Source organism: Anopheles merus, chromosome 2R (genome assembly GCF_017562075.2).
Source record: "Anopheles merus strain MAF chromosome 2R, AmerM5.1, whole genome shotgun sequence".
Taxonomy (NCBI): Eukaryota; Metazoa; Arthropoda; class Insecta; order Diptera; family Culicidae; genus Anopheles; species Anopheles merus.
This window is the reverse complement of record NC_054082.1, coordinates 53,689,938-53,807,041: the sequence shown is the minus strand read 5'-3', so window position 1 is coordinate 53,807,041 and position 117,104 is coordinate 53,689,938. Positions and strand designations below refer to the sequence as shown.

General features: G+C 44.8%; 6 protein-coding genes across 14 annotated transcripts; 1 reads left to right on the top strand and 5 right to left on the bottom strand.

The window, feature by feature from the left end:
• The first annotated feature begins 3,826 nt into the window (after positions 1-3,826).
• Positions 3,827-10,739, top strand: LOC121603759 (polypeptide N-acetylgalactosaminyltransferase 16-like). Its single transcript, XM_041932963.1, is given in 5 exon segments — positions 3,827-5,615; positions 9,073-9,365; positions 9,454-9,819; positions 9,822-9,984; positions 10,049-10,739. Coding segments are annotated over 5 exon segments (1,788 nt in total). The 5' UTR covers positions 3,827-5,289; the 3' UTR covers positions 10,689-10,739.
• Positions 10,740-11,397: 658 nt separating this feature from the next.
• Positions 11,398-14,598, bottom strand: LOC121603760 (WD repeat-containing protein 37-like). The gene is made up of 3 exons (XM_041932964.1): positions 13,625-14,598; positions 12,678-13,539; positions 11,398-12,595 (listed from the first exon to the last, which is right to left on the bottom strand). Exons 1-3 carry the CDS (start codon positions 14,013-14,015, stop codon positions 12,220-12,222), a joined length of 1,629 nt encoding a protein of 542 aa, XP_041788898.1. The 5' UTR covers positions 14,016-14,598; the 3' UTR covers positions 11,398-12,219.
• Positions 14,599-17,674: 3,076 nt separating this feature from the next.
• LOC121590633 (elongation of very long chain fatty acids protein AAEL008004) lies at positions 17,675-60,451 on the bottom strand. 6 transcript variants are annotated; one of them, XM_041910465.1, is made up of 11 exons: positions 59,867-60,451; positions 47,318-47,390; positions 30,826-30,988; positions 28,495-28,577; positions 25,878-25,985; positions 23,836-23,919; positions 22,866-22,922; positions 20,476-20,581; positions 20,257-20,393; positions 20,010-20,162; positions 17,675-19,482 (listed from the first exon to the last, which is right to left on the bottom strand). In XM_041910465.1, exons 3-11 carry the CDS (start codon positions 30,881-30,883, stop codon positions 19,255-19,257), a joined length of 1,014 nt encoding a protein of 337 aa, XP_041766399.1. In that variant the 5' UTR covers positions 30,884-30,988; positions 47,318-47,390; positions 59,867-60,451; the 3' UTR covers positions 17,675-19,254. The 6 variants fall into 6 exon arrangements, with proteins under 6 accessions (XP_041766399.1, XP_041766402.1, XP_041766403.1 ...); XM_041910468.1 differs by lacking the exons at positions 23,836-23,919; positions 59,867-60,451 and adding exons at positions 24,879-24,959; positions 54,957-55,560; XM_041910469.1 differs by lacking the exon at positions 59,867-60,451 and adding an exon at positions 54,957-55,558 and having other exon boundaries at positions 17,675-19,479.
• A 15,452-nt stretch (positions 60,452-75,903) lies between these two features.
• On the bottom strand, positions 75,904-97,404 carry LOC121590632 (elongation of very long chain fatty acids protein). 4 transcript variants are annotated; one of them, XM_041910463.1, is made up of 8 exons: positions 97,292-97,404; positions 84,391-84,462; positions 83,291-83,481; positions 82,963-83,043; positions 82,665-82,827; positions 80,415-80,551; positions 79,769-80,023; positions 75,904-77,798 (listed from the first exon to the last, which is right to left on the bottom strand). In XM_041910463.1, exons 2-8 carry the CDS (start codon positions 84,449-84,451, stop codon positions 77,610-77,612), a joined length of 1,077 nt encoding a protein of 358 aa, XP_041766397.1. In that variant the 5' UTR covers positions 84,452-84,462; positions 97,292-97,404; the 3' UTR covers positions 75,904-77,609. The 4 variants fall into 4 exon arrangements, with proteins under 4 accessions (XP_041766397.1, XP_041766394.1, XP_041766396.1 ...); XM_041910460.1 differs by having other exon boundaries at positions 82,665-83,043; XM_041910462.1 differs by lacking the exon at positions 97,292-97,404 and adding an exon at positions 94,977-95,335 and having other exon boundaries at positions 82,665-83,043.
• Positions 97,405-100,318: 2,914 nt separating this feature from the next.
• Positions 100,319-103,546, bottom strand: LOC121589731 (carbohydrate sulfotransferase 11-like). Its single transcript, XM_041908839.1, has 4 exons — positions 103,145-103,546; positions 102,499-103,021; positions 102,174-102,431; positions 100,319-102,105 (listed from the first exon to the last, which is right to left on the bottom strand). The coding sequence occupies exons 2-4, from the start codon at positions 102,793-102,795 to the stop codon at positions 101,668-101,670; spliced, it is 993 nt and encodes a 330-aa protein (XP_041764773.1). The 5' UTR covers positions 102,796-103,021; positions 103,145-103,546; the 3' UTR covers positions 100,319-101,667.
• A 104-nt stretch (positions 103,547-103,650) lies between these two features.
• LOC121589732 (transcription initiation factor IIA subunit 2) lies at positions 103,651-104,470 on the bottom strand. Its single transcript, XM_041908840.1, has 3 exons — positions 104,270-104,470; positions 103,942-104,176; positions 103,651-103,872 (listed from the first exon to the last, which is right to left on the bottom strand). Exons 1-3 carry the CDS (start codon positions 104,339-104,341, stop codon positions 103,841-103,843), a joined length of 339 nt encoding a protein of 112 aa, XP_041764774.1. The 5' UTR covers positions 104,342-104,470; the 3' UTR covers positions 103,651-103,840.
• Between the last annotated feature and the right edge of the window lie 12,634 nt (positions 104,471-117,104).

Genomic DNA, 117,104 nt, shown 5'->3' with positions numbered 1-117,104 from the left:
TGTAGTAAGTTCGTAATCTAAACTCATCAAATCACGACGATCACTGAACTTCTTCACCAACACTTCTTTGATTGCTGACCAATCAAATCCTACATTACTGGCATGTAAAGCGTCCGATGCCGCACCAATTATTTTTCTACGCACTGTACGTTCTATTATTCCAAATTGCGTCGGGCAATTTGCAAATGCGGAATAGTAGTTGTATATTCCGTCGACATCCTCAACCCAGGTGTTGAGATGTTTCGGGTTACCGTCAAATTCCGGCAACATTTTAAGGATGTCAGGGACCTGTCCCATTTGTATGAAGAATTTCATTTCTTCTTGGCGTTGTTCCATTTTTTTTTCTAACTAGATTCTAACTAGGTAGACGTAGATTACAAAAAAAATGATCGAACGGTCTTTCACGATGAATAAATTAGTGCACCTATTCGCGCTACAACACCGCAAATCACCAGTTGGAAGGCAATAGCTCTAAGGCTGGGTGTCGTATTCTCTGGTTGAACAAAGACAGCTATAGGTAGCTTCACTCCAGTACTAGGAGCTTATACGTTTACTAATTTTTTTCTTTTAATTCGGGCGCCAGTTATCGAGTCGAGTCGCTTCTCTTCGGAGGTTGCTTACAGACTGAGTTTATTCTACCAAAAATATCCATTACATATGTGTTTCACGCATACTTCTAATTAGATCTAACACTATCAACGCAATACTACTTAACGCTATATCTAATAACCTATACAAATACTAATAAGATATTTACAACGTGGTAACTTGTATGTGAAAAATAAAGCATGAAGCAATCTAAAAATTCGTGATAAAAAGTGACGGTTATTTATACCCAATGTTCCATTTCCAGTTGAGAAACCGTTTCGAGAAAGTTTTCGATGAGCCGTTTCGATTGTCCTGAAATATAAAAAAAAAGTTGCACTGCTAGTCAAAGACGCCTTAATAAAATGATCGTCATTAATTCAAGCCCCGTATAGTCTGAGCTCTTTACAACGCAGAACCGACTATCCCGCCTTAGGTAAACCAATTATTATTAGGTCAAATTAAGCTCAAACAAGCAGACCACAAACTATTTATCATAAAACTCTCATTCTTTTAAATCAATCACAGATATTCAAGCAGTGTTAAAATACTCGACTCCTAAAGCATGTATTAAATACAATCTGAGTCTTCCTATACAGGAGAGGATAGATTGCAGTGTACTTGTCATCGAGTGACATCGTTTACATTCCTTGCATCAACGATTCAACGATTCATTGTAGAAGATATCAATATAACGTTTGTTGTATTGATTGATTGTATACATGACAGAAACACGAATACTGATGATTTTCACTGCAGCATTAAGCTACTTTGCCAACGTAAACACGCCTTCCCATGACGGCATAAACATGTATGTGCTAAAACGGAAGCAAATAGCGGGGAGCCCTTAGAGTAAACATGCCGACCGAGCATGCTGGCCTGCGCGCCACCGATCACGTGACCGAGTGCATAAACATTCGGCGAACCGCGCAGGAAGAATGCAGCACATATTTTGCACCCCTACGAAGCGATCGACGCATCGTCATTAAGTATTTACCACAAATCAGCCAACATCGTTTGCCGGTAGAATTGTGTATTAGTTTTTTTCTAGGTTGCTTCATTAGCTGGTACGCGGCCTGGGCGGTCGGCGGTTAAGCTAAGAGGCATTTTTCCGTTCCTTCCGTTCCTTCTACCTACTAGCTAGCGTAAAGACTCGCGCGTCACAGCAAAATCTGCACCCGGAAGCAATTTTTGAGCAATTACCAAGCTTCGCATAAATGGCATTCAGCAAAAAAAAAGACACACACACACAAACACACAGAAAACCTTCACTTGTTGGCAGTCGGGGAAGCTTTCGCAAATCTCCAAAAAAATCTACACGCATGATTCTGACTGATCAAAAAACGATATTCAATAGCGTGCAGCAACAAAAATAAAAAAAAAAATAAAAAAAACATACCGCCAACGGTTAAGGTTGTGAACCTTTTCCCAACCCGAGATTTGGTCATTTTTTTGTTTGAGACTACACAAACTGCCTATTTGCTTGAGTCAATCAAACGCCGATAAACGACAAATAAGCGCACTAATGCAGCGAACAGGAAATTGTCAAGCGTTGTCAACGGTATGCAAATTCATTTTTGCACCTTGCTGGAATATCAAACGAACAACTTTTCGACAGCAGCACTTCGGCACACATGACCGTGATCTATTGCGATCGACAGTCGACAGGTTAAAATGTTGTTTTTGTGGTTGTTGCTTGGATTTGTGTTTTAACAACAAACTACACAGACAGTACACACGCATGCAGGTCCGCTCTGAACGGTGTTCCTTCAAATGTTTAAACTGGATAAACATGATGGTCGATCCGGATCGCAGGAGTTACGAGCGTGTTAGGTTTGAATTTGTTTGCGCTTTCCAATTACACTCTCGCTTTCGTGGGGGTGCGGGAGCTTAACATATAATTGGGGATGATCGGGGCGATCGTGATTGCGGTCATCGCATGGAGTTCCGAGTGAGCCAAGTTGCATAAGAAGATGCTCACTTATCAACACAGCTGAGCGCATGAGGTAATTGACGGAAGCTGTGTAAAGTTTGCGCATGATCGCTACGCAAGGAAGAGATCACGTGTGCTTTCGGAAATATGGAATGAAGTCTGTTCAATGGGCTTATTCATTCCATTAACGAAGCTAAAATGTGGAGAATGTTGTATTAGAGATCAAACTGTGAGTGATGGTATGGGATTAGGGATGAGAATACTCACTCTTTAAAATGATTTGAATTAGTATAGAAGAATGACTATTTAAAGATTAATTTAAAAATATACTAGAAAAGCCTGTTACTACTACTATTCGATTGAAGTCACTCACTCTTTTCACTGACTATGGACCTTAGGGATTCTACTCCCAAAATTCAGGGTGTATAAATGCTTAAAAGATTGAGTCACACAAATAGGACGAAATTGTGAAGATACTCTCATATAAACACTTTGTGCTAAGATGAATCCATACATTTAGTATCATGATTTAATTCACTCACTCACTCAAACTTAATGTGTACATCTCTATTATGGAGGCAACCATCTTGATACATTATAGTTGGTACAATTCGTCTATTGTTGTTATTGAAGGAATAATTCATCTTTGCATGTATGTAAACTGCTGACAATGGATTCGTCTATTTACTAGAAGTCCATAACAATATGCACGATTGGAAATATACACACATTTATTTTTACTTATATGAGCAATTTTAAATAGCATGAAGCATTGAGCAAGATCACCGAATATGCAGCAGAACGCTCGTTGCTTCAATACGAGATTTGAACTCAGGATAGTCATATTGTTATGCTAGAAAAACAGTATTCTTATTTTAAAATGCATGTTAATGTATGCCTTTGACATTCCACAACCAGAAAACGAAAACAATTATCAAACTTTTTTAGACAACAAACTCTTCTACTAATCGGTATAACGTCTACGCCCGCATAGTCGTGTAAAACGTGCCGCTCCATTAGCATGCAAGCAAATCGAACCTTCCGATAGTGGCGACGGCAGCGGCGGCGACGCCATCCCATCATTTCGGAGGCACGATCGATGGGCGACGAGAGCGAAGAAAATGCGGCGATCGGCAGCGCATTGGTTCGCGAACTCCGCGCAGTCCCGGCAGATGCTCGCGATGGGCTGGAGTGAGAAAGCGAACTTAGCTAATTCATGTGAGAGAGCGAGAGCGAGCGATGGAGAGAGAGAGTGAGCGAATAGTGAGCATGAGTGGACGGCTGGACACGGCCGATGATGGTTACTAGATTTTCGAACGCGCGCACCCTGCGGGGGACACGCAATCGGAAAACAGTTACGATCTAGCAGCCGGCCTGAACACCGGAGCATAAAAGGGAAACGGCCCCACAGTTGCGGAAAACGGGCACAAAGCGTGTACCCGAGAGAACAGGCGGGACCCGCCCAATCCGTTACCGGCGAGAGCCCGCTTCGTTCGAACGTCTGGGGACCGCACGCAATCGATTCCTGGCGCCGCCGTTGACGCCGCGGCGACAAAGGTCGGCTGATACGCGTGTTCGCGACAAGCTGCAACACACTTGGAAGAACGACGATAGGGGAGCAGGGTGCGTGGTAGGGCTCTCTTACGCAGCCGGCAAAGACGACGACGACGACGCGCGAAACTGATTTCGGTGTGTTGGCCTTGGCGCATCGATTGATTACACGGGCGGGCACAGGTGCTGCTAAGTGCGGGGTACGGGGGATTAGCGGTGCGTGTTACGTGATTAGATTTGTTAGTGGTCCTGTGGAAAAGAGCAGGAAGGAAGCAGGAAGTACGCGTGTGTGTGTGTGTGTGAGTGTGTTTCACAGGGTGCATCCGGCTGCACACATTGTCCAGCACAATTTGGTAGTGACTCAGTTCTCATCAGGCGCTTCCCGTGAACGGATCGATAGTGTGTGCGGTCGATGGGTACGCAGGGAGGTGTCGATTATGCAGTCAGCCTAATTGTAAACAGAGAGAGTCCCGTGTGACGAGTGCGTTTTCTTATCGCGCGCGCCCGCTGGCAAACGTCGCGCTCGAACGTGCGGTCAATGTGGGTTGATGAGTTCGCGTTTGCGATTGTGATAAACGTACAACGGAGGTTACAACAAAATAGCGGTGCAAGTGTTCCATTAGCAATTAGCCTGTTCCGAAGCAACGAGCGATAGGGTGGAAGAATTCAAATCAAACATTCGAGATTCATCGCCAGGGCTTGCTTACAGACATACCGCTCGGCGCTTTGCGGGAATCCCAACGTGTTGGGACAGAGGGTCATCTGTACATGTTGGCCCGTACATGCTGTATGTTCAGTGCGAATGAATTATGCAGACGATTGATGAGCCGACTGCCCGACAAGGCGTGCGATTCTCTGTGGTAGCGGCGATTCACAGCGAAGCCAAGTAGAGCATACGCATCGATCGGTCCTTTAAGATAGATCACCGAGGTCGAAAGGCTTGCTCATGGTGCAAATTAGTCTAAATTGAAGTGCCTACAACACCACCAGTGTGACTGTGTTTGCCGGGCTATGCAACGTGGCTACGATTGAGCTCTACTGCAAGATCTCCACTTTGTATAACGTTTCCAGTGGCGCAACGAGACGAAACACGCACACACCAACGGATCAAAGTGCTAATTCGTCTTCCATTATTTCCCCCGTGCACAACCGATTGGCCCACCCCCCTTCATCGCTTCGACCCGAGAACCAAACAGCGAGATGCGAACAAGACCGGCGCGATGAAAATCCAGCGCAAAAAACCGATCGCCTTTCTGCTGATCGTTGCGTTCGGCGTCCTGTTCTTCTGCAGCGACAACCTGTATCTGTTTCACATGGCGAAGGTGCGCCGCAAGGTGGAACAGGAGCAGAATCTCACCGTCGGGCTGGAGGTGGTGCAAAGGCTCTGGCAGGCCTGGGCCGTGCCGGAACCGTCGCCTCTGCAGTCTGGGGGCGGTGGTCCAGTTTTCGCGACCACGGCGGCACCGTTCGAGCAGCATCACTTCAACCGCACGGTTAGCGACCGGCTCGGCATCAGCCGACCCATTCCAGATACGCGCCATCCCAAGTAAGTAGCTGGAGAGTTGTTATGCGGGATCTTACTGGTGGTGTTTGCCGGGATGCTTCAGTTTGTCGATCGTACTCTGGTGTGGGTTTGGAAATACACACTGTACGGTGTGTGTCTTATCTTTTGCGCAAGCAAATTCGTTATTGTAAACTCATGAAATAGGACTGAAGCTTGGTTAAAGGGAAATTTAATTGTAATGGCGGTAAATGCAAAACAATTTTTATTGAGATTAGTTACAATTGTACCCACTTTAAGCTTTGCCTTTTTGACCTTCTTAGCTTAGCTTTAAGTAGTTCTTATCAATGAACCATGCTCAATGTGTTACGCAAACATTCAACATTTCTCAAATGCGGATCGCGGAGTGGCTGACTTTGTAGCAAACGATTCGATTGGATTACGTTTGTAAACAATCTTTACCCACTCACATTGGCTCCCTCTTCCGTTCTTCCGTCTGTTCACGTAAAAACTGATTCACCCCGCACGTGGTAATCTCTGGGTGAACCGTCAAGACGTTACCGTGGCGCTAGGGGCACTAAGACATTCCGCTAATCAGCAGGAACGAATCACTCTGTAGACTCTGTGTGGATATCTCCTCACCACTTCGAGTTATTGACCTCGAAGCAAAGCAACAGCAGTGGCAGGTTCTGTAAGATAGTTGGCCAATATTTTCGCATTACAACTACAACAACACACAACATAGAAAAACGGTCAAGTGTGTTCCGCAACTCATCGAAATTGATTGACGATGGCGTCTAAGGCGCATAATATAGGACTTTGATCACGCACGATCGGGGCAAAACGTTCCAATATTCGGCTTTGGTCGTATTTTCAAGTATAAAGACAATATATAAAAAAGAAAATTAGCAAAACGATTCACGGAATAAATATTATCACGCAATAACCACAGCTACATGCGGATGTTTTTTGTGAAGAAAAGTATGAGTAGTTATTATATTTAGAGTGTGTGTTGTTTATCAGAACGTATGACCCAAAACCAGTTACAGTTCATGCTACGCATGAGTTCAGGCTTTATTGCTAGTTCTATTAGCAAAATCATTCTGCTTCCAAAACTTCCCCCAAAAATAAAGTGAATGAAGCAAGGAAAGAAACAGATCTTGGCGACGATTAGAATTCTTGAACTCAAGTACGGAGTTCTATAAGCTGGTTAGATGCGTGGTCATGATACTTTTTTCCTATAAAAAAGACTGTTAAAGAGCTTCCCAAATAGAACTGATTTATGAGGCATTTTATGTACAGACATAATTGTCGTCAATCATTATGCAGCACCTTACCTACAATCAAATAAAAAACTGACGGGCTTTACTGTCTAAGGGAAATTAGGGCAACATGGGCATGGTAAGGGATCTGTTGGAACTCGAAACGTAATGAAGGGAACACGATACTTGTTACGTGTGTTAGTTTTGCGCCTTTTGTATCGTTCAAGAAGAATCATTCGCATCTATCTGCAATGCTAATAGTTTCGAATCTCTAACCAAATCTCCAAAGATTCGTAAGATTGATGAATCTGAATAATTCTTAAATTCTTCAAAGTACAGGTAGTCCCTGAGATATAACGATTCGGAGATATGCCTTTTTTCAAAATTTGAGGGTTATTTGAACAAATTGTACTGATTCGACTCATCAATTCAAATCCCCCAAATACAAATACAAAATAAATTCCCTTTTGGTGGATTTTTTTTAAGTCTTTCGAAAAGATATACAATTGTAATCGAATGTCAGAATTATATGTGATAAGTAACTAAAACCTATTAACTCGAGCAAAATCGGTCGAGCTCGAGACATTCTGTATCTTCATAATGTTGATAAAGCAGGTTATTTTTCATTAATATGCCCATTTGACCCCGTGTTCCCACAGCTTAATGAAAATGCATCTCACACTCTGCACGTAGCTGGCTGGGCATTAATTACTTGTCCTTTTTCGATTAGGCGGATAAGATAATTGAAATTCTTGGCTGTTTACAATTTCGACCGCTGAAATAGTGTTTTGTTTTAAAGGAAAATATTTCATTTCCGTGACGGGTGTTACATTTAAATAAACCCCTTTTTGCACCGTTTGTTGATTACAGGGCTTCCGAATCAGTGAATCAAGAGTTATACGGTAAATTCGCTATTTTCTGTACAACGTATGAGTTGGTTATATGGCAAAAAAGTTGGTTATATGGCTTACAAACAACACAATTTCAATCGTTGTTATACCGTTGTTATACGAAAATTTAAATTAAAAAAAATAATTTTTGGAGCATTTAAGTTTTGCGCAAATCTCGTTATACGAGAGTCCTTATAATGGCCACATGAATAACACCATGCAAATGGTCTACAAAAACAATCCTGCAATCACTTCTATGTTGCATTAATAAGAACAAATCAGAATTTGAATGTTTCATAAGCTAAAATAAACCAAAAATGCAATATGTGCTGTAGAGATAATGCATACCTTCAACTATTTTTTATTTATTTTGTATACATAGAAACCATATAGCGTATACGGAAACGCAGAAAAAAAAATTATATTCAACAAAAAAGTATAATAATAAAAATAGGATAGCAATATCATGTTTCATCATCAATATCATCAACAATATAAATCATGTTTATCCATTACTGAATCAAATTACCTGCAGTTTGATGCATGAATCTTATTATTTCAGCTTTTTTATGCGGAATGTAGCTAAAAATGTTCAATTTCACGTTGGTCTAATCATCACCTAAGTAAGCTCGGAATAAACCTATAAGTTTGGAACATGAAATGTTCAATGTTGTTGTTCTTGATGGAGTGATTTCAAATAAGCTCGGCCTTCAAATCGTAGCCAATATCGTATTTGTAGTCCATTTGCGTTCCTTCAGTGCCACCATTTATGGGCGTACAATGTGTCATAAAAGCATTCGATGAATAATAGAGTAAGTTATCACAATTTGACCACAGCATGTATAACTCAATCTAATTAATGTACGCAATCTGTTCAGAAAATTTACGAAAAAGAAAACGTACCAGCACACATACACGTATCACTCTACATCCCGTCCTGAGGTTCAATGTAATCCGCTAAGGTGATGAATGCATGATTAAGTTTTTTCGGTCGCGACTTTGGTCATTCACAGTCCCAGGGATGAAGTGATCGTGGTAAAATTTAAATAAGCATTCCAAATATTTTGATCCATCAAGCTTCTTCAACAGCGAGCCGACAGATATTAGCGTTTGTTATCAGCTGGCGTAATGGCTTGCGGAGGAAGCTCACGTGTTGAATAAACTAATTTACATTTTCTTCATCGTTCGCATATTTCCTGCTAGTAGAGCATCAATGCCTTTTCGAGGCTGGTGTACCTATTCGTTTGGCTTTCCATAAATTTCATCGGAATCGAAAAAATATATTGCGTTGATACTATGACATGCAGGGTTAATGGAGTGTGTTTAATAATGTTACCTTGTTCTCTTCAGTTGTTTACAGCGCACCTACCTCGCGACGCCAGGGCGTACCACATCTGTGATAATAACGTTCCATAACGAGGCGATCTCAACGCTTCTGCGAACGATTGGCAGCATTCTGCAGCGCACTCCGCTGGATATGTTGCACGAAATTATTCTAATCGATGACTGCAGCACTAACCACGAAGACGACGCCCGGCAGCATCCTGCAAAAGACAGTCGACGAGAACAACGTACGCTGCGATATTATGAATTACTTGCGCAAATTCCACTCGTCCGTTATTACCGGAACACAGTCCGACAAGGTAAAACACGGCACGTGCATGCAACACTCACCAACAAACTGAGCGATGCTAAAGCGAATTCCCTTTCTTCTTCCCCACCAACCACCAGGATTGATACGTTCCAGAAACATTGGAGCAACATATGCAAGTGGAAGTTTCGTGCTCTTCCTGGACAGTCACTGTGAGGTGAATCGGGGATGGCTGGAACCGCTGCACGATCGGTTAGCGATCGACCCGACGGCAATCCTTAGTCCGGTGATAGACATCATCGATCCGCACACATTCGAGTATCGGGCCAACAGTGCCCGGTTGCGGGGCGGCTTTGACTGGAGCCTTCACTTTCGCTGGTTACCGATCGCGGAGGAGGAATTTGAGCATCGCCGCCATGATGAGTCGCTACCCTTCTACAGTCCTGCCATCTCCGGTGGGATATTCATCGTGGCGAAAAGTCTGTTCCAGCAGTTGGGTGGATTCGACCCGGGATGGACATTTGGGGTGGCGAATCGCTCGAGATGTCCCTGAAGGCGTGGATGTGCGGGGCGCACGTGGAGGTAGTACCGTGTTCACGCATCGGGCATGTGTTCCGCCGAAAGCATCCGTTCAGTTTTCAGCCAGACGGTAGCCATTTGACGTACCTACGGTAAGAGAGTAGATACATAATCTTGCTTGACGATTGTTTAACGATTCGCTTGTTACCGGTTTAGCAACACGAAGCGTGTGGCCCTTGTCTGGATGGATGAATTTAAGAACTTTTTCTACGAAACTCGCCCGGAAGCGGTAGCGGTCGATGCTGGATCGATCAACGAACAGCAGGAGCTGCGCCGTTCACTAAACTGTCGCAAATTCAGCTGGTATTTGCAGAACGTTTTTCTCGATTTGCGCCTACCGAACGAGAACAACGTTGCGTTCGGCCAACTGCGCCACGGTGAACGCTGTCTCGCCCTAAAACCAAAGAGAAGCCTAGTCCCAGCCAGAACGCGTAAGCGCGTAGCCGAGAATGATGTCACGCTGCTGGAGTGTGTATCGCGCGAACCGGACGGCAATGAAGGCCATTGGGCGCTGCATAAAACCACCGGTCAATTGAGCACGGAACGGACGATTTGTCTCACTGTGCGCAATGGATTTGTACTGACTGAACGATGTCGCCAGAAAAGCACCGTTGCTCCAGCGGGCGAGAATAGTGGTGGACAGCGATGGCAGCGAAAGGGTGGGACGCTTATACACGAGGCTAGCGGCATGTGTTTGGAAAGTCTCGTAAGGGAAGATGTGGGTGCATCGGAGTGCCGTCGTGGTGCGCCATCGCAGCTGTGGAGTTTCTCCGTGGAAGTGCAGCAGCTCATGTAGATGTGGTTTGGGGCGTGAGCCGAAAATATACAACGCGTTACTTAAAATTGACTACGGCGGTACCTTTCTGCTTGAACGAAACTATTTAAGCTCGAAAGAATGTTTCTTTCCTTTTCTTTATATAATACAGCACAACTGGATGGATTTTCGTTAATTGATAGTGTTTCCTTTCTGTAGGTGATGGTGTGTGTATGCTTTATCGGTTGACATCACAAGGTTACATTTGAATTGAGTACCACCAGTGCATTCTTACATACATTTGGTATTGAGTGTGCATTTTGCATTACCTCCCTCAAATGCTTCAGCAAATGCTGCGTGTTTAATATCTTCCATCTTTATGCTATTTATCAACCGTTCATCAACGCGCGAAATACGTTAGCGATGAAAATAAAGAACTCCATAGTAGTAGGATCCATCATTGGCAATATCTTACTGTGATGTGTTTGTTCGCTGTTGCATTGTTTGCAATACTTTCGTCTTCGTTTCTTGTCTAACATTCCCTAGGGTAGTGCGCAATCCTTACCTAACAGAGTTTTAACCCAATGTACCCGTACCCTAGACTCCCAGAACTCGTATCAGACCCATACACCTAACACATAAACCAATGCCAATACAAATATAGTTCGGATGTAAGGTTAACCCTCTCCTCTGCCTTCTGATAAAGTATGTTATGCGGACTGCAATTACAGATTTTGAATTGTTTTTCTTGTTAGTTTAGTTTTCTATTGGTGGTTATAGTGCCAGTATAATTTATAATGAAGGCAATTATGTATGTTCGTCACTCATTTCAAGGTTGTAACTGTTTTCAAGCATTCATGTATTTCTATTTGAAATGCTTCAAGTGTGCACGTACCTGCGTAATTTTCAAGTACACCCAAGTACCTGAACTTCGTGAGATTCTTCTCGCCTGGACAACTGAAACACAAAAACACTGTCCATACAAGACGAAGTAATTTTGAGTGATCGACAATGCAGGTAAATTTCAACATAAAAAGCCATTTCCTTCACTATAGTTCTTGGTTGAACCATTTTGTCCAACTGGTCGATAAAGTACATAACATATGTAGCGCTTGGTAAATAGACAAAAGTTCATCAATAGTGAAAGCTCATTGTTTCCATCTATACCAGACAAGACTTTTAAACTGATCAACACAGAGCCGCCAATCCGAAACCAGCAAATTGATCGTGGAGGATCGATGAGCCAAAAAGAGGACGAGTAATGAATCCCTAGTGAGTATGGAAAATAGGGGTTAGATTCCAATGCGAAAATTCCTTTGTTCCTTCGCAGCATCATTACGCCGCTTATTGTGTGTATCGTATTGTGTTATGACTAAGTAGTTGGTGGCTATGCTTTGCGCAAACGAATCAAAAACAACGATTATCAATTGAACTAAAACAATGTTACAAACGAATCAACTAAAAAACCTTGTACTCCTCGCTCTATACATATATCGTTACCTTTCTTTGTCACACTCCAGCGCATCCCCAAAATATCTGCTCCCTCTTTGCCTGCACATTAACATTAAATTACTCAATTATCTTTGGGTGGCAAGCATACGCCCCAGCCCAACACTCGACGATCGAAGCCGCTCGAAAAGAGATTGCAGTTCGAGCTGATATCCTCCGTCCAGGCGACGGCCGATACCATGCGGCGATGACCCTGGCGGCTTGTTCGGGGTAACCGGGCAATACGTTGTCCGTTCAGATCGAACAATCGAATATGGCGATTATCGTGCGGGATGGCAATCACGCCGCTGGCCGACACCGCCAACCGATTGACGGCCGAGTCCGTCCGGATGGTCGTTAGTGCGGAACGCATGTTGCGCAGCTCCCATACCTTCACTGAGCGATCGTCCGATCCGGAGACAACTTTATCATCTCGCGTAAATACTGTCGAGGTTACGTTCCTGTAAATGGTTGGTAAGAAATTAGTTTGGGTTTTTTGTTTTGAGCCGATCCAACATTCCATTGCCTATAGTGTGTGCTTACTCGGTGTGTCCTTGAAAAACTGAAACCGCCGGAATGGGGTCACGGAAATCCCACAATCGGAAGGTGGAATCGCGCGAAGCTGTCACAACTAGCCGCTGACTCGGGTGTGCCGATGCGTGGGTCAGCTCGTGATCATGTCCACACAGTGGATGTAGCGGCTCCCGTGTCTCCACGTCCCACAGAATCGCTGTCCGATCCCAGCTGGCCGTTATGACTTGATCTCCACCGGGTAGCCAATCAGCCGCCACTACCACCGCCGTGTGTCCACCTGGTCCGGAAAACTCACACAGCGGTGTTCGCAGCACGTCAATCCGTTCCTTCTCTTCGTACGGTCCTTCCTCTTCCTCTTCCAGTTCCTCCTCGGAGGAATGTCCTTTCCTGGCTGGCACTTCCCAGTTCACGGCGGCTTGCCATATCTGGGCGGTTGCGTCGCCACTGCCAGTCAGGACAATGTCACGCGTCGGATGGAACTTGATCGAGTTGACCGATCCACTGTGGCCTTGATATTGCAGCAGACAACGCCCGGTATCGATGCCCCAAATGCACGCACTGTGATCGGCCGAAGCTGTACCAATGATGGGCTGCCCAGCTTTCGTGCTGACCTGCCAAACGCCGTCCTTGTGGCCACAAAATTCACGCACGAGCGAGCTGACGACAGACTGTGCCTTGAAGCTGGACACGATACGGCTCGTCTGTGCGCGAAGCTTGTGTCCGGCCTTCACCTTGCTGCCGGCACTGCCCAGCTTCGATTTGAAGCTCTTGTTAACCGAACCATCCACCTCGAACGCGTCCTGCAGTGGAAGCCTTTCACCGACGGTAGAGTCACGCGGTGTACCTGCGACAGCTTCCAACTTTTCACGCACTATAGATCAAAAGAAAAGAATGAACATAGTAGTTGACACGTTTCGTGGGGCGAACCGATTACACGGCTTAGGCAGCGTACTTACAGCTCATATTTTCGGCATGCAGTAATTCGAATTCTTTTTCGATCTGCGAAAACAAATGATGCAGTCTGGCACGGAACGGTTCGTCTCCACCGCCCAATGACGTAGGCATTATGTCCTCGGCCAAACTGCCCAGCTTGAGCGAACGTTTTGCGGTCAGCTGTTTGCCCATGACCGTCGCCCCGCCGCTTCCACCTGTGGCCGCACCAGACATTCCCTGTCCGGTGGAACCACCTCCTACACCACTAACCCCAGCGCTACCCGCTGGACCACTGGCTCCAGTGGCATTAGCCCCGGTCGAACCTCCACTAACTGAGGAGGAAGCAACCGCCGGTTGCTTCGACGAGGAACCATCTAAGGGCATTTTCTGACGACCAAGCAAATCTAAAGCCATCGATTTTATCGAATCCGCTACCGTGAGCTGGTGCCTTAATCCGTATCCGTGCGCCACCACCACCAGCGTTGCGCTCCGGGAGCGCTTGCGATGTCGTGTGCGGTGTTGTCGTTGTCGTCGTCGTTATGCAAGGTGTGCAAATGCGTCGTCGATTGCCTCCTCCTCCTTTCTCGAAATGCCACTGCCCCTGTGTACCAACAGCGTTGCTGTTATGGCTGGCTTCAAGGCAATTGCGCTTGGCAAAATACACCCACTTCAGCCCACTTTTCTTGCTCAGCTCGCACAAACTCACTGAAGGTCAGTATTTCCACATCAATTTCCACCCGTACACACAGGAAGCCAGCAGACGAAATCTCGCCTAAAATATCATTTTATCAGCGGTAAGGTGAAATTGGAACTGCATGAAACGATTCCAAATGGATGCAGTTCGCGTTTTTCTTCGTACGATGCACACGCTAAGCAGGCAAGGAGGAAATTATCCGATAAAACACACCGAAGCAGGGACTAGAAGGTAATCTTTCTCGCGCTAGTTGTCGAATTTGTTTTGAGCCCTACTTTTCATCGAACAAACTAGAGGTGAGGTAAGCTGTCAAACAGGGCAGAGGTGTCGAACACACAGCCCAAGATTAACGAAAATATAATGTATAATGCACGTTCTTTTGTAAATATGATCTGTAAATGAGATTCGCTAAACAGCTCACGTTGAAGTTTAGGTGATATTTTCAGTAAATGTTAACAGTAAACAGCATTCAAGAGCTAAAAAAAACATTCGAATTATGGTCTCTTAAATTATTTTGAATGGTGTTTGACAGTACCGTGTGTTGTGACGTTTGAAAGCTATATGACAGTTGCTTCTCAAGCAGCAGCTTGCAGGTGTGTGTTTGTTCGTGTTTGTTGATCTTTTTCAAATCATTCGGGCGGACCAGTGACGTCATCGATTGAAGAATCTACACGATGTAACGGAAGCTTCTTCAAACCGCGGTGCCCTGTTTGCCGTTTACAATATTCAAGCATACTTCTTTTTGTTGGCATCCTGATTACCAATTGCAGCTTTACAGTATAATTCACTATTGTTGTTTTTTCTTTGCGACCCATTTGGGCTAGAACTCTATCCATGTGCGGTGTGTAAATAATCTTTGCTTTTTCTTTATTTTTCTATATTAAATCCCCTTCAGATTTCCATGTAGACGCCATGACGATCTCCTTATAGTTAGATGTTTATCGATAGTTTCGGCGACAGCATGTCTGGGACCAATCACCGTCGTAACGGGGTCTTGGGTCCTCTTCCGTGGTAAACATGTAATGATACATTTCATTTTTTGTAGCATACCATTTATTTGCTTTAGCTTACTGTATTAATTTGTACGGCTTTTTGGGTGCACTATAGTCATGACGTAATTGATGGCACTATCTTCATCACGTCGGAAGCGTTGATGCGTTTTCCGTACTGGTTCGTTGCCCAACGTCCTGGCACGTACACTAGCTTTCATTTGCAGGAAATCTTCCTGCAGTTCTCTCATAAGGCATTCGAATCGGTTGATGCGGGTTAGGTAAGCATCGAGAACATCCTGATCGTGTTCGGGAGTTGATGTTCTCGTGCTCTTGCTTTCCTTCAGCTTGTTGTAATCTTCTAGCAGTTGATCGTACTTCTGGCGACTTACGAACTCACGATGATGATCGTCTTCTAGATTGGTTTTTGGAGCCATTTCTATCGCTTCCATTTTGTGTAAGTGATACAGGACCAATAAACGAGCCCTTCTGGTTGGCGAACACTTTACGAATGAGCTAATCTATCGCGACGACAAGCAATAGCACAAGCTGAACGGCAGCCAGTCCTGCCAGTTAGTCGGTTACCATCCGCCCAAAAAGTTTATCAGCGAACGATTACGGACATAACAATGAACAGAAAGTGTTGATGCGACGCCAGATAAACGGAACTCAAATTGTTGCCATGTTTTCTACATCATAATATACGCAAGACACTGGTACGTAAAGCGTAAACAAACCATATGGAGTTTGTTATTTTTACCAAAATAGTGCAACATGTTCCGTTTTGGGGGATAACCAGTTCACGGTGGTTACTTTATAACCGTCCAAACTAAAAAGATAGTGGAGCCGTGTTCGTTCCGTAACGTGTCTGATAGCTGGCGTTGTTTTTAGACGTTGCTTTTGAAAGGCGCTTTAGATAGGAGATTCGCGAAAAACAAACGTCGACAGTAATTATCAGCTTCACCATATGAAGATTATTAATTATCTAAGCGTTTAGCAGTTGAAACACAACAACGATGCCTATGTAGTATGTTAAAAACAGCTCTTTCTCTTATTAAATTTAACTATTTAATTTTACAATTTAAAAACAGGTTACATAATGCTTTACAGTTTAGATGTTTATTTCTTTTGCCATGAATAGCAGCTGCTTTAGCAATTCTTTAGTAGACCATTCGAAACATGTTTTAACTGGAACCGGCATCGATTCACCATATAGGTACAGACTTTTGCTTGCCAGACCAACAACAAATCAACAGTAGAGTTTAAACTCAACCATTACAGCTATGTAACAAACCCAACGATTTACTGATGAATAAGATCTTCAAGATTACGCTATGTTAGCTCCTGTTTTCGGTTAAGCAATGAAGAAGAGTACTATGATAATATTTATGCCTAAACACCGAAGCATGGTAAATATCTACAGAGCTCTTTTACAGCTGGTTTTGCACCACCCTTTACGCCTATCTATGGTAATGGTTTCTAATAATTTCTGCCCGCAGAAAACACATCTATTAAAGTTCTCGTTAATCAACTATCGTTACATCAGAGACAGAGACGTGTGCGTGTGCGAGTATGGCGGGAAGTAGTAATTATGATCCATTTTCGATGTTTACGCTCTAAACAATTGTAGCTGTAATTCTGTTTGTGATTGCATTAACTTGAATTCTCTTTGACACGTTACATCCTATAAACATCGCGTCTAATTGCTAACACGTTACAAAAATCCTTGTATAGTATCATTCTTCATTTCTCTAGTGTTCTGATTTTTTGCTTTTTATATTCCGTTGGGATTGTTCGCGGTGCGATATTGTGAAGGAGGGTTTCTTGTTTGTTTTTTTGTGACTTTGTACATAAGATTTGCCGTTTTTAGCAATGCACCAACAGCATGTTGGTGCTAGCCTGCCAGCGAATGCTTTCGCCATTTAGACGAAATCTACATAACGAACATCGACCAGGTAGTGTAGCACATTAGAGTATCTGCAGTAATGTCAACAATATATGAGAAGTTTTGTGATCGGTGATACAAGAAAGGCTACACAACAATAGGATTTCGATCCCATTTACTTGTTTATATACAAAATAAGGTCTTCGGATAAAGAGGAGAATCCTTCTTCGGTGGATTTGTCAGCTAGTCGTTCATTATCTTTTCAGCACTTAGAAACACTTGCTTTGCGTTTAAGTTGATCTACTCCAAGGCAATAGACACCTAGATTCTAATTAAAAAAAGGCTATTGCCATGTTGAGAAACACTTCAATCTTGCTTTAAAATGTCCTGCCCTCTGTCTAACGTTTCTTCTGGTATCAGGAATATTAGTTTTGCTGCATCTTTCTTTCGATCATACGTATTCACACACATGAACTTGTACCTTAGAAAGCGTACATTTTAATGCTACATTTTAAATCTTCTGTATTTTATTGCCGAAAGTGTCCTTCAAAATAAAAAAAATCCTTAGTCTTAGAGCGAAAAAAGTAGATTGGTATTTCACTTATATGTAAATATAGGACACCACACATCACGACAGGTATACGGCAATTGCACCGGTAGGACTGGTGGAACCTTGACTGGTGATCGACGGGAAGCTCAGATGGGTGAGTTTGGGAGAGTTTTGGAATTGAAAGGTTGGACAGGAAGGATGGAGGGATGGATGGAAGGGGGAGCAGGTGTCATGAAAGCGCCAAAAGACTTGTGTTGATACACGGAAAAATGGTTACTAAAACCCTCGCGGGTGGATGCACCTCAGCCGATCGCTGTCGGCTTTGCGTTCTCACTTATGCTCTGCTTCTATTTCCTGCTCACTAGACCGAGCGCACAGCATACGTGTTTGGGGTGCGCTATGTGCACGGTCGACGCAACAAGCAAAGTGGGACGACGACGACGCGTATCCGTAGATCGTCAAGCCACACCATCCATAACTGCTGGATTGTGACATCGCATTGTACAACACGTGTGTCGTTACTGCAAAACACGCTTACCATACACACATCAAGCATACACACATACACTCCCCGACGCATACATACAGACATCTTGTTTTGCTTAAATTTTTTCCTATGAACTATATCCTTGATTTTATTCGACCGTTGTTACGTTCCCATTCTCTTACTAGCCCTTAAAAACGAACGCTATGCCTTGGCGCTTGCCACATTCAGTTCAGCTAGCTGGTTTGCGCGTGTGCTGGCTAGCTTGATTTCTTCCTGATTGTTGCACCATCATTGCACCTACGGCTGTTACTTTTTCGTCGCTGCATTCTGTACACAAAACCTTTCAGCTTAGTTTCTGTCTAACTTTGTATCTTTCTTCTTCTTCTTCTTCTTCTTCAAAATAAATCATCACTATTTAAACACCATTGTAATTTTCTTAGCAACTTAAAAAAGACAAGAAAGGGAATAAAGCTGCCCGGTCCTCTTAATCTCCCACTATATATGCCCAAAGACATACACGACCAGTTCGTTCGCATGAAATCGTAAATAGACCAGAAGCCATAACATTCATGCCCGTATCTATTCCTTGCCCTTTAGCAGCCTTCCTAGCGGTTGAATGTTCTTAGTAGGTTTGTCTCTTTGCGACGTGTGTGCTTGTTCCAATATGTTTGTTTGTTTGTTTCAGCTCCAGGGAGGTAGTAGTATTACGGAAAGGCATAAAACCAGAAATTTAATTTAAAAGATGCATATAGCAACACCATCTGATGCGGTGAGGTCGTGCAATAGCTTACGAAACTGAAGGCGAACAACGAAAGTAGTAGAACGAGTAACATCCGCAGCGGTGCGGGATTTCGGTTTGGTTTGGAATACGCGATTAATCGGTGGCATCTACGATACCCTCCCGTTTGCACACACGTGCTAACACACACACACACACACACACATACAAACACACACGGTATAGGGGGGATGGGGGTTCCGGGGACAATTTTACAATAAATTAATAATTAATTACAAGAACCGAATCCGGCCTGCCATATTCCCGCTATTATTGGGCTGCCGTGTGCGTGTTCGCCGGCCGTTGTGTCAGTTCCATCTCGGCGGGAAGGTCGCCACGGACGTAGTAGTCGGCCGCCTTGTTGCCGGTGCCATTGCTGAGCGTACCGTTGGCGCTACCGTTGGCAACGTGGCCATTCTGCTGTTGCTGCTGCTGTTGTTGTAGCAGAAGCAGTTCAGCTTCTCGCTTCTTGGCGGCAGCGGCCGCGACCCTCTTCTGCTGTGAGTGGGAGAAAAGGAAAAAAAAAACAGTTAGAACCAGGGCGGCAAACAGAGTGGGAAAATGAGCTTTCTCAGTGATCGTACTGATGATATCGAGACCGAAAGTATATGAGAAATAAGTTGAACGGATAGCGATTTTAGCCACGAAAATAAATCACACCGCGATCGCACTTCGACAGGCGAATGGATGTCTAAGCGTGTGTATAAAGATAGGTTCAAAAGGAAACGAACGAAAAAAGAACAGGTTTTCCAATCGGATGATCTGGGTTGTTTGTCAGAGAAGTGCGAAATGCAAAGACGTTCCGAAACAAGTAAATCTGTCATTCGGGCTTGGTTGGATGGTTGTGTTGCTCCCCAACTTATTGACACCTTTTCTTCCGTAGAAGACGGCTTTCATTCATCGGAAAGGACCGATGTAAGAGCATTCAAAAGGTCGTTTAATTAATAAAGGCAAGCTTTGGGATGGGATACCAATAAATACGAGCATTTTGGGGCGTTCACTTGGACTCCATAGTCTGTACATACCTTTTGAACTTTGTATGTGTTCTGGTAGAACTCGTTGAACAGGAAGAAGAACATCACAGCGTGCATTCCGATCCACCAGACGAAAGCTTTCGGGTAGTTGCAGTCGATGAACAGCAGTTGGAAAGCGTGTACCATAATCAGGACGAATTGAACCTACAACCGTGGAGGAAGATACATTAGCATTAGAGAGTTCCGCTACTACTGGGCAATGTGTGTGTAGCGCCCTTCGCTTTGTGTGTCCACTCACCATCTGAAGGGCGGTTAGATATTTCTTCCACCACAGGTATTTCTGGAATTGCGGTCCGAGGGCAGTAAACAGATAGTACGTATACATTACTATGTGTACGAACGTGTTCAACAGGCCGAAGAATGTGCTGTGACCGCCTGAAGAGAGAGAAAGAAACCAAGACGATTCCTTGGCGTTAGTAAATGAAGCTATTCGCGTTCGTCATTCTGGTGCGCTTACCTGGAGTGAACTTAACACCGAACCACACCGACATTGGCATACATCCGTGGTGAATGACGTGCAGTGTAGACACTTGACTACTCTTTTTGCGCATCACAAAGAAGAACTGTCCAAAATGGAAGGAAAAATATAAGTGATATTAGGCATCAGTTCATATGGCGAGGGCTAACGCACTCGATGGCACTCGTACGTTCGGTTCTCATTGCTCATTCGACTCATTCTTGACAGGTTGGGCGCACGGTTGGGAAGGCCTTTGTAGAACGCACTACTGACCACGTTCTCGATACGAGGCATCCCAAGGCAGTCCAGTTGCGTTCACGAACATGCCATGCGCATTCACGGACACGTTTTTCTAGGGTGCACACCAAGCAGCAAGTTACCATCATGACCCGATCAGCGCGGTTACTACTTATATGCGCGGCGATCGACTTGTCGTAAGTAATACCAGCTGGGTATCGCGCAACCATATAAGTACCTTTGTTTGGTGTGACGACGGTTGGACAAACTAGATCATCGACATAAATTAGAGCCTCCTGTGAGATTGGGGATAACTGTGAACATACAAATACAACTATGGGTTAAACCCAATAGCACACATGTATATTTGCGTATACCAAATGTGTCCAACAGTCGCAACTTTCATTTGCGGCGATATCGTCACACCAGAGCCCGAAGATGAGCTCAAACGTCGGCTGACGGGAGTATGCGCCTTTTCAAAAAAAAAAAACGCTGCATAAATTGCGCATGGAAAATCCTACCAATCAGGTGAAGCAAAAACCGGAATTGGATTCGATTTACTGGACAAATCTCGACCAGCCAAACAGCACCACAAGCGCATAACGGGGAGGAGGGGCGACCGGTAACCGATAGGGTCGAAGTCAAGCGCAGATAAAAACAGTATTGACGCAAAAAGCAACCCCGGCAAGCAATAATAAAAACAACAACAAAACAAAGCTAACGGGAGAGAGAGCAGGCTTTTCACGCAAATGAGGCACATGGGGATAAGTGTGCTGCTACACGAGCGTGTGTGAGTGCGTGTGGAGGAACTCGCTGTTCTGCTTTCTAAGGATTGTTCCAGAAGCTGTCCAGAGTCCACGGCAAAGTCACACAGATCGTTTAGCATCAGGTCCGAATGATCCACACGCTAATGTGAATGCGAATTTAAAGCTTCTCCACATACTCCGTACATCGCCGGAGAAGTGGAGGGATCGTCATGTGAAACCGTGCTGAGAGAGGAGGTTCAATGATCTTCAGTTTTCTGGCGGTCAGCTTCTTCAGCAGTGGATAGTACTTGACATTCAACTCTCCCTTCCGCAGGAGTGTACGTTGCGAAGTCAAATCTTAAATAACGTAAGCAAACACTTCCAACAAGCGGACGAAACAAAACAAATAAAACCATTTTGGGTAGTGCTTTTCTGCACACCCCGGAAGCTGACGGGACTGAGAATTTATTTAGCACACTATGGAGGCAGCTAACCGCGAAGAAGTTGACAAGATGGTACTAACAGCACCACCTCCTCTTACCGAAAGAGGTATCTTTAAATCTTCTCACGATGATGATTCAAAATTGCGAATATTTGTTTTGTATGTCAATATTGACGAGTTATCGTTGTGAGGTGCTTATCATCTTTCTTCCACAATCTTCTGCTAGTGATAAACTGTAACTACACAGGAAAAATATCCCACTACTTGATACAACAACGCTACACACAACGCTGTGACACAAGACAAGCCTCCAAGTTTATGTGCGTTCGTTTGTGGGCACCTGACCCGAGCTGTCTTGAGCAGTAGAATAATACAAGCAATGCAGCAAATGGGTACACGAAGGGGACCACCTCTTGGAATTCTGTTTGCCAAACGTGTGTCCAGCAGCCGCGCGGGCTAAACAAACGGGAGGCTCATCATCTCGCGGATGTTGACTAGAATTACGCAGCTAATTCGCGAGAAGCGCTACACGCACAGCAGGAAACGATCTTCGATTGACGTAAATATTGACTCGAGTAGCTCAATCGCCCTTCAATCAGCAGCCCCTCGCGCTCCGTGTGTTCGGTTGGCAGCTTCTTCTGTACGTGTATACCTTTTCCTGCCACCTGTTGCAGCCTGAAGGAAATGACCGGAGAGTGTCTTCCGTCATCGGATTTAACCGAGCGCTCTAAGGATGACCGTGACGAATATGTTCAAGGGCGTGTTGAAATACACTTTAATTATGTTTCTCTTTAACCCAGCCACATTCATTTACCATTTACCTTAATGACTGTGAATGGTGATCATCGGACATTGTACAATGAGTTTGCACGCGAGTTTTGAGCATTGAGCGGAGAACGAAAACTAACGAGATCGAGCAATTCATTTGGTTTGTGTTCTACGATAGAATCAAATGTTAAACTTACCGTGTCAAAGAACTCGGTGAATTTGGAGAAGTAGTACCACCAGCAGGCATGCACCATCTAGAGATTAGGCCAGCAAGAGAGGAAGGCAGTGACGGAAGAGAGATAAATAAACTGTGTTATTAAAACCGATTCTGACACGTTTGAAAAGATGACATCGATTCAACGAAAGGAGCCAGGGTGCGCGAGATGCTTTAGTGGGAAGACTTTAGGGGAGAGCATGAGCAAAGGATGAGCGACGAGAGAGAGAGAGAGAGGGAGAGAGAGAGAGAGAGAGAGAAAGAGTGAGAGACGCGAGCATACATAAACACGATAAGAGGGAGTAATTTGCATTCGCCAACATGATGAAGTGGGTGAAAATCAATGATTGCGGGCAATCAGGGGGTGGGGTAAGATAGAATGGGGATTGGCCTCAAACCAAATGAAAGACGGCTTGACGGCGATGAAACATAGCACAAATAAAACCAGATGGTTGTATGGAGGAGCATGCAGAAGGGACAAAGATCTACGAATGTATGATGAAGGTTTACACAATTAGAACACTCGCTGCTTTCACATACAGAAGAATAAGTTGAATGAGATGATGAAACTAAAAACAAAACATAAACTTCCTTTCATGATTAATCGATATAGCTGAAGCCGAAATTAGTTCAATAGTAAATGCGTTTAAATAGTTGCTAGGGTTATTTTATGCAAGCGCAAACATGATTAGTTTAGTGAAAGTAACACATATTGTTATAATAATGAAACCATAAAACAGGATATGAATAGAAGAAGCAGTGCAGAAGAAGCATAAGATCAAATAGGTGCTGAAGGTTAGTTTGATGTGTTCAATAAAAGCATTAAAAGTAGTGTGGATTAGCGATAGTGAGGGGATAAGCAGTGATGCTGATGATGCGCCCGGAAAGCAACCCTGGCACTTTCCGTACGACGTTCAGTGCGTGTGCCGAGTCTTGCCTCGAACGAAACCTACCCGCAGCGTTTTGGGGTGGTTACTATAGTCGACTGGCTGGCATCGGAAGTTATAATGTCCCGTTAGCCAACCCGATACACCAATCTGTAAAAAGTGGCAAAAGGAGGTCCAGAGTGGTTAGTACGGTGCCGAATCCAAGTGTTGCATTTTGTACTGCTTTGGTAGGTGAGTTTTTTTGGTTTTTGTCTGAAGCATAGTCATTGTTCTGGTTTAGTGTTGTGCTTGCCTTCCTGGGAGTGTAATTGTGGTGTGTGTCTTGGGTAGTTTAGGTTTGTGTACTTGATCTGCGTCGAGTAAGTTTGGCTGCCTCTTGTGTGAGGTTTTTGATCAGCAAGTTCGTCACTAATCGTTGACAACGGTAAAAAACATCACCGGCTGCACGGTGCACATTAAGAAACTTAAGTAGCTGTAATGTATAATTTGAAAGCTCAAACAACATACTGCCGTAACAACTTTCGCCCTCTGACACTCAAACCTCCCCAAACATACAAACCTAGTCTAAGTTTAGTGGCTTAACGCGACTGATCACTGGTCTTTTGCAGCTTTCAGGGAGCCTCCTACTGCAGTAATATATAAATAAGGTATACACACACACACGCACACACAAACACACATATATCAATACACTAAGTGAGCCTAGGTCATGGGCTAGGATTCTTTGGTGCATTCCAGTGCGATGGTCAGGTGATACGTGCATACTCGACTACGTGTTGTAGTTGTAGTGTGACAACAACGGGAAGATGATGTTTGGCAGCTCTCTGTCTTGACAAGGTTGTACTGTACCAAACATACATGGGGTCCGCTCTGGTCATAGCGTCGAGCGGATAGGGTAGCAGGTTTACCCACCACACGAAGGTTTTCGTGCAGTGGTTGTGCGCCGAGTCCGAATATCCCTTTCACCACACCATACACGATTGACGACCTTGAAGCGATGTTCTTTTTCTTGCAACGACCGACGAGGGAACGCGAGGGAGGAATGGACTCGGATCGGAAGAGCGTTTGCTGGGGATACACGAACGCTGCGGAGTACTGGCAACACTTACTCTCATCGCGCGTCCTGTAGTACCGTGATCCACAGGCTGGCAACGGAAGCTGTACTCGCCCCACCAGCCGCCCATCAAACACTACACACATACGAACCCGGAAGGTGAATTCGGCCAGCACAACACAACAGCAGGTAGGGAGAAGCGGGACGGAAACCGTTCGTTAAAAAGAAAGAAAAACAACAATCAAGGTTTAAAGCGTTTTCAGAAAAGGAAGGAGGTTCGTCCTATGGTTCCTTTCTCTTCGCGAGCTTGGGAGAGGGATCAGTTCGGTGAGTTCGTAACCTCTCTGTTTGCTGGGCAAGGTCGAACTGGAGCCGTACCCTGCCGTACGTCCAAAAGTGCACTACGCTAGTGAAAGGAAGTTATCCCGTAGTGCTCTAGTGAGGATTTTAATTTTATACTCCGGAGTTCATCGCCCCGCTGTCCTTACGGAACGAGTCACTTAAGTGCAGTGTAATCCTTACGAGGACGGAACCTTTTGTCTGTCTGTACAATTAAAATTTAACTGCACGATCAACAAACGAAGGGCATTGACACGAGTAAAGGTGCTTCTAGCAAATGTCTGTACATATTATTGGGCAGGTTGTCATTTCCTATTTCCGTTCATTGCCATATGCAGAAGATATCCGTGCAGACAGACCATCGGATAAGGAAAACGGTACAGAAACACAAGTAGAATCATGCAATATTCTAAATTCTAACAAACAAACACACACAAACAATTCTAAACATTCAGTCAAACTTTTGCATGAAACTGTGGTGTTTTGTGCAAAAGAAAAAAATTGGTTTCAGGCGTCTGTTAGAGTGCGTAACATAGTGTTGTCATGTCGTGTACGAATAGTTCCCGTGTTAATGATGGTCACATTAACACGGTTTGGTCGGTTGGTTTTGGTCGTTTGGAATGCTTCATATAAGATAAAAAACAGAGCTAAATTAATCATTTTCAGTTGCAGTAGTTCTAGATCGTTGTAGCTGAGCGGTCTGGTGACAATGTACCTCATAGAATAACCAGGCACTGAACACGACTTGAACGAAGTTGTACACTATGAGGGTGTTTTTGAGCTGGAAGGGTTTGCGGTTTTCCATTAGCCTTGGGCCCAGAACCTGTGGAAGAAAGAGTACAAAAGCAGACCATTAATTATTGCGATCAAGAGTGAATAGACCGAGGATCGGTGTTTCCGTGTTTCGTGCCAAACCGGCGTGTGAAGAGCAGGAAACGTGCATGTCGTGCTCTATCGATCTACCGTGCACAAAAAACGCTCCATAAAGCTTCCTAAGTAGCAAACCGACTCGACTCTGTCCAATTTTCTATTCAGAACGATTTTATAGATAAAGCTGTCCTGCTTCGCAACGATCGTCGTACCCAAAGGCGCAACGAACGAACGAATATAGAGTGACGACAAAATTGCACTTGACGTCGACGGCGCTCAGTCGAGGTTGGCCCGGTTTTGTGGCGATTAAATAGCAATTAACCTGCGCTGCTACCGTTATGATCGTGTGTACTGAAACGCATTCAAATAGCGACGACGGGGCGACACCCTTTCGTACGTGGTTCGTGGAAGGTTTACCACCCAATTGCAAAGCGCCCTCTGTCCCAAAGCAGTTCGGCATTCCGGAACGTTGGCAGGCTTTAATAACCGTTGCCACCGTTCCCCTGCGCGCGCTGCTTGGTCCGGTTCGGTCCACAATCCGGTCCGGTTAAGGTCAGGACTGTTAGATAAGCTAACCTTAACCGAATTTTTCCATTTCGACATGCTTTCACGATCGAACGCGCGCGCTGGAGACGGGCTATGCTGCTGGCGGTAGAGCATGTTGTTAGCGTGCCGCGACCGTTTCACTTTTAAATTCATAACATCACCCCACCGCGACAGTTAGCGTCCCCGCCGTCCCTGGACCGCGTCTTTGCAGCACCGGGGCCAGCCAGCGGCGGCTTTTAAAATTATACTTACACTTACTTTGACGCTGTTTCTTTTTTGTCTCTTTCTGAATCCATGTTTCATACCGGCCAATGGTCTTGCGAGTTTATTGAAGGTTATCCCACCCCCAATTTTCGCAAGCCCAATCTTTGATGCCAATGATGATGGAATTGGAAATTTGCTTCCATTTTTTGGGGGCACCACCATTGATCAATTGCGACATAGCAAGCAAAAAAAAACACATGGATGATCGGAGGGAGCAGTGGGAAGCCAAATTAAACACTAAGGCGCAAAGTGAAATTCCAAAAATTGACCACCTGTAACGCACGGTTATTCGCGCTGTGTTATGCAACGTGCGTGCCCGTTCGGAGAGGAAGGAACGCTCCTGACACGGTGCGGCCATGGACATCTTCGTTCAGGAGGAGCAGCACCGTACGCACTTGTGGTTGCGTTGTTCACCCGTTGGGGGTTTGACAACGAGAGAAAAAAACAGGGAGCGTTTGAAGGGTGAAGAGGTAGGGGGTTGACCGAGTGTGTCGTAGTACGCACATTATGACCATCGTGATCGTTGCGCGATCGACCCTCTATAAAGGTGAGAAAGAGGGGCGGCTCGGTAAAGGTTGACTCGATAGTTTCGACAACAAGCTAATGTACCAGCCCACCACCAGGGACAGGTGGGCTAGGAGGTAGCAGGTTGGATGCACCGCTGGCAACCGCGAACTCATCGCTGTCGGGTCGCTTGTTTGCGCATTGCTTCACCGACGGCCACCATCGCTGGCGATCGCATCGAATTCAATATCGACCAGGCGAGGTGAAGAAATTTGGCAGGAAGGCGCAGGTGATGGTGGCGTAGTGCTCGGGCGGTTGAGGGTGCCGTTGTCTACAAATCTATCGAATCCGCTTTCGACACCCGCACACACATTGAACCAACCAGGTTCATCAGGCTAGTGTGAGATGAATGAACCTGTTCCGTACTACCGGAGAAGATGCTGCGGAGCGTCCCACAAAGTTGCGCGTGAGGAAATAGGTACGGGTTGAGAAACTGCCCACCGCCAGCGAGAAACGGTTTGACACCGTGTAGCTTCAGTGCAGCTACGTCCGACAACTCCAAATGGTGCACGAAACAAAAATGTGACCACTCTTAATGGACGCATGATTTAGAAATCAAACAAAATCAAAAGTCGATTCCACAGAAACCTGTTTTAGTGCCGAGAATCGACGATCATTCATTCCGCACCAATAACGGGCTTTTTTCTAACCTTTTTAATATTTTTTATTTTAATGGACACTACTCGGATCTTGATTACCTTGAAAACATTTGGTCGATAAACAAGGGAAACATGAATCCATCAGAAAACAATAAATTAAACGACAGCACGAACGAATTTCTCTTTCATCTCGTGTCAACTAGGCATCGTAAAATTGAACACATGCTGAACTATGTTCAGGTCATCTAAAATCAAAGCTTCACAGCAAAAACTCTCACAATTTATGTGGAGCAAAATTTGAATTTAAAAAAAACCATCTTGGCACTACTGTAGACTTACACGGCGGGAGAAATCGGTATTTTATGCATATCCTGACAGTAGCATACCGCAAAACAGGTTTCTTCTGTTAAGAGTGACGTTTCGAACCGGGCCGGAACTGGCACCGCGTAAAGCGTAAAACAGACGTAACGGACTGCACACAATACTTACTTTAACTAAGTACACATATCCTAAACATAGTGCTAGGGTAGGGAGCGGCGACGACATCAGTGGCCATTCTTTCGTCCGGGGATCTGGAAAGAGCATAGTCAAGGTACATTTTTAGTTTTACATTGTTAACAGGTTTTTTTTTTAAATTAGTACCTAATCTAGTAACAAGCCCTCCCTACTCTGTTATGCTTAGGCTATGGTTGCCTTCGATGGCCACCAGTAATGGACCTATTTTCGTCCCTAATGAGCAGTTCGTCTTACGGTTAAGCACTCGTGGGAAAATCGACCTAATGGCTCACCTCTTCCGCTTGTAGACTAAAAACTATCGATATCGGAGCGGCCATAACGATGCATTACGATCACTTTACGGGTCAGGAGGATAGTGAGAAAATGAGGTGCTAATCGGAAGTACAAACAAAGCGTCATCGATAACACAGGCCAGAGGGGGTTGTATCATCATCAACTTTGATCGGAGTGTGCGTGCATGCGTGCGTGTTTGCGTGGTGCTGATTGGATGATACGAGCGGGTGGTTACTTGTTTGTTTCATCATTATCCGATGTAGACACACCATCAGCAGCGATTACTGTGGTGGGAGTGAATGCGGGATTCATCGTATCGTATCATTACCAATGCTAAATGGTCTTTGCACATTAAATCAAAACTTTGAATGATGTATGACACATACGGATAAACGGTACTAAAAAAACTGCTTGTAATTTCAAACTAATTAAAAGCAAACTAGAATAAGGCTCAACTCAACTAGAGCTAACTCCAGTGTCCGCCATAATCACACAAGCTTTCTAGCAAATAACAATGCCGATCTGGTGTTATTGTTGTTAATATCTCCATTAGCGTGATATAATGGGAGATGAAGCATCGGGGCAACATCTCACACTAGTCATGAGACGAATATGAAAAAGTTCCATTGGTTAATAAATTCCATCGCCATCCGTGCGTCAATGACATTGCGCGATCGCAAACTCTAGCCGCATCGTCACTCGTCGCAGCAGTAGCAGTCACAGGTGCACCAGTTATAGCGAATGCATCTTTGCATCGTTCTACCCGTTCTGTGGCTAATTAATGCATCCAACGGTAGCAGGCGAAGGTTGTCAGGTACTTTTCCATGCCCTGTCATCAACTGATGCAATCGTAGTCCGTTGTAGAGAAAAAATGGAAGACGAATGGAAAGGTAACAGAGCAGTGGCTTTGAATTAGCCATGCATGTACTACTTGAAAGCCTACACAACAGCACGTACTTTACACGAGTGCGGAAAAAAACAACTGTCTAATTTCAACTGAACGGTTGTTATTCACTGCGCAGCATTTAGCCATGTAAACAGGAAATGGACAGGAACGCAAACCTAATTCTAGCCAGCAACCATGCGTCTCCATTAACAGTCACCGAGCGCGCTCTCCGCTACAAGGAAGTGCCGTGCACTTGGCGTACAGTGATACTTTCCATCATGGTTGAGTTTTACTCGTCCAGGGCACGATCGTTGCACTTTTCGAGGTAGACGATCGGGACTTGTGGGTCGATGTCCTTCTCTCCTCCTAAATTACGTGAACTGCATCCCTTGTCGCAAGTTACACATGCATTGTGGTTGCTGAAAAACAGGTGAACGCACTCCTCGCATCGGTGCTGCGTTGTGGGTCGTGACCTGGCGCGCCGCTCGAGTCACCGTTATGGAAATCAATACCGCCCAACGTCAATAACAACAACAGTCGGTAGCACTAGGCCCCGGGAGCCGTACAGACAGCAACCACCGTTAACCGGAAACCGCAACACTACATCCCCGCTACACCCAACAAACTAAACTCAATCGCAAAGCAATTCGATTTGAGCGATCTTTCGGACCTCGGCCACCGGGCGACCTGGTTGCACATCGGGGGAATTTTATACTGCACGCAACGCCAGCCAACGACTCACAATGTCTGTGTGTGCACTGCCTTATGCATATTTAACGAGGAGGAAGAGCTGGATAGAAGAGTTTACGACACTGTAGTCAATGCGAATTAAATTACTTTTTGATTATTCTAATGCACCTGACGCGCATGTGTGTTGTGGTGGCAAAGGGTAGTGGTGATCCGATCGCTTTTAGCCCGATCGCAACAAAACAATTACCACAACCTCCGTCTGCGACTTCTTGAGTGAGCTATGCATTTTGGGGCCTGTGCATTGGACTCATTACAACGGAGTGCGTGAATTGTTACCAAGCTACTAGTTTTCATCTTATTTAGTACATATAACGCAACCTGGAGCAGAAAATTACGCTCCAGCAAAAATGTTTTTGCCTGATGGATGTGGATGAGCGTTTTTCTAGCTAACTTACCTCCGTATTTGTCCATGTAGTGATGCATACTGTCAATGTATTTCATAATTAAGGCCATTTCTGTGAGTATGTGCGGGTTTGTGACGGCCGGCAAAAACGAACAGCGATGGCGCGGAACTGGAACGGATATTTCAGGCGCTAGATGACACCACTACTGATGATGCTGAAACGATATCACGAAACAGAAAAAAGGAGGGAAGGATTAATTAAAAATGTGATAATTTGATTACCGACGGTAGCGCACACGGCCCCAGTGAAAAGAAGCTCGACAAAGCACGGCAAGACCCGATCTCGGTTTGAGCGAAGGTGAGTGTGTGCACATAGAGTACAATTTTCTGCTTTGCCGCACGAGCGAACCCAGAGAGGGTGGTGGGCGTGATGGCCAGCAGACAGCAACACCCGTCGTCACCCAATATCCACGCTCATCGATTATTAATCGAAAGTCATTTCCTCGTACAAGGAGTGAGCTATTGATGCTCACGTTAGAATGCCACGCTTCCCGCGTTCGGTTGACGCAAACCAGCGAAAGGGAACAACACTCACTGATGGGGCAGGAGGGGCACGGTAGCGTCCGCCCCTTCTGTCCAGCAAAGGGTGACCTACATTCGTTACGTTTGCATTGTGTGTGTGTGTTTTCTGGCGGCGGAAGTTAGCAGGATCAGCTTGATGATAGCGTTTGCCGCCGAGAAGGGGGCGGTGTCAAAGGAATCGATGGCTGTGGCAGCTTCGCGTCGCAGTATACCAACACGAAGGGAACAAAACAAAGACCTCACTCTCCACATCCCTCAATTCCTCCCTTCTCCATTGCGGCGGGCAAAGTTCTTGGGCAAGAAAGTTATGGTTTTGGGTGGAAAATTATCTGATACATTCGCTAGTTTTTGTACGCAATGGAACCAGGAAACGAACACCGCTTCATACCGCTGAAACGCTTTACCGCCAGCGCTTGGCAATGGTATGGTGGGCAAACAAATGTTTGGCTTAACATGTGGTTGCTTTTTGTCGGCCATGTACACACGATACTACATGCAGTTATCAATTAGGGGACGTTCTGTTGTTTCTTTTTTTTTTGTTTCCCATCGTTTGGTTGGCCTTCGCGCGGAAAGGGATTGCATGAGACAAGCGTGTTTGGTGCAGCTACACAACTACGAGAAGCTTAGCGAGGCGCCAATAAGTCCACCAATGCTTACATCGACCACGCTCCTCCCTCGACAGGGTGGTTCATATTTCAAACGTCACACACACATACACACCAGGACAGGAAACGAGAACAAGTAATTCACCAACAAGTTGTAATACCAACAACAGCCCGGCCCAAGTTGTGCCTTCTGGCCAACCCCGCACGAACACTTTCCTGGCTGGCGTGATAATAAACGAAACCCTACACACCCATCCCTCCCGCGCTCCCCCTCTGCCGTCTGATGGGACATAGGTGGTCATTGCGAGGTATCGTCGTCGTGATTTTTGTTCTCTTGCATAACCACGGTCGGAAGCGAAACATTGCCACATCACGTGGCGAAGGAAAGTCGCATCAAACACAACAGGACGGCGTGTCGCGGCTGTCGGCGGAAACAGCTGAGTGCATCGCAGTGTGTTTGTATGTGTGTATGTATGACATCATGCTGCGCTTGCACGTGCGACGATGCAAACAGAGCAACAAACAGAGTAAGGCACCACCACCCACGCCAAGTGCCCCAAACACGAAAAAACACGCACACACACACGTTCGAGGTGCTGTGTACATTTAATCTCACGTGCTCATGTGACACAGCATGTCAGTGCACCCGCATCGATCGCTTGCTTCGATCATGAGAGCCTTTAGAAAGGGTGGGAGGTGCGTAGCATAATGCAAGGTTGAACCGGAGGGAGCTATCGGGCGCCATGGGGTTACAGCACACAGGGTGAGTGCAGCAATACAGAATGACACGGACGCACAGAATGACACACGGTAGTGAATCTATATTTGTAGCGAAAACGTGCTTTTCTGGCTTTATTTTTAGAACTACTTGGGGCGGCAAAAGGACAACGACGAAAAAAAGGTGCGTGCGTGCGTCATTGCTTCGGGTGAGAAGAGAGCGAAACGAGCTCGAAACAGTCGTCGTCTCTCCCAACACGCGTTTTTTTGGTGACGTTTACCGTTTATGATGACGTTCCCCTAATAAAACACACACACACACACACATAACACACGAGTGTTCATATCTTTGGATCTGTGCTGTATGGAAATGAACTATGATGTGTTGAGTGTTAAACAACTAAGCACGAATAGAAGACACTCCCGGGCGGCATTATCGACGCGCTCCACTTGCATCGTTCTGGCCACCTGAGCTGCGTGCGTTGCGGGTTACATAACTCTACACAGCGGCAGAACCGGTACATTAAAATGCCGGACTTCTAAGCGTATTAGATACGGTCGATCAAGCCCGCGATCCGAACTGGTCACGATCACTGATTGGGGGGGTAGGTAAAGGGGGTAGTTTTAGCTCATCATCCCCATCCGTCGCAGTTTAGATAACAATTAACTCATCACTCACAAGAGCATTGGCGTAAGTAATTAATGCCCTCCGTTTGATGTCATAACTGAAGATGCACCGGGCTTGACTGTAGGTGTAACCGTTCCACAGCATGTTTGGAGAGGGGTCGTGCCACGTTCCGGTTTGACCGTGTGCATTGACACAGTTGGGGACTTATTATTGTTGATACGATTGTTGACTTCTCCTTCATCCATCTGTCGTACTGTTACGTATTTGATTCACTCCATCAACCCGTCAAGTTAAACTACACACGTTTCAAGAGTGCTTTGGAGTATCTTAGGCCAACTTCATTACACAAGTTGCAACAGTGTAGAACTCTTATCACACTCTTAAAACGTGCGGAGCTTAATACCTTCTTTTTATTACTTGGCTGTCATGTTGGGTGTTGTTACCGAGAACATCCCCTCGTCGTATCATTTTTTGGTGGAAACGGGGGATTAACGCTCTTGGGCTGCTCCCATTTTTTTCGCCGGAAAGTCGACCATGTGGGCAGCGTACCCATGCACTGTATTAAGCTTTCATCAAACACTCTCTACAAGTGTGCGTGTGTGTGAGTGCGTTTGTAGGAGCGCTTGCTAAGCCCTTTATCAAAAAACAAGCCAGAAAATTGGGCTCTTGAGAGGGTGTGAACAAAAAAAAAAGGTACGCGTCAGCTGCAACATCCATCATGCGGCGCGTTTTCGGTTTTGTGGAGCAAGAGTAGGAGCTCTACTAACATCATGCGACTACTAGCCGCGAACGCTAACCATCGGAACGGGCAGAAACGACGAACCGCACTGGCCGTGGTGGTGTTGGTGTGGTGTCGCACCGTTTTGACGGTGGGGGAAATGGTGAAAAAAAGTTCCAATCCGCTCTGCTGCTCCTCTGCTCGCCGGTGTATTACGCGCGCTACTAGCGTAATCGCGACAAAAGTCGAACAGATGAGTCACGGTCGGTCCATCGCTGCACTTGTTACGGTAATAACAGCGTCTCCTTCTTATCGGCGATGATGTCTAACCTCTCCCGAGCCCCTTCTAACCCCCGTATCGACCGATCATGCCGGGGGTTGGCCCACATTTCCGTCACTTCGACGAATATGTCATCGTGCGATGACTGGATGAGGGAGCGTCCCAAAAACAGATAACAATTTCCACAACTCCCAAACTGGTCGGTTGCCGCCCCGTTTTCCGCAAATTTTTAACCAAAAGTCCTTGATTCGTTCTCCCCTCCCCATATATCGTTATCGCGGGTTTCGACTGATATCACACCACATCCTCCTTTGCTATTGCGATAAAAAGGTAAAATCAAGCAAAGCACGATGATCCGTTAAATCTGCCGCACCGAGAGGCTTATGCGAGGGACGACCAAATCTGCGCCTCCAGTCGGGGAGGAGGATCGTTGCTGTAGCCGAGCAAGATTACACCGGGGTTCGTAGTTCACGTGGCTTTCAAGCCAAACACACACACACACGCACACAAACACGCACTCGCTTCTAACGGCGTCTGCTTCTTTTCTCTCCGTAGCCGTTTTGTCACTTTGGTGCGATACTGGCGCGATGCTAAGCCGTGATTTTGAGTTCGATTCGCGTTGCATAACAGTCTGTGGAGTTTTGTCATACACCGAAATTCACGTAAGGCCCAGGACCAGCAGCCTTGGTTTTCGGTTGGTGACACAACACGCACCGGAGTGCTGGCACAGAGTCCGGCATGAAGACGAGGAAGAGAACCTGTTCCAAGGGGGCTGGTCGGCTGCTCTTTGCGGAATAATGACAGTAGGCGGACAAACCCAAACGAACAAACCAACAATATCGCATCGATTCACTACTGTGCGCTCTGCAGCATTAAATCATGGTTCCTGTGGCATTGGTCATCCCATTGAGCCCCCTGTAGGGGGGAGGAGGGGCACCCCATATTGAAGACGACACACAGACGTTGACAGGGTTCATTGGCATCTTTCCGTGTGAACTACAAAACTGGGCCCTTTAGCAAAGTTTCTCAATGCCGCTTCACGCTTCACTTTCAGCGTCGAGTAATCAGCTGAATGAGGTATTTTTGACTGCACCCACCACACAACAAACCAAGCACACAGCCACCACACATAAGCGCACACGGACACACCATACCACGCACTCGAGGGCGGGTGTGGAGTTTGGGGGTCTAACATTTTGCCAAAAATGCATTTTTTCATTTGCAATATGATCGCAATATAAACACATATATACACACACATTGGGCGCACACAACACACTCTTGGACAGTTTTTGCTGAATTTCGGAAATTTCTGCACTGCTTAACAAACGTTCCAGTAATTCCAAGGTTTTTCCTTTTTAGGAACAGTTGCGCCACAACAACCAGAGTCCCAATTTGCACGGGCTTTTCCAAACAAAACAAAACTTAAAAGAAACGCACCTACCTAATGCACCCAACAACGGGAATGAAACCTTCACCAGGGCGGCAGGCTGGGGCGCAACCTTTCTCGGTGGCCGCGAAAAATGGTTTCCACTGCAAACGAACAAAATCAAGGCCCACTGGCGCGTCAGCTGATTCTTCCCGTACCTGTGCCGCCAATCGTTGTGTGAAACTGGATATTAGCAACTAACTGGCAAGGCTCACTCTAACGGTGGTGCAACGGTGGTGGATGCAGAACCCTCCACGCATAGCACGGATACACACACACACGCACGGTTGGCTATCGAAACACGCACGCAGTAGCAGCGAACTCGAGCGCGCGCGACCGTACTCGATGACAATCAGTCGTTTTCTAAACGTTATTTTCAGTTTCCCCACGATGGGAACCAGCACGCGATTAGCCGCGGAACCATGGACACAGAGAGTGACACACAGCGACACACCGGCGCAGGAGAAGGGGACAATCCCTTCCACGCTGACGCTGCCCCCACCACACCCCACGAGCCGGCAGCCGCCGCGGTCGTGCAACCGAAGTTCGCAAACAAACGCGAGGGCCCGTCGTTCGTGTGTGTGTGTGTGTGTGTGTGTGTGTGTGTGGTGTGTGTGTGTGTGTGTGTGTGTGTGTGTGTGTGTGTGTGTGTGTGTGTGTGTGTGTGTGTGTGTGTGTGTGTGTGTCTATATTTCGGGTAACCGGGTTATACGTTGTACGATGGCCAGTCGGTCAGGAGATGGGTCGATGGAGATTCGATGCAGAGTTATGTGCGTTACGCGGCGCACACTTCGAACATCGAAAGGTAACACAAAAAAGTTTGGTGCGTTGGAGGAGACCAGTTGACTGGTTCTCTGTTTTTCTTCTTTTCGGCCTACTCTATCTCTTTAATCAAACCCCCCCTCCCCCCCTCTCCCTCGAAGCGATGCAACACTATTGAACTTCGGGCCAAAGTTGCTCCCTACGGCTACGCGAACCGTCTACAACCGTACTCGGTCCACTCGCTGATGATTATGATGGAGTTCGCCCTGTTCTTGGCGTGTGTAGGTGTGGGGACGGCATAAGATCAACTTTCCATTTCGAGATCAGGTTTGAGCAGGGGAAGGGAAAGAATTAATCGAGTGCAACGATGCAAATATCCCCGACAAGTGCAGTTTTTCTTTATTTTAGGATCATTCAGCAACAGAACTAGCGCAGCACGTTTAAAGAGCACCGTTTTTGTAAAGGAGTTGAGCGATGATCTTTTGTAACTTATAAAATTATTTATTTTGAAAGACATTTGTCCAGCTTTGTAGCCCATTCGATCTTCATGGACCACGCGACAACGATCTTCATGCATTCCTGCAACTGTTGCCAACAGTACCACACTCGTAGTAAATGGGTCGTTAAATGTTAGATCTATTGATTGACTACTAGCTTTTGTTGCTGTTTTTTTTAGTTTTATGCCATGTGTTGTGCATCACGCTCTCCTCCAGCTTTGTTTTATTTTCGTGGATTGAGCAAACCACAGCCGTGGGGGACGAGCGATGCCGACTCGCGCGTGCATACCTTGATCAATCGAAGACTTTAAAAAAACACACACACACATACCAACTTTTGATTATATTGGCTTTACCTTAACACTATCTCTCCATCCGCCTGTACCAACTCCAGCTTCTGCCTCATTCCGACGCAGCCGGCGGAGTCGATCAAATACGGAGCCGAAAACAGCGAAACCCATCGAACCGACGTCCCCAAATTACCCCCCGGCCCAAGGGAGGGGGGAGAGGCCCTGCCGCGGATGAATGGGTGGGCACAACGCGGAGCAGCAGCCTTCTACCCCCAAAAAACCACTTCGAAATGCGTTAAAACTTTACTTGAATAATAAAATAAATGGCCATTACATAAGAAAACGTACGAAAGCGCGCTCGGCCCGCGCGCTGCTCTTGGCAAGGTCAGTCGCGCCAGAGAGGCAAGGCGCACAAAACTATGCTCCTGTGCAATCGTCGTCGCTCACTCGGTCCGTCAGTGATTAATACCACGGACGCGAGATCGCGCGCACACACACACGTCGGAGAGGGGGGGGGGGATCGCTGGGTTTCCTTTGTTTCGTTGACATACAAGCATATAAACACACACATACACATATACCTCAGCGCAAGCAGGTGGTTAGTAGTTAGTAACATGCGAATCATATCAATCAACTTCACCTACCCAATCCTGCTGCCCCCCGCCACCCACAAGCAGCTTCATTCAAATGTGAAGCAATAGCGACCAAATAGTCACAATCTCTAGGCAGACTTGTGCATTGAGGAGGGGGAGTGGAGGGTCATTTTCCGTGCAATTTTGGGTTTATTTCACTCGCGAACAACCTTGTTGAATTTTCAAAATGCGTCCCTTCCTCCCCACCACTTTAAGAATTGCTTCTCCGTTGCCTCACAGCTTGTACACAATTGCTGGCTACAGGCTGCTGCTTAACGGATCGTGGTGTGCGTGGATGATTACAACTTCAATCTATCGTACTGAAAGTGTGATAACCGGTGGTCTCGCAACGACAGCTTCCAGGACCGAACGAAAAAATACAGGTCCGGCTAGTCGTGTTCGGTCCCAAAGGAGCAGGGAGGAGAGGAGCGTGTGTGTCAAAAGATTGTGGAATTTTTGGGGCCACCTCACACCCAGTTGTTTCCCTGTTTCTATACCAAGCAGTTCTCCCCGCGCACCCCGATTACATATGATCCTTCTTTTCGACCACGCGCGGATCACTTATTGAATTTGTGTTTTTCTTGTTGCTGTGCCAGTCTATGCCCTCGTCTTTCTTCTTGGTCCCTTCCTCCCCTACCCCCAGAGAGCCAAGACAAACCCCAAAACTCGAACATACTAAACACTACCATAATTTGTTATGTAGTCTCGGCCCCGAGTGTGTTGCTTCGCGCGATCGCGATCTTCGATCGTCTGTTTGGAGCTGTGGCGCGCGTAACCCTTACTACACCTTGCTCCTTGGCAGCATCACACATAGACACACACACACACACACACACATACGCACGGTTTCAAATCTTTTACCCCCCAGGCAAACACGGGAGACACGGCCGACTCTGACTGAGAGAGAAGCAGATGGGTGGTAAGCGCAACAACGCAGCCAAAGGCGACCAAAAACCACCTTTACCAAAAAAAAAAAAAAAAACTGAAAAAGAAAACGAAATACCACCTCCAAACGCTTGACGGGTGCGAAGAAAAAGGGAAAAGCGAAGTAGGCTTACTTTTACTTTCATTAACGCGGTTAGTAGGTCTCTCGGCATCTCCGGTAACAACCATTTCGGTTTCGACGCATCGTCGCCGTTGCCACAGTGTGCTCGATTCCGGGCGGTCTGTTGTGTCTGTTAAATGACTTCATTTTTTTACCCTTATGTTCATCACATGCATAAGCGAGAGCTAGCAGCACTCATCTCTATGCGCTTATGATGTGAACCGTGTGCGTGTTGCAGTGCTAAGGGGCCAGATGCAGACGTCGGGTTAGCTCACACGACTTTGAGATACTACCGCATGGACGAGGACTTGACGGCGCTAATTGTCTTGATTTGGAAACGACCAAAAGGAAGTTTAGAACAAGGTACCAAAGGTAGTACATTGGCTGAAGCATATTATTCCTTTCATTTGCACCATTTCGGTGCTGCGCGCATCGCATCGTTCGTATTTGCGTATTCCCCCAAAACATGTGATTCCAATGCTACAACTATAAATAGTCGTCACACTAACACATGGCCGATAACCTTATGCGTGTAAAATGGCCAAATTTATCCTCCGTTAGTTATGCAGCACGATTATTCAAAAAGCGAACCTTCGCATACATTTCCCTCCCCTCTCCTCTGCTGGTGCACCCGCATTAGGAATGTAGGAAACCCACCCCAAATGCTGCAATGACCAATCGATACCCTGACCCAATACACGCGTCCGTCTGCGTCACGCACCCTGATCCCACACCCGCACCGTAAGTCACCTCAGTTCGTTTCCATTTCGGCGCACCATAACCCAAACCCAAAAGAAGGTGACAAAGTCGCGTGCTGCTGGAGGCTTTCCTTTTCACTCCCAAACGTACCATGGCTGCCGCCAACAAGCCAACCACCTACCTGACAAACCGGGTGTATTATGAGCGGACACAAACACAACGCCACAACACATGCGAAGTACGCAACACACCCACGACATTTCCATAAACGCTTCTTCAACTGTTTGATATGCGTTACGGTGGACACCCCAGCGAGTCACCCGTACTGGGGGTTGCGCGTACTGCCACCGCTAAGCAGCGCACGAGCGTCGGAACGGTGGTGAGAAACTCCGCGGAGTCAGTCGGAGAGATAAAGCACCGCACCGCATCCCGTGTATCAAACATTCACCTTGCACTCACTGCTGGGTATGTGTGGATATACAATTGGTATGCATCCTGTGTACGGGCAGGCATTCCAGTCGACTCGTCACATCATCTATTGGGTGAATTTTCAAGCATACCTCCCTTCAATCGATCTCCGCCCGACTGAGGATAAACAGTTAGCATTCGGTACAGAAGTTCCGATGCTTGTCTTGTTGTCCAGGTTTCCCCATTTTGGAATGCCCGTCGGTACGTTATTTCCGTTGTTTGTTTTATGCTCACTCGCACAACAAGTGTGTGTGTGTGTTTTTGTTAAATCATATACTACTAACGAGGACTTATTTATTGTACGAGGGATCATTTCATTCTAAAAAGCAAAGAACTCTCAAACAAATTGAGTTTTTTAATGCATATCCAGCCAAGCGTTTGAAATTTAGGAGTAAATTGCAGTTGTTGTAGCACTGGTAGAGTAAGATATAAGATATATATATATAAGATAAGATATATTTATATATTTATATAAAATATAAATATATATATATATTTATATATATATATATTTATATATATTTATATATATAGATATATATATATCTATATATAATATATATATATATATATATATATATAGATATATATATTTTATATATAGATATATATATATATTTATATATATATATATTATCTAAGATAAGAGATATATTTTATAACTTCGTAACATTATTTAAGAAGCAAACAAAAAGTGGCTGCAGAACATGGCAACGCTGATGGGCGATCCCAGGTTGGACTTTGCTCGTATGATCAAGCTTACGGACCGCCGAATGTTCTCAACTTTTTGGATTGTTTATATCATTGTAAAGCTACCCACACCCTGGTGAAGAGAAATGGAAATTATAGCCGCCTAAGAATGTCATCGAACCTTCCAGTCAATCTAATGCACAGCAGTGCGAAACGTCCTGGGGGCGTGTGCGAAAAATTTACATCAAAACTAGTTTTCCTAAAGTCATACGCCACCAAAGAACGCACCTGCCCCTGCCAATAGCTGAGGGAACCGACCACAGTGTTATTGCGCGCGATCTCTTTCTTACCCTTTCACACACATCTTCCATCATCAATTCTTAATCATTCAGAAGATCGAGAAGGATCTACAAACAAACTGCGCCAGCCGGCAAGCAAGCCAGCAAGCCATCGAAGCGTTCCAACTATCGACTCATAACACAGTCATCATTTCCTGCAGCAGAGCGCGTCGCGTTTTCTGCCAGTTTCTCGGATTTCTGGTTGCGCGCCTTTCTACTTCTCCTCCTGCTCCCGTCCGTTTCCACCCATTCGGCATGTTTACATTTCCATCAAGGTTATTAGGCACACAGACCCACAAAGTTGCTGGCAGCACACGGGCTGCTGCGAATTTCGCCTCGTTCCTTTCAATTCGCAGGACGGACCCCGTGTGAGGTTACCAGTATAACCTATGGCACTACTACTCTGGAAACGTGATTCAAAGTTAGGCCGCATATCGACATCATCTGTTAGGTGTCCGAAATCGTAGCAGTAGCACAGCGCCGCCAACACCGACTGGTAACCTCAAACTGGTGTAGCTCAATGAGTGAAGGTCAGATGGAAGTTGCGAAAACTCACAAACAACCATCAAGAATATTAATATTCATATAGCTGATGGATGTTTTTTGGAGCACAGACAATCACTCGTCAATCAAGACCGGAAGCAGCGTCTAGTGTTCATGAAGCGTAAGGTGGATCATTTGCTTTATGATCGATTATCCGATCAGTTCCGAAGAACAATGCCGGATTTTCCATACATGTACACCGTGACGGTGACCCGTGTTGGGAAACTGCTAGAGAGGTGCCTAGTCTGCTGTATCATTGCATTTTGAAACTCGGAAACAGCCAAGGATGAACGATGTAATGCGATTAGTGTCGATCGTGCCCGGCTGAGGAAGGAAGTGCTAAAGGACATTTGTAAAATAAATGCAACTTTCGAGTACATTTATCAGTAGTGGGAAATGTTGTACCGTTTAATCAAAGACAATGCCACGTTGTGTTGCCTGTAAGTCCTATGCACATTTATAAACAGATGAATTGTAATAATGTATATGTCTGATGACCTTTTCGGAGGGAAAACCCCTACTTGGAATGCAAGTAATATCCTGTGCAGTTAAACTTACAGAATGGTTTCGGCGTATACTAGCAGAGTGTTGCGACGTATCGCCTTGGCGTAGGATGCATGGTAGTGCCCATGAGGACGCAAAAGCGAGTGCTCCCAGAGAATTGATCCCGCGCAATCAACTTTCACTTCTTCGTGGCGGAATTCAACCATTCCCCCACCCGCCATACGAAGATTTCATCCATCTCGACGACGATTACCGAGTCCCCAGCCTGGAACACGCCTGGACATGGAGCAGCCATTGGAGGACACTCGCGTGTACTATCACTTTGCACCGTTTGTTCGAGTAGTTCTCTCTGTTCACATGCACCGAGGGGAAAGGGGAACTGTACCGAAACCACGGCAGCTGATCCAATGGATAGGAAGAGGGGGCACCACAACACAGTCTCTTTTACGGTACCAGCCGGGCCCGACCATGCGCACGCCGCCGTCTCCTCGCACCGTCTGTGGTCTTCTTTTCCCAATTTCGTGCGCTGGCCTTGAGCGCAGTGTCGAACCGTTCGGGTAGCCAGAGCCAGGGGTGCGCGGAAGGTTGGTGCTGAGTTTTCACCACCGAAGTAACCGGGGACAAAGCGTTACATACATCCCCACAAGGTGACCACGACCAGAAAGACCCTCATTGCCACATCGAACCGCGAGGGATTGTGTTGTGAAAAATTGCCTCCATGACTGTTGGGGTTGGTTGGCGGTGACGGCTCCGCGTGCCGGCTTGCTTCCCGGTGGAAAGGGCTTGTGCCAAATTTTCCCATGGTATAGTCAACGAGAGGATGGCGACAATTTGTAAGCTGTAAACGCCATAAACTCTTGCCGGGCGCAACACCATTTCCTATCGGTTTGTGGAAGAAGAAACCCCAATTTACGATCTTCAGCCGTAGAGCCGTACACAGTATCGGAAGACCACCCGGTTCACCATCCGGGAAGTGTAACGAAAGTTGAGACCCTCCGCGAAAGGGACGTCGTCGAACGCAATCGACAACAATAAAAGTAATCAGCGCTGTAAACGCCATGTGTAGCGGAGAAGCTGGCTTTCAACGAAGCTGGCTTTCAATTTTTACACAATCCAAACGCTCTCTTGCCCAATGCTTAAAGTGGCCCCAGAAACACACACACACACACTGCATCAAACATTTACCGGCAATGTGTAGCACGATCTGTCGATCTTTTTTAGATGATGTGTGTATATATGCTTCCACCTGGTTTTAAGATCTAATGAAACGAAACACGAAACACGAAAGGCTTACGAAATGGCTACTTTTTCCGTTCGCTTCGAGTCATTTTGACGGCAGGTCTACACACCAATCGATCTCGGGCCGCGTCTACCCCCCGCCCAGGGGAGTGTTGGCACAATGTCCTCACCCGATCAATATCGGTACTTTGCATGCCAAGCATGTCTAGCGCGCAACAGACAGGCTTCAACAACTGCATTGCACTGTGGTTCACCGAATCGGACCACCGATGGCATGCGAACGATGCATTAGAAAATGATGCACGCGAAGAAGATTCTTTCCAAGCGGCTCCCCAGACACACTGTGTGGGTTTGTTTGTTTGTGTGTTTTTTTTGCGTCGTTTGTGTTCGATTGGATGTTTTTTAGTGGGTCGGAGGGCAATTTGCAACGGCTTCGTGACAGTGAAAAGTGATGCACGCAAGCCAAACAAACAAATCACTTTCCCGCTTTCTAGCAGCCGGAGTGGTGCGAGATCATTTCCTCAAGCTACTTCCGCTTGATCGTTTCTTCAATAGCCGTAGCTGTGGTGTGCAAGAATAGGCAATAGACAATTGTGTGTCAATCAATGCACTCTATCTGCATGTTCACTTTCAACAGCAGCAAAGCGTCGAAAGTTGAAGTGACAGTTGAAGTTCTTGTCAAATGTGCAACAAAGCGCTCGTTACGGGTTAGAGCATTTGCAACAAACATTCTATCCCTTCGACTGTTCCTCGTTGGCGGTGAACGTAAATCATTGCCGCTTTTCCACCTTCTTAGCGAGAGCGGCTTTTTTTATGGTCGCCTTGCATCGGAGATGTTGCTGGCAATGGGAACTAATAAGAATAATGATAGCCATTTACGCCTGTCGATCACCTCCCCCGCCCGGTGGTTTCTTGGTAGTGATGGTGGGTGCAGGCGTGTAGGACGCCGCTGTTTGTTGCAGCAACCCTAGGCGGGGCGCACGAACGCGATCGTTTTGGTGTGATTAGCGACCCTGGTTAACGATCGCGAAAAGCGGGCGGTGGCAACGGAATGTTGGCGGAATGAGGCTTAGATCATAATATTTTCTCCCCTTCATTAGTAGTGCGGGGTGACGGTATGATTCTAGGTGAATTCCACGCTAGTAATATGGTGCAGAATCTACGACGCGAGGCGGCGGCGCGATTACTCGCGTTAGGTAACAGCCCACGATTATGCAACCTGGATAGGAGCCGCTTGAACCCACAATAAAAACCCCATTATTACTCGATACTACACACTTGCTTGACAAGATATTATCAATCGTTGTGTGCTGAGAGCAATGTAATGTTGAGAACATAAGCAACAATGGGACGATCTACAAGTGCCACTCAACACAGAGGGAGATACATCTGGAAACCCTGATTGAGCGATGTATTCGGAAACAACTGTGCCTGCATTAAGCCGATCACAAAAGAACATGAGAACCTAACTTATAATGCGAATGATATCATGCATCTTCACCATACGCCGCTGAACGGGTGTGTTGATTGGCAAAAATCCAATGAATCAGAACTAATGTGTTGTTCTCTCGACTCATCGTTTTGCTGCGGGATAAGGTCCCGAAAGCATATCCCATCCACCTAACGCCGGAACTGACGGCAAACTGTCTAATGTCAACAAAACGGACTTGGCACCGCGTGTGTCGAATAAAAAAACACGTGAAAACTATCCACCCCCTTCGGATCACAATACGACAATGATGTCAATGATGACGGCGAAATTACCCTCAACTGGTGTGAGTTGAGAATTTCGTTGGACGTTGTTGTGTGTTGGCGTGCTAATTGTGTTAGCACCGTCCTCCAGTCCAAAGGTACATGCGCCTAGTGTTTGCCGAACTCATCCGCTGTTCGACTTAAGTGGACGTTTGTTGAGAGTTAGTTGAAAGGTACATCTACCGCACTTTTCACAACAATGTATAAAAGGTTGGTTGGATGGTGTCAGTGTCGGTAACAATAATTAAAGGTTCTTGGACCCGCAATTGGGGACCACAATTTTGGTTGAGTAGATTTGGCAGCAAATAGGAAAATTGCTGGCTCAAACCGGGTTTTACACCGTGACGATCCAACAGCATACATAATGCATCATACAATTGCAGTCTTGTCGAAACATGTCCAATTGTGTACCGCAAACACACACACACACACACACACACATCCAGTTTGAGAACGTTTTCCTTCCATGCGGGCTTTCGAGCAGTTTGGAGAGGGACACACACGCTGCCAAATTAGAAAATGCAAACCTCCTGAGTGAGTCGATCGGCTGGTCTGTGCCGTTGATTTTCCTGTTGCCGACTCGTCGGTAGCGCGTGAGGAATGGTGTTGACGTCGACGACGAGTTGACACACACGGCGACAAATGCGACACACACAGCAGAGCACCACCGACTGGCCGAGCGCAATCGGCGAACCAATTTGAAACGAGAATGTTCTCCAACCGTCATTCAACATAAAATTGCAATAAATAACAGGTTCTTTCATAACTCGCACCACATGCCTTACCGCCGCAGTGCGTGCGCAGTGCGGCCGAACATCACTGGGTCTACCCTCCGCTATTTCACATCCTCCCCTTAGCCCCCTCTTGTGCTAATCATGCATCTTGCCTTTTCACAGCCGCCACTAATAGAATCCTTTCGAGACCTCGCCTCGCTGGAGGCTTTTCCTTGACCGTCAATCAAACCATTAGGTTCGGTGATAATTGCACCGCAAAGTCGCCGTGATACGTTCTCGATATGCGCGCGCTGATACATCGCCGGCGGTAAAGGTGGCTTAGGAAAAGACTAGAACAGGCGAATGAACTTTTCGCGACTGTCCCCGAAGAACGTTGCACTCGCGCAGGACCTGATTTCAGTTCACGGTGATAGGATTTTTTTTGAGTTGGACTAGCAGCCAACGGATTAGTGAGATTGACATTTCTGTCCTCAGAATCTCAATTCTACAGCAGCAATATGCAGCACTTTAGGCTATATAACACACCAGCAAGTAGTACCGTTGGCCAACCCAAATAATACCAGTTGACCTAGCGAAAACTGCATCTCCATAGCAAACCAGTCTACTTCTAGCACAAGTCTACCTCTGTGACATCGAAGACATCTCGTTCCTGTGGGGAAACGTATCGTCTTCCAATCAGTGTCACCATCCGACTATGTGATGAACGCTGCTGAGATGTCTCGAACCAAAACAGACCTCAACGTCGTAATCGGGAAGCTAACCTTCGATTTTTTCTCCGCAGAGATTTCTCTTCTCCGTATACCTGCTAATTAGTTCGAGTGGAGAAATAAATAACCTTTCAGAAGCAACTAACCACCTCCACTACCACCATCATCACAACACGTTGTTGTGTTACAACTCCAAGGAAGTCGTACACTGTTCTTGATATACACACACTAGCTTCCTCCTGCCCACCTTGACCTTGTTTTGGTGGTGTATGAGCACCACCTCGACACTAGTGCACGCTAGTTCGTAGTTTTGTGGAGCATATTGTTCTTATTTCTTCTGTTGCATCCTGTACCTATGCTATTTTTGCAGGCCAAACACTCCGCGGCCAAAAGTCCGCAAGGCACGGCGGAGGTTCCCACACCTCTTGTTCCAAAATATCACCATAGGCCGCCGGTTAGCCGAGTGTACCGAGTGGGTTCTACACGTACCGGACCCAACCGGATAATATATATATATATATATATATTTAGCACCTGTGTGCTCGTTTCATGCGCTGGCCTATGATGAGGATACTATTTTTAATTGAACATCGCCCAAATTCGGTGCCAGTGCTTGTACGACGACGTCTACGGTCGAAGAGTGAACGAAAAGAAAATGGGCGTTGTATGTATCGCGGGGACTTACCTTTATTCGCGTGAAGGGATGGCGATGTACGGTTACGAACCACGGGATTGGAAGTTTTCGTTGAGGATGATATCTACGAGGGAAAGAAGAAGAAAAAACCGAACCGGTTAAACATCCGAAGAATGGCATTGAGCATTTGTTACAGTGTCCAGAAGATGAAAACTCAACAAACACTGGGGATTTTGAGGCTAGCTTTAATATGGATGTTATTCGAAAGCGTATGCTTTTGTCTTACGGCCGCTTCACGCCCTAGTGACTTTTTGTTTGAATTCCGCTTCACTACTAAACTGATGCTGAAGGCGTTTTAATTCACTGGATGCCCTTCCGCCCAGTCCTTCAGGAAATGTAAAGCTCAGCGTGTGTCTTATGACATAATTTGACACATTCCAAAGCCATTCTATCACGTGCATTTCTCACGCATGACGCATTAATTCACTCTCCACTATTTTGTTTGACCCTGAGATCGAGTTTCTCGAGTCTTTCATGGTTCCCAAAATCTGTGACCCTCACACCGTAGCGCCCGCCCTAACGCGCGCATATGCCAGGATGAACACTCATGGCCAAAACAAAAGGAAGCAATATTATGATGCAACGGATGGTCAGGGTTCGTCCAACAACAAATGAAAAGCCCTCGTTCCTCCGTTAGCTGGAAACATCAAACTGCTGACATTCACCAACTCGAACCGAGTTGGCCGCGTTCTTTGCTCCTTACCTCTACTACCTTCTCCGTGCTCTACGTCGCTATTGCCACACCCGTTCGTACCCGCCACCCTGTTCCGCCCTCGCTGTGAATCGTCGGTCGCTTGTCGGCCAAAATGCTGTATACTGCGTAGTGTGTCTTGCGTTTAACCTCAAAAGAATGAAGCACACCAGCAAAAACATCAACAAGCGCTGCACGGCACCGAAATGATGCACCTCGGGGCACGTCCTGGGCCCGCGATACACAGAGAGGCAGAGAGCGAGAGAGAGAGGGCTGTGTGCACTCAAAACCTGACCAACGCAAATGTCTCGCCTTCGGTCCAACAGGCACAGCGCGCCCTGCCCGAAGAAGCGCTCGGGGGACGATGGCATAATAATAATCAAATAACACACCGGCCAGCCGACCGGCGGCCACCTAACGTCTCCCTAACGACGCAGGTACCGAAGGATGACAACAGCTTGTCGCACACTCTCACACACACATACCTATGGCGCAGACTAACCTTCACCTGAATCGAAAGTGAAACCCCCCGCGATTGAGCTATGCTGGGGAGGAACCGGTCAACGGACGTTTAGCTGTCGCCGTAGATGCTTGGTTGCTTGGTTGGTTGGTTGGTTTGCGCTGAGTTGGTTGCTTTTGGGGTCGAACGCCAAGCGACAGCCAACTGTTAAACGACAACTGTTTGGCTTGCGCCGAGCTGCGATCGAGATTTCGAGTCAATTTTGTGAGCGGCGCATTCTCAAAGAAAATCCGGTCGAACGGGCTTACATGTATCATACCGGAGGGCGGCAGGGTAGGCGTCGAACTGCTAGTGCCACAGTCGAGGATGGCTTTGATCTATCAGCGTTGGTTCCGATTTCGCTTTTTGTAGTTGATTGAACAAAAACGACAAGAGACGGTCTGGTCGGTAGATGTATACTCATACATATCAGTGCATAGTTAAAAAAAACTAGTAGGAGCTTTGTCTGAACTCTGTGAAAAATACTTGTTGTGTGCGGTGAATGAAATGTACTTAACACTATGGCGTCGCACAGTGGCTTTCGCATAATGCTTTCACACCGCCGTAACAACCGTATACAAGGGCGTGTGTTGCATTACCATTCCGGCCAGCATCGTAAATGTGCTTCCTTCGCCGGCAGGCATTCGTCCAGGCAAACAAATAACTGTGTCAAGATTAGAAAGAGGACAGTCACCTCCCCACCCGATTCACACGATCATTGACAGCTGAACAAATCGACATATGAACGGGCTGGACTGGAGGAGACCAGCTGGTAGGTGAATAGTTTCATTCATTCCGCCACATAGAGAGCATATCACTCCACACGGTGATCCAACCGAGCAGATAGCAGCATGGTTGATGACATTGTGCAGAGGCCAGCCATTTTTTAAATCGAACTTTACTCTCTAAATGACTCAAACGCAACTTATTACAAAGGCTCGGCGCGTTAAATGAACAAGAGCGCGCAAAGCATCGTTAGAATTTGTCGAGCGCTTTAATAATTATGGTCACGCGGTTTTGTCATTTACCTTCCCTACCTTCGCGCCATATACGCACACCCGATGAATAGCAATGACACACACACACACACACACACACGAACTTCAATTGCTGACTTCAGAATCGGGAAGAAGTCACACGAGCAAAGACGAATCACCTCTATTCAAGCCAGCATTGACATCCGGTTTCGTCGCTTGCTGGTGAGAATGCGACAAGCGTGATCACTTTCAGGCCCCGGTCTGCCCGTGCACGGTGGTCATGTGCTGCCCCTACTGATAGTGTGGTACGGGGTGGGTTGACTATGCTCATATATAAGAAACCCCATTTGCCGTAGTTCCTCGCTCTTTGCAAACGGTATGGTTGCCCGCTTGGCCACGGTTGCCAAATGGCTTCATTTGCTCCCCCGTACGGTAGCAATTTGATTGTTTTTCACTAGCCGGCACTGTGGCACGATCGCAGAGGAATGGACATGTTTCGTAAATTCCATTTTTGTTCCACTGTGTGTATGTATACGACTGTTAGTGGTTTCCGTTCAAAAGCAGCCGAAACCGAAACCAAACCACACGTCAGCAGCTAGAAGCTCGGCAGAATGGTGATTACAACTGCGATTGCATTAGAATGCATCTCCGCGCTGTGCCTGTCTGTCATCCGATCATTACTGGTAGCATATGTTTGCATTGGTAATGGCTGCACAGATCATTAGGAGGGAGCAAAAAGGGAACCATTAAGAAGGTAACCGAACGAGACGACGGCCGCGCTCTATTGCCCCTTCCTCTTTCCGCTAGCGCCGACGAGTTGTGGGTGCTCATTATGCTAAAAGCTCATGTGAACGGCCTGTAATTATCGGTGGCATAATTGGACATTTAACAACTGCATCATTGCAGTTCGCCATTCGCCGTTCAGCTGCGCGTCTGTGCGATTGTGATTGTCGTTCTCAGCCTTCTGGTAGGTGTTTTGTATTCACTTTTGGGTTAATTTTTGCATTTCCCGAGTAGGTGATAAGTTTCTAAGCACATACGCGCTGCGATTGCTGTTATTCGTCAATTTTTGGAACCACGACAATATATGCAAGATGTTATCCGTTCTTCCCACATTCCCTGGCTAGTCACCCATCGTGAATAGAGAAATTATCTCAGCATCTCATCAAAACCACCAACGAGCGGCTATGCGGAACACATCTCAACATGTTTTAACATAACACGTTTTATGACTTCATTCGCATTCAACAGCCTCCTCCACTGGTATAGAAATCGCAAGCTTGTTTCCCGGTATCATTGACCGCGAAGATAAATTATTTTACACGTCATATGAGCGCAGTGCATCGACATTTGTTCCTAAAAAACGGATTTTTCTCTATACTAAAAACGCTCATCTATAAGTTTTCACCTCCGCCCTCTTTTGAACCTGAAATGATAAAACTCCGCTATGCCACACAAAGTTGACAAAACAACTTAATTGGAAGTCCGTCCAATGTTGCTAACAATAATTTGATGAAATGTTTCTTCACGCCGAACCAATCAACAAACACACACACACGCACAGAGTGCATATATTGCTGTGAAACCGTGATACCAAACTCCTCTGAAGATCATATAATAATGCAGCCAGCGCTGCTAAAACGAGCGCTTTTCATCGGATCTGGTTGAATGTAGGTTGAATGATTAACGCTCATAAACGATTTTTACCACGCACACTGTTGCGGTTTGGTTTTTGGAGCTAGATAACACACCCGTCGACTACGAGATCGCGTAACGATACACCTAGGCCAACACAAAAAAGGCCCAATCCCATGTGCAACCGGCCATCTAATGTAGATGGTTGATCATAAACTATGAGGGAGCTCTATCGCTCTTCCCGCACTGTCCGGTTGTGCGTGGACATGTTTCGGGTTTTTATAGGCTTTTCTTCTCAGTTGTGATACAAGAAATTATCACACATGATTCCAGCAAACGAGAGCAACATGCGCAAGCCAGAGAAAGACGGAGAGCAATCGACTTATTTTGGCTGAGTCTAATATACTGTAACTGTAAATTAGAGAATTGCATAATTACACGGCCATCAGCGGGTCTTTTTTCAGCAAACTAGCACAATTCACCTTCTCTAGCTTTGTTGAAGGATTGCACTCAACAATGAGTTTCCCGCGTAAAGCGAAATTTAAGCTTCAAGCAATATTTTTTCGATTTAATTTTGTCCAGCACAGCATATATTCCTAGCCATTCGTGCACTAGAAATGGAGAACGAGGATGCCCGCCGATGCCGTGTGCACTTATGTCCGTGACACACGCTGTTGGTTGTCAACTCGGATGCGAGTGTTTGTGTGTGCGTATGTGATCGATGTTGAGTCTTTCAGCTGTTACTGGCATAAATCATACGGTTTGTGCATTTGGATGGAAAACATGCCATGAGACAAGTATCCACCCCCAAAAATCGTTCCGGTCCGATAGGGGTTTCGCTTTTACAACTATTTCTTATCTTTTTCTTTCGGTGGCATATTTGAACATTTTAGAGATGTAAAGATATTACTAGGAAACGTCAGCTTAACGTAATGTTTGCCATTCGAAACATTTCCTTCAACCCCACGAAGGTTGTCGATGCTTACGAACCATCTGATTAGTTTATGATTGATAACGAAACGTTGTCTCTTTTCATGCGCGTTAGATGCCGTTTTGTGTTACATGAGACATTATTTGTTGAAGGCACATTTGTTAAGGCATTCGCATTAAGAAACTGGACGCAATTATCAACACTGCTAGGCAAATATAGCCAATGCTCAAGGAAAAAGTACAAAAAATCATCACGTGTTAGCATTGAACATATGTTGCCGGCACGCCGGGCCCAAATCCGAATATGTACGATTGACGATGACTAACCACCCCCTTTACAACTCCCATATTACAATCCGAGCTGTGTGTGTGTGTGCGTGTGTTGGTACATCAAAATCGTCGGAAGTAAACAATGCAGAGATAAACGGTACCGAAAGTGCCATGCTAGAGAGCATTAATCATCAGGCACTAAAAGGGCTTTGAGGAATTGGCGAATTTATTTATTGCTTGTTCGCCTAGCGACGAATCGGGGGCTCGACTATCGGGTTAACCCCCAGATGTGACGGTGGTGTTGGTGGTGATTGGCTTGCGTGTTGAGTGACCACAACAACACAACACTACCGCCGGTCGGAACGCGCGACTGTGCTTCCGCAAACATACCTTTGCTGCAGGACGCCTTTGCTGGATGGAAAGAACTGGAAGCTCTTGGCGGTTACATGAACTTGGAAGTTTCGCGATCAAACACGTCTATTACCCCACATACAAACACACACACACATACACACACATACCGAAAGGAACAGGTGAAACGGTGGCCCGTGCACGTCGACCCAGACGCGTCAACCCCCCATTAGAATGCATACCATTGGGCCGCGAAGTGCACCGTGACGGGGCAGATATTGAGATGGATGGATGGAAAAACCGGTAGACCGACCGGGCGTGTGTGCACCGGCCGCATTACACCTAGAGTGTGCTGCTGCAACCGGTTGCAACACATGCTATTTGCAGTCTCGGGGTGTCTCTCCGTCGATTGCAGAGGAAGGAGCATGCTGAGTATGTGTTTGTACGCGGCAAATCTTGTTGCTCCATTTAGATGTGCATCGGGAGTCCATCTACGGCAATGAGGGAAACTACTGATCATAACAGCAACCGGTACCAGGTGAAGGAAAATGAATGAAAATAACTAAAATTCCATGGCTTTGCGCACAACAAAAAAAATTTATCCGGGAATCAGCGCCCATCATACACCAAAAAGCGTCTTCATTTCTCATTTTTTGTCGTTAATCGTTCCGTTGAGAATATAAATAAACATTATTGGCATTACATAACCGGAACAGACTTCTTGGCAAAGAAAAGCGATGGAGACATGCGTTCGCTTTATCCTTCTCTAATGCAAACAACTGGTCTTTTTTATCCTTATAGCAAGTGATAAAAATTAATAAATAAAGCAAAACCTTAGATATCACACACATCAAACCAGAATGTGCCGCGGGTCGTTCTACGCTGAGACAGGGAAAATGCGACACACACACGCGCGCGTTAAAAAGTGTGGCGGCAGATATTTTGTGATGTGGTGAGATGAGCGGCTGATAAAGAGAAACCGAGACGAACACAAACACTCTCACATGGGCACAACCAACACACTGTGCAAACCCTCTGCCGCACAGAACGATTGCCGTCGCTGTTTGTGGCCACCCTCCTCGCCAGTATCGTCCTGGGGGAGGAGACCTTTCTCCCGGTCACCCGCCACCCCCGGCAGCTCGATGCAAAAACTGTGTCACGCGCGCGCGAGATGGAACCGCTGCCACGGCTGTTTCCGTGAGAGGAGAATCGGCCGATCTGGCGCACACGAAAAGAGTGCTTATGTAATCCATGTGATTGTTCTGTTGGCGTTCGAGGGGAAGGGCATACACGCAGGTACACACAAACTTCTATGCCGGACCACTGTGCCGGACAAACTGCCCGAGAACGGGAAAGCACGGCTATTTCGGTGTGTGTATTAACCGATTTGTAATCCATTTTGGTGGCGAGACTGTGCGAAAAATGCATTAGAACTCATTCACTTTCACTGCGGCAGTCACCCACCTCCACCGTGTACGAAATTCTTTCCACGAACCAACCCGCCTGCGTTGCACCGCCCAATGCCCCTTTCCCCTAAGGGGTGTTGATTATTTTCGCCGCCTCGTTCAAGGTTCATTCCCGTTTCTTTCTCACGTGGTGTGCCGCCTCAATTGGCGGCTTGGCATTCTCCGCCGCCACTGCCTTCCTGCTGTAACGCAAGTAAGAACCCGCTTCTGCCCTTTCTTTTCCGTCGTGCAGGCCCTGCTACTGGTGGTCTGCTTTACTATTCATATTCTCATTTACGCTTAATTAACTTCCCAGCCTACTAGGAGACATGAGCTAACGTGTGCGTGCGTGCGTGCGTGTGTGTGTGTGTGTGTGTGTATGCGTTGTATGCCTCTCGCTCTATTGCCTCTGTGTACGCTTTCGCTCTAGCAGCTTGTGTGTAGGGGATTGTGCTGCACGCGATCTGCGTAAAGTAACGTCAATTCTTCTTATCAGAAAATGCCCAATGACAGAACCGCGCACCCTTGCACACACATACACACACACGCCGTGCCACCCGCACCTCGTACACACATGCCGTTTGTGGTTACATTTCCCGCGCACACACATTTTCCCGTTCCCGTTGATGGTGTGTGGTGAAAAATGTGTGGTGATAACAGGCACTCCCCTCGCACTAGTAAAGGAATAGCGGTAATTATGGGGGAAGGGGGGAAGAAATCGAGTGCACTTTCGTCGTTCACGACATTTCCGTTCCTCTCTAGCCGAGCCCTTCCCTCCTTAGCTGGCCCCACCCATCACACGCACACATCACACTGTTAAAGCTGCACTTACTTGTTGCAATGCTGCAGGGACGGCAATTCCGATGGAGAACAGTTTTTTCTTCTTCTACAACTGCACTTTGCTCTCCGCAACTGGCCGGGAAGAGCAAGGTGAACCGGGAGGTGGATTGTCTTTGCCAAAAATGAGCAACAAGCAGCAGCACTGGGACACACAAATACACCAAACGAGGAAAAAAATATAAAAAAAAAAACGGTACACACAAGTACGGTCACAAGAGCACACTCGCGCGCGCGTTAGAATTGTTTCTTTGGCTATAGCCTCTCTCCCAAAACGTTGTTAAATTCTTCTTGGCGACAAGAATTGCACTTGGGGATGTTGGCCGATTGCACTTAGAGGGCGACCGCTCTAGCACTTGGTGGTGCTAGCGAACAGACGGAACACACGGGCTGAGATGAAGCACCGACCACACTACGGCAGCAGCAGGAACGTGAATGTGTACAGCTCGCGATCTAGATGGGTTTCCTACGCATCCAATGTGATTGTAAGCAACTGACGCTTCCGCTGGATTTTGACGTTGGTTTTAGCGAGTTCTCCCACCACTGAACCGGGGGCGGCCGTTTATATCAGCACGGTTTGGCTCCCGGTGGAGCGCGTGCGGACCAAGCAAGCACTACACACACACAGACACATACAAGTGCGCGCGCGTGCAAGTTGTCTCTCCTCTCGCGCGTAGCTGTACCATAGGAGAGAAGGATACACACGCACAGCAGAAAAACCACGTGCCAGGTGAGCGGGAACCTGTTTGGTGCAGGGTTAGTGATGCTAAAACCCAATATTAGTAGTATACGTTGCTTCATGCAGTTAACAATTTCATTAAAAAAAACTAAAATATTGTTCATGAACAAGTGAAGACAGACATACATTTCCTTTAACATCTACATCGTTGAATTTTTATGTCAAATTAAATAAATTTAAAATTTTATGTAAATTTTTTTTCTCTTTGTATGTACGTATAATTTTCGCAAACGAAGCGTAAATATTCATTATCAAATTTTACAAAAAGTTCTCATTTTCAAAATAGCATAGAGCATTTTTTATAAATGTAATCTGTAAGCTAGCATTCGTTATATTTTGGTTCAAAACTACTCAAATACTTTAATAACTAATTTCGTGTTATAAAAAAAACAACTACAATATAACTAAAATTAAATAAATCGTAAAATCACACCAAACATTAACACGGCATAAATTTCCAGGAACGATAAAACCAACCCACCATCCCTGTACATATTCTTGGAGCGGATAAAGAGAACAGAAGTTTTTCTCACAAAACGATATATCGCTCCCACCCTTTCGCTGCTCGCGCTCTCGCTCTCACTCTCTCTCGCTCTCATGCTCTCACTTTCTTTCATGCGAACACACACGCGCGCATTCAGCCGGCATCTTACGCACACATCTGTTGTCCGTTTTGGCAACAATTTCTACATTCCCATTTCCAGCTCATAATGGGATGCGAAAATGCAAGACACACTGTTGATTCTTTTCCAAGGCAGTTCATTGAAGACTCACACAAACCCACTTTCTACCTCGTTCAGTGAGAAGAATGCAGCGAACGAGTGGATGTGGTTTTATATGTCATATAGAAAAAATGCTGTTTTTTTCTGAGCTAATGCGTATCTTTGCTCAAGCTACAACATGTAGCTATAACATTGTTGAATTAACTATTTTGTTATAAAATATACCGCTTTTAAAGTTAAAAATGCAGCAAAGAACGGCTCGATCTCGTTTACACTTTTCAACCCCCAACTCTAGACGCTGCACCGTTTCGCATGTGCAACGAAAGCTCAATATCGTTCTTGGGCATGGCCGTGCACACATACTTGCACAAAAGAACGGACCGTACAGCCGTGCTACAGTCACACGGTCGTGTAAGGTCATTCCGTCAGGATAATTGTTATATTGCAGGAAGCAGTTAACCGATCGGGTACGTCGAATGACCGTTGTCTGTGTGTACTAAGAAGGACGCACTAGGTTAGTTAGTCGTTTAAGTACACAATGCTCAACTGCTAGCTCAAACTGCTGTTTCATGGTAGATCAACTAGTGTTTTTACAGTTTTTACCTGTTGAATGGTTGCTTATTGCACATGTTTGTTAAAGCTCGTACATAAAAAATACAAATAATCCTTAGTATCCAGTCCAGAAGGTCACCTTATGCCAAATACACGGTTATTCTGTAACCGAATTACTGCCATAGACAGGGAAGCTGACAAGACAAACAACTAAGAATCGATTTAAACGAAAACAAAAGTACCAATCAAAACAAAAACAAATCCGTCGCCCTAATGAATCATCCGGCGTGGTCCGAAACTGCGTAGGACCGATTCAAAAAACCGGTATCACTGGGCAAAGATTAATCGTACGCAGCATGTCAACAAAGCATTATTATTAAAATCCAGACCGGTACGCGCTAATCATAAAACGCACGGTGTGTAGATGGCTTCCGTTTCAAATAACCGTTTCGAGCTGCAACCTTCACGCGGTACCGGAACAACGGACAACTAATTTACTAGCACGGAATGGTGGATCAAGGCGGTAAGGCGTGAAGAAGAAAAAACGCTCACCATTCATGGCTCTCCGGCGTTGCCTCGGTGGGTGGACATAAACCCTTGGACTACTGTCTACGAAAGAAGCTTTTTTACCCATCAACCCTCCCAGCCTACAAACAAGTGACCGGCAGCCATGAGCATATAGTTTTATGAACTCTAAAACATGCCTTTGACTTCTCCGTACCCTGGTGGTCGTGGTATGATCTGGTGAAGATTAGCCGTGGCACAAGTACCGGATACCCGAGCATCTGTTTTTGTTTTTTTGTCCCTGTAAATGTTTGTTCATTTGGATTTATTCGCCTGTTTCTCATAATGTTTGTTGAACGTGACGGTAAGCAGGTTTAGGACACCGTTTAACGTGTTTATTACGGAGGCTTTGTTTTATACTCAAGGTAATAAAGGGTAAACAATCAGTGTAAAAGCCAAACGAATTGAAAACAAAACAAAAATAGACAGATCTAAAACATGATGATCTGGGTCGCATTAGTTCCAAAAAACATGAATGCTAATAATTCACTTAAAAACTGCTTTCGACAGAAGTTCTGTAGCTTTAAACTCTGTATGTGCTAGATCAACACTACTAGATCAAGCAGAGATCAACACTTCATAAATGTGTATCATTGCCAAGATTAGAACGAACTGCCACGTGAATTAGCTCTAACATTCCGATCTATTTCAATGGAATTTTTCACAACTTTTCCTATGCTAGTAAAGATACACATTCCCTACAAATGTGCCTTAAACGATAGCGAGCTCGTGTATCGATTAAAAATACAATATATCTACCCGCTTACCGGCTTACGCCAGCATTACCTATCATTTACGCAAGTAGCGTGAATTGGGCTTTTCTCTTGACGCACTTGCTGGACACAATAATTGTTGATCTTTACTTTTTCTCGCGCTTACTGCTGTAAACGCTCGATGACATTCGCATATTTGCAATCACAACACACGCTTTTTGCTCACTGCTCGGGTTGTAATTGCACTACTCGAACATCTGACGTCAGGGAAGGTTAGGTCTGAGGTAGTATCGTTGTCAAATACCGCCGTTCGCTTTGTACATTTACATCCTGCAAACAGGTACTTCTACAATGTAAGTACAGCATCACCATCACCATCAGCTGGAGATCAGGTGGCAGTACAGGAACTATATGAAAACAACCTGCTCTCACTCTCTCCGGATTGCGTCAAAATTTCCGAAGTTTCTGGATGTACACTCCAATCTTCTTTCTTCAAAAGACACATAAGCGAGGTCTGCTAACAGTGAAACTTCCCCAGAGGATCATACTTTGGACTTCGGATCCTCTCTGGATGGAGTTCTGCTTTTAGTGCTTTCTGGTTGTAGCAGAAAACATGGCTACTGCCGTCGCAAAAGCTCCACAAAAGCAAACACACGCACCAATTTGCAAGCAAACAGAACGCAACCTCATCACCCCATCTTGGAGAAAACGATCAAACCGAACAATCTTCTCCACTTTGATGATCTGCTTGCTTTTCGGTCTTCCAAGATACACTCGCGATATTTACATGCCGGGTAGGACCGAGGAGCCGCATGGGACGGACGTACGTAATTTTTTTGACTTCAGCAAAAACAGTTCGCCAACAAAGCGACAAAACCCTTTACACATTGGGATTTGCCAATCGCTTCCGCCGTCTGGGTAGAGAGTTGGCTTGACTTTTTACGTGATTCTACGATCAACACAACTTTTTACTGACGCTGGCTGCTGGTAATGGAGTGCTGGCACCTTGGTAGCCACGCTCTCTTACAGTGTCATCGTAGAGGGGAGATATAATTGAATTTACGTACCAAACAACCTGCGGCAAACAAATCGGTTAGCTTTTTTGCTGTTGCCCCCAAACCATCCTCTTCGACAGCTTCCTCGACAAGGGTTGAATAAAACGGGCAAACAAAAATCGAAGATCGATGGACCGGAGCGAACAAGACACGAAAAAAAGTCATTATTTGAGGTTTTATTGAGGTAGTCGCCGTCCCCGTCCACAAGAAGACTTCACTCGAGTACTCGAACGGAACTCGGGAAAAAAGATCGGCAAATTCGTCAGTAGATGTGGTACGTAATAAAAAATGGGAATCGTTCTTTTTTTCGAAACCTTCCAGAACGTTTAACGAGAGTGTCTGATATTGACGCTGGTGACTTTGCGGTTATTGTCGATGTGTAGCGAAAGAAAAAAGGGCGATGAATAGATCTCAGCACAAGCAGGCCGGGATAATGAGAAGGAAACTCTTGAGAAAACAGGTTCCTTTTTTACGGTGTTTGATGCGCAATAGTTCTTCAATCATTCCAGCAATATCTGCGTGCTAACTCTACACAACAATTGAACATTAATTGCACTTACCCTATCGCTCGGTAGAAGGGACGTCAAAATAGTCCGGGTGATGGCAACGATTCGGGGAGATCCGTAGCTCAAAGTCCATCCAGTCAAGAAGTATCTTCCGGCGAGCCGTTGGACGATGTGTTCGATCGCATCGAATCGTTCGTTGTTGATGACGTCAAACGCGTCGTGATCCTCGGACACTGGCCGCCTCTACCAAACACACAGCTCTCGTGCCGTTGCGGAAGGTGCTCAAAATAGCCACTTGTGGTTACTTCTGTTCTGATGCTCCACAATAACAAAAAAAGACATGGTAAATAATACGGTAGGTATACGTCCAGAACTACGCTGCTTCAGCTTGCGTCACATGCGGGGCGAACCTAATCGAGCACGGTTAATCGTGTCTGAAGAAAATTGCCACACAAACACGTTCTAGAGGTGGGTATTTCCCAAGCACTATCTTCCAGCCTGTGAAGCGTTATTCTGTACAATAATCGGCAATCGGAGGAAAAACACCGTTGCAGTTCCGGGTTTGACACGGCACAATCACATAGAATCCATTAAGCAGACACGAAGGAAGACACAAAGGAAAAACAAAACCTACTGGGTATGTCCCCAATGCAAGCGGCTACTTTGTAGTGGTGCTATGCCAAACCAAACGAGGCTTCCTTCATGGCATACTTGTTGCCGAATTTCAAAATTGTGTCATTTCTGGCTAGTTGCACATTTACGTTGCTAAAATAAAACACGAAAGCAATAGATAAAGGAAGAGAAAGTTTGAACTAGCGATAGAGCAAAAATTAGAAATTACAAATAGCGCTAATTAGCACCACTTTTAATGCGTTCCAATTGTTAAAAGGAAATTGCAAAACTATATGCTATCTGTCCGTATGTCTGTCTGTCTGTCAAAACGTCTACTAGCCTTCACCAACGAGCCATGTTTGATAAGAAGGCATCTTATGATACGAAACGCTGCAATAAATTGTTGCACAAAAAAGTATGAAGGTTGTACAAATAATACAATTCGACAATTATCTTATAACCTTTCCTCAAAGTTTTTCTTAAATCTTAAATGTTTCATAAATTATGAGATAGCACTACCGTAGGTGTGAAATTTCGTCAATAATGTCATTAAAGATCGATTAATGATTACGATCCCCTCAAGTTACGACAATTCGCAGAGACGATGATTTTGATTTTGACAGTGAAAAGTTGTCAGTGAAAAGAAATTGATGTATTTTTTTTTAATTTCTGTGCTGATAACCGTTACACATACATTTACAAAGATTCCACAACTACTTGATCTTTAACATCTATATCGTGTAACCGACTTTTGGTGTAAAATTAATACATTACCAAACATTGTTTCCAATAAAAATCCCGATATCATAGATTTCGACTCTTCAACTTCTGTTATAAACTCAACATTGACAGATATTCGACATACAACTTTTTCAACTAACGCCTTGCTTTGGGAAATTTTTTCGGTCCCAAATATAGTCGTATCTAGGGGGAAACCTGTATTTATTTTACTATCCAACTGAAAACCGGCTTCCCACTTCAACAAGGGCTCATATATTTAAAGGGCATAATTCAAACGAACGTCCAAGGTTTTAGAAGATTTTTAGAAGTCAAATTTAGCGCGCGGAGGTTATCCGAATCGAACGCGATAACCGTACTGGCCACGCGTTAATTTAGAAAAAAATCCCTTAAATCGTTCATAGTCGTGGCCGTGTACGCCATGCTAAATGAAGATTTATGCAAATCATTACACACATGGTGAATAATTCTCACAGGTTTTGTGAGGCGATGGTGCAGGATAGGGTGTGAGTAGGTTGTCGGGTGAAACTATCAAAATATGTTATAAATGTCTGATTGATAATAGGCTCACTGTGTGCAATCCTATTTCTTGTAAACTAAGCTTCAGCATTGGTATTGATGGTCTGTGTTTGAAAAAAAAAAAAAATGGACGCATACATTAACCTTACATCCTTAGCATTGAAATGTTGACATGGATTTGTTAAAACAGACGGTGGGTAGCACTCGTTAGGCCATTTCCCCCCAAACCATTACCGTGTAACCGTCATAACATTCCCGGTGTCTGCTTTTAGGGATTCAGTCGTTGAAAAAACGCCGTGAGATAGCTAAATGCCTTTTTATATCAGGACTACTTAACCACCACATTGATGCTCCTACTCTATTAGCTACGATAGAATTTAACGCGCCATCTAGGAATCTACGTACACGTCAATTCATATCCGTCCCTCGTTATAGAACTCGTTTTGGCCAGTCTGATCCTATGTCAGCTATGTGTCGAACTTTCATAAATAACTTTGATTTATTTGATTTCAACATGCCACAGAATGTTTTTAGAGATAGACTCAGGACACAACTTACGTAATAATTTTATTTTCAAAATACATTTTCTATTCTTGTCCACCTGTTCTCCCCGATCGATTTATGTACCTTACATAGTCTATAAGCAATAATTTAAGTACATTCATGTAGGATCTTCAAGATCCCGATGGATTAATCAATAAACATATAAACATATAAACAAACAACATGACCATCAGCTGAGCATTTTCACAAAGTATTGTTTGCGGATTGTGGCACGTGTTTAGTATGCACTTAAGCTAACCTCAAGTGCACCGAATCTCAGCTGTTCGGAACTGGGTCCGAGAGAGTCGGAACGGGACTATCGACCTGTACCATCGTGCTGTCTCTGTAGCCTTGTCCTCATCAGTAGCCACACACATCATCATCATCATCATCATCATCTTCCAAGCGGCGACTGCCCACTTCTGCGTGCGTGATGCGGCAGATACTGTAACCGGCAATTATCCGAGCAAAGTGCGCAATCGAGGACACCTTTAAATTGACCCAACGGAATGACCTTGACGGGATACGTACCACACTATCGGCCGGGTAACGCTGGACACACGCAGGAAGTAACAGACCGCAGTGGAAGTGTTTGAAAGATCGCAGCGAATAATTAGATGGCGTAACCTTTAGCGGTGCGGTGTAAGAGGCTAACCCGAGCAGAAAGGCGACCAAAACAGCGGTCACAAAAACACTGGCAAACACGAGAAGTGGACCTTCGTTTCGGACACTTCCGGCATTTTCGGGGCGCATCGATTCTCTGATGCGTTCTCATTTAATGTGCGGTGCGTGACGAAGTGTGGCGCGCAGACTTTGGTCTGCCGGCTGCCGCAGGAAGTGGATGGCACAATTGAGCAACTGCAAGTCGCTTCATAAATGATAATCAAAAGCATACAATACCCAGACTGATTTCGGCTGGCAGAGGTAAGTGTTGCTGTGAGCATTGTAAGTGTCATTGAAGAAAGACGCGAAGGTTTGTTGATCGTGAGGATCAGGGTTTTGTTAGAAAAAGGCTTAAAGCTGTTAATGGTATGAAGGTCGTATGGTCAGGAAAGGAATGTAATTATATTTATTTTTTGTAAATAAATCTTAAATAGGATAAATTACTCATTTATAACCATTTCGATAACTATTTCATATTTGTACTGGCTTAAAATTGACAGACACAATTTTTAAAATAATTTTCAAAACATCATTTCCACCTAAAACTGGTCCATCACGGGGGGTATACGGGGAAAGAAATACGAACGGCTAATCACGTTCTGCGACGCGTGTTGATCAAACGCATTTTCCTAATCGTCAACCCCAATCGGACGACTCCGAGCACAGCGAATGAAGTTTAGATGCACGACGGTCGAAAGCTCTTCGAGAAGGTTAAATAAATAAAGCATTCGGCCCCCAACAAAATCAAACTTGCAATCGAACGAGTCCGATTTCGAGCCACCGAATGTGGATCAAGGGTGATGAGCAAGCCGGCCAAAAACGATGCCAACCATCATCAGTACGCGTAAGTCCATCCATCAGCTGGAAGGAAATCGGCACAGTAAGAAGCAAAACCAAAACAAATAATGGAGAAGGAAACATATTAAACGAAGTGAAAGAGAGAGAGAGAAACACAGACACATACACACACATACATCGGATACAAAGTTGTCCAATCGTGTGCACTGCTTTACATAATCGAAGCCATGCACACATCGCACGTGAAAATCACGCACGCACGAACGATCGCAACTCGCCAGCGCCAACGTAAAGAAAAAAGAATAAAAGAAAAACATTATGAGTTAATGCCCACACGATCAAGCGAACGTGAGAGGGTCGATCTTTCGATCATCAACCAAAATTTAAAAGAAAGAAAAAAGTGGAATAACGACGCCAAAAGCTTTACACTACGTAACGTCTTATTTTGGTTTTTGTCTTGTTAAAACATTCATTCAACTAATGAAAATCCGAAATAGCATTTCACAACAACAACCACAACAAAAATCCACAATGTAGTAAGAGACAGGTTAGCAAGGTAGAAGCGAACGGATCCGCTATTGCCGGTTTTCCTTCGTGAAAATCGAACGATTATGTGCCGCTGGCTAGACACTGGCCACCGTGGGCTGACGGGTGGTATTCTTGTTAGTGTCTGTATCATCGGCCAAGGTCAGGTAACAGTAGTCATTCGGTCGATGTAACCTTTACCGTCGTCACTCGCAACTAAACACCACTGGTGGCACGAGGTGCCGTCGATCGAGGTGTTGATGCAATCGATGGTTCTTGCAAACCCCCACCATAACGATCTTTCGGGGGCGGGTGACCTCTCTAGTACCTGACAAAGGACTGCAATAAATTTTGGATCTCTTCTTACATCACGCAAAATCGGACGCAAACATTTATGACACCGTGCGTGTAGTTCAGGGCGAACTTTCTGCGAGGATCATACCCTCGACCGTGTCAATTAGCCGCATGACAGGTAGCAGCATCCGGTGGAAACGAACGCTAACCTTGGTGTTTGACCACGCAACGGAAACCTAATCACACGTGTGAAAGACGATCATGATTGCGCCGTGAAGGATGTGAATAGCAACGGCAGTGAGCTTGTAAAAGCAAACTTACTAAATGTCAATGAAAACTCCTCCATTTTGATGGGGGTTGAAACAGGTTGACTGATCGTTTGAGAGCGAAAAAAAGAAACGATGGAGTCACAACGATACATAAAAACCTAAATCGATCACCGTAATCATGTTGATCAGATGTGAAAGATTGAAGTAATCTAACGTCAATATCTTTTCTAGCAAACCATTTTCCAATTTTTTCCTCTTAAACTGTTTAACGAGCAGTTTGTTCGAAAAAAAGGCTTCTTCAATACGATCGTACATTTGATTGGATGTTTGAAGGTTTTACGATATGCTATACATTTTTCTCGTGCAATTTAATCTCGATGTAATCAGCCATCGTTCATATAATGAGTCGCCATCGGGCTTCTTGAGTGTATTGCATTTTTTAAATCTATTTTTGCCATCCCATGCCGTTTGGTGCCATCAATTTGTTCAAGTTTTTAGTTGTTTTTTGTTTTGGTTGCATTTTTTCTGCCCTCCAGACAACTATTTCATCGTCACGGTGTCTGATGTTTGGTATCTTCTCCAACACATTGTTTTTACTACATTACGCATTTCAACATCATCTTTTTTATCGCACTTTGCCAATGCGCACAACAGGCGGGCTCAAAAACAACACTACGACGAACGGTCAAGTGAGCAGCGAGTTAGCGAGGCAAAGTGTCGAAGTGTAGTACTTTACGATCACCGTGCCTATCATCATCATCGTCGCCGTCCTCCAAATATCCTTCACCGTAGAAACCGATGCGAACTTTAGAACATTTTGTGTTTTTTTTTTCTCCCTTCATTCTATATTGGCTCCCTCTCGATCGAGTGATTTTGAGTGGAGAGTTAACAACGGTTCAAGCAAACACATAACGAAGTACAAAAAATGGTGGATTTAGTTTTTGTACAGTGTAATTAACATTGCCGCACCGAAACAGGTACTTAGTCGAAGCGGAAGTAGAACGGGGTAGGATCTGTGCTAAATGCAAGATCGTCAATTTGTTATCCGGTGTTCAGATTTTTGGTTGATTGATTTATTAATTTAATTATGCTTGATAATCCTATCGAGTAGCTGTTACCTGGCAGATTGTCATGTACTGTCATGCAGTCAACTTTTGCAATGTGATTGATGCACTTAATTCCGAAAATAAAAATCGATTCACAGTATGATGAAACGTTGAATAAACAAATTAACTTATGGAGTATTTTGGAAATTATTTTCATTCTTTTTGTGTAGGGGATATTTCGGTCAGTTTAACATACATGTTGTTTTCCGCTACAAACAGTTTGTACTGGTATTTGAGTTTTTAATGCTTTGCAATATTAGGGAGATTTCTTTTCAATGTCAGTGTTGACCTTAACGCAGGTGTGCCAATATTTACATTACATTGTGTGGCACATATCTAATTTTAATGACATTTTACTAAATAAATTATGAATATAATCACTTTGATCAATTAGCAAACTCACTTAAAAAGAAAAAAGTGTCATTTAAAGCCTAATATAAAATTTTGAGCAATTTGTGAGGCTGCAGAAGGTCTGGTCGATTTGTACATCAGCAGTGCTGAAGCAGAAGCATATTTAACACCTTTGTCGTGGAAAATTGTACCTGTATCGGGCCAAAAGTCAGCACTGTGATATAAACAACAAGGCAGATTGATAGTAGCGGTTTCACACGTGGTTGTGACTTGTCAGGACTTGTCAGGAAAGTACAGGATGCGGCTGTTTGCTCCAATTCTCAATTCCAAAAGAGCCTGTACAATAAGGGTGTCGTAGAATCCACTTTCCTTCACATGAATTCCAAGCTCACCAATCTTAATTTTCACATGTCGTGCGAAAGAGTCAAGAAAGTGTCCCCAAATTATTAGATCTCCTGAAAAACCCCTGCACTATTTCTGAATCAGGAAGTGGGTGACAATAACAAACTTACCAAATGTTTGCCTTAGGTAATGGTCATAGAATCGCCGAATTCGATTTTCCCACATGCGGCAAGAAATAAGTTTTCTAAATTTTCAAGATATTATTATGATTTTTTGTTGTTTCTTTATAAAGATAATCATTATTTTTTTGTGTTTTGCAACATTTGACATTTCATTTCATTTTTTTTATTTAATTCGACGGACTAATAGGCCCCCTCGAAAGCAACACATTTACAATATTTACAATAATTTAGAGTGATTACGTGATAGAGCTACGCGAGAGGCGCACGAGTCTTAGGAAGGAGTTGGGGGACATACCAGGTACCGGGTTCATATAGAGAGCAAACGGAGTTGAACTCATTACACATACGGTAGAACGGATTTAACCTTTAAGTTGGCAACCGGATACCCGGGTATTTTTTTAACTTTGAACTGCAATAACTTTTGATTCATTACTTTTATTGACCTGAAATTTTCCGTGGCCTCCCAACTTTTAATTTATGATTTTTTGGGGCATAAGTTGTAATTTTAAACAGCCTGTAAGTATTTTATTTTGATTTTTTTTTAACTTTACCACGTAAGTTGGCAACCAGCATACCCGGGTATTCCATACATTTTGTATGGAGAATGACGTTTCTCTTCTTCCTCTTTTCGTATTGTGCTTATTTTCGAGTCATGTTCAAGCGATTCCAAATTTCAATTTGACCGTTATTTTTATAATAAAATGAAAAAACTTAATGAATAAATGAAATAGAAGAGAATATATGGTCGGCATTACTTGCTTACAGCATTAAAATATAGAAAGCATTGTTTACCTATGAAAATCGTTAATTTTTTGCATCAAAACTTGTGGAATACCCGGGTATGCCGGTTGCCAACTTACGTGTGTAAATCTGGTTGCCAACTCTACGGTTAAACGACCAAAGCGTGTACGACGGTCCTCGATGGCGATAAGATCGCGGGGACGAAGTGTTCTAGTTGGAGCGTTTAGAAGTTTATTTTCGATAGAAGAATGCGAGAATCTATACGGAAGATTAGCAGATCAACTATGAAAGCACTTTGTGCGTTACGGTGGCGCTCTTCAAGGGACTCAAGTCCATGCAAGACGCAGCGAGTCCTATAATGGGTGTTATTAAATCGGCGTAAAGCGTGCCGGGTGGCTTTTCGCTAGATGGATTCGACACGCGCCAGTTGACGGGATGCAGTGGGCCACCAGATAACTGAGTCATTTTCAATAACAGACCGAACTAAGGAGCAGTAAAGCATTATCACATATATTGGGTCGCCTAGTTCTCTAGTTAACTGTGTTAATAGACCTACTAGCTGATTGTCTTTAGATATAAAATGTTCTAAAGGTTTGTCGAAATTGAGTTTTCCATCAATAAAAACTCCTAGGTTGCACATAGGGTTTCGTGAATGGCTTTATGTGATAGTGGTACATTTTTCGATACTGAGCGTGAGGCAGTTACATGTGCTCCATACGAAGAAAGAGTCCAAAATGCGTTGTTAGCGTGCTTGGTCGCTAGAAGTTTCAACTTGGAGAAACAGTTTAATGTCATCAGCATACATCAGGTGACAATTGGCAGGAAGTGCGACAGAGATCGTTCATATATAATATAAAGAGCAGTGCTCCGAGGTTGCTTCTCTGGGGCACTCCTGAAGTTACCTTTAGCTGACAAGAGGAATGTGAGCCCATGCTTACAGAGTAAGTGTGATGATCAAGATAGGATCGCAAACATGCCATAGTCGAGCTGGGGAGCCCTAATATATCCAGCTTTTTTTAGTGCGATTGAGTGCGGAATCGAATCAAATGCCTGAAAATCGCATGCGGTGATGTGGCAATATTAAATGAATTTGTCAAATCCCATACAAAACTTTGCGGCAAAATCGCATGCGGTGAAGTTCTGACCGTTCTCCCGTTCCTCCAGAGTTTCCATGGTACGATTTAAAAATATCATTAGAGTCCACATACTTTTCAGTTCGCGGGCAACATTGCTTCGCATATAACGGTGTTGAGGGTAATTTTTCCGTTGCCTGTTTCTAATGCGAACGTTTCAATGTCGTTTTTATAGGAAAATACTAACAGAATATACAAAACTTCTATAGCTTTCTATTTTTGAAGCTTGGTCTACGCCGCGAAGATATTTCATTTACGTTTGCAACAATCATTTTCTATAAAAATAGTCAAAATAATTAACTATTTATTTCACAAAGTCATCGTGGGTCGCATAAGAGGGCCTCCACACATCCCACGGCCCGCCTAAGTCTTTTTCAATTGAGTCAATTTCGATTTTCCGACTGACTGGCAGATCCTAACGTTCTCTCATACCGTACCGTTAAATATTGTTTTGTTTTCATTTCAAAATAAAAAAAAAAGTTCTTTCGCTTTGTAAATGTCCATTTTTATGTTTTCAATACAATTGTTAGTAAAAATTTAATTCACTATGCTACAATGAAGTACATTAGCATATGTACAAAGCCTCCACACGTACTGGGGCTCATGTAGTGTACCGTATTGTCAACTTCTATTTATCGTAATACGTCCTACGCGGACATGCCACCGGCCTATACAGGCTTTCGAGACTTAATTCATTACCATGTAGCCGCGGATAGTCAATCCTTGCTACGGGGGGACGGTCCATTCTAGGTTTGAACCCATGACGGGCATGTTATTGAGTCGTTCGAGTTGGCGACTGTACCATGGGACCGCTTATTGTCCTTATTGTCAAACTCATCGTATAAAAAGGAACGGTACGGTACGTTAGCCTGTAACGTGTGGAGGCCGCGGGCCGTAGTTAGGAGGCCTTTGGGTTAGATCACACTTGCTAGAGCCTGACTGATAGAGCGCAGTTGCCGAACAAGACATTAGACTCAAACAAATGTATGGAAATGAACAAACAACACAAACATCGTTTCGAACATGTTTAACTATACAAGTTTGATCGGGTCTGATGTCTTGTTCGATAGCTGTCAGAGTGCGGTTTAACTTTCCACCCAGTAATTTGTTCTGTTCCGGTTTTGTGGTACCGTCGTTATACCTTTGTTCTTGTATTTAAAGTAAAACTTTCTACATTATTTAACTCCAAATTTCTTTTCGAATGGCTACTATGATGAAATCTTTCATGTTGCCAACTAACTCAATGGAATTGCGGAAATCGTGCACCATTTGTGCACGATCTTTAAGCGCTTTTTTGTATATTGGTATCAATTTTCGCAAATGATTCATATATTGGTGAAATGAAAGCATATTGGCACTTGAAACGTCACAGAAAACTTATTTTACTGAAGTTCAGTAAAATTGTTTTGAATTGAAGTTTCAACAATCCTTTCAGTAAATAGAATTTTTACTGAATCATTCAGTAATGTCCGGTGCTCATAAAAATGAAAGCTCGTATAGTGAAATCCCAGCAAAGCCATTCTCATATTACTGATTTTTCAGTAGTTATTAGCGATTAAAAAATGACGAAATATTTCTTTTAAATTGAGATTTTATTGATGCGCAAAGATTGCCAGTTCCTCAGTTCATATTCATACATGTTTTATGTTGTTTGATACAGTTTTTATACTGTATTTTGCCGACCAACAAGTTTTGATGGTTCAGCAAGCGCTCTTAGACACCACGAAACTTCAGCTAGTACAGTGAATAGTAGCCAATATTGTACACACTAGTGATGGGCGGGTCGACTCGAACCTATCGGGTCGGAGCCATCCGTAAGCGACCCGGAGTCGTTGGAGTCGACCCGAAAGGTACAGGTAGGTTTAGTAGGTTCAACCACTCCAGTAGGTGCAAGAAAGCATGAGCGACTCCGACTCGTTGGTGCCACGAGTTCAGTTCAGGTCGGGCCAAGGTGGGTTCATTCTGACTCGCGGGTGCTGCGATTTAGGGTCGACCCGACTGTTGAGTAGGTGCGAGAAAGCATAAGCGACTCCGACCCGCGGGTGCAACAAGTTCGGGTCGACCCCAATGATAAGTAGGTGCAAGAAAGCATAAACGACTTCGACCCGTTGGTGCAGCGAGTTCGGGTCGTATGACCCACCAGTAGTACACACTAACACGGCTTCCAATTCTTTGAAATAAATCCCGCTCGCCGAAATATCATCTGAATTTTTATCGGGGTGCCTCTAAGCGCCTACCAAATCAACTTTTTGCACATCACGAGCACGATCACACCGCGTTGTTTTGTTTTGATGTTCTGACTCGATTGAACATCGATTTGACAGAATGAATTGCTGCATTTTCAGTAATTAGTTTTACTGATATTCAGTGAAACGACTAATTTGACACTGATTATATTTATTTTCAGTAAAATATGTATTACTGAAATGCATTCAGTTCGCCCAAAAGATTAGCCAGCCTCGGAGCCTCAATGTCCATCCTTCCGGGGGCCCTCGTCGCTAGTACTCTGTCCATACGGCATACATGTAATACAGACGACATACTATAGACTACCGATCTACGGGGCCCCAGGCGACCCCCTAGTCCGCCTACCGTTAGAGCGCCACTGTAATAGTGCCATGGATCTCAGGGTCCAGGCTCTTGCTTCGCATCACACTTTCCAGAGGAATATTGTAAAAGTTTCAGGTTCTCGTTAGTAAGCATCTCTGGTTGCATCTTCAAGAGATTCGCTAAATGCTTTTCAACTTCGGATGGCATTGGTAGCCTCACTCAGAGCTACTCTACTGTATTCGTTCTTGTGTCCGCTCCGATTAGGTGCCTTTTCTGCTGTGGTGTTCCCCAAGTATAGCAGCTATGAGGCGCATGCTGGATGAAGTTACTTCCGCTGTTAATTAACCTTAAAGTGGATAGATCAATGTCATTGTTGTTGTTATTGCTCCGTTAAGCGAAAACGAAACTACGAAATCTTCATCTGTATGTCTTCGATTATTTGTCCTGAGCATTGAAGTCTCTGATGAAGAATTCACGTCATGCAGTCAAGAGACAACCGTCGTACTGTCTCTCCAGCTACGTATAGCACACCTGAAAGAAACACGTCCCTTATATACATCGTATCGTTATCAGGGGAGATTTGTCTTGTTATGCGACGATTGCGGTTATTTTTATGATTCCCATGACAACTGCTTCGATATTAGGGGCACGGTCACGAGCAAAACGCAACTGTTCCCGGCTAAAAGTAACCGACAATAGAAACCCGACCGTGTTGTTCTGTACACTGGAGTGTCAATCACGTGAGCCTGGCCGCGGTCTAGGAAGCGGAAGGAAAACACGCATCAGCCATCTGCAGCGTGAGCATTATTCGCATTGATCTGCACCATACCGCGTTGATTAGCAAACTGCCACGACTGGGACATGTTTACTGGCCCCATGTGCAAACAGTTTGGCTCTGGCTCTGGTGGCCGCTACATGATACTAGGTTCTACAAATGCAGGTGTTTCCGATTAGCCGTGTTGCGAGCTGCGCGGACAGGGAGCGGCAGAGATCGGCCAAACTGTGTTGTTTGCTAAAGCTGTTTGCGGTACGCATAAACGAGAAGCTGAACATGGGGCCCTCCCGAAAATAAAAGAAAACAAACTACACCGTACCATGCTGGCGGGGTGCGGAAGTTTCTAGCAAAGTGTGTAGAGTCGCTAAATTTCAAGCATGACTCAATGGAATCGCAGGAATTATCACAGTTAATGGAAAAGCTCAATCGCGTTTCCTGGGTGCCAACGACTCGGGTACTATGCGTTCAAGGTTAGGCGCGTTTACCGGTTGATGCTGTGCCGTGCGGAGTGACGGTAAGGGAAAGGCCGCCCTGGTACATTGGGTAGTTTGGTCAGGAAGCGCAGCAGAATCATCCCGCCCGCTGATTGGCGGGCGTGTAGGCAGCACGCATCACGAGAAAGTAATTCAACTGAGGTGCGTTTTAGGCTTTCCGGGGTGGGGCAGACTTCTAACGGGGGTACTTCCCCGGGTAAACCCCGGGAACATCCGGATCAGCGTCGATCGCGCTCGATCGTTAGTCAGCCGCGGTTAGGTGGTTTGGGACGTGATCAAATTACACCACCAGCCGCTAGAACAGCTTCTGCCTCAATTTGCACACGGCGGTGTAATCCAACGCATCATCAATCCGACAGTTGGGTACGCATGGGACATTTTAATGAATTGTCCCTTGTGCGCCCCCGGGGGGCAGGAAACGGGCTCAGCCACTCGCGCAAGATCGATCGAAGCGCACGGTGATGCGGTGTGCTAGCCCTCGGTGTAGGGGGAAATATAGACAAGGCGGACAAAGACGCTGAAACCCGGCCCGACCAGCGCCATGTTGGTGATCGTTATGCGGCAAGTGTTCCCGATAGGCGGGTGGAAATTTTTACCGTTTTGTAGTGCGGTACTATGGGAAGATTTATTCACCACTGCCATCCTTGAGTCATCCGTCGCGTTGAGTCTTGCCGACATTGGAGCGCATTTGAACAGTGTGTGTGTGCATAATGGTTCAATTACACGTGTTTGGTTTAGAATAGAAAACTAGCGAATGGTTAACTTGTTGTATTCCACAAAAAAACCCCTTCAATGAGGAGTTAGATAGTTAGATGAACATTCTGTGCACTAACATTCAGTACATGTCCATTGAAATCTCACGCTATAATAGGTATCACAAAAGATATGCTTCTTATTCTTAGCTGGTTCAACAACTGTAGTCGGTCTAGCCTTGCTTCAGTGGTTTTTGAAGGGGTTGAGGTCCATGTGATTGAGCTACTTATATCGTTATATCCTCAGTTTTGGTTGTTTCAGACTATTATTAGTCAGGTGTACTCGATATTTCAAAATACCTCAGATTACTCAAATTTGCAACGTCGGACAACAATCCAGAAGCGACATATTCTGCTATCTAACTATCCCTAGGTGGAAGACTGTATAGGCCGATATGATTGCGTAGCTCGTTACTCCAAATAGAAGAAGTTTCCAGAATGTCTCAAATAGGCATATTTGTAGTTTTTGTGTTGAAAAAGTATTAAAAATATCAAAACTAAAACCATCGTTTGCCAAAGAACCACATGCAGTAATTTTTCTATATTTAGAGTATTACTCTATATGGAAAAGCTATATGGAAAAGCTGCCACTTTTTCCATAGAAATTCACTAATTGTTGCATGTTAACATGTGTTTTGGAGTTATGGCCAACATTGTTCACAACAGCACTGAGATTTGGGTTCGATCCTTCCTCGGACAGTGAATGCATTTACTGAATAATTTTATACTAATGATCACAAGGCCTCATAACGAAGCAAACGAAGTGACATCGTTCCAGACATTAGGAGTGATCGTAACTAAACTCGGTACAACGTCTTTGTCTGATTCCGTCATGGGTTCACATACAATCCAACCCATATGTGCCATAGGACGACCTTCCATTCGGTAGTATGCCAGGGGTTCTCAACATTTTAGGACGTTTTTCTTAACTTTTCTGATGGAAATTTTGAATTTGGATTGTAGATAACGGAGATTCTACAAGATCCGGTTTGATCAGGCACATTGATATTCCTATTGGATTGTGAGCCTATCTTAATAGGATGCCGGTCCCGTCACATAAAGTTCACTTCATGTTAGAATAAATCCAGAAAGTGTCCCAAAATTATGAAAAGCCTTGAAAAACTCTTTAAGAGTACGTATCTAATATTGATTATAGAAGACCACCAGCTGGATTGTTAACTTTACTGACAAAAATATATTACCAAATACAGGAAGGAACTTTTTCCTTACAGAACATCATTACCAAACATAAAAAAGGATAATAATTGAGAAAAAAAAACATTACTGATGAATTAAACAATTCTTTGTGTTTTGTTCAAATGTCACAATACAGATACAGTAAATAAAAATTAACATTGCGAGACATTTCAATTTATTTATTATTTTCTTTATTCTCCATTCCTGTATTTTGTTTGCTTTGCTATACAATTCTGCTGGCTGTTATGCTGTTATGCCTGTCTTATTACTATGCATGGTTTCTCTCAGCTTTAATTTTATTCTTCCCCTTCAGATTCAAGCGTTTAACGTTTTATTTAAACCTCAGCACTACAATTCATGTGTTTGCATTTTTGTTTCTTCACTCCATCCACATACTGCTTGGTGGGGGAACATTCACTTTCTTCGATTTTATCCTACCAGAACTGTGCCGGCTGCCAGCCATAACCCTATCATCAAATGCTAACAACGAAGCGACGATTGTCATTTCTTGTGCTATGTGTGTATAACTATACGCAAGTAAAATGGGGCGATTTAAAATTAGAACAATTACGAAACAAAAATGTTTCCTAACGGTGATACAACACAAAAATCGCAACTAAACAAAATAGATAACATTGAAGATCGTTAGACAAAACAATACATACCTATGACCTACGAGCATACTCGTATCTCTTACTCACTAACAATGAACTATGAGAAGGAAGCATGACAAAACACACCCACAACACACGTAGAAAAGTTGGTGATCGTATTTCATTCGATCTGCATTCGGGGGCGTAGCAGCTGTGCATAAGCGCTTTGCGTTATGCTCTCTTTAAAAGCTAACCACATTCAGCTGTCTCGCGAAACATTGCATTCGAAAGCCTACCATGTAGAAAGATTTAAAAACTTGCAACAAACTCTTCTTGGTATCAGTTCCTTGCTTTCTGTTCTATATACGGAAAAAGTACAGACTTTCGAGACTTCACAGTTAATGTTCAATACCCGCCTTTGCCAAACATAGTTACACCCTTAGCAGATGACACTCGTTCGTACGAAGCATGGCGTGCCAAACACATAACTGGCTGTTAGGCTGTTGTCGTATTACTACTCGCAACAATGCAAAGCAAACCATCTCCGATTAATTACACAGGTTAATTAAACAACAGCGATCGCAGGGAGACTAGAAGGAACAAAAGTTTGACTTTTATGATAAGGCAACATTAATGATCAGATTTTAGTGAAATAATTTTCGTGAAAGTGAAACATTTATACAAGACGAATGATACAAACCATACGGTCTAAACCATTCTTTGGAACAATCCATCCGAAAACTGACAATTGAACATTAATTGATATAAAAAAAACCCTAAACTGAGCGACAAAAGGTAAAGAACATCATGACGATATTGTGGCGTATTTGGTAGGACATTCTTACCTTAAAATTAAGCCCGAAACGCGAAACATACAGACAAAAGGAAGAAACACAAACAAATAGGCGATACAATTCTGATTTCAGATTTTTCTTCATTTGTTTTAGACTTACACTGCGCTTCTTAACTTTATATTCAATGCCGACGTCCCGACAACAGGAATCGACAGAATGTATATGTTGTTTTGTTTTGTTTGTTTTTTTTTTTAATCTTTTTCTTTACTCTCGTGTCCTATTACCGCCACCATGCTTCGTTTGCCCTTAATCACTATACCGAATCGCTGCTGCTGCTGCTGCCGCTGCTGTACACAAACCGCGCGCGCGTATGTTGGAAACAGTCCACATACAATCACATACATCGATAGTTTTCTTTTTTTTAGTCAGTTTCTTGGCATTAAGACCGCTCATTTTGCTGCGCCAGCAATTTTTAATTTATGTTGCTACTAATTCATCCTTCCTCAAAACGCTATTATAATCGGCTGCTCGCTCATCACGCTTTTCTGTTTTGCTAGCATTGTTTTATTCCTCTTTCTCCTTTTCTTCTGTTCCCTATGCGGTTTCATTTGTTTTATATCATCTTTTTGATTTATACAGTAACGAAACAATTGTTTTGGTACACAGGTATTGCATTTCCTATATGTCGTCTTCCTCCCTTTATCCTGTCTCTGGTTCGCTAAGCTTCTCTAGTACTGTACAATATGACTGTTAAAAAAAAAACAAGTAACCAAACAAAAACAAAGTAAACGCAAAAAATCTAACACCACCGACTAACTACCAACTTGATCGTATTGTTTATAGTTTCTTCGAAGGGTCAACACACCACACCTGACTGTGTGCCGCCAGCATCGTCTGGTTCGAAACGTGATAGATGAACTGTTCCCATGCACGATGGGCCCACACAGACACACCTATGGGTGGGGTGGTAAGTAAGCAGCTTACTACACGCAAGCCGACCCCTTCGACGCGTATCCTTATCTCATGCCCTGCCCTAATTTACTTGGTACTATGTAAAACATTCCAAAAAATACATTATCCATAATGCAGCAGCTTCCTGTCGAGCCACGCGTTTGTATGTGTGTGTGTGTGTGAGTGTTTTGATCCGGTTGTGGCTAGGGACCCGTAGCTGCTCTTCTGGAGGTGCGGGACCTTCGATCTTCACACATTAATATTATGATCGTGGTGCACACTCCATTCCCACCATCAAACTGTATCCCCTCCCTCCATCTTGTATCCCACCACCGTGTCGTCCGGCTGTGGTCCATACTGGCTTCGAGTACTGTTCCGTTTGCTCCGGCCATCCTGTTTCTTGCGCCACTGACTGCTACTGAGCACCGTTGTTCGGCTGTCGTTTAGTCATATGCTTCTGCCACCACTGTGTGCGTGTATTACACCACAGCATTAAACAGGATGGAGGATGATGATAGATTTGTGCAGAGTTGCGAACCGGGGTGAAGATCGCGATCCCACTCTTTGGGAGAGAGCCGGGGCAAGTGAATTCTGAACTCATCTTTAGCCAAAATCGTACTAAAAATAAACAATTTCCTCGCTCCGCGGTGGTGCACGGGCAGTTGCTTTCGCTCTTCCTAGAGCACTTCGAGACAGCCCCTTCGTAGAACGGCCAGTCGGACACACACACACGCAGGTGACAGACACTCATGATGGTGGGTTTTTTTAGGGGAGGGGGCGGTGATGATGGCGAGAAGATTTGAATGATGACGATGATGATAATGATGAATATGATGATGCTAACCACCAAGGCCTATATCTAGTTGTTGTTAGCGTTATTGGATTTTCCGCACCCGTGCTCCACCGTTCTCGCCGATGCCGCCATTCGACTGCTGGATCGATTCGACAAAACCGTTCGAATTGCCATTGCTGTAGGAATTCGCCGTTTTGGCACCACCGTTCAAGTAGATTCCATTTCCGGTCACCTTTCGCTGGTGCAGTTCGTCATCATCGTTCAGGACGGGCTGTTTTTTTTCGTAGAGGAAGGATGGTAGAGCGAAAGGTAACACATTAGTAAAAGCTAAGTATTAATTAAGCAAAGAATGTATAAAAGTTTGGGAAACAAAATTTGCGTATACGAAAAGAAACAAAAGCATTTACAAATACTAAAAAATGCGCACTTTCCTTTCCATTTTCATCACTCTCTTGAATCAATCTCACTGTCCAGCATTAATGGATTGGCAAATATTATTTTTTTGCACTGCTTCGTTGTTATTGCGCACTGCGAAAGAGCAAAGCTTCACGATCCATCAGTTTGATGATTCGTAAAATAATCCTGGGTATTGGACAGCACAATGGATTGAGTTTTCTTCCAAGCTGCCACAAAAACACATCATACTGATAGAATAATTGACGATGCTGTACAAACCGAATCACTTTGGAGATTAAAAAACTCCAAACATATACACTCATCCATGTGAACATTTGACGCAATTCGTTACGGCAACAAATGGTTGTAATTAATTACTGAGCAAAGTGGTGCTTAGCTTAAACCCACAAATAACCGGAGGAAAACCAGTACCATTTGAAATAAGTACGACAAAAAAGGGAACAATATATTTGAGCAAACAATCAAAGGAGTGTCTTGGGCCAGAGTGCGCGCGTCACGAGAACGGATATTACGTGAAGCCTGCGTTTGTATCATTTCTGGGCATTAGAGTTTGCTTACAAGGTGCGAAAAATTGCACTCGTTCTGCGCGCTTGGGGCTTGGGGAGAAGCGCTAAATCTCATCAAGTTCGTTCCGCAATTACCGCGCAATGTGCTTCTACGCTATGAGGAAGTAAACAAACAAGCGAACAATACAAAGATTTCAACCGGACAGGAAAAGTCTTCCAAAACCACTGAGAGGTCAAGGGAAAACGTACACGACACGCTCGGCGAGAGGCTCGTGCTGCGGAGCAGCATCGTGTTTGGTTTGGTCAAATACGTTACCCAACGCTGCCCCGACACTTCAACGACAATCGGCAATACAAATTACTTCCCCGCCGTATGATCCTTCACCGGAGTGTGCTGGAGAATCATTTGAGCGGCAAAACATATCCACCAGAACGGAGTTACATGAAAGATAAACAATTTGCCACACTAAGCAAACTTGTTCGGCACATTAGGAAGAGAAGCCACAACACGAAGCCGCGCACGCAGAGGCTACACACTTTGCGCACTCTCGTTACTCAATTCGAGTGTGGCGAGCATGTGATTTTTATACCTCGTCATAACGTCGTTTTGCCCTTGGGCAGTGTACTTTTATGACCTTTCTGTCAGGTGCCGCGTCGGCCGATCTGAGCAGGCAATAACAATAGGCGTCCTTTTGCTTCTGCATCATTAGATCCTACACCCTCTTCCTGCTGAGTCGGGAAGGTAATAACTATCGCTTATTTTGATAATAAATGCTCTGTTTCATCTTCAGGTAACCTTCAAGAGCTCTTTTTTTTAATCATGCGTGTCTTTCCGGGGAGAAGCTGTGGCGTTCAAGTGAAACAAAATAGCGGAAAAGGCGTCCGCCGTTCGCTAAAGGGCGCAAGAAATCTCAAACTTAATATAGTCGGGTAGAGACATAAACAAAAAACCAACGGGTGAAAAAACAAACCTGTTGAACTCGATTGAATTACCAACAGTCAGTGTACAAATAATCGCTCATTGCAAATAAGTACCAGTCATTGTCGACAATTGATCGTCATTTTGACGTCAATTTGCGTTAAACTCTGGGCGATTGATGATCGCCACACTACCGTCACAAAGAACTTTATTAGCGTGTTTAAATGATTAGTGCCACTGGAGGAAGGATTGATTGCGTTCGTGGCACATCAAATTATTCATCAAAACTGTGACGAAAGCATGACATAAAGTATTTTTTTTCTTTGCATAGTACACGAATGGTCCTGAAAATAGCTGTTTGGTGACGTGACACGAGCACAAAAACAATACACTACGTACCATGCAAGCACCCTGGTTGTTGTTGACAATATCTCCGTTGTGCAGCTTGCCATTGGCGTGCGACTTGGCCAGTAGTGCTTCCGCTTCCCGCTTGGCCCGGCCGACCCGCTTGTTGTACGCCTGCTTGTAGAAATCGGAGAACAGGAACAGGAACATGATACCGTGCAGTCCGATCCACACCATGAAACCCTTCGGGTAGTCGCACTCGGTGAACAGCAGCTGGAACTGGTGCGTGAAGATGGCGACGAACTGGGCCTGCAAAGCGGTTGAGTAAAATGATAAAATCAGTGAAAACGATCGCGCTCACTTCGAATGGACCGGAAATGGATCCCGGCACAAGATTGATGTGTGCGTGCTGTTGCTGCTGCAAGTACCAGCACACCTAGATCCAGTTAGCCTTCGAATATCTTTCGTTGCGGGTTGGAGGCAGGCAGGTGGTGGTACCGGTTCCGGTGTCACTACCAAAAGTGAATTGCGGAAGTAAACAATTCACGTAGACGCCAACTTCGCACACCACCAGCAGCGTCGTCCTTAAACGACGATGCGCCCTTCAGAAAGGGTGGCCCAAACCGATAATTGCCTTAGCGAGCGAGCAGCACGCACACACGCTAAGAATTCATCGACCCCAAACCGGATAATGACTTACCATCTGGAATGCAGTTAGATACTTTTTCCACCAGATGTACTTCTGGTACTTTGGTCCGAGGGCTGCCACCATGTAGTAGAAGTACATCACAATGTGGACGAATGAGTTCAGCATTGCAAAGAATGTGCTGTGGCCACCTATATTGAGCGATACGAACGAAAACGAAGGAAGAGTTTTAATGAGAAAAAAATCTTGCAAAGCAATAATTTTTGTTGAATTGTTACGCCTTTTGGACAAAGTCAAACGTCTCACATGAACTAACTGTAGAAACTTGTACCCATTTCTAAATAGGAGAAACAGGTCAATTATTTACAAATACGAGTTATTAACTTCGATCGGTTTGATGCAATAGAAGGCAACCGGGTGCAATACTCATAAAAGCAATGCAAAAGTAAAATCAAGACATTGTAACAACACAATACTTGTATTGTTGTTTGTGTGTGATGTAAGGCAGCGTTCATAGATGGAGCTTCTGCTAAAGCACGATCACAAGAAGAAGAAGAAGAAGAAGAAGAAGAAAAAGAAGAAAGGCAGTCGGAATAATTGTAAACTAAACTGAAGTAGCTGAAGCATATTAAATTGTTTCAACAGTCAAATTTCGACAACTGTCTGTCACGGCGACTATGATCACACATGATCACGAAGCAGTTTCAAAGTAGCGAAACAAGTTACATGTAGATACAATTTCCCATCACTTGCACACGAACATGCACCGAACAAGTGTGCAATTGGGTGTGTGCTGCGCGATGATCACTGATAATAGATGACAATAAAGCATCAGCCAAACATTGCGTGCTAGATAAGCTATGTAGACAAATGATTATTAAATTTCAACGGGCTGAATAATGAAGCCATTAGCGTTTTTTTCACGATCAATTCTACCACAATCCGATCGGTTAAACGATGAAGGTTAAATAATTATCCCTTCCCGTTCGAGAAGGGAACTTTTTGCATGCTGCCCATACTGTAGCATCGAGTAGTTTTCCTCCATCGTGTGGAACACGCCCGGTTTTAAGCGAGTTCAATTGAGCGCGAGTCAGATACTAGATCCTTCTCTCGCCATCATCATCATCATCATCGCCGGTTCGAGAAACAAGTGCGCCAGTTACAACATCGTGTTCAATTTCTGCACACAGACACAGATAAAGCACAAATGGGGGCGAGAGTACGAAACGTGTGATCAATTACAGCAGGATTGCCATTTACTTTCTGCTTTGCCGTTCGACTTTCGATCAAACTCGATTTTTACGCTTGTAAAGCGAAATAACCTGCTTGCCGACGACGACGGTTGCGTAGGGAGAGCTGCTACTGGACAGACACTGAATTCTAATCGTTTCATGACGTCGGGCGCGCATACAGATCGCAAATATAGCCGCCCTGGAACTGGAACAATGTGGAACAACGCGCCTGCGAGGTGCGAATTCGAATTTGCACTCATTTATAGGACACCCATTTATAGATTGCCTCTCACTCAGCAAACGCGGTTAGCGATAGTGATTTGGCAACTTCCGCCAATGAAAGTTATTTACACCTAAAGCATACTTCCCGTCTTGTGAAAGTATTGTGTCATTGATTTTCTCTCTCGCTCGCTATTATCGCAAATGTAAACGAAACGTGTCGTGGAGCTTTTGTAACACAGACACACGCACACAAACCTTTCTCCCTGCTACCTCGGCACGAAACATCATCCCGGAATGTCGATCATTCATCGAAAAGTAGTGACGCGGGGTCAGACAAACCGGTTTCTGCGACACGGGAAACCGGTGCCGCACACCAAGCAAGGCCGCAAGCCGATCGAACTATCAGCGGCCAGAGCGGTAGGAACGGTTGTGGCAAAAATAGTTCACAACTTGTCCCCTCGTCCCGTTGTCCCGTTGTTGTCAGAAGAAAACGAAGATCCGAATGATCGCGCACAGATCCGGACACGTTAATACGTAATGAGAGAGTGTAAATAATAGCAACGAGCCATAAAAGTAATAGCGCCAAGAGAGATGGTGGCACAAATCAACGGACAACCCTTTCCAAAATACCGCAACCGAAACTGACCGGGGACGGACAGAAAAAGAAGAATAATGCCCTGCAAATGTCTTCCTTTTTTCGAGAAGAGATTTTTTTTGCGTTGGCCTTCTCATACATCATCTCGAGCGAAAGGGGATTGGTGAGTGGGTTGCGTAATCCTTTCCATGTTGACCCATTTTTCCCCCGCAGTTCGAGGTGAGAGGTTGGCGCAGATCGCGCAGGTGCACTTACCGGGGGCGAACTTCATGCCCATCCACACCGAGAACGGCATGCAGCCGTGGTGGATGACGTGCAGCGTCGAGACGTGCTGAGTCTTCTTCCGCAGGATGAAGAACAGCGTGTCGAAGAACTCGGTGAATTTCGAGACATAGTACCACCAGCACGTTCGGGCCATCTGGCAAGCAGTGAGCGGGGGAAGGAAAGAGATGTTGCAAGTTAGTGTGACACGTTCAAAGCACTCGCGTCTCGAATGTAACCAGGCAAAAAAGAAACAATAACTAAGGATATCAGTTGCAAAAATGATCCTTACCCGTAGAGCGAGTGGGTTGTCGGAATAGTCGACAGGTTGGCATCTGAAGCTGTAGCGTCCTCCCCATCCACTTTGAAGGTACTGTAAGTGAGGCGCATTTTTTAAAAGTACGCAAAAAAAAGGAAATTGAAAATGTAAATTCAATGCTACCGGATCTCATCGCTGTTGTGGTGCGTTGCATAACCAGGGGTTTGAAAGGAACAAACGATCTCACACACAGATAATGGAGAGAAAATAAGATCGTACCAAACGAGCAATGATAACTAGCGATTGTGAATGTGAGCATTGTCAGTTTATAATCAGCCGCCGCATGAGCGTGTGAGCTTACCTCGTAGAATATCCATGTGCTGAAGATAGTTTGAAAGAGATTATAAATTACTAGAGTATTCCTAAGGTCCATTGGTTTTCGCTTCTCCATAAGCTTTGGTGCTAGCGATTTGCTAAAGTACGCATAAAATATGCAAAGGCCTAGAGTGGGAAAGGGCGAGGACATCATGGGCCAATCGGCGACGCGGGGATCTGCAAAAACGAACAGAGAAAAGAAGAAGAACATTTGGCATTAGGAGAAAGTGCACGTCTTATTGTCCGAACTGCCACCGTCTGGCCACACAGGCCAAGTCGCGGGGCATAAATCAATGCGCCCTCATTAAGGTTGCGGCAAATGGCGACCCAAATTGTTGGGCCGGTTCCCTTATCCGCTGACACCACACCCGACCGCCGATCGACCGCTTTTCACTGCCATAGTCGTCGTTGCTAGCCGGTGCTGCTGGTGGCGTTTGAAAATTATGCACCCTGTGAGCGCTACACATCGCGCAGACGATCGTTCAATTAAGCCACCAGCAGCAACAGTGGCACAGGTAGCGCGCAGGCGACGAAGGTTAAAACTGCACAACACACATCGGCGTAGACCAGCGCCAAATGGAATGCATAATCATACCAACACCCGTGGATGGGACGCGGGGGTGAAATGGATGGTTCGGAATGGAATGTTAAAGCCAAACGCTGTCCACCAGCAGCGGTCGGTCAACGACGGAAGGTGGCTTACTTTCGATCGGTAATTGATTCGGTATGGCCCGAAGCCAATTGATGCGACACGCAGGTCACGCGCCAAACCGACGATGGAACGACGTCGGTGTGTGACACCAGGATGGCGCGACCGACCGATTTGCTAAGCGTGGCCATTTGACTGCGGCGACGGCGGCGGTTGCCGGGGCATTAGTGTCGCTAATTAGTTTACAACGCACTCGTCCGATCAAGTGTCCCGATAGTCATCAACCCCTGCCCTGGCGTTGTTGTTGTGGATGACGATGGTGGGACGGCACTAGAGAATGTTCGAATCCGTAGCTTGTAATTTCTCTTTCAGCAGTACGCACAAATGAATCAACCAAACTACAGCACCCCAAAAAATGGCTCATTTTCTTCACTTACCGCTCTGATTGTCCATGAGGTCTCTGTACCAGTCATATATGTTGGTTAAAATCTGTGCCATTTTGAGCGAATCTGTGGAAGACGATGAGAAGAGACAAAAACAGGTTAAATTGATGCTCAAAATCATACACACATACACAAACAAACACTAGTATAATTGTTATCTTCGCTTGTCAGCCGAAAAGAAAACGACGACCCCAATCTACGCACAGTAAAGCATAACAAAACACATCGCCGAATTCGTTGCATTCCTTCAAGAGGGTAAGGGGGGGGGGGGGGCTTATCTGCTTGAAATGCGGTGGAAGATTGCATCTCGATCGCACGCTCTCACGCTCAAAGACGAAAAGGCACACAACACAAGCGCGTAGAGTGCCCGCACGGTATCCGCTATGATAAGCTAACGAAAGCGAAAATTAGGCCAAGATCGCCGGTTGCTCTCCCCTCCCTTTTGCTCGGCGGTGTTCATTCGACATCTCCTTTCCCCCATTCGGTCACATCGTTGCATGGAAAGCGCGCGGAGGAAGAAACAAAACAGCGATTTTTGATGAGAAACCCCACCGAAACCGAACGCATCGAACAGTGAAGCGAAACACGTCGAATATAATGTGAGATGATGATTTGCATCATTTTTCGTTGCAAGCGCAAATATCGTTTGCGAGAGCGGTTTATGTTGAGGATGTCTGGTTGTTGGTTGTGTGGAAAAGCTTATTTCATCACAGGTGCGAATGAAACCTCAACTGATCCTCATCACACTACACTGCCTGGCGCACTACGAGTTGCACACCGGTTTGTCCGCAGAATCGACCACTTGTGCCCGGTACATGCCCAGTAGTGGCAGTACCAGTACACATCGTAGCCCTGAATCTTTTATTCCCATGCGTGCCATGTTCGTGTGTGTGTGTGTGTGTGTATTGTTTTCCCTTTTTTCCCTACCGCAGCGCAGCAGAAGATCGTTTCGTTTCGCCTGCCTGTCACGCAAAATAACAACATGCGCAACTTGTCGCAATTATGTAATGCAAACGATAGTGAAACCACCGAAAACAACCGTTACCCATCCAGCGACGACGTCACTCCACCGGGTTGAGGGGAGAGGTGCGCAGAAGAACTGGTCACCTACTGTGGCATTCCTCACCACTTTTCTCCACTGCGCGAGGAGAATAGGTACACGATAGGGGTGGGTTGCGCTTCGCCCGAGGGATTGGGCAAAACCCGTCGTCACACGAGACACACACACAGCAGGAGAAAATCGTCAGATTATCGATGGACAGACGGACCTCTGCCTGCTTGCTTTGGTTGTGGTCCCACACAACCGGTAACCTTGAAGAAGCGGACAAAAAACTGCAAGAGTACGACGAGTACGATCGGTGGTTCCAGGGTTCGTCGCCTGTGCTGTTTGGTATGTGTGCCGCGCACAAGGTGGAAGGCTGCAAAGTTTCCTTTTTCTCGTTGCGCTGACTTGCGAACTTTTACGCCGTGCAATCGGTAGTTCACACACACACACACACACACACACACACACACACACACACACACACACACACACACACACACACACACACACACACACACACACACACACACACACACACACCACACACACACACACACACACACACACACACACACACACACACACACACACACACACCACACACACACACACACACACACACACACACACACACACACACACACACACACACACACACACACACACACACAAGGAGTGTGCTCGCAAAAAAGGTGAATGGCGAAATGTGTCTGCAGTAAACAAAAAAAGAAGGTAAGTGCAGAGAGTAAGTGCACTACGTGTGTGTACTACTACCGCTGCTTCTCGATGCTGGGGATTGTTGCACATACAGATTCCTTCGAGATGGTTCGATTTTGCACCGTAACCGGTACATTGCAGCGCAGCTGCAGAGGGGTCTGTGTGTGTGCTCGTGATTATGCTTTACTGCTATGCATTGCCTTCTATTCGTTATCGTTTCGTTTCTTCTTCTACGCCGTTTGCCACTCTCTTCTTGGTGGTGGCGGTGGTGTTGGTGCTGCTGGGTGCAGCTGATGAGCCGCACGTGAGGAGAGCCAGTTCGGGCCAGGGCGGAGTGTACAATCTTGCTTGCACACGACCCAGTCACGAGACGTGCCGCCGCAAACCCATAATCACTGACTGCAAGCGCACACACACATACGCTGCCCGCGTGTATCTGCCAATGCCCAAAGTAAAGCAAAGCATGGTGGTGTGTGGGGCAGTGTGGGACTTCTTTCACTTTCCTTCGCTGGCGACTAGCACTAGTACTACTGGGGGAGCAGTCCAGGGAGTTTCCGTGCGAGAAAACCGCTACTCTTTCACACACATACACACGCATTCGCACGTTTATCCGAGAAGCCACCAGAGAGTGGCTTAAGTAAGGCAAACTCCACAGCAACGGAAAACGAACAACACAGCGCGAAAGCGACCTCCCTCCCCCCTCAACCGACACACCAGGCAAAAGGCACAGCCTGCGCATACCCGCCAGTTATGTCATCATCGTCACGTTCCGTGGCACTACTGGGCGGTGTGTGTTTGTGTGGCGGCCGAGGCATCGTCGAGACTAGTCCAGAAGAAAACGACGAAGAAGCGATCGCAAGCAACATCCAAGTTCGTGACCACTAACACAACCGAACCGATGGACCAAACGTGCCAGGTTTGTTTCTATTTGTACAATTCACTAGACTGAGGTGGTGTTTGGATGTGTGTGCGTCTTATGCTGTCCCCAATAGAGTGGAGAAGAAAAACAACTCGATTCCGTGATGCGACTTGGGCCAAGATAATCGCTATTATCACCACTCCTGAATGGGCCATTTCTGCTGCACACCAGTACTGGGCAATCAGCAACCGCGCGACGTTCATTCACTGATTTGCACCGACCTCTACATCTTTGCACCGCTTCTCAAGATCATTCACTTTCGCTTTCATGGTAGCGCAAACCATTTGTTTCCTCTCTCGCAAGTATAGAGGCCACACAAAACCATACACACACAAACGCGTTATGCTGTTGTTGGTAAGGATTGCTAAGGTCATCTTCTCCGAACGGATCACTAATTTTCCGGTGGAACCGGCAGTACGGAGCAGCAAACAGGTCGAGCAAATAGATCGGCTTGAAGGTTAGCCAAAAAGGGCTGTCCATTCTATTTTTTCTGCCCTTTTGTTTCCACTGGTTGCACCCTCACATCGCTTACCTCTCCTCACTGCGTAGTTGGAATAGTAGAGAGCTCCGGGAACACAACCGCAGCCGGCAGACGCTGGTTCACTTCTGACGGGCAAGCTCTTAACGGCACCTCGCTCGACCGCGCATTGAAGTCTTTCGTGTTCGTTCCGGTCCTTTTTGTACGCACTCGCCGTTCTCGAGGATTTCGCGCTTCGCGCTAATGGTACACACCATTATCACACACCACACGAGTAGTGGCACCGAAGAACTCGAGTGGTGCGTACTGCAGACGGTGTTGCATTTTTCGTGAAACTAATTGTCATTACTTTGCCAAACTGTTCTCTATTTTTTAATGATTTTGCAGTTTGTCTTAATGTGCTTACAAAATTTGCAATGGTCCTTTTTTGGCCCTGAAAACAACCATCTCGTGCGAGTAAAAAGAGATTTTCCCATGCAGATGGGCAGAAAAATAGTATCCCAGCCGAGTGCTATCGCTTAGCGTTACCACCAGCAGACAGGCAAACAAACACGTTGAGTGCAAAACGCGCCCGTACTTAACAAGCTAATTACAACCTCACACCTACCATCAGATCGTACTATCGCGGCAGGTCGTCATAAAACAGCGTGTTTAAGTAATCGTTTATTTGCATCGCGCTAGGTTTCTGTTTTTGCTTTGTTACACACATACATAGACACACAAAAAAAGAGCTGACACCGCACAATTAGCGCAGATTAATCGTCACCAGCAAAATGAAACGCGGGGTTCGCCAGGTAGAGTAGATATAGATAAGTTGCATCGCACAGCAACCACATCGGAACCATACTAAATGGGTCTTATTTTACGAAAAAAAGAAGAAGATTGTATCACTCCAGCGGATACCGGATTCGGAACGGAATGTCTTCTGTGATACCGGAAGAAAATGCTTCGTTGGTTCTCATTTGATGGTTGGTTGACTTACCGATCGATCATGATATTGATCGTATCTTGATGTCTATCTAGGCTCTTTCTTCACCCGCGCTAGAGTTCAACTTTGACCAGTGATTTGTTGAAATCATATTATTAACACAAACCCACCCGACCCGATTGTAAGACATGAAAGGTGTGCCATTGGGACCCCGAGACGTTGTTCTTCTTTCGGCTACCGGTGTGGTGGGCGACCGCACTACTGTGATCTAACACAATTGACTGATAATGTTTTAAGTTAGCGATGACGCTGGACAGCCAGTCAAGGTTGGAGATTAAAAAGAAGGCTTGGCAAGAAAATGTAGCCAAGCGCAAATCAAACATCTCCACCGAGAAGCTACTGCACAGCAAACCACCGCCATCTGTTTGTCGATGGGCAATGCTATGTTCTGACTCGTACAGGTGTTTGATTATCACTTATAGAAGTGGCGGATAGTGGCGAATGTAGCCAATAGGCTCGAAGTATCTATAATACAAGGGGAAGAACATCTTATAACGTGTGCAGAGCAGGGTGTTAAATTCTCCAAACACGTGGTATGCCAACTCTTAGTGACCACGTGGAAGGGCTCTTTTTAACTTAGAACTTCAAAATATACAAAGCAAAAGAGCACCTGGGCTGAGAGGTGATTTTATCGCTCAACACACAAATCTTTGACTGTGTTACATCATGGTACGCGGCAGAACGAATGGAAGATGAACCATTCCTGGAAACCTGATTTTATAACTCTAGTTCGGCCAAAGTTGGACGCGGAAGGTTTATTCCATTCATCCCTCTGAACCTGTTTTAGCATGTGTTCTGGGGCGTCGACCGACCGGGCAGGGGACAAACCGGATAACACACATCTAGTTTATTTTACATGTTTTCCTATGCTGATCGAAAACCACATGCCGAGAGTTGTAATATGGGCCCACCGGCATCTTCGCATCGATGGTCGCCCAAATGCCAACACCGAAGAGGTATGAAAGAATAGTTTGTAAAAATGCAAATTAAATGATATCAGCGGGCATGCCACGCTGATCGTGACACAGAAAAAAAGAAGAGCTGTAATAGAACCTTGCCAACAGTCCCGTGTGTCCAGTTTGTTCGATTTGGTTTGTGGTTCATCAATATTCAGCAGTAGGGTACCGGGTGGCATCTTCACCATTTTCGGCCGAAACCCACTTTTTCAGTGGATTTTTGTTTTTAATTTAATTTTCATCGGTTTCAAAGTCAACAGGTATTCGGACACGAGCCCTAGAGCACATAACCTCAAGAACAGAAAAGAAACACCACATCAAGGACAATTGTGTCTTATTGCTAAACCGGATATCCTAGGCAACGGGCTGATCGACAAAGAGATCAGTAGTAAAAAAAAACAAGATCCGGAACACATGTTCTCGGTGATTACGATTGATCATTATCTTATAAATCGCATTAAAATGAACAATACTTGCCCTCGAAATGGATGTTTTCCTTTGATTTTGTAAAGAACCATAAAGCCTTTATGACATTTAAATTAAGCGATCTTATGGAGCAGAATTTGACCAGTTCTCCTTCACAATATAGTTCTGGCCAGGTATATGAAGGCAACAAAGGAATAAAGTATAGCTAGATTGTTTACTTTTTATTAGGAGTGAACGGCCTTGTCGTAATCAACAAGTATAAATTTAATTTAAAAACCAAATCTCTTAAAGTAATAGCAACGTTTAGCAAACGTCTTCTAGAAAATACACACCCAAAGGTAGCAATATAAAAAAAAATAATGCATAATGTGCAAATAAACGCAACCATTCTTCTCAACGGCAATCGAACATCCGAAGAATCCCAACACTGAAGAGTCGAAGAAACGGTACCCGTGATGATTGTGATGTCAGCACGGCTGCTAACGTCAATATAACAACAGCTGAGAAGCGACGCGGTTACCACGCGGACATCCCAGACCCCCAACCTTCCCGGAGAAATGGGAATGAAGCGTGACTAACGAGCATTTAAGTGACGTATTCTGCGCGCGCGGGCGCGTGAATGGCAAAAAATGGCAATGGAAAGCCCAGAAGATGGTGGGATTTACTGCCAAATGGGAAGAAAGCACACCGTAGCACCCCGCATCCCCGCCGTTCGATCAATGAACGCTTGAGAACCGTTGTCGCGCGGGGTGAAGACGTCAATTTCGCATCACCCTTTGCAAACGACGCGCACTCAGTCATCAGGATATTGCTTCATCGTCTGTCCGACACACACACACACACACACACACGCACACACGTGTCAGCAGGTGATTGCAAATTGACTTGTCCTCTCGACATGGTGCACAAATCTGAGGCAACCTTTTCTCGAGATCCTTCTAGAGATCGAGCAAATGGCGATCGACGTACTGTGCAAAAGTGCACGTGTGTGCATGCGCTAAACGGCGAACAAAATGAGGCCCATGTGATGTAAGATAATGTTCGAGATCCGATTAGATTGCTCCCCATGGGCAGTACCACCACCGCACAGCGATCTCGATGATCGGTCCAATATAATCCATTACATACCTCAGCCCCTCGGTCATCCGCTGAAGGTACCAATGTTATTCACAAAACTGCGCGTTTTCTATCTCTCTTGTTCAACCCTCCGCATCCGCGAGAGGGGGTGGTCGGTTGGGAGTGATATTAAAAATTCAGTCTCTGTTAATTGCACACAATCAATGCTCGCAGCCCGCCACGTCCACACGTTCGCTGAAGGTGGTTGTTTTGTAAGGGTGTGTGTTGGATGGGTCTCTCGATGGTCAGCGAGCTCGCAATCGGTACCACCATCGAATCGAGCGAAGCCAAAATATTCTTCACCGTACTTTGTGGACTTTGTGGTAGAATTGTGGTGGAAGGGTTTGCTTTTAATTAGATGTTTAAGGGCGACGAGGTTTGCGACGGACAATAATAATCGGGTCTGGGTCTGGGCGCCACCACAATGCTTCCACCGTCCCTAGTGGATAGTGAAGGGCACCTCCCTCACACACAAAACCTATCGGTGCATTTGGCGAGGCTCGAAATAAATTCGGAAAATCTCCACTCAAGACCCATTGCAAGTCCAGTACAGCACACTACATGCAACTCCAGCAGTTAAGTGGGCGCAGAGCGGGATCAATAAAATAGAATTTGGAAATATTAATATTAATGCTATGTTAACTCCCCCCTTTCCGAGGGGCAATAGAAAGCCAACCAAGATCTAATTATTGATAAGGTTCAACGCAGATCCGCCTAACCTAGACCTAATACCAGGGACATTTATGAACTTGAAGATGTAGCCGTAAAACCATTACCGATACGCTCATTCTCATTCAGACCCTAGCAGCAAATCTACCTAATGGGCTTAAAGGTACTTACGAGCCGCCCCTTTGTTTCTTTCTCTGGCTTGTTTCAGTTTTTCTTTAATTGTCATGTGGCGAGGAAAAAGGCAACGACAGCATACAATCCGCACACACACGCACATACAACGTTGAACATTCCTTTTTCTTTAAAGCTCTAACGCGCACGGCGGAAAGGGAAAGGGAGGAGAGTCCACCACATGCACCATCATCATGCACAGGTTGAACCTGCTCTGTTTCCAAACAAACCGAAGTCCACACCGTCGCAGAACGCCACCACTTCCTTGCCTCGCCAAATAGCAAAATTGGCACACCATGGTAGTGTGGATTGGTCAAATTTTCCGCTTTCCACCACACCGTCCTCCGGACCTCCGTCGTCTGTACGCGCGCACCAACACAACAGCCAAACGGTTCTAGGGAGTTCTTCGGTAGAGCGTTGTTTACGCGGCTTCTTGCGCGACCAATGCGTGGTGGAAACTGGTGTGCAAACTGAAAGAGCCTTGCCCATTACACGCACATACACACACACACACTTCCTGGTTGTGGAAATGGACTTTGTTGATTGTTGGCGCTGTGAGTGTAGTAAATCTTTTCACGGCAAACCGCGCAACAGTGACACCGCCGGCTCAAAACGGCTCGATTATTTGGTTACGGCGAACGATTTTGTCCACAGACCGAGTGTCTACGCCAAAGAGTGGTGCGGAACGCATTTCCGACGGTGATGGAGCGTCTCCCCCCGCCCTACTCCATTCCCGGCCAGGAAGGTGGGACGGACAATCTGTCGTGCAGTGTGTCACACGCACGCAATTCCATGCGCGCCGATAATTTGTCGTCGTCGCCTCCGGCCGCCACCGCCGTCTGTGGCCACTGTCCGGGGGATTCGTGCGTGCTTTCGTGTGCATGAGCGCTGGTACCGTGTATTTGCACATATTTTCTCTTTCTGGCACTGTGGGAAAGGCTCGCCGGCGACTTTAAAATGACGTCAGTTCGGCATGCCTCTTCAGCAGTCGAAAGGCGCAAATTGGAGTGGACCTACTCCTCCGCGGTACACCCTTCCATGCTCACACTCTACTGCTCTGGTGATGGTGGTGGTAGTGGTGGTGGTGGGCCAGCAGTGCGTTGTTGATATTTCCTCATTGAGAAATCATTTCTCGAACGTTCGTTCGCACGCTGCAACCTTGTACGATAGTGTGTGTGTGTGTGTGTGTGTGTGTGTGTGTGTGTGTGTGTGTGTGTGTGTGTGTGTGTGTGTGTGTGTGTGTGTGTGTGTGTGTGTGTGTGTGAGAGAGAGAGAGAGAGAGAGAGAGAGAGAGAGAGAGAGAGAGAGAGAGAGAGAGAGAGAGAGAGAGAGAGAGGCAGGGAGCAGGGGAGATTTCTGCTTGCAGCAGTAGCAATGGCAGCAGCAGCACCAACAACAACATAACTTCCCTCCGCCATGCCCCCCGAGGGGAAGGGGGGGCGACCCTGTTTTGTTCGGAAATGGTCGCGCGCCCGCTCGTACGAGTGGTGGTGTGTGGACTGCGCGTACATCGTACCCGCGCGCCACCATCGGACATATGAAAGGGGGATTGCCTTCTTTTTACAATTTTCCCTCACCATAAAATGCCGTCTTCACGTAAGGTGAAGAGAGTGCCTCTCCGCTCCGTACCCCGGAACAGGCCGACCAAACTAATCGGGGTCATTTCATCGCTCGCTCCAGCCGTCCGATTGACAAATCTTTCACTTGGCGATGGTCGTTTGGGCGTTTGACCTTTTCCAGGGCGGGGCCCGTGGGTCGCTTTGTGGCCCTTGCAGCGAGGGCTGATGATCGTTGAGGAATCGATCCGTGTTGCGGGGGATGAGGCTGAAGAGGCTAGCAAGGCCAGGCCCCGGTGATCGAATTAATGCAAAGAATGTTGTTTCCTACACGCGTGCTGTCACAGCGGGTCACGCTACCCCCGTTACACCTGCATCATAGCTGCATATGAGGGTGGTCTCTAGTTCGGGGGAGTACGGCATGCCGATAACACGGCGAAGCGTTTGGCCGACTGCAGAGTGCCGATTGCCAGATGCGGAAAGGTACGCACGCACAATAAAATGTACAACCGTTGTAAGATAACGAGATCACTTTACGTCAAGTTAAAGCACGCAAAGGCTTATCTGCGTCGATTAAAAGGACAGTAGACAGGCTTACAGGGCTTAGAACCCGCTCAATGATAAAAGAAGGTGCATTAATCCATCCAGTATCCAGCGATTTCCGGATTGATTTATCATACACCGTTGGCGAACGTCTGCCGTGTCGCTGTTTGAAAACTCCGAACACATGCGCGTGTCGATAAGCGATAACGGTGACGTATTCGTACATGGGCTCAAAGTCCAGCGTATCGCGAGACGTTTTTCATACCACCTTCTGGCGTTGAATCATCATCGTAGATGCATTTTTCAATCAGCCGAAAACCATGCACACATCGACACGCAGCAAGGGGCACCGAGGAGGGGCGGTGGCATAAAACACTGAAGATTGTCATCTTTGTCACCCTCGTGCAAATAGCTGGGCACAGCTGCCGGTACACACCCACACACCCGGGGACGATAACGCTTGGGATCGGACGAGTGTGTGTGTGTATCGTTGTGCAACAAGTTACACTCTCGATGAGATGCGATTGGAAAAAATTGGTGCGATTTTCCGCGGGAAATGTGTGTTCCATAGTACGAGGCGGAATGATGATTCATTCCTCCCGAGAGTTTTCCCATCTTCCCTTTCTGTGTTCCATTCCCCCCTCTTGTGTGCGATTCTGCGCCATCAAGCCCCAACCAACGTTATCAGTTTGCTTAAAGGGGTTATTCATAATTCGATTACTCACTGGGCTGGGCGTAAGGTTTATCAACAGAAACGTTAAATGACCACACGCACACACACACACACACACACACACCCATACACAGTCGCACGGTCTTCGTACGGTTGTCGTTCGCTTTACGTTACTTCTCTTTCCCTTTTTGTTTTCAAGTAGACAGAGTTTTGGAAATCGATACCACGTCGATTTCCCGGCGTGTTTGTGGGGCAGAGTAAGCGTTTACGCACACATACACAAGCACATCTATAGTAGCCGTTTTGGTGGGTTGATGTTTCACCTGTTTCACCGGTTTGCCTTCTGCTCACGCGTCACACCAGCTTACGAGCAATGGGGGTTTCAATCCAGCGGACACCAACGGATGGCAGACAACCAGTAGTGCACCGTTAAATTGTAAATTTTCCTTCTCATCGGAGGTCCCTGCAATGCACACACACAGACACGCGGGATTTACTTTCAACGAGGTCGTTGCGACGAGGTTTTCGGTTAGGTTTGTTATACGGTTGACGATCTACTGCCAAGGTTTGCTCTATCTCGCTGCCACCCAATGGTGGGTAATAAAAGAAAAACGTTGATGCTGATATGCGTTCCGCATCGTGTATGGTACGATGATGGGCGGCACGTGAAGAAGGCTTGTCTCGAGCGGAAGAGCTGTAAGCACGACGATGGAATGACCTGCTGAAAAGTGGGCCTGTGTTCGCTGTGTGCAACAGTAGGCGATGGCAAGAAGCACACGGGCTTTTTGCTTTGCACACACTTTGATATGCACTCATCATTCGCTTCGAGACTCGGTCGATTAAAGGACGAAAACTTCGCTTCTTTGGTGCGCAGTGGTGGTTGCAGTCGGTCGGGGGGTGTTGTTTGGTGCAAGTCAACTGTTTGTTCGATTGTTTTCGACGACCCATCAACTACGTCCCGTTTGACATCTGACAAAGGAGTGCAATTAAAAGGAGGTAAACTAGGCGACAAAGTGTTCTGTTTCCGCTCCATTCGATTTTTGAGGTCGTTACCAATGCTTGGGACACTTCCGTACCTTTCAATAAGACCATAACGGAGTGCAGCCAAGTCGGATCGAAAACTGTGACAGCGGACCATATGATGGGTTATGCTATCTAGTGCTATCTTCCGTCCCTCTTCCACTGCCGGTTGCGAGCGGGTGCGTCAGACCAGCTGAATTTGTTGACGCGCTCGTTTGCTGTGTCAAACCCGGTAGGCATGTCACCCAATTTCGTGCCATGGCGCTTCGTCATCTGAACGGTGTTTGCAAAAATATGCTCCAAATTGGACACTTTGGATGGCGTACATCGCGAACACAACTTGTTTCATGTGCACTGTGACTATTTTTTGCTTCTCGTTCGAACAGCAAACGGCACACAACAGCCGGCATCAAAACGGCAAACGGTTTACATCCGGCGTTCCGTTCCCAACCACCCAATGGAGCCCCTTCCACAAAGGCAAGAATTGTTTGCTGCGATTGGTTCTTCTCCTTGATGGCGCGAAGATTGAAAACGAAAAAAACATGAATCATCCTCATTCGAGATCCGATGCAGATACGTTTGGTCGGCGGCGGAACACAAACATTGAAAATGCAAGCGCCGCTCCGAGTACTGAACTAGCGCCCTATAAACTACACCACCATACACACCCATTCGCAAGAGGATAAAAAAACGCCGAAAGTGCGTTTTCTCGCTCCATCTCTGACCCCGACCGCGATTGTCAGAGCGGTACGACAATAAACAGTGTGTTTTCTTGGCCCCGAACAAAAACTACTTCCACTGGCTAAAATTAGCTGCAGGAAACAAAACCATCCGCACCAGAGAGACCACCATCATCTTGCACCGATCGAAAAGTGGCGAAGAAGAATCCACACACCAACACGCCCGTAAAGATATCCACGCGTACAACAAAAACACACCAGGCGAGCAACTTTCTTTCCTGCTTTCTTGCGGAAAAGCGCAACAACATCGCGCCACATGGCAAATGCTGGACTAGCTGGCTAATTGCACCGCCAGGTAGCTGCGGCTCACAGAACGATGCAAACGATAGAACAAAAACTACGGCTACGATGGTCCGATCACCTTTGCATCACACAGCTTGTAGGGAACATGGGCGGATCGGGCTAATACGATGGCACAAACCCTTTTCAATTACTGCATTAGCAGACGACTCGCAAACATTCAATCTTTCTGAAACTATGAGCGGAAATACTTCTGCTGCTGCTGCTGCTGATTCTGGGTGAACTTTTGTGAACTGCTGCACGGCAATTTTTATCTTTCCAACGGTCGTAACACACATCTGCAGCTGCAAATCAGGGTGCCAATCAATCGATCGCACCTGGTACGAAGAGACAGTCGCAAACAAGCGGCGGCAAGTAATCACGCCACCCGAAAGCTACCTGTTTGGCGGACGTAAAATAATACAACACTCGAAGGAAAAACAGTCACACCACCAGTCACGAACGCACGCTGGGAAACAAACGGCAGCTGGCCAGAGCGGGAGCGTGAAGCGAGGCGAAAAACGAATCCCATCACATTCCTACCAAACCGGTAGGCTAACCAGCATGAAATTTGCCAAATGCAGTTAACAGAAACTCACTATTTAACGCTGGGTTTCGGCGAATCAATCCTTCGGGCAGGAGCGCGAACTTAACACGTCCGAACTTTTCAAGCGCTACTAACACAGTACGGTTTGAGCTCAAGATACGCTATATTGTGTGCGGTCGGCACACTGGATCGTTGCGGCACCATTTGCTGGCCAACTTTTAAAGTTGTTCGTTAAATGTTTGACAGATCAGGTAGGGCCAACACTGGTGATTGAACACACGATTGGGAATTGGTAAGTTTGTCTTAAGTACCCCAGGAAAGTAAATAGATTGATGGAATCCGTTCGAACTAACCTAAAATGCTTACCTAGAACGTACAATCGATTGTTGAATATCGTCATTTCGTTAACAAAATTTTCTTTCGTCAAATCCCAACTGACAAAAAATTGCCAATTGTGCAGGTCAGAAAGAAGTCAGTTTAGTATCAAATAGGCGAACTTTATGTATTGAAACGTTTTCTTCCAAGTGCCTCAGGGCCGTGTCTGTGCTTCATCTTATGCGATTTTTTCGCACGTGCTATTAAATGCTTTTTTGATTCATATTGCGATTTTTTGGACGATTCTAATAGTTTGACGATCATGAAAAATTAAGCTGAGATTGTTCGTACAAAACGACGAAATCATTTTTTTGTTCCGTCGTACTACGAAATCGTACCTCCGACCTCAGGTGCCACAAATCCACTAAAGGCCGTGTCTGTGCTTTATCGCATGCGATTTTATCGCACGTGCTGTCAAACGCTTTTTCGTATAATATTGCGATTATTTGGATGATTTTAATAATACAACGATCATGAAAAATTAAGTTAAGATTGTTCCTTGAAAACACCACACACATAGTTTGACAGATAACATCGGATGCGGCGTCCGACCGCATTCCGTCGTACGACCAAATTGCGATTGTTTGTACGATTTTGATTCCATCGTACGACCAAATCGTACGTCCGACGGTATCTGTCAAATCTCATATAAAATTTTGACAGGCCTTCCTATAAAATCGCATCCGATGGAGCACAGGCATGGGCCTAAATGACAATTTAACGGGTTCTAAACGGCTCAAGCTCTCTACCTAAACGGAAATACTTCGTTTAGCTAGCAGACGACTGGTTAAAGGATTCTAAAAATAACAAAAAAAAGCTGGTAGCACCATCTATTGGTGGGATACCCAACCAGTGGAGCGCTTTCCTCGCTTTGAGAGCTTTCTCATTCCCTCTGTACTGTTTATGGTTTCGCATTGAAGTTATGCATCGCAAGAACTAGAACGGCGATACGATTGTTTAAATCCTAAACTCCAGTATGAATCATTTGTTCAGAAGCAAGTGAGATTTGAATAATGGTCGATGGTGTTGATACCCATGCATAAGAGTTTGCTCTGAAAAGATTAGATTGATAGATTTTGGCTCGGAACGTGGAAAGGCTATATAGGTCATGAATGGATGAAGCTTGTTAAAACACATTGCAAGAAAAGGACAGCAATATAATGATGAGTTATAAATAGGATACGTGTACCGTATTTAAAGAGACAGTTACGTTTTTACCAGAAATTTTATGTCCCGTTGTATTCGTAAAAAAATCTCGATTTGTCCCGTTTTTTATGTTCTGGTTAGAATAAATAGTTAGAACAGTTAGAATAAAAATTCCTATTTCTATAAAAATTCCTACAACTGTCCACATGCTTTAAACAATGCCCAATTAAGATAATACAATTGTCTACCACTTGTTAATACGTTAACACATTTTTTGTACACTGTCCACATGATTTAAATAATTGTCGTCTTTGATTGAATCAAACGTCGAAAAATTCGAATCAAAAACGTGTGTTTTACTAATCGAACATTGTATTAAGCATGTGGATAATTGTTTATTGAACTATGAAACCCAGTAAGCTACCTATGAATGTTAAGTTTGAGGAACATCAGTTGTTTCATCAATGGACGTTGATAAAAGAAATGATTGTTGAGGGTATTAAGATTCAGATTGGGTTTTTAAAGAAATGGAAATTAAATCACTAGAGTGCCGTGATTTAATGTACAGTGGTGCCTTTCATAACGAGTACCCCTTGTAAAGAGTCTTTTTCATAGCGTGGAAATCTAAATGTTCAATAAATAACCTCTTGAGGCCCTATTGCATTCTAAGAATAATTCCAGAATTCATTTGTCGTTAGCCACGTTTGATAACAAAATCCACTTTGCTATTGTAATAACTCGCTCGGAATTACGGAACTGCTTTATGTGTTTCTTTCTAAAAAAAACACCGTTTCACACCATGACAGTGGGATTCTCTTTCTTGACAGAATCTACAAATAGTTTGGTACCCATTATCGCGTCAGACTTCAAACTTTTGTATACAGGCGGTCCCCGAGATACACGGTTAATGGGGACCGAAAACGGCCGCAAAAAACGCGTATCTTGAATTTCCGCGTAAGTCGAATCTCGTGATTTCTAGCCAAAATATCACTAATTTTCGTGTAAATTTGCAACTAGGGGGTGGTTTTAGCCACTTAATCAATTATTTGATATGATTCTGAATGAAATAACAGTTTCAAACCTTTTGAAATAGCTTTTAACATCCGATCAAAACAGAAATTATTTGGCATTTTACAATAGATGTGTCAAATCAGTACAATTTGCTCAAAGAACTGTCAAATTTAGGAAACCGCGTATAAGAGGTAAAGTGTATCTCGGGGACCACCTGTATAATAATAGAATTTAAAGCGGTTGTAGAGACTTAAGTCTGTGCTTAATCGGATGGAAGGCGTCAGGTTAAAAGTGCGGTCATCAATATTTTGTTTAAACAACGATATTTTTTTCGAAAATAGTTTAGAACGCATAGTCGGTCTCGTGGCACAGTCGTCAACTCGTACGACTTAACAACATACCCGTCATGGGTTCAAACCCCAAATGAACCATGCTGCCATACGTCCATCCATAAGTCACTGAAAGCCAACCCCACAAGTGGGTACAGGCAGGCCTTGACTGACAACGGTTGTTGAGCCAAAAGAAGAAGAAAAAGAAGAAGAAATCTAGAACACATTACGTGATGGGTTTATTTGCTCTTATTTTGGTAGCTATGATGAAAGGAGACCTCTATAGAGATTGAAAGATATGGAGTTATGGCTAAAGGACTTTGTAAGAGTTGCTAAGTAACTTTGGACTCCCTAGCTGTCAAATGGAGATTGGACATAGTAATGCGAAATTTATGCGAATGATTTGTAATAATTGGAAAAATAAATATAGAAAAATCAAGGAAATGTCTCCTGAATTCTTAAAAATAATCGATGTCCCGTATTTTTTTAATATGTGTCCCGTTTTTTCATCAACTTCATCTGGTCAGCCAGTAATAAAACGCCAACTATTGAGCAAACCTGTGAAGCTATGGAGCATTCGTATTTTTCTAGTCGTTTGGATTTTCTATTGTGTTTTCTAGTCGTTTAAGCTTACTATGTGGCGCTTGGGTAGCCTCCTAATGTTTCGAGCAAAATTAATTTAAATGGTCGTGTGGTCAGACAAACGAGTATCAATACCAACGACAATAAACTATTTCATTACAATAAACTATATAAAAGAATAGATAGAATCACTACAATACCGAATAAATAATTTTAAAGGCAATTAGAAGACATTGGGAAAAATACTATTTTTTAGTATAAGTGGAGCTGTGTGAATTTCTTATCCGCAAACCCTGTCCGCAAATTGAAGAGGAAAGATTGTTCCTAGATACTTTGCTACTTTGCAATGCTTTGAACTTATACTCATGCTTCGAATGTAATTGATTTATTTTGTGCTTTAGGTTTAAACTTTTGAAGATTTCTGTTCATATTTCATATCTGTTTAGATTTAAAATAATTAACAAGAATCAAGCAAACAAAATAAAAAAAAAACTTTTCTCGGTTGCGAAATATTTTAATGATTAGCATTTTTGAAAGTGGCATAATAACATGAAAATGCATTTGAAATACAAAAACACATACGTTAAGATTACACATGCTGGAATCCCAAATGTGCATGTTTTTCTGTCGTTTCATTCTCAACTTTTACAGCATTTTACTATAACTTCAACAGCAAAAAGTTCACTAAATCATTGAGTTTAATAACACATTTTAAAGTTTTTATAAACCGGGCAAAAAGCTTCTTTTATAAATTCTTGCACAAATATCAATAAGAATGTTTATTGCTGTAAGAAATATTGTCAACAAAGTTTCCACATTTAATGTTAATATCACATGTATTGTCCTGCAACCCTTATACCGTAACACTGTAACTTCCCTGTTTTGTTTGCTGTTAATAAGTACACCAACTGCCCTAAAACCTGTTACTATCAACTTATGAGAGCCAACTTACCTGTAAGTATTGTCTAAATGCTATTTGTATCCCTTAAACGAGCTCATAGCCGAATATTTCCTCCAAACTGTAATCAAAGTTTTTAAAATCCTCTTCGTATAGTAAATACAACCGCTTCAAGGTTTCTGTAGGAATGTCGTTAAAGTAGTGCTTCAACCGTTCCCGTGTGCTAGACGATTTGTAAACCGCGGGAAAATTTAAGCCTTCCGCACCGGCCAGATGCAGTGCTAGAGAGGAATCATCCGTCAGTGTTTCGTATTTGCCTATTACATTGTAGTGCACCAAGCAGGGATGGCAAAGGTGCGAAATGGGTTCCCAGTGCTCATTGAATGACATGTTTCCGCTTTTGCTCAGATCCGGCGTAAGTAAGTACTGCACAAACTCGTTGAACTGCACATCATCCGCATTTATTAGCGATTCGTTTGTGGCGTGCAACCGGAACGATTTTATGATAGTTCTCCCAATGCGTGCCTGTCGACGAATAGCAAACCATAGGTGAAATGTATGTAAGAAACATGCACAATCGATGCGATAGTTACCTGAAAGTATTTGGCACTTTTTGAGTTGCCCTCCAGTTTATTGCGAAACGCTGACAGCAGTCTCTCGAACGGATGACGAACCAGAATGAAGCGATTATAATCGGCAAGCACAGCAATTTTTTCATCGTCGCTTAACGATTGAAACGTTTCAAACATTCCGGCCGAATGTGCCAGATCAGCGGGAATTTGTAATGGATCGGTACCGTTCCATTTGTTGATCAGTATCATCATAACACGCTTCCAGTTGGTGCAAGCGACCTGTAAAATAAAAATGGAAAAGTTTTTACACGACGCCGTTCTCCATCCTGTCGAAGCGCCCACATACCTTAGGAACGTAGCAGTAGAGAAATTTGTGTTCACGATCAATTAGAAGATGATCGGTGGGAATTTGTTTTAGCTGCTCTATCCGGTCCATCATATCATCGGTAATGTTGTACTGGCACGACTTTTGAAGTACATCTTGACGGTACAAATTGTTCGTCTGCGTTAGTTCGAACTCGTATTCCTTGTAGCCGGAGTTGAGGATAGATTTGCTCGTCTCCTCGGTCGGCCAATCGTACAGTGCTTCGTTGCATGAAAGGAGCAAGGCGATTAACATGACCGTTTTCCACGTGACGCACATTTTGAATTGCACTACAGTGTTGCATTAAGTAGAGTATAGTTATCGTTGCTATCTGCCAGTTACACAGGTGCGCTATTCGCTGCTACTCTTTCGTGTGCGATATTGAAGCACGCCAACAAATGTACTATCACCCTATCTCCATACCTTTTCTACGCAGGTAAATTCCACATTGTTGCGCAGGTGTTTGTTTACATTTTAATGTCATAAACAACATGTCATGTTCCAGCTGGATAATCATCGGGTAAGATGAAGGGAATAAGAAAAGAAGAAAAATCAGTTAGTCAATTTAAAATAATTAGTGTTTTTTATGCATGTATTTAGAAAATGTATTTGAAAGAAGTAAATTTACCTGCTCGACATTAGCTAGCTCTGGAAGCTGCTGGAAATAACGCTGTTGAGAATTAATGTGATAGGAAGGGTACGGTCATACAACTCTTCCGATTACCATGATGGAAACTTACATGACAGAAGGAATGTGTGCTGGTAGCTACGCACAGTTGGCGTGGGTTGTACGCAAAACTGACCAAAATTGACTTATTTTGAGATACGTTTTAAAAGTTTTAAGTTTCGCATTTTTAACCTAAATGTTTACAGTTTTTATTTCTGATTTGGAAGGTCAATGTGTGTGCTGCTTCATTCAACTTTGCAAGAGCTGTAGTTAATTTTTGACTCAAATAATTTTAATTAATCTTCATCGAAGTATGACGATCCTGAAGTTATAGCCTTAGTTGCATTTGTTTGTCTGTAATCTCTTCATCTCTATTCCATGCATATTTAATGTGTTATCAATTTTGGAAGTAGCATCAACGCTCATATTGCAGCTTCTCATTTGATTTTCCAGGAAACACGGATAAATGTGCGTCAAATAAGCATGCTTTATTTAAGCAATTGATAGGTATATCGTTGAATGGTATTTGCAGCACGTTCGTTAAAATGCTCGCGCAAGCACTCTTACAAACTAGAAAGGGTGAATACACTTCCTGGAAACGGCTTGCATCGCAACCATGAAGGGTGTAACAAACTAAACGATGGACATACTTTTGCACTATCTACTCGGTTCGTCCCCTGTGCTGACATCTGAAACAACGCAAAGGGAAGTGAGTGTGAGACTGCAAATTCTCTCGAGAACTGTTCGCGAGTACTTACTTTTACCATCACAGGCAACGATTTTCACTTTATCTACCCGAGCAAACTCATGCACCTCTCGAAACTCGACATCGTTCAACATCAGCGTCCAGACGTTGTCGCAGAATCGGTAGGTGTTTAGTTTGGCAGCCTTGAAAGTGACACGAGACTTTACTCGGTTGGAAAGCGCGGCATTGATCGATTTGTCGAACTGCACCAAAACTCGCACAGCTAGTTGTGGTGTTATTTGACCGTACTGTAACAAAGGCGAGAGGAGATGATTAGCCAGGATTGCGATCAGAAAATGCTACCATATGGAAGGATGCTTCGTTCCCCACTCCCTACCTACCTGGATCAGCTCGTCCAAACTCTCCTGCAAAGTATTACCGAGGGTAGTATTCCGGTACAGTTGATACGTCATGATAATTCTCTATGCAATCGTGTTGATATGATTTTACGTTGAAATTGAAGATGATGAAGCTCGCGTTTTGGATTTTACAAAATGAAGCAGCTTGGCGGAGCGATAAACAATCAAAACACACAAATGACAATGACAGCTCTGGCCAGGGCTTGTCAACGGTAGACAAAAGCACAATCACAATAAATGCATTGATGCTGCATGGGCAAGACAATTTAAATAAACCGTTACAATCGTTGGGGTTAATTTTGTCAAGTCGGAATCGATATTAAATTCAGCCATTCTGTTCACCAAATGTTTTAGTACTCTATTTTTCGTATTCGACTACTTCATAAAATATAAAACATACTATAATTCATTCAAAACAAAGCTGCTATTAGGAATAGCAAGCTTAGAACAAACTTTTTCTTGTTCTTTTTGGCGTAACGACCTACGTGGTCATGCCAGCATTTTACTGGCTTTCGAAACATATTTAGTACCATTGTGCCGGGTAGTCAGTCTTGCTACGGAAGAACGGTCCATATGGACGGCTGAGCAGGTAGAGTTGATTAAAAAACGGGACATCGGATTTTCTAAGCAGACACCACGTTTTATATAATACTTGAACAATAAATTTCCCACAGTAAATAGTGAATATTTGAAATTCTCCCATAATTCCTTTTATAAAGTAACGACTAAGAATTTTACGAGCAATTATTTTGCGACCAAGCATTTTGCGATCATTGATCTAATAAGCATAGTAGTAGTAGGATAGTAGTAGGATTCAGTACAATTTACTTTAACTATTGTCCAATGCAGTATAAATTGCAATGGTTAAAAAAATAATTTTCTTAAATGCGAGACATACCTCTCTGCACGAACCGTTTTGAATAAATAATTAAGTATATACAAGTGTTTCATCTGATTTTAATCAAAATGCCGAGTTATCAAATGTATTTTAGCCAAAAAATGTGAAATTCGACTTACGCGGATATTCGAGCTACGCGGACTCCTCCAGTACGCATAAACCGCGTATCTTGGGAGCAGATTGTAATTAAAAATTCCAGATTGATTTGACCATTAAGCAGAAGGACAAGCCCATACCGACTACGGTTGTTGCGCCAAAATAGAAGTGTTTCCTTTTCTTTGGTGTGATGACCTACGGGGACATATTATATTATATAATTAAGCTACCAAAAAGATTTACTATGGTGGACCTTATTAGATCGTTTCGTGTCAGATCAGTTTTCATATCTTTTTTCATCTTATTTTCCGATCATTGTTTTATCTCTTGTTTATCAAACGTGCCAATTACCAAATCAAAAATTATTGAATCAGTACACATTCAGCAGACGAGCTATACGAGATGTACGACGACTTCACTATCGTGCAGCGTATCAAGCTCGCCAGGTTCCGGTGGGCTGGCCATGTTGTACGCATGGAAACGGACGACCCATCCCGTAAAGTCTTCTTAGGCCGTCTGCAAGGACACAGGAGGCGTGGTAGGCCTAAAGTGTAACACAACTGTGAGCCTTTATTTCTCTTTCAATTCCGCGACGATACACACAGTAAGCCGAGCCAGAACCTTCTGATCTGCTCCGGCCGATCGCGGCTTTTTATATCCTCCTTGACCCTTGCGTGAAAGAGAAGAAATGTTCTCATCCTTGTTCCTCAGGAAAGTTCCAGAACCGTTCCCTGTCTCTAAATCTCGCAAACCGTTCACGGTCTCTACAGGCCCAAATTGAGGTGGCAAGAAGGCATGGAGGCGTCCACCATTAAGGCCGGGATAACGGACTGGCATACGAAGGCGCGAGACCGTGAGCGGTTTCGGACACTCCTGAGGCAGGCCAAGACCGCAAAACGGTTGTAGCGCCGGATAAGTAAGTAAGTAAGTACACATTAGGCAAGGTGAGGTTCATGTTATCTTTTCCAATAGAACATTTTCATACTTATCTACATCTAACTTTAAGCTAAATTTGAAAATTTATCAGCTTAGACACATATATAGACACATGAGACACATATATAAATGTAGCAGCCCACTGTGCAGTTCGCGTGGCTCGTACGCAGAGTACGAGCTGTCATCAAGAGCTGTCAGAATTCCGTGGCGTGAACGACCATTCTGTTTGGCGCCCATTTTGAGAGCAGACCGATTTGGAAAAGTAAAAATAAAGAAAATTGAACAAAACGCTAAAGTGGTGACCCCGACGTGATCCGTCAATATTTTTCACAATTACGAACGAATTCAAACAATGGAGAACGAGAACGCAACTGTACCGTGTGCTCAGCATGTTTATGCTGGTGAAAGTGTAGCATCATCATCATCATCATCCGCGGCTGTTGCAGCAATTGCTACCCCGCGTCTTAACCCACCAGTTATGGCCGACACCAACATTGACGCATATTTTATGTCCCTCGAGTTTTGGTTTGCTGCATCTGGAATCACCGCCCAACATGACTCTCAACGGTACAATATCGTCATGGCCCAGGTTCCCCCGCAGAAACTTGGTGAACTTCGCACAATTGTCGAGAATACTCCAACTAGTGGAAAATACCCATATATCAAATCAAAGTTGACGGAACATTTCGCTGACAGCCAGCAGCGGCGTTTGCATCGTGTGTTGTCTGAAATGCCCCTTGGAGATTTAAAGCCTAGCCATCTTTTTAACGAGATGAAGCGAGTTGCCGGCGATTCTCTAGGGGACACCTTGCTGCTAGACTTATGGGCAGCTCGACTTCCTGCTCATGCCCAAGCAGCAGTAATTGCTTCGCGTGGTGATGCCGCTGACAAGACGACTATAGCTGATGCTATTGTCGAATCTATGAGCTTACGAAATATTAGCTCTATCGGTCAGGAAACAACTACAACTGCTCTCAATGTAACATCGAGTGATCAACAGATTCAGGATCTTAAATTGGCAATCGACGCATTATCGAAACGATTTGACAAGATCCATCCTAATAACCCCCAAGGTCGATCCCGTTCTCGCGCACGTAGTACGGATGCTGATCGCGCTAGAGACACATCAAATGGGCCATGCTGGTATCATCGTACTTACGGAAGTAATGCTAGAGTATGTCGCGCACCTTGCTCTGTAGGTAATTGGCCTTCTTCCAGCCAGCAATGACGCCACTCTGCTGATGCTGTGGAGGAAAATGGCGAACTTTCCTCGGCAGCCACAATCTGTCGACTGAAAATTGCAGATTGTTCTACTAATATGCAATTTCTTATCGATACTGGAGCGGATGTTTCCGTCGTTCCAAAAGGATTAAAATCAGCCAGAGTAAAGCCTTCGTCTATCCAATTGTTCGCCGCTAATGGAACTGCTATTGAAGTATACGGTGAAGTGTTACTGAAAGTAAACCTCGGCCTCCGTCGTGAATTTGTGTGGTCGTTTCTCATTGCTGATGTCTCAACGGGTATCATCGGAGCAGATTTTTTACGGAAGTTTGATCTTCTTATTGACTTAAAACGTGGCCGCCTCATAGACAACACTACCAATTTAGAGTCACGTGGTTTTCTTACCAGAGATATTGACATTTCGGTGAAAACTTTTTCCGCGGCGTCGCCATTTGTAGATTTACTAACTGAATTTCCACAAATAACACACCTCGCCCCTATGGGTACAACAACTAAGTCTTCTGTTATGCATAGAATTGAAACGACTGGCCAGCCTGTATATGCTAGACCTCGAAGACTTTCACCAGAAAAATTCGAAGCAGCCCGTAACGAATTCGAACTTTTGATGAAATTGGGAATATGTCGTCCATCAAGCAGCAATTGGGCTAGCCCTCTCCACATGGTCAAGAAAGCAGATGGAACATGGCGACCATGTGGAGACTATCGTGCTCTTAATGCTCAAACTGTTCCGGACCGATATCCGTTGCCGTATCTCCAGGATTTTACATCAATGTTACAAGGTAAATGCATATTTTCTAAAATTGATCTACAAAAAGCATTTCATCAAGTTCCTATACATCCGGATGATATTCCGAAAACAGCTATTACGACGCCGTTCGGAATGTACGAATTTTTATTCATGACGTTCGGTTTGCGCAACGCGGCTCAAACCTTTCAGCGATTGATACATGAAGTTGTGCGTGGCTTAGAGTTTGTGTTCCCTTATGTCGACGACCTTTTTGTAGCGTCCAATTCTCTCGATGAACATAAACAACATCTGAGACAGTTGTTTGAGAGACTAAATGATCACAATCTGACCATTAATGTAGCTAAATGTGAATTTGGTCGCGATAAGCTCAATTTTTTGGGTCACGCTGTATCTGCTGAAGGAATTCGCCCATTACCTGATCGTGTACTAGCCATCCAAAACTTTAACCTTCCGTCGACAGTAAAGGAACTTAAACGATTCCTGGCAATAATCAATTTTTATCGAAGGTTCATTCCTCATGCCATTGAAGCTCAAATTCCATTATTGAACATGATCCCGGGAAATAAACGAAACGACTGCTCTCCTTTGTCCTGGACTGACAACACTCTTGCAGCTTTCGATCAATGTAAACAACAACTCGCACAAGCCACCTTATTATCTCATCCTGCTAAATCTGCTGAGCTTTCTCTTTGGGTTGATGCCTCAGACATTGCCGCTGGTGCTGTATTACATCAAATTGTGGAGGGAAACGTTCAACCCCTGGGATTCTTTTCCAAAAAATTTGATAAAGCGCAGCTGCGGTATAGTACTTACGATCGAGAATTATCAGCAATATATTTGGCAGTGCGTCACTTTAAGTATATGCTGGAAGGGCGCAGCTGTCATATTTACACTGATCATAAACCCATTATATATGCATTTCGCCAAAAACTCGACAAAGCTTCTGATCGGCAAGCCCGTCAACTAGATTTCATAGGCCAAATAACTACTGACATACGCCACATAAATGGTACAGAAAATATCGTCGCCGATCTGCTGTCTCGCATATCAGCTATACACACATTGCCTTCGATGGATTTTGTTGCGCTGGCAAATGATCAAAAAAATGACGAGGAACTCCGCAAGATATTGCAAGGTACAACTGAATCGTCGCTGCAATTAAAATTAATTGAGATTCCAGGCAGTAACACACAATTATATTGTGATTGCTCTACTAATCGTATTCGGCCGTATGTCACACCATCATTTCGAAATATTGCGCTGCGAGCGGTACATAATTTATCGCATCCTGGGACACGAAGCACAGCCAAATTGATGACCGAAAGATTCGTTTGGCCAAATATTCGAAAAGATAGCATTGCCTTTGCGAGAAGTTGTATACAATGCCAACGTTCAAAAATATCAAGGCATACTCAATCACCATTATCCCAATACCCTTCTCCAGACGATCGATTTTCCCATATTAACATCGACATAGTTGGTCCTTTTCCAATCAGCAGAGGAAATAGGTACTGCTTGACTATAATCGATAGATTTACTCGATGGCCAGAGGCTTTACCTATTCCGGACATGACTGCTTCTACAATAGCTGATGCTCTAGTTTCGGGATGGATTGCGCGTTTTGGTGTACCGAAATATATTACTTCTGATCAAGGTAGACAATTTGAGTCATCACTCTTCTTGGAATTAAACCGCCTGTTAGGTTCAACTCACCTGCGTACAACTGCATACCATCCTCAAAGCAATGGAATCATCGAAAGATTCCATAGAACATTTAAAGCAGCTCTTCTCTGCCACGATAATGAACACTGGTGTGAAAATCTCGCAGTGATACTACTTGGCTTAAGAACAACATACAAAGAAGATATTAAAGCATCACCAGCTGAGATGGTTTATGGTACCACACTTCGTATTCCCTCCGAATTTTTCAACGATATTGGCGAAACAACAAATGAAGCTGAGTTTGTAGCTAATTTACGAAATGCCATGCGATCATTACGCCCCAGACAAACCTCATGGCATGGTTCTCGGAATATTTTTATTCCCACCGAACTAAAATCATGTAAATTCGTCTTTATTCGCAATGATTCCATACGACCAACACTTTCACCACCGTACGAAGGGCCTTATGAGGTTATGGATCGAACAGAAAAAATCTTCAAGGTCAACGTGAAAGGTCGTACAGTATCTATATCAATAGACCGCCTCAAACCAGCCCACATCCTACAAGAATCTTCTGCAAGTGTTCCTGCTCCACCTACCAGTTCTTCTGAGTTACCACCGACTAGAACCACTCGTTCAGGCCGAAGAGTGGTGTTTCCTACCCATCTTCAACAGTACGTATCCTAGTCTGGAAGGGGAGTACTGTAGCAGCCCACTGTGCAGTTCGCGTGGCTCGTACGCAGAGTACGAGCTGTCATCAAGAGCTGTCAGAATTCCGTGGCGTGAACGACCATTCTGTTTGGCGCCCATTTTGAGAGCAGACCGATTTGGAAAAGTAAAAATAAAGAAAATTGAACAAAACGCTAAATAAATATATATATATTTTTAAAAATATGGTTTGTTTTGCAAAAACTTAGCTTGTTCTCGACTGTCCCAAAATATAAGTCCGCATTTTGAAGTCTGTCCAGGTCCTTCCAAGGAACAACTGTCAAGTATATTTATTAGAATTAGGCGTATAATTCAAATTTTCGGTTTAAGTGGTTTAGTTTTGATTAATGTAGAGAATACATTTAAACAATGAGATTTACGCGAATGTATATTTAACAACATAAGAAGAAGGTATCTATTAGTTCTGAGTATTCACTTAGTCCGTTCTAAGAATACCCCATAGTCTCTCATGCGCCTTGAACGTTCATGGAAGTGTATCCACTAGTAACTAGGATGCCTGTAGATTACTTACGATTCTATTACCAATGAATAAGACATAGACTTCTGTGCAACCCCCCTCCCCCAGGCAAGATCGTTCAATTCGCTATTACCTTCATGTGGTTTCGTACTCGCAAAAGGAAGTTCCCACAGACACGGTCGTTTCTAGAATCGAAATCAAAGCGAACGCAAATGTTGACGGTTTAAATTGCATTTCTTTCTTTCCATTGCTTGCTTGTTGTATTTACCAAACTCAAATCATAAACACTATATTTATCCACCTTTTCACCATCTCCTCCTGACCATTGTCTGTTTTGCCTCCGGCGGTACGTCACCGCGAACCGAGTACCCGGGAATGGTAATCCGATACTTTCTATTGCTTTTCGATCACGCGCCACCCCAAATACTGGGAGCAGCCGTGGAACGGCCACGGGAAAGGCCGCGCCTCAAGCGTAAATGATTGTTTGCTGGCACCGTTTGTGCATTATACGGGATTGCGGGATGCGACGCAAGTTCTACACAGTCCATTAGCGAGCAGAAGTTCATCACCCAAACTTCCCCGCATAACGAGAATACCTTTCCCGGTAGGTGGAAAATATGTGAATGCGCTCCGAATTGAAATAAGTTCGTCGCCAGGCTTCGGAACGGTAATCGGAGCGGGTGGTTTATTTGTGAGTGATTAAAAATAAACGGAAGTTTTTCGAAACTCGAAGCTCTAAGCCCAGGGGCCGCCCATGCCGGACCTTACCTCGGGGGTCGAACAAAGCCAGGAGCGCCGGGTGTCGGCTTTGGTCTACGGCAGGGACTCGGCGCAAACAAATTCAAAGTCAGTCGCCTCTTTTTGAAAGTGATTTTTCGTTTACCTTTGTTCTGTTCAATCTGGCGCGCGCACTGGGGATGTTTATTTTGGACCATAAATGTCAACCGCTCCCGGTACAAAGCGTGTGTGTGTGTGTGTGTGTGTGGCAGGGCCACAACAACTTCTCTGGCCAAGAAGGGAATGGGCAAGGGAACGGGAAGCGATCACACGGTTCGATGAAGTTAATGACGTTGACAGAAGGGAACGAATCTTTCAGGTTTCGGGAGACGATCGTGTCGAGGCCACAGCATTTCCGAAAAAATAAACCCACCGATTCCCCAAACAATGCAAACCGCGAGCACGGTGTCGTGCCTTCTGGTGAAATATTGTTACCCCTCGGGGGAGACGGGACCAGGCGGAACATCGGGAAAAAACGCCAAACGATTTTTCCCACCCATGTTTGCTTGTCGGTCGTTATTTTGCTTTTTTAATTGAAATGAATGTTGTGCGGGGTCGTCTATCCGGTGCAAGGCGGGAACCGTCTTGAATAGGGAACAAGGTGAGGGATGAATTTCTGATGTTTTTTTCTGATCCTATCTCAACTATATCTGGGTGCATAAGGGAGCGCGCGGCAGTTTGCAAACGTGAACGGCTAGATTGACGATGACATCGTGGCGGTGTCGATCGTGGATGGGGTGGTTGAGATTTGCTTTCAATTATTCATCAATCGTGCACGTGGAGAAGGCACGCATCAATCCGACAGGGGATATATAATGTTTGGATGGGCGATGCTTCCGTTTTCCCCCTGGTAGAAGGTGTGTGTATGTGTGTGTGTGTGTGTTGTGGTTGGGACAAATAAAACCATGCCCTGCGGAAAAGTTGAAGGAAAAACCGTGTACCGTGCTGTACCGTTTGCCTCCAGCTGGACCAATAAAGATGAATAAAAATAAACATAAATACCATGGGAGCGACCGTTACCGAGGAGGGAGCTGGGAAATAAATCGACGAACAAGACAAAGGAATCATAAAACTCGTAGCACAGCGAGCAGCTAATCAAGCCCAAGCACCGAATATTAGTACAAGTAGCTCTGATGGTAACGAAGCCTACGACAAAATAGACGGGCGTTGGTGGCGGTACCATGAATCTGGAGGCGGCTCAATTAGTCTTGAGCTTTGTGTGCTATTTTTGGCTGAATTCACCTCAGCTGTCCCTTGTTGCGATTTGCGACTTGCTCAAACGCGCATTTCGTATATTATGTACTCATTAAAATTAAACTCCACTTTCCGATTCCAATCCGCTGCGTGCAGCAGCTGATGCTGTTTAATGAAGCACGACTTTAATCACACGCTTTAACGCACACAATCGCGACGTGTCCTTTCGAGTCATGGGTCCTGTTTGTCTTTCTTCCGTTTGTCTGTTCTTCAGGACACTCGCAATGTCTCCAACCCTTCCGGTGGTGAGCCGGACTCGCCCGGAAGGGCTGCTGAAAGTGGCTCTTTCTTTGACCCGTTTGTGGTCGGATGATGATGATTATGTGTGTGCGTGTGTGGATGCAGCTGTGTCCGGGGCGGTTGTTTGTTTAAAGAAATACATCTACGGAACGGCGCACCGATCCATCGTGGCGATCGTGGCCATAAAAGTGCATCCGTAGCGGAAGGACATTAAGAGGCGCTTGCGAGGTACGAGACTCATGTGTTATGTTTTCTTGGGTTGGGTTTAGTTTTGATGGGATGTGATGGGATGAGACGGGCTCAACAGTGGCGAAAGATAAACAAAAACCGCTCAGACTACAGACCTTTTGTGTACGTGTGTGTGTTTCGACGTGGAAGAGTAAATTTTGTAGGCGGTATTAAACACTTTGCGATGTTCAGATTTAGTTGGCATTAAAGAGGCATTTAACGGGTTGTTATCCGTCAAACACCCAAAACCACTGGATACTTATTGAAGATTACTCATAATTTGACATAACAAACATGGATATGCTTTTTTTTTAGCTTTTTCAATGGTATTATTACAAAATTAAGGGAAAATAAGTAATATTTTACTAACCTAGTGTGGAATCCATTTACTTATCGTTCGATGAATTGATCAATACTGTATGTCTGTGCTGTAAATGTTTGTAAAGAAACAACATATTCATTACTTTCACGAGTCATTCCATGGTAAGACACTGCTGAAGCTCGTTGTTGATCGACCTGAAGGACAGCGTGTGGCGTGGAATCCAAAATAGAAGAGACAAAATTGCGCTATTTATGAAAGGACAATGCAATGCGTTAGCAGACGGAGGTGCAAGACCTTGTGCGGGCTCAGAAACTGCTGCAGTAACCTAAGAATACGAATAAGTGATAAGTGAGGAAGTAATCCCTGCTTGAAGGGTTTGTGGTTTGAATTGTTGGGCTACTAATCACATTGTAGTACTTCTGCTAAGCCAAGATTACCGTCTAGTTTTTATCATTTTTGTGTATAAAATAAAATATTTGTCATTTATAATGAGTAATTTACTATTTTTTTATCTACAATGCCTAGATATTTAAGATGTAATTGATTGACTTAAACCAAAAAAAAAATCAAAGTAGATCAACGAAACATCTCTAGAATTGTGAAAATATTAAACTTTGTTTAATATCTTCTGCTGCACCAATCGTCGTGATGCTAACAAACCTAAGCCAATAGAACTGTTCAATCATGGAACAACATGCGGCACGAAAGAAAAACGCATAAAACACAGTCCCACACATAACAATACAAAGGAGCAACAGACAAAAAAAAAACAAGGCACCGAGTAGTGTTGGCCGTTCCGGTCCGAACCTAGTAAAAAAGTTCCGTTCTTTATGTAGGCCGTACCGTTCCGATCCTTTATACAAAATCGTTCCATTCCGTTCATTCCGTTCTTTCCGTTCTTTCCATTCATTCCGTTCCGTTCCGTTCATTCCGTTCATTCCGTTCCGTTCCGTTCATTTCGTTCTTTCCGTTCATTCCGTTCTTTCCGTTCATTCCGTTCCGTTCAATTCGTTCTTTCCGTTCACTCCGTTCCGGTCTTTGCCGGTTCAATATTGTCAGCAAGGTGCGTTCCGTTCTTTAAAAAAACCGGCTTTGTCCGGCTGTTGCTTGCTGCGTGCAAGATAACTGTTCACTCTTTCTCGCACACAGTATGTGTTGTCTGTGCACTCTCCCATGCTCACAGGAATATTCATCGCACTTCGTCGCGTATCGTTTATAAAAATTGTGATAAGCGAGACCAAAAATGTTATTTGGTGTTATGGTGCAATTTGTAACATCTATTATACTTTTTGTTATAATTTAGCTTATCCTAACCAGACAAATAATTATTATAAAATTTAAATCTGTACTCATATGGCAGAACGGGTTGGAAGAGATGTATTATAATATGCGATTATGAACAACGAAAAATAAAATGTATTTATTTTTTATGCCACGATATCCGCTTGATCTTGGCACTCGGCATGATTCCAATATTTAGCCATTCGATTCGAAGCATTCTGTTCCATTCGACAACCGTTTGAGTGCCGTGATGTTGTAAACGATTTATGTGAAAAAACAAAACTATTTGTTCTAAGTAGTAAGTGAAATTCAAATAATTAGTCAATCTCGTGATACAATCGTCAACTCCTACCACTCAATAACATCGGCATGGGTAAAAGCCTTGAATGGATCGTGCCCCAATACGCTGGGATGATTATCCTGCTATGGGCATTTAAGTTACTGATAGCCTATTAGTGGTACAGAAAGGCTTTGACCGAAAATGGTCGTCGCATCTAAAAAGTTTAAAAATGCTAGATAATAAATGCATGCTTTATATTAGCACAGCTGGTACAGCTTCCTGGACATCAGGTTGAACCCATTTGGATTTGGTGATTTCAGAATGATGCATGCCTTTTCATATCCTGTCTCAAGTCCCCCCCCCCCCCCCCCGGATGACAGTTTTGCTTCTAAGCCCTGGGTCGGTTCATTTGCACCCCAGGTTCACGTTCCGTTCTTTTTGAAAAATGAACTAGTTCCGTTCCGTTCCTTTTTTTTTAACGAAATTCCCAACACTAGCACCGAGCAATACATGTACGCAGCTCAGCCGGCAGCAACTGCTCACGAACGCCAGTGGAAAATTCATCCGACGATCGTACATCCCATATGCGGCGACCCTCCGATCGGTCGGGTCGGCACTGAAAATAAACAGCAATCATTTCGGTCTGTTATTATTGGGTGTCGGGTTTGTGTTCGCTGCGTGCCAGCGGTCTTGTTTTGGGATTTGTTTTTCTTAATTACAAACTACTTAAGCGATCGATTGTTTTGCCTCTCGATTTTGACAGCGATCTCGTTCGTCACATTCGTTGGTTCGTTCGTTCGTTCGTTTGGAGGAAGCAGATCACCACCCGTTTTGGATCGCGCCCGGCAATAGATCGAACACGGTTGGATGCAGCAATTCATCTTGTTAATCGTGTCGATGGTGGGCCGAGGAAAGGAGCGCCTGGTTTTCTCTTTCTCTCTCACTCTCTCAGGACTGGATGAGGATATCGTTTACCGCACTTTAGTGGTCAGCCAGGCTGCACCGAACGGATGATAAATTTAGTTTCATGCGAACGATGCGGGAAAGTCCCTGGGTGTCTTCGGTGCGCAGTCGTGCCTTCCAGATGAAATAAATCATTTCTTTAATTTTTGTTTGTCATTTGTCACCGCGGCAGATTTTGGGAGCATCCGTCGCCGGGAAGATGGAGAACCAAGGCCACGGATTCGAACATGGTCTCACGTTTGTCTTCGTGCTCTCGCTGTACCGTTCCTTCCCTGCCCTGGACTGATGGGTTTTTGATGCGGCGTGGAAAAACTAGCCGAATTAACTGCCGAGCTACCAGGCCCTACTGGTGTTGGCGGTGGTGTTAGTACGGGAAACCGAACGGAATGAAATGAATTATGGTTCCGTAGGTCGTTAAACGGAGCAGCCCGTTCGATGGTGCGTGCTGGATACAGCAGGACGCAAGCCAATCGGGGGGGGGAAAACAGGTGTTACGCGTAACAAGGTTAGCGTGGCTTGTTTGGTAGCAGCAGTAAGCGGGCTCGTACCCAGCAATGAGAGAGCCGGCGGACGTGTGATAGGAAAAGCGCCGGAAAAGCCAATGCAGAATGTGTGCGCCCGGCCGGTCGGTCGTGAGGTCGGCCATTGGATGCGGCTGTATGATGTGTAACGATTTGCTTTTAATGTGTTTGATGTTTGACTTT

What these genes read in the sequence shown, in the direction of transcription:
- LOC121603760 (XM_041932964.1), bottom strand. Translation starts at nt 14,015, where the DNA reads ATGGCTTTAGATTTGCTTGGTCGTCAGAAAATGCCCTTAGATGGTTCC. An exon ending in GCATGCCGAAAATATGAGCT is followed by an intron (nt 13,540 to 13,624) that starts GTAAGTACGCTG and finishes TTTGATCTATAG; the next exon opens with TGCGTGAAAAGTTGGAAGCT. An exon ending in GTTTTTCAAGGACACACCGA is followed by an intron (nt 12,596 to 12,677) that starts GTAAGCACACAC and finishes AACCATTTACAG; the next exon opens with GAACGTAACCTCGACAGTAT.
- LOC121590633 (XM_041910465.1), bottom strand. Translation starts at nt 30,883, where the DNA reads ATGGCCTTAATTATGAAATACATTGACAGTATGCATCACTACATGGAC. An exon ending in GTGCCTGGTTATTCTATGAG is followed by an intron (nt 23,920 to 25,877) that starts GTACATTGTCAC and finishes CACTTTTTACAG; the next exon opens with ATTGGTGTATCGGGTTGGCT. An exon ending in ACACATACAAAGTTCAAAAG is followed by an intron (nt 19,483 to 20,009) that starts GTATGTACAGAC and finishes TCCCACTCACAG; the next exon opens with CAGAAGAGGGTCGCGGCCGC.
- LOC121590632 (XM_041910460.1), bottom strand. Translation starts at nt 84,451, where the DNA reads ATGGCACAGATTTTAACCAACATATATGACTGGTACAGAGACCTCATG. An exon ending in CCTCATGGACAATCAGAGCG is followed by an intron (nt 83,482 to 84,390) that starts GTAAGTGAAGAA and finishes TCGTTTTTGCAG; the next exon opens with ATCCCCGCGTCGCCGATTGG. An exon ending in GCACATGGATATTCTACGAG is followed by an intron (nt 83,044 to 83,290) that starts GTAAGCTCACAC and finishes CCTCACTTACAG; the next exon opens with TACCTTCAAAGTGGATGGGG.
- LOC121589731 (XM_041908839.1), bottom strand. Translation starts at nt 102,795, where the DNA reads ATGTGCGTCACGTGGAAAACGGTCATGTTAATCGCCTTGCTCCTTTCA. An exon ending in TCTACTGCTACGTTCCTAAG is followed by an intron (nt 102,432 to 102,498) that starts GTATGTGGGCGC and finishes TTTATTTTACAG; the next exon opens with GTCGCTTGCACCAACTGGAA. An exon ending in AAAGTGCCAAATACTTTCAG is followed by an intron (nt 102,106 to 102,173) that starts GTAACTATCGCA and finishes ATTCGTCGACAG; the next exon opens with GCACGCATTGGGAGAACTAT.
- LOC121589732 (XM_041908840.1), bottom strand. Translation starts at nt 104,341, where the DNA reads ATGACGTATCAACTGTACCGGAATACTACCCTCGGTAATACTTTGCAG. An exon ending in GTTTGGACGAGCTGATCCAG is followed by an intron (nt 104,177 to 104,269) that starts GTAGGTAGGGAG and finishes CCTTTGTTACAG; the next exon opens with TACGGTCAAATAACACCACA. An exon ending in CGTTGCCTGTGATGGTAAAA is followed by an intron (nt 103,873 to 103,941) that starts GTAAGTACTCGC and finishes GCGTTGTTTCAG; the next exon opens with ATGTCAGCACAGGGGACGAA.